This window comes from Microcebus murinus, chromosome 16, assembly GCF_040939455.1.
Source record: "Microcebus murinus isolate Inina chromosome 16, M.murinus_Inina_mat1.0, whole genome shotgun sequence".
Classification (NCBI taxonomy): domain Eukaryota; kingdom Metazoa; phylum Chordata; class Mammalia; order Primates; family Cheirogaleidae; genus Microcebus; species Microcebus murinus.
The window spans coordinates 27752324-27895530 of NC_134119.1; the positions used below are offsets into that span (position 1 = coordinate 27752324).

The window sequence follows — 143207 nt, forward strand, 5'->3', positions numbered from 1 at the left end:
GTGGAAAATGGGACATTTGAAAACACAGCTGCCTCTCCCCGCCTTTGCAGACTGGCTGTGTGTTGGTCCAGCCCTTCACCAAGGTGACAGCTTAGGGTCATCTCAGGTCCTCTCGGAGCAGGGATCTTGTCTGAGTGGGCACATGGCTTTCTCAAGTCCCCCATGCACACAGCTGCTTTTGAATGTCTTCATTTCCCAGAGAGGCTCACCCCAGCACCCAGCTTCTCCTCAGGGCCATCGGCGGTCTGCTCTATGTGTCCACCCATAATCTGTGAGTCTATAGTGTTCTCGCAGCTTCCACCAACAATGCCCACAGCCTCTGCTGCCTGAGCGTCAAGTTAGGCAAAACAGAGTGTCCTCCAGGCAGCCCTCCTGGTGAGAATGCTACAGGCAAGGTCGGCCTGCTCCCTCTGGTTCCAGGGAGGGGACTGGGGACTGTGGACCGGGCTGCCACCTCCTCCAGACCAAGGCGGCTGTGCTGCCAGAAAGGGGACTGGGCAAAGGGAGGGGATACAAACGCCACGAAACTTTTTCCACTGTTCAAGGGTGGCTTTTTCCTTGATTAGGCGATCACTTGGTTGCTATCAACCTTTGACTATTTTCTAGAGCCCTTGTATTAGTTCAGCCAGTTTCCGTATTTTTTTTTTCTTGATGCTTCCGGGAGGGGAAGGAGAACTTGGAGCTTCCTAGTCCATAATTTTGCTGCTGTCACTGCTCCCATGGACAGCACATTAGAGACACTCGGGTATCCAACTGCACGCTACAGGAGAATGAACGGCACCGCTGGGGCCCATGTGCACAGGGAGGAAGGTACTGCGGATAACTGGGGTCAGAAACAGCCTTGGAAAAGGTCTGATTTTGTTACCTGAAGAACAGGAAATGAATTGAGGAAAGGGCAGGAGCAAAGGCCCTGAGGTAGAGAAGAGCCTGGTTTGTTCTGGGCCTGTTTGGAAGGATGATGTAGCTGGAGCCGGGGGAGGCCTGGGGTCAGAGCACACAGGGCCTGGGGCCCAGGATGAGCAACTTGACCTTTATTTGAACTGTGATGGGAGCCCATGGAGGGTTCTAAAAACTAAAGAGACCTTATGATTTTTATTTAAAATGACAAGGTTGCTGGGTAGATGAGGCCTAAAGTAGAAGCAGGGAGACCAGTGAGGAGGCTGATACAGACAGCCTGGGAGAAAAGAAGCCACAGTGTGGGAGTTAGAGCCGGCCCACAACAGGGTCAGAAGGAGGCAGAGCCTAGTGGGAACAGCCTGGCAGCATCCCCAAGGGCTCTAAGAGGTGGACCAGGGCAGCCTCAGCCAAGGCAAGCCAAGTCTAGGGCCGAGGCACCAGGAGGGAAGCACACTTTTGCCCCTGTGGCTTCTTTTGAAGTTCTGAGCTCTGCCTCTCCCAGATGGGCCTTTCTCCAGGGAAAGGAAGACAGACCGCACGGCTGGGCTTCGCAGAACTACATCTGAAAGGGCTACGTTCTGTAAACAGGAAGTGGACCATCGAGAAGATGGGGAAGCTGGGGCCCAAGGGAGGGCTGTGGCATGGCCCCGCAGCATGATGTCCCCCTTTGGTGGAGATGAGGCAGTAACCGCATCCCTCAGTTCCTGCTGATACTGCAGTGTCAACATTCTCTGCGTCTGAGGTTAAACACGTGGGTTCTGGGGTCAGCCTGGCCTGCCACAGCCTTCACCCCTCTGGTCCCAGTGTGATACCGGGCCTGCTGTTCCCCCTCTCTGAGACTCAGTTTACCACAGAGAGGATGATAGTCCCGCAACACTGATCGTTGTACATCATCTGCGAAGCACTTTGCACAGCGCCTGGCTCATAGTGAGTGCTCAGTAAGTAACCGACATGGCTCATTACTGTGATAACTATAATTATTATCGGGATGCTGCTCGCACCTTTAGGCACCCAGCAGAACCTTAGACTCTAGCTCCGTCTGGTTTGGGAGAATGCCAGAGCTTGGTCCTCTCTTCCTGTTCCCTGTCTTAGCCACGGAGCTCACCTGTTCTCAGGCCCTGCAGCCTGTCTAGTGTCCGGAGTGAAATGTCATGGGCCCAAGAGAAGGAAAGATAACCAGTGACAGGAAGGACCACAAGAGGTTATGTCCATGCCTTGTAGACAGGCGGCGTTGGAACTGGACCTCCAGGTTGGGCGGGGGTGACACATGCCAAGATGGCAGGATGGCATTCCAGGGGAAGGGAGGAGCCTCGGCCAGGGTTTGGAGGTGGAACAATGCCGCTATTCCTTTTGGGTAGGCAGAAAAGAGAGTGACTCATTTTGACCATAGTAAAACACTTGTGATGGGAGGGTAGGTCTGTGTTGTCTGGTTGTGGCTTGATCATGGACGCCAGGGCCCGGGAACTTGGCCTTCACCCTGGAGGTGACTGTTTCTGAGGACGGGAGGCCCTCATCAGAGCTGGGCTTCAGGAGGCTCACACCGTCGGCCTGATACAGGTGAGAGGCCCAGGGGCCCGCTGCTGTCATCGCAGTGCTCTGGGCGGGGCACGTGGCCGAGACCCAGGGCAGCAGGGGCACGGATGGGGGATTCCACAGGTGTGGAGGGGTGGGACTAACAAGGTGTGGCAACTGCCTAGGAGTGGCAGGAGTGTGGGAGGACCCACCCTGGCTCCCCGATGCCAGCTTGGGCAACCAGGTGGGTGCAGGGGGGTTGTGGAGAGGAGGACGGTCAGCAGCTCTGAATACACCTTGCTGAGGCACCTGTGGGCTCCACAGGGACAGTGGCTCTGTAGGTCCAGCCTCGCAGGGAGGCCTCAGGGTGGGGGACAGGTGTTTGGTGACAGTCACAGCCCCGAGTCTGGCTGGCTTGTCGAGGAGGCGGGTTGAGGAGGGGAGGGCAGGAGGAGGCGCTGGCTGCTGCTTGCCACTTGTCCCCGGCAGCCTTGTCCTCCTGCCCTGGCACCGTCCCCTCTTCTCATCTTACTTCCTCTGGGCCTTACTGCGTCATTTTAGGGAACTTGGAAACCAGGCCTCGTGTCTTTAACTTACAAAATTATACACTCCAATGAGCCGGAAAGGGGCTTTTGGAATAATTCTATTGAAAATATGTGGGTTTTCGCCTTGAAATGATCTTCCTGAAATTATCCCCTTTCTCTCTTTATAAATATTAAAAAGAAGGAATCTGAGCTTAGTGCTTTAAATCTCTATTCAGGGACTTTCTCTTCTACCTCCCAGGAAAGCAACCAGTCATTTCTGAGGAAGAAAGAGAGGAGGCTGGCTCAGTTTCCTTGAACATGACACCTACTCACCCCCCTTCCCAAATCCACCTTTCGGAATGCCCCTGGCCAACCCGCCTCGGCCCCCACAGCTAAGCCAGGGTCTGCTGGAATACGGTGTCCGTCGTGGGGGGGTGAGACAGGAGCAGGCTCTGGGAAGAGGGGCTGGAGGAAGGTGAGGAAGAAGGGGGAGATCAGGCAGAGAGAGATGGAGAGAGACAGAGAAAGCCAGAGACAGAGAAAGACAATGAAAGTGAGAGACAGAGACAAAGTGAGAGATAGAGAGACAGACAGAGATAGAGAAAATGAGAGAGAGACACAGAGAGTGACAGGCAGAGAGAGCTGGAGAGACAGAGAGAGACAGAGAGACAGGAACAGAGAAAGAGACAGAGAGAGACACAGAGGGTGAGAGATAAAGACAGAGCTGGAGAGAAAGACAGAGACAGAGATAGTGAGAGACAGAGACAGAAACAGTGAGAGAGAGCCAGAGCCAGAGAGACAGTGAGAGACATAGAGAAAGTAGGGAGGGATAAATGAGAGACGGGGAGAGTGGGAGGGAGAGATACGTTGGAGAGAAAGGGAGAGACAGGTGAAGACACACAGGAAGAGAGGGGCTGGGAGAGAGAGGTGGAGGCACAGCAATGCCGGGGGCCGAGGATTAAAGGCGAGAATATGGAGACAGAGAGAGAGAGGGAGACAGAGAGAGGGGGAGAGACAGAGCGCGCATGCGCGAGCACAGAGGAGCGAGAAAGTAGCACACAGATGCAGAGAGACAAAAAGGGAAAACATAGGAATAGCGGAACCGGGAGGGTAGGAGAAGAGACAGAGCTAGAGCAGAAGACGATAAAGAGAGAGAGGCCCGCAGACTGGAGATGACACAGATTGACAGATGGGGAGAAAACAGCCAGAGAAACCGTGGGAGATGGAGGCAGGGAGGAGACACAGGGGCACAGGGACACTGAGGGTGGCGAGGGGTCCCGGTGGGCCTGCGGACAGGCGTGTGGCTGGTGTGCACCCTGGGCTCCGGTGGAGGGAGCCCGTGTCCCCCTGGCCCCTCTGGCACTGCCTCAGTTAGGCGCCCACTGTGGCACCCAGGGGGGCAGAGCAGGCCCGAATTCAATGCCGGCCCTGTCAGTCCTGCTCTGTCACCTTGTGCACCTTATGCAGTCTGTGGGGGCCTTGGCTTTCTCATGTGAAAAATGGGGATAAGTGCCTGCCCCACAGGTCGCGGGGGCACCTACGTGAGGCGTCACCTGTAACGGGCTTGGCACGGCACCTGGGGATGGAAGACACTCTGCCCGCCATGCGGCAGCTGACGTTGTCCCAGCTGGAGTCTGAGGCTCGGCTACAGTCCTGTGCTCTCAGAATTGACCAGCGCCTACCCCAGAGACCTGGGCGTAGAAACTGTGCCCCGAAGGCACCTCCAACGGGGCATTCTGCAGGAGAAAGGGCGCAGGAAGTCATCGTGGCCTCGAGAGTTCCAGAAAGGCTTCTCTAGCAGTGTGTGCAACAAGTAAGGGGGCCTTGGTGCACTTTGCTGGCCTCCGCCCCCCTCAAAAGGGACCTGGGGAGGACGGAAGTGCGACCTCGAGCCCCTCCAGGGCTTCTGCCTGCCTGGCTGACCCAGAGGGTGTCGGGCTCCATGCTCCTCTGAGGCCTAACGGTCAGGGGTGCTCCAAGTCTATGACTTTGAGCGACCTGGCCTGGCGGGGCACGGGGAAGGGTGTCCCCTGCTCCCCCCGCCCCTCCCGCCAAGACTGCGGGCAGCGGGAACAGAGGCCGCCGCCTTCTGAAGGATCTGTCACAAAGCGCGGTGGTCGGTTACCGGTTACCACATAAGCCAAGCCCTTGATCTGCTGTGTCTGAGGAAACCCTTTGTTCCTTTCAAGTCTCTATTCTCTCTGCCAGGGCTGGTGCAGAGAACGAAGCAGTGAGTTTTCTCTTTTTCCCTTTTCTTTTTGGATTTTTAAAAATAACTGGCTTGTGCATGCAGGCAGTGTTTCAGAATTGGGTTCCCAGGCTGGGGGTTCAGGGCCAGGGACTCCAGCAGCTCCTTCACCCCGGGGAATGGCCGGGGGGGGGCACTGTGGGCTGGTGGGGAGGGAGGGCACACACAGGTGCCCGCAAGAGACTCGTGCTCAGGGCCCAGTGCCGAGGTGAGACTGAAGAGCTCAAACAGAACACCGGGGGTTCTGATCCAGGCTGCAGCGTCCCCAAGCAAGTCAACCTGGGACATCTCCTTCTGGACCTCGGTGTAAGATTAGAGGCCATGGCAGAGATGGCCACTCTCGCCATTGCTGGGTCCATGCCAGACGTTGTTCTTCAATCGCCCTTCCCCACGGAGCCTGGGAGAGCCTTGAGCATCTTCACCACGGTGCTCTGGTTAGCTCCTACCAATTGCGTTTGGCATGCAAAACGAGACCTCCCCCCCTCCCACCCTGAGACAAGATCATCTCCAAGGGACCAACATGAGTGGGTATGCAATAAATATTTGTTGGATGAATGGACACTTTTTTTCCCCTAGCCCTTACTACTTGCCAGGCATTGTTATGAGAACGCCTCTAAACAGTGAACAAAACAAAGTTCCTGACCTCAATCTAATGTGTGGGGAGACAGGCACTAAGCAAATAAGCAGAGAAATATATCAAATGTCAGGTGGTGATCAATGCTACAAAGAAAAATGAGCAGGAGTAAAACAATAGAGAGTGACAGGCTGCCAGAGGAGGCACACGTGGGCAAGGTGCTCGGGGGAGGTCTTCCGAGGAGGGGACGTGGAGCAGGGACCTCAGCAAAGCGAGGGTCTCCTAAGATCCTGTCGCTCGAAGACTTTAAATCGGCTTGACTCTAAGATTCTGATTTCCTTGAGTGAGATTCTAGGATCCCGTGAATCTAAGAACCTATAAGCAAAATTATAGATTTTCACTGCTCTCATCTTCCATGACAATGAGTCTAAAATCCTGTAAGTCTGAAATTCTAGCCTTCACGGAAGCATCTTTTTTGCTTGAATAGACCAGGATTCATTGCCTACCCTCTCCCCACTACCCCTAGGAAACCAAGCCGAAAATAGAAACAGTCAAAACAACAAGCCATTCCAGCTCTAAGTGCCATAGTAAACAAATGGTCCGACGTTGCCGTGATAGTTTAATTGCGGCAGTTCCAGACAAGCCCATTCATGAGGAATCTTCAGTTGATGGAGAGGAGGAGTGAGCACCAGAGGAGGGCCGGCCTGTCGCTGGTCCTGGGGGGAGGACTGCACGCTCTGGGTTTTGGCCGCCCAAGTGCTGGCCGGCTGCATCAGACCCCTCTGCCTTTGGGGAATCAAGATGGTGGATATTTTAACTAGGGGAGTAAAGAGAGATTTCTTTGAGGAAATGACATTAGAGCTAGACTGGAAGACCTGAGAGCATGCCAGGTTGACAGAGAGCCAGGGAAGTGGGTCCCAGACAGGGATCGGCAGAGTCAAAGGTCCTGAGGTGAGCAGAGCTAGGCAGCTTCCCCACGTCATTGGAGCGTAGGACAGCGAGGAGATGAGACCGGCGGGGCTGTGTCCCACAGGGGCTTGGAGGTCAGGGTGAGGAACGTGGAAGCTACTGGAAGGTTTTAAACATGACGTAATTCCATACTCAAAAGGTTCCTAAGTGCTCTGAATAGAAGGGACTATCGGGTGAAGAGTGAAGCTGAATGACCAGTAAGAGACCGTCGTGTTCGTTCCAGTGAGAAAGGATGGTAGTTGGATTTGGATGGTGGCAGTGGGTCCATCTGTTCATCCATCCCTCTTTTTCTTTAGTCTCTCCATCCCTCCCTCACTCCACCCATCCATCCATTTATTAACTGAACACTTATTAAGTGTCTGCAGGGAGTCAGGTACAATGCTGAGAGTACGAGGAGGAATTAAACATGGTCCCCAACCTAAGGAGCTTACAAAACAACAGGGGACACAAGGTTGCAATGCAATGGTATGAATGCTCCAGCCAAGGAAGGCATGAAGCACCGAGAGAGCTCGTGGGAGGTAATTCCCTGTGGCTGGCAGGTTGGGAAAGACCTCAGGGAAGAGAGATTGATGTTTGAGTTGGACCTTTTGAAGGACTCACAGGAGTCGGACAGGCAGGAGGAGGGTGTTCCTGGCCGGGGCACAGCTCGAGTAAAGGTAAGGAGGTGGCACGTGTAAGCACAGCCTGTTCTGGAAATGTGGACCTGCCGCGGTTGGCTGCATCAGCAGGTGTGAGGAAGGACACCGCCGGAGTGGAGTTTGGGTGAACTTGGGAAGAAGTGGAGCACACGCCCGTGCCTGGGCCTGCCCCTTCCCGCTTGGCTCCTCCTGTCCCTGCCAGAGCTGAGTAATTGAATTAAGTACCAGCTCTTAAACGAGATGCAGCTGTTTAGCAGATGTTGCCTTCCACCCCAGATGGAGGTGCATCTTGGCGCCCGGCACAGCATTTCCAGGGCGTCTAATTTGTGAGGCTGCAGAGAGGGAAGAAATTCAAGATGTTGCCATTATTATTTAATAACCATCATTAATTACGTACCCCTTCCCTCCAGGATCGCTACCACATGTCACGCCTTCCCCCCGGATTCAGACTGGGGGCGCACAGGAGGGCTGGCAGGTGGGCTGAGAAGTTGGACTTGCTGGTTTTCACTCAGGAAAACAATAGAAAAGGGAACGAAGAAGTTGCCAATCCGCAAAGCCTGCGAGAACTTTTGTGATAATGAAAAATGACTTCTCTCCCATTTTTCCTGAAACCAGCACAAATAATAACTGCTATTATTTGAGCACCTACTCAGAGCCGGGCGCTGTGCTGGGTGCTTCTCATCCATTGCCTCGATTCCTTGATCCTCCCAACGGTCCCACCTCGGGGCCTTTGTCCTTGATGTCCCTTCCGGGAATGTTCTTCCTCCAAATAGCCCCATGGGTAACTTCATGTTCTTCAGGTCTCAGCTTAAATGCCAGCTCCTCAGAGAGCCTTTCCCCGAACACCCTCCATAAATAGTGCCCCTCCATCCTTCGGGACCTCCTTCCAATGCATTTTTTTCCATCACTCGATATGTGTATATGCGTATATTTGTTTAGTGTCTGTTTCTTTCTTCTAGATTTTTAAGCTCCCAAGGGCAAGGATTTTTGTCTGTTTCATTCACTGTGGCCCCCTGCCTCAGCACTCAAAACGATGCTTGACACAGGACAGAGTTCTGTAAATATTTGTCCAATGGGTGGATGGATGATCAATGGGTCTCACTGGACATAGGAGAAGAATGTCAGGGAGATAAATCACTTTCCCAGGAGTTACACAGCCAGGGAGGGGCGAGCTGGGATTCTAATTCAGGTCTGTCTGATTCTAAAGCTCTGCCCCTTTCATTAAGGGTTCTGCTTTTCGTCTCTGTGTCACTTATTACCACTTAAATATTATCTATCTGTTCATGTGTTTGGTGTCTGTCTCCTTACTCGAATGGCAGCTCCAGGGAGAGCAGAGTTCATCTGTTTTGTTCACAGCTGAATCCGCAGCCCCCAAGTAGTGCCTGGCACCCAGAAAGCGCTTCGTAAATATGTGTTGAATGAAGGAAAGAAAGTCTGGGAGATGGGAGGCGGGGGATGTTCACACCCTTGCCGAGCCTGCGATTGGGCGAGAGGGTGGGGAGCTCCAAGACGCTTTCTACTTTCCTAACCCCTCCACTTAATCTTGGAAGCAATGCTGCGAGGGAGGGATCATTCAAGTCATTTTACAGATGGGGAAATTGAGCCTCAATCAGAGAAATGATATGCCTTGCCCAAGGTCACCCAGCTACTGTCAGAGCTGGGGGTTAAACCTAGGCCTCCAGAGCTCATTTGTCATGCAAAAGAGCCCCTCCAATGCTTGCTGGCTGGTCCACCCAAAGTCAACAGCCACCTGGCCAAAAGGTCCACTGCCAACCTACCACAGCCTGTTTTCCCCTCAAGGTCGGCGGTGTTAGGGCCAATGTGAAACTCATGCTTAATTTGTAATTCCCCAGCTTTGTCCATTTGAGTGAAAACTTTCATGTTGTTTTAACCCAAATCCCCCATTGACTTCAATGGAAGCTTTGAATCCATGAGGAAGGTCAGAAAGCATTTTTAGAGGTAGCATAGGTGCCCAGTGGAAATCACATTAGCATATTCATTATCATCAGGGCCCTTTGAATGTGTTTTTGAGCTGTTCCCTTAAAGTGACAGGGGACAATGGCTCCTTTCTGTTCAGGAATTCCTGGGCCTGAAGTGGGCTGTGGCTGGCTCCTGTGTGCTTCTCTGCACTTTCCAAAGGGCGCCAGTGAACCCGAGTTGTGTAAGCAGTGGGGAGAATGTCACCCACCAGGAGTTCTGGTGGAGAATAAAGCTCATGCCTGAGTTTGGAAGAAATACTTCTTCGAGTCACTTAAGCAGTTGTCGGGGAACCCTAGGGATGGGCTTCCAAGGAGGCCGGACGTTGTTAACAGGAGGCCCCGGGGTGCAGCAGAGAAGTAGGTTTGGGTCTGGGTTGCCAAGTGCTAGGATCACCTAGAGAGCACTAACCAAAAATCAGTGTCCAGCACCCCTTTATCGGACCATTTGGACTCAGTCTTGCTGTGGGGGGAGGGGACATCTGGGCATCAGAGGTTCGTAAGTGGCTTCAGATGACTTCAGGGCGCAAACAGGCAGCTAGTGCTTAGGGAGGGACTGCTCTCTCCTCAAACCAGAGGGCTGGGGAAAAGAGAAGCTGTAGGTGGAGGACTGCGGGGAGAGAGCAACAGGAAGTCCTCTGGGCATGTGTGGGGGAGAAAGAACTTCAGGGAAAAACACTCCTTTCTTTATTTTTAAAGAAAATTTCCAAACTACAGAAAGTGGAGGGAATAGGACAGTGATCCCACGAGCCTGTTACCGGCCTCATCAGTCATCCACACTGGGTCCTTCCTGTTTGAGGGGTTTCCAGGTGTGCGCCTCCAGGAAGGCAGTGCGTCTCGCTGCCCCGAGAACCTTCTGTAAAACCCCAGAGATTCCGTGACAGCAGATCCTTGGCGGGAACGCAGAGCGCGAGCTCTCAGCATAGGACAGATTTGACAGGAGAGCCAACAGCTGGGACACAAGTATTTTTGTATTAAGGGGAAAGAAGAGTTCTGGTTAAAGAGAAATCTCCACCTATTTGGACTAATTCCTCCTTGCTTCTCATGTTTTGTGCCAGAGCCTTGGGTCTGCTTTCCCCTAATAGGACCAAAGAGGTGAGGGGATGAGCCTAGGGCACCCAGGGGGTGGCCAGGGGGGCTGCCGCCGGGAAGTCCTCTTATGTGTGCTTCTTTATTCATTTGGCAAGGTTTCCCTGAGCACCTGCTATGTGCCTTGTATTGTGTTCCAGGTGCCTCCCCACATGTGTGTAGCTTCCATTCTAGTATGGAAGATGACAATAGGCAGTAAGTAAAATCCATTGCACGTCAGACGGTGATAGGTGCCACAGAGAAAGCTGAAGCAGGGAAGGAGCCTGGGGAGGGAGTGCCGGGGTGGGTGGCCATCGTCAGCAAGGTGCCCAGGCAGGGCCTCTATGGAGCAGACACAAGCAGGTGAGGGAGGGAGGCAGGGAGGAGTAATCCAGGTGAAGGGACAGAAAGTGCAGAGGCTGGGGACGGGAGTTCTCCTTCTCGGGGCAGGGAGCACCGTAGAGTGGCTGGCGCAGAGGCACGGCTGGGACAGGCCTGGGAGGTGAGGTCAAGGAGGGGAGTCTGTAGGGAAAATTGGGGAAGCCACACTGTGTACGACCTTGAAGGCCTTTGTGAAGACTTTTGTTTTTCCTCTGAGTGAGAAGGGACACGATTGGTGGCTTTGGGGCACGAGGATTGCAAGGTCTGGCTTGAGTTTCGACAGGAGCTCTCTGGCTACTGAGTTCAGAGCAAGTTGTAGAAGGAAGGCCAGAAGCAGGAGGAGGCTGTTGTGTCATTCCAGGTGACAGATGATAGCAGCTCGAACCAGGGTGGCTGTGGCCGGCTTGGTCAGAAGTGGTCAGTTATGGTTACCTTCGGAAGGTAGAGCCAACGGAATTTGTGGCCTGAAGGAATGTTGGAGATGAGACTTGGAGAACAGGCAGGGACGACTACCAGGTAATCGATGGAAGCAACTAGAATCATGGAGTTGCCATTTCCTGAAATGGAAACTCTGCGAGAAGGGCGGGTGTTGGAGGCACACTCAGCTCTGTTTGGGGCAGGTAGATTTGACATGCCTGTGTAACACGAATGGAGCTCTCAAGTCTGCAGCGGGACAGGAGTCCACGGTGCAGGGGAGAGGCCGGGCCTGGAGTCCCTCCAGCTGGTGGGTGAGATCACTAAGGGCATGATCACAGGTATAAAGGAGAAGAGACCCAAGGACTGAGCCACGGTTCTGATGTAACAGGAGCCAGGCCAGGCCGTGTCTCCTGGGCCTCCTCGCCTGGGTTTGATGAAGGGACTCGTGGTGCTTCGTCCCTCTCCATTAGCCACTTCCAGTCCTTGGCATTGCCCTGAGTTAAGGTGAGGGTTGAGCGAGCCTCATGTCAGCTGAAAGAGGAGAACCTCTCTCAGGTTAACCTGAGCCACAAGGGTTGCGGTAGAGCTACATGCAGGGATAGGCAGGCAGGAGTTCTGACTGTGTGTCACAGAATGCAGCTTAGCCACTGGAAAGTCATTCGGGACCCAGTGCTCCAGGCACTGAGTTGGTCCCTGGCCCTCTAAGGAGCAGAGGTGTGTTGGTGTTCACTTCCTTCCCTCTGCTCCCCGTCTCTTTCCTGGAGTTTTATCTTACTCGTGCTGCGCCACCTTCACATTTTTTTAAAAAGCTGTCTGATCTTCTAGGGGCTTCAGCTTTTATACACCGTCCCAACTCCTTGTGCTCCAAATTCAAACTGGCAGCCCAATAGCTACTGGTCAGGTTAGTTGATTGGGCTCAGCCCTGCTGGGTGGAGCTTCTGCACCAGGCGATATCATTGGCTGCCGGCCAGCCTGTATTTCTGCAGTCTTTGGGTCAGGTGACTGCTTTTGCTCCAATCAGGTGTCTGACTCTTGCAGAGGTATTCTGGGCACAGAATCCAAGGTCAACAATAGCCCTGACAGTAGCAACAACAGCATGGCGTGCTGATTAAGGTGGCGTCCGGGTCAGACAGACTGGACCTGGTCCAAGCCCAGCCTCCACCACTGACCGTGTGACCTTGGGCAGCTCGTTCGAGCTAACCGTACCCCCATCGCTGCGTCTGTACGTGGGAAATGGTCAAGTTGCCTGCATCTCAGCGTCGTGGGGAGGAGGATGTAAGCTAATCAACGAAATGCTCATAGCACAGAATTTAATTAGGACTCAACAAATACCAGTCACGATTACTGTTACTACTGGTTGAACAGTTCATCTGTACTAAATTAGATGGTTTAAAGGCACATTCTCTTTTGATTCCTCCCCAAATCCCAATGAGATAGATTCTCTTTTTCCACCTTATTGATGTGAAAATGAAGGAACAGAGAAGTCATGACTCACCCAAAGGTCCCTCAGCTACTAGGGGAGGACGCTGGGACACTCAAACGCAGGTTTCTCTGGCTCCAGTGGTCTTACTGTGCCCCCCGACAGGGCGTTACCCTGGGCCACCTCCTCTGTGAGGCTGTGAGCAGGAGTCCCCCTGCCCCCAAAGGTGCAGCACTCTCCCTGAATTCCCCCACCCCACGCCCAGACCTCTCTGCCTTCCAAGGAGATAGCACCTAGTCCTTTAAATGCAACGCTGTGAAGTGGGGACTGCGCGCCTCACTGGCTCTGGCTTGCAAAGGCCATTCCCATCCCTTGTCCTATGTGGTCCTTGACACTTGGATTAATTAGCAGAGAAGAAATTATTTCTTCCCATTTGACCGATGCAGAAACCGAGACTCACCAAAAGCATGGAACCAGGATTTGAACCCAGATCTGTTTGTCCTTCTCCTCCACCCTCCTTGCAGGGGCATTTGCAGAAGGGCAAAACTGAACTTGAGGGGGACGGGACCACTGCGGGCCCTTGAATAGGGGTGAAGGAAAAGCAAGAACTGGGGTCAGAACACGGAACCTCAGAGCTGGATCCAGAAGGTGCCCCATTTAACTGGGCCTGTGCTTGCACGCTGCTTAGCAACGTAGCCAGTTCTGCAAGGTCTCCTGCTTGTGGCCTGGGGTGAATTCAGGGTGTAAAGGATATAGAATGACATGAATTCGAGATGCCAGTTTAATTTCATGAAATATGCCGGCCCACCCCTGGGGCTGGGTGCAGGCTCTCCTACTGCAGGACCACAGGGGTAAGAGGGTGTCTGCAGGCTCCTGGCTCACTTCTGTCACCTCTAACATTCACACGCCAAGCACAGGCCTTGCCGCTGGTCCAGGGTTGTCATCAGTAAACAGTGTGGGCTACACATGCGTGGGTGTCTCAGCACATCTCTGGGATCTAACAGACCAGGGTTTGAATCTCAGCCTTGCACCTTCTCACTGTGTGGCCTGGGGCAAGTCACTTAACCTCTCTGGGTTTCTGTTTCCTCATCTGGGATCCTCCCTAAATGCATTACCTCAAAGATCAAGTGAGATATTTCCATTTAGGGCTTGGCACAGTGCCCGGTGTGTGGCGAACGCTATTATTGTTGTTTCACACAACCCTGAAAGCTTTGGACACTTGCTGTTGGCACGGGAATGATGAAAAGATTTACCTTTAGGAACATAAAAAAAAAAAAAAAAACTAAAGGAGCGAGGTCACGTCATGAAGCTGCAGCTGCTGCCACTGCTTCTTCGAGGTCTAAGCACGAGGCAGCAGCCGTGTCCTACTGCTGGCCCGAAGAGAAAGATCAAGTCATATTGTGACCAAAGAAGACCAGGAAACTCTGAGCAATGCAGAGCTGGTGGCCAGCAACCCCGATGGTCCTTACAAGGAGGAGCACAGATTGCCAAATGGAGACGTTAAGGGGAACTGCCTGTGCCCTGGGCGATGGCCAGCGACCCCTATGGGGAGCAATTCACCTTGGCTTTTTCCTGCTTCCACTATAGCACGGAGGATGGCAGGGGTGAGACCCTGTAGGCCAGTTCCGGGCCATGCAGGGATGCACGCAGAAATACCCAGACCTCTATCCCCGGAGGATATGGAGGAAGAAGAGGAGCAGCAGCTGGCAGAATGTGTAGAAGAAACGGCTTTCACTGAAGCCATCGCAACCCCTGCAAAGAAGAGGAAGGGTCAAGTTCATGAATGCCACCAGGTGCTGGGCTCTGGTCCTTCCACTTCAGAGGGATGTGGACCTTTTGCAAAATGCCTTTCAGTCGCCTTCCAAGAAAGCGTCTTTCCCTCCGTTGTTCTGTGTGCTGTAATGTACAAAATAACTGATTTTGATGATCGGGTCTTGGCCTTGTGACATAAATACCCTGAAAAAAAATGAGGTTTGTGCATATGTGTATTCTACATAAACCTGTCAGTAAATGTAGCCGCCACTTTTGAATTCTCTTTTCTCAGAGTGCCCGGATTTTTGCCACTTTGAAATAATGTGCATAATAATCTCAGCAACCAAAAATCATCATCCAGTCCTGTTACTTTATGCTGATTCATTATATCCTGGGTAGTAGCTTTTATATCCCTTTGGGAAATGAAAGCGAAACAAAAACATCTTTTAAAAATGCTGGGTTTGGCCCATTCCTAATAGAAGAGGCCAGATGGTCAGGTACCTATTTCTCACAAACCATCTTGACCTTGAGTATATGCGGGGTACTATACTTCATTCCTGATAGATTTTGGTTTCCATTTCTGCATTGAGCTCCAGGTTTTCTACATTTGGAAGGTGCAGATTTGGACCCTCCCTTTCTAGCTGAAGAAAAAGGCTGGCTTTTGCTGTTTCCTGTTATTTTGAAAGCCCTGGTTTAAGGGCCATGTTCACACTCAGATGCAATGTTCTTTAGAGGTGAGGACCCAATTTTTACCAGAGTAGTAGCCAAGAGAGGAAACAGTGTGAATTACATACTCAATTAAAAAGGAAACATGATTTCTACCTGAAAAAAAATAATAATACAAAAGGAAAGATTATTTTAATGAGAGGGTCAAGGACATATTAGAAGAGACAAGACCAGTCATGAAACATCTCTATTAGGAATGTTTTTGGCTATTGGTAGCAAAAACCCCCAATGGTGGAAAAGATTTCTAGTTGGTTCTCAATATCCATACTTCCCTTCTTCCTTAGTCAACAGAATCCCTGGTTTTAAGCTGAGCACATGGCATCCTGGAATAAAGATTATAGTTTCCAGCTTGCCTTCCATGTCCTAAATATGGCCATGTGAGTTTTGGCCAATGGGAAATGTTGCATGTGACTTCTAGAAAATGTCTTAGAGCGTAAACACCTTCCTCCTCCCTTCTTCCTTGCTGGCTGGAATTTGAGATGTGATGACGACATCTCAAGTACCCATCTTGGACCATGTGGTGAATTAAAGATGGTTGTTGATTCTCTGATCCTTCTCTCTTTGAGGGGAGGAGACTGTTTCCCCTGTAGTTGAATCTGGGCTGGCCTGTGACTTTTTTGACAAGTAGAGTATGGTGGAAATGATGCTAAGCCAATTCTGGGCCTAGCCTTGAAAAGGACAAGCAGCTTCTGCCATGGCCTCTTGGAGCCATGAACTACCACAAAAAATTTTAAACTACCTTGCTGGAGGGACCACCTGCCGAGGCCCTGAGATTCCATGGAAGAGAGGGGGGCCCAGCTGAGCTCAGCATTCCAGCCGTCCCCACCAAAGCACCAGGCATCCAAGTGAAACCAACTTGATCCGCCTAATTAGACCGACCATCCGCTGAGTATCAGTGAGTGACTCCAGTCAATGTTCCATGCATCATTGAAGGATCACCCAGCTGAGCCCTGCCCAGATTTCTGACCCGCAAAACTGCAGAAAATAAAATGGCTGTTGTTTCGGGGCAGTTTGTTGGGCAGCAATAAATAACCATAACAGACCAAGAAGTAGGGTTGTTTGCTGAGGATGGTGTAATGATTGTACCAGCCCTGACCTGGCTGTCTCCAGATTTCTTGTTACACGAGAAAAATAAACCCTATCTCTTTAAGCCTTGGGCTATTGCTCAGGGCCTCAGTTTACCATTTGTCAAATGGAGCATTATCTCCTGTCATTACCTCCCAAAGGTGCCTGAGAAAGTGGAGTAAGAATGAAGAAGAGAAGGCATTTGTCATGTAATATGCACAGTGCTTATGTCTGGGAAGACCAATGAGGGACATGGTCAAACAGTCATACTATGCGTAATGTGATCACAATGGCTGTGAACTTGCCATGGATCAATGGCCATGGATTTTGGAATCAGACACGTCAGGGCTTGAGGCTCAGCTCTCCTACTTTTCCACTCGACAAATTGGGCCGGTCACTAAGTCTCTCCAAGCTTTAGTTGCTTCATCAATAAAACACTGACAATGTGATTTCCCTCCATTGAGTCTGTGTGAGGATTAAATTAAATGAGATTAATCCATGTATTTGATAAATATTGAATATATCCTAGGGGCTAGGCCAGACCCACCCCTGATATTGGTAGGGCCTGGTGTCCACTCATCCTTAAATGTAAATATTTAAAAGTTATGTATCAGGTGAATATCTTGTTTTTAAATGTTCTGTCCTTCTCCTTGAAAAGTATAACTTCAAAACAACCTTAAAGGCCAGGATCAATTTAGGAACCTCAGACTTCTCAGATAGCTGCACTGAAATGTGGTGGTGCTGGGGGACAGTGGCCCCTTCCCTTGGGCTCCTCTCCCAGCCGACAGCCTGCCCTTTTCCTCTCTCATCCCCATCCCCACCCCATACCGTGCACACCCACATGCCTGTGTGCAGCCCCCCAGGCTGCATGCCCAGGCTCCATTCACGCCCATGCTCCACGGTGTCCCTTGGCTACACCCTGGGCCTAGTGTTCTGCCTCCTAAACAAACCAGGAAGAGGCCTGGCAGCAGGCTTGGGACCTCTGGGCAGGGAACTCAGGGGTCTCGGGAACCTGGAGTATTCTAGAAAGGGGGCAAAGGCTTGCATGGGTATGTCCCCTTGGCACTGTGGACCCTCTGCCCTGTGGGGATATATGCAGCTGGAGGATGGCCAGGGCAAGGCCCACCTTGCCTGGGTCTAAGGGTGGGCTTGGTCAACGCTGTGCTGGGTGCAGAAGGCACATGAGTCAGTGAAGCAGGTCCCATGGCTGCCCACCCACCTGTCGAAGGTGGGGCTCATCCCTGCAGTCTGGGCCTCCGTCTCAGCCCCATCTGCAAGAGGAGGGTTTAGCTGATCTGACACCTCCAAGTCTGTGTGGGAGACCAGGCACTGGGGATTTCCTGAATGTCCACATGCATCTCCTGGAAGCCAGGAGGCAGACGGGACAGGGCAGGTTTAAGGTCTGAGTGATCAACTTCCTCCTCCAACCCAGGGCTAGCAGTGCAGGAAGGGCATCCACCACCTAGTCCAACTCGGTCACCTGCACAACACCTCTGGCCCTAACAACGCAACTCCCCTCACACCTGGAATGAAAGTCCAGCTCCTTGCCAAGACCCGCACAGCCTGCTCCCCCAGCTTCTGACCACCCCCAGTCTGCTTGTCACGAGCCTGCTGCGGCTGGCTCCGCTGCGGCTGCCTCGGCCGCGGCGCCCCGGCCACCCTTGCGCTCACGGAACGCATGTTCATGGCGTCCACCCTCCCGCCCCAAGGCCTTCGCCCTCGCCGGTCTCTCCGCCGCGGTGCCAGCTCTCGCATGGCTGGATACCCTCACCGTTCAGGCCTCCGCTTAGATGGCCCCACGCACAGAGACGTCACCGACACCCTTTGGGAGCAGCTCCTGGTCTAGCCCCCTCTCTCTTAGCATGTCACCATTTTACGTCCCTCCCATCACAGCTATAGTGCCGTGGGGCTGGCGGGGGCGCTTCTGCTGACTCTTGAGGACTGTTTACCGGAGGATCGAGAGACCAAGGCGCAGCGCCCGCTCCGGGGCGTCGCGGGGGGCCCCTGGCAGCTGGCCCCTGCGCGCCCAGGGGAGAGGGGCGGAAGGAGCCCAGGCGGCAGCGCCTCCAGCCCAGCCTCCTGCAGCTGCGGGCCTCCGGGCGCCCTGCGCCACTCTGAGCCTGTCCTCGCCTGCGCCACTGGGGTGCAAGAATGTCACAACCCACAGAGAAAAGCAGGCTTCCCACAGGGGTGCCCGGCCTGGCACGCAGAGGGGCTCCTGAATATCTGCTCGTTGCCCTTTCCCAAGCTTTTCCTCAGCCTCCTCTGCTTTGAAATCCTCCGCCCCCAGCAGCGTTGGAGTCAGGATCAGCTGAGCGGTAAGAGCTGGGCTGCAGGAACCAGGGAGCCCGGGAAGCAAATCCCGCCCGCCCCTTACCAGCCCTGTAACCGGGAGCGACTCGGCCTCTCGAGGCCTCAGTCTCCCCATCTGTAAAATGGAGCAAGACGCGATGTCTGAGTCGCTTGGTTCAGTCAACGTCACAAATCAAGGGCTTAATTAATTCTTAACATTCACCACTTCCAGCACAGATATGGGACAGGCTTGGGGGGAGGAAAGAACCTTCTCAAGGTCACGCCGGGGGTCGATGGGTCGAGACCCTCCGGGTCTCCGGATTATGAGACGTCTCAACCTGCTCACCGGCCCGAAGCGCAGGCCCCGCAGACGGCCTGTGAGCGGGCTGGAACGCAGGCCGAGGAGCAGCGGGCCCTCTCCGCTGGGAAGGGGCTCGGGCTCCCCGGGACGGCTGCTCCGCCCGGGACTGGGAGCTGACAGGTGGGCAGCCCGCCGCTGGGACCGGGGTTCTTGGGTGCACCCCCCCCCCCAAGTCCAGACTGTTCTGCAGCAGGGCCCGCCGCAGGAGCCCGCGCGCTGTCGGGGCGGCCGCGCGCCCGCGGGCGGAAGCCCGGCGCTGCCCCCCAGCGGCCGCGCGGGGCCGGCTCCCTCCGCGGCGGCTGCCCGGTGCATCCTGGGAACCTGGGAGACAGAATAATAGGCTCTCCGAATTTGAAAGGCACGGGAGTTTTTCACAGTCTGCTTTTATTTGTTTTTGAATAGATAACACATTTACACGATTCAAAAGATAAAAAAGAGGGTTGCGTGAAAGGGAAGTCTGCGTTCTGGCTTGTTCCCCAGCCCCCCAGTCTCCCCTCCTAGAGACAGGCATTGTTAGGCCTGTCTTGTGTGCCCTCCCAGACACGGGGAGGGCGTCTGTGCAAACACAAATATTTTACAGGATCGGTGGCTTTGTACGCTTTCCTGCCTCTTGCCGCTTCACTTAAAAATGTATCCTGGCGTTTGTTCCATGTTGATTCTCATAGAGTTGCCTCGTTCTTTTGAACAGCTGCATAATATTCCATGGTTTGGATCTCCTGTAGTTATTTGATCCGTCTGCCATCGATGAGCCTTGAGGTTTGCACCTGATCTTTTATAATGTTACAACAAATAACCTTGTTGAAAGCCCTGTTATGTCTAGGCAAGAGTGAAGCACGTAGCTATTGCTGTACAACAAACTGCTCCAAAACTCACTGTCTACAAACAAAAAGCTTTTGTTATTGCTCGTGTGGGGCAGCTGGGTAGCGCTGGCAAGCTGGGCCAAGCTGGGCTAATTTTGCCTTGTCTCCCTGTGTCTGGGATCAGAGGGTCGGCCTGCTGGGGGCTGGCCTGTCTAGGATGGTCCCAATCACATGTCTGGCAGTTGGCTAGCTATCTGCTGAGGTCAGAGGGGTGTCCAGGCCATGTGTCTGTCATCATTTAGCAACACGAGAGGCCTCTTGAGACTTCATGACCAATATGAATTTACTTCTGTTACATTCTATCAGCCCAAGCAAGTCACAAGGCCAGCTCAGTTTCAAGAAGTAGGGAAGTAGAAACCACTTCTCCCAGGGAGGAGCGGCAAAGTCACATTGCAAAGGGTATGATGCAGGGGACATGGACTATTGTGGTCCTGTAAGAATATACTTAGATAAATTTTTATTTTAGAATAATTTTAGATTTACAGAAAAGTTGCAAAGATAGTACAGAGAGTTTCTGTGTACCCCTCAGCCAGTTTCCCCTACTGTTAACATGTTTCTGTGATGCATTTATCACAACTAAAGAACCCAAATCACTAAAATATAAAGGCTCTTTGTAATATTAGCTAAAATCCACACTTTAATCAGATTCCACTAGTTTTTCCTTAATGTCTGTTTTCTTTCCAGGATCGCATCCAGGACATGACATTGCATTTACTTGTCATGTCTCCTTAGGCTCCACTTGGCTGTGACGGTTTCTTAGACTTTCCGTGTTTTTGATGACCTTAACAGTTTTGAGGAGTACTGGTCAGGCATTCTGTACAATGGCCTCCGATTTGGGGTTGTCAATTGTTTTTCTTATGGTTAAACTGGGGCTATGAGTTTTGGGGAGGAAGAGCACAGAGGTGAAGTGTCAGTCTCAACACATTATATCAAGAGAACATGCTATGTACATGTAAAAGGACGTCACTACGCCCAGCCTCCACTTAAGGGATGGAGAGTTATGATTCTCCTCCTTGAGGGAGGAGTAGCTACCAAAGTTATTTGGAATTCTTCTCTTATTTGTTTATTCAATTTTTTTTTTTTTTTTTTTTTTTTTGAGATAGAGTCTCAATCTGTTGCCTGAGCTGGAATGCCATGGCATCAGCCTAGCTCACAGCAACCTCAAACTCCTGGGCTCAAGCGATCCTCCTGCCTCAGCCTCCCCCGTAGCTGGGACTACAGGCATGTGCCATCATGCCCGGCTAATTTTTTCTATATATATTTTTAATTGTTCAGCTAATTTCTTTCTATTTTTTTTAGTAGAGATGAGGTCTCACTCTTGCTTAGGCTGGTCTCGAACTCCTGACCTCAAGCAATCCACCTGCCTTGGGCTCTCAGAGTGCTAGGATTACAGGTGTGAGCCACAATGGCCAGCCTCAATTATTTATTATATCAATGTGCACCCATGGATATTTATTGTATACTTTGCATTATAATGCAATACTATGTTATTTATTTTGTTGCTTAAATTGTTTCAGTTTTGGCCCTTGGGAGCTCTTTCTATTGGCTCCCATGTCCCTTTGTCATACCTTTCTTGTTTTGTTTTTGAGCTGCTCCTTACTTTCTGGCACTACAAGATGCTCCAGGCTCATCTTGCATATTTTCTGCCCACCTATAGAATCAGCCATTGCTCCAAGGAGCCTGGTTCCTTTTGTTGGAGAATGGTATTAGAAACCAAAATCTGGGTGCTGGGTGTGCTTGTTGCTACTGAGGACCTACTGTCAGTGGGCATAGCTAGGAAATACATATATGTATACTAGCCTGTGAATACACATGACTACAATTATTTCTGTATCTATCATTAGTATCTATATTTAGGTAATCACGAGCTCATGCTCATACTAATGTCTCTGACTCTAAGACATTCACATAGTTCATTCTGTCCTTCTCTTCTTGCTCATCTATAACCTCCTCCTTCAACAGTGACAAACCTAGCTCCTGCCATCTGCCATCCATTTACTTAATTGTTCAATTCTAGTACGCATGTACTTGGGTATCAGAATTGTCAACCCATACCCCAGGAGAAACAACTTTACCAACTAAAGTACAGTATGTCTGGACAGTTCTTTTGGTCTTTAGTCTTTTACTTTCTAGTTATTTCCAAAGTTATTTAGGTCGTAACCTCTAGTCCCCCTGTCCTTCAGTGAGATTATCTCATACATTTGTAATACAATTAGATCCTTTTATCATATTCTGCATTCCATCCCATGATCACCTACCCTCTTAGTGGAATTTTTTTTTTTTAATTAAAATACATCAAGGTTCACTTTTTGTGTTGTAAAGTTCTCTGGTTTTGCCTAATGCATAGTGACAAATGAACAGTATAGGATCTCTTTGTATATTCTGGGTATTAATCCCTTATCAGATCTATCAGTCACCACAGTACCATGCAGAACAGTTTCACGTCTCTAAAACGTCCACTGTGCCTCTAGCCAACTGTCTCCCTCTTCCAAATCCTCTGGCAGCCACTGATCTGTTTTCTGTCTCTATGATTTTCTTTTTTGTTTTTTAAATCATATAAATGAAATCATACAGTATGCAACATTTTGAAAATGACTTCTTTTATTTAGTAATATGAATTAAGATTCATCTATATTGTTGTGTGGATTAAGAGTTTGTTCCTTTTGATCGCTGAATAGTGTTCCATAGTGTGGATGTTTCACTGTGTGTCCGTTCACCTATTGAAGGACATCTCAGTGGCCTCCAGCTCTATTGCAGATAAAGCTGCTGTAAACATTTGTATGCAGATTTTTGTGTGGACATAAGATTTCTAGTTAGTTGGCTAAATAATGTAATTGTGAGGTTGTGAATGTAATTGTGAGGTTGTATGGTAAACCCATGTTTAATTTTATTAAGAAACTGCCAAACTGTACTTCCAAAGTACCATTTTCCATTCCCACTAGCAATGAGTGAGAGTGCTTGTTTTTCTGCATTTTGTTAGCACTTGGTATTGCCAGTATTTAGAATTTAGCAATTTTATTAATAATAGGTATGTACTAGTTATTTTGATTTGCATCTTATTTTAAATTGTATTACTATAATGCAAAATGATATTGAGAATTTTTCACATGCTTATTTACCATTTGTATATCTTCTTTGGTAAAATGTCTATTCTTTTTCTTTTTTTTTTTTTTTAGATGGAGTCTCACTTTGTTGCCCAGGCTAGAGTGAGTGCTGTGGCGTCAGCCTAGCTCACAGCAACCTCAAACTCCTGGGCTCAAGTGATCCTACTGCCTCAGCCTCCTGAGTAGCTGGGACTACAGGCATGTGCCTCCATGCTGGGCTAATTTTTTCTATATATTTTTAGTTGGTCAATGAATTTCTTTCTATTTTTAGTAGAGACAGGGTCTCGCTCTTGCTCAGGCCAGTTTCAAACTCCTGACCAGTTTCAAACTCCTGACCTGAGCGATCTGCCCGCCTCAGCCTCCCAGAGTGCTAGGATTACAGACGTGAGCCACCGTGCCCGGCCTAAGATGTCTATTCTTATGTTTTGTCCATTTTTAATTGTAATTTTTGTTTTCTTATTGTTGAGTTTTAGACATTGATTGCATATTCTGGATATGATCTTTGGGATGGTTAATTTTATTCGTCAACTTCATTGGGCTAAGGGATGCCCAGATAGCTGGTAAAACATTATCTGCATTTGAATCAGTAGACTGAGTAAAGAACATTGCCCTCACCAATACAGGTGGGCATGATCCAACCCACTGAGGATCTGAATAGATCAGAAAGGCAGAGAATGGGCAAATTCTCTCTTTTCTTGAGCTGGGCATTCATATTCTTCTGCTCTTTGACATCAGAGCTCCTGGTTCTTGGCTCTTTGAACTATGGATCTTACACCAGCTGTCACTCCGCGCCCCCAGTGTCTTTTATACAGCAAAAGTTTAATAAAGTCCAACTATCAATTTTTTCTTTCATGGATTGTGTTTTTGTATTGTATCTAAAAACTTGTCACCAAACTCAAAGTCAAATAGATTTTCTTCTATGTTTCTTCCAGGAGTTTTATTATTATTATTATTATTTTACATTAAGTCTATGAACTATTTTGAGTTCATTCTAGTTAATTTTCGTGTAAAGTATAAGGTCTATGCTGAGAATTTGTCTCTCTCTCTCTGCCTACATAAACATCTAATTGTTCCAACATCTTTGTAAAAAATCAGTTGAATATTTGTGTGGGTGTATTTCTGGACTCTCTGTTCTGTTCCATTGGTCTGTGTGTCTGTTTTTTTGATCACACTGTCTTGGATTACTGTAGCTTTGTAGTAAGACTTGAAATTGGACAGTGTGAGTTCTCTCCAACTTGGTTCTTTCAGAATTTTGTTGGCTATTCTAGTACCTTTGCCTTTCAATGTAAATTCTAGAATCAGTTTGTCAGTATCTACCCAAAAGCATGCTGAGATTTTGATTAATATTGCACTAAGTCTATAGATCAAATTAGGAAGAATTGATATCATAATGATATTGAGACTTTCAATCTGTGAACGCAAAATATCTCTCCATCATTTCGTTTTTGTTTTCCTTTTTTTCCTCCAGCTCCTTGTAACCATTATTTTACTCTCTGCTTCTATGAGTTCAAATCTTTTACATTCCACATGTAAATGAGATCATGTGGGATTTGTCTTTCTGTGCCCAGCTTATTTCACTCAACCTAATGACTTCTAGATTCATCCATATTGTCGCAAATGGTAATAATACTTCCTTCTTTGTTAAGGCTGAATAGTGTTCCATTGTGTATGTATTCCAGATTTTTCTTTATCTGTATTTTTCTTTATCTATATTGGTGGACACTTAGGTTGATTTTGTATCTTGGCCATTGTCAATAATGCTACGGTCAACATGGAATTATCTCTTTGACATACTGATTTTATTTCCTCTGGATGTATACCCAGTAGTGGGATTGCTGTCTTATATGGTAGTTGTATTTTTAATCATTTGAGGAAGCTTCATACTGTTTTCTAGGGTGGCCTATTACCGTAAGTTAAGTAACCTAAGTTCACACCAACAGTGGACAATTATTCCCTTTTCTCCATATCCTCTCCAGCACTTACCTTTTGCCTTTTGCTTTTTTGATAATAGCCATTCTAACAGGTGTGAGGTGTTATCTCCCAGTCATTTTAATTTGCATTTCCCTGATGATTAGTGATGTTGAATTCTTTTTATACTTTGGGCCACTCGTATGTCTATTTTAGAGAAATATCTATATAGGTCTTTTGCCCAGTTTTTAATTGGATTATTTGGTTTTTTGCTATTGAGTTGAGTTCCTTATATATTTTGGATCTTTAGCTTCTTTATTTTATTTTATTTTATTTTTTTTTTTTGAGGCAGAGTTTCGCTTTGTTGCCCAGGCTAGAGTGAGTGCCGTGGCGTCAGCCTAGCTCACAGCCACCTCAAACTCCTGGGCTCAAGCGATCCTCCTGCCTCAGCCTCCCGAGTAGCTGGGACTGCAAGCATGGGCCACCATGTCCAGCTATATATTTTAGATCTTAACCCCTTATCATACACGGGGTTTGTGAATATGGTATTTTCCTCATTTTATTGGTTGTCTCTTCACTCTCTCCATTATTTAGATCTTTGATTTCTTTTGTCAATGTTTTATAGCTCTCTACATATTTTGTTAGATTTATACCTTAGTATTTTGCCTGGGGGTATGCTCTTGTAAAAGCTATTGTAAAATGCTATTGTAACAGCATCCCCCAGGCAAAGTACTTAGGTATAAATCTTGTTTATTAATTTAAAAATTCTACTGGTTTATTGCTTGCATATAAGAAAGAAATTGACTTTTGTATATTGACCTGGTGTCCTATGTCCTTGCTGAGCGTGCTTATTAATTCCAAAAGTTGTTCATTTGTTTGCTTGGTAGGTTGTTTGGGATTTTCTGTGTAAATAATCATGTCATCCATGAATAAAAACAGTTTTGTTTCTTCCTTTCCAAACTGGATACTTTTTATTTCATTTCCTTGCACTAACTAGGACTTCCAATATGATGGTGAGTGGGAATGCTATGATAGGGCATTCTTGTCTTTTTCTCAATTTTATCAGGAAGACATTCACTCTATTACATTAAGTATGATGCTGCATACTGATTTTTTTTTAATATATTCTGTATTTGTTTAAGGAATTTTTCTTCTTTATTTTTTTATTTTTTTGAGACAAGGTCTTGGTCTGTTGCCCGGGTTAGAGTGCAGTGGCACGATCATAGCTCACCCCTGGGCTCAAGCAGTTCTCTTGCCTCAGCCTCCTGAGTAGCTGGGAAAACAGGCACATGCCACCACGCCCAACCAATTTTAATTTTTTGTGTGTGTGGATACAGGGTCTTGCAATGTTTCCCAGCCTCCCAAAGTGCTAGGATTACAGGCATGAGCCACTGCACCGGGCCAGGAATTTCCCTTCTATTTCATTTTTAGAGCTTTTATCTTGAATGGACATTGCACTTTGTCAAATGCTTTTTCTATGTCTATTGATACGTTTTTTCTTATTTAGTCTATTATATGCTGTTATTACATTGATTTATTTACAAATATTGATTCAACCTTCTCTTCCTGGAATGAACCCCATTTAATTGTGATATATTATCATCTTCTTTATATATTGCTAGATTAAATTTGCTAATATTTTATTAAGGATATTTGCAGTTACATTATGAAAGATATTTGTAGCGTTCTTTTCTTTAATTTATTTATCTGATTTGGGCATTAGAGTAATTCTGGCCTCATAATATGGGTTGGGAAGTGTTCCTTTCTCTTTTATTTTTCAGAATATGATATATAAAATTGGTATTATATCTTCCTTAAATGTCTGGCAGAATTCATCAGAGAAACCATCTGGTTCTGGTCTTTCCTTTTATGGAAGGCTTTAAACTACTGACTGAATTGGTTTAATAGATGTAGAGCAATTTAGGTTATCTGGCTTTCCTTAAGTGAGTTTTGGTAGTTTGTATCTTTCAAAGAATTGGTTCATTTTATCTAAATTACCAAATTTACATGAATAGAGTTGTCCATAGTACTCCCTTGTTATCCTTGTAGTTTCTATGGGATCAGTAATAATGACCCCTTTTGTTCTTGATGTTGGTAATTTATGTCTTCTTCCTTTTGTTCTTGGTTAGCCTGGTGAGGGACTTACACATTTTATTAATCCTTACAAAGAACCAGCTTTTGGGTTTCTTGATTTTTCTCTATTTTCCTGTTTTCAATTTCATTGATTTCTGCTCTAATTTTTTTATTATTTTCTTCCTCCTGTTGTCTTAAATTTAGTTTTTTGTTTCTTATCTAGTTTCCTAGGGTGGAAGTTTAGGCTATTGATTTTAGAACTTTATTGTTTTCTAACGTACAAATTTAATGCTATACATTTTCTTCTAAGCTCTGCATTGGCTAAATCCCACAAATTTCGATAACTTTCATTTTCATTTAGTTCAAGGTATTTTCTAATTTCTCTCATGACTTCTTTTTTGACCTTTAATTTATTTAGAAGTGTTTTCTTTAATTTCCAAATACAGTCAGCTATATTTCTGTTTTTGATTTCTAGTCTAATTTCTTTGTGGAATGAGAACATAATTTGTATGATTTTTGTTCTTTTACATTTTTGAAGGTGTATGTTATGATCTAGAATGTGGTCTATCTTGGTAAATGTTCCATGTGCCTTTGAGAAGAATGTGCATTCTGTTATTGGATGAAATGTTCTATAAATGTCAATTAGATTAGATTAATTGATAGTGTGATTCAGGTCATCTATATCCTTATTGGTTTTCTGCCTGTTTGATCTGTTAATTAACGAAAGAGGAGTATTGAAGTCTCCAACTGTAATAGTGGATTTGTCTATTTTTCTTTTCAATTCTGTCATTTTTTCTCATGAGTTTTGACACTTTGTTGTTAGGAGCTTAAGATCATTATGAGTTCTTGTAGAATTGACCCCTTATCATTATATAATGTCCCTCTTTATTCTTGACAACATTCCTTATTCTAAAGTCTGCTTTATCTAGAAAAAAATAGCTACCCCAGCATGTTTTGACTCATGTTAGCATAGTGTATCTTCCTCCATTCCTTTACTTAAAATGTTTGAGATATAATTCGCATACCATAAAATTCATGATGTTAAAGTATATAATTCTGTGCTTATTATTATACTATTATATTAATAGTATAATCACAAAGATATGCAATACTCACCACTAATTCCAGAAACTTATAATCACCCCAAGAAGAAACCCCATACCCATTAGCAATTATTTCTCATTCCTCCTCCCCCAGTCCCTGGCAACCACCAATCTGCTTTTTGTCTCTATGGATTTGCCTGTTCTGGCATTTCATATAAATGGTATCATACAATGTGATTCAATATTGTGTCTGGTTTCCATTGTGCCTTTCCATTTTGTTTATCTGTTTATCAGCTGATGGACATTTGGGTTGTTTTCATTTGTTGGCTCTGATGAATAGGCTGCTATGAACATTCGTGTATGAGTTTTTGTCTGGATATGTTTTCAGATCCCATAGTTATATACCTAAGAGTAGAATGGCTGAGTTATTTGGTAACTATATTTAACATTTTGAAGAATCACCAAATTTGTATGTAACAGATGCACCATTTGACATTGTATTAGCAATATAAGAAGGTTCCATCTTTTCAACATCCTTGCTAATACTTGTCATTGTACATAATTTTTTGGTATTATTAATAATATTTTGGTAAAGTAGATATAACATAATATTTGCTATTTTAGTAATTTTTAGGTATCCTATTTAGTGGCATTAATTACATTCACAAAGTTCTACAATTATCACCACTATCTATATCCAAAATATTTTTTATCACCCAAACCGAAATTCTGCAACCATTTAGCAACTCCCAATTCCCTCCTTCCCCCAGCCCCTGGTAACCTCTAATCTTCTCTCTGTCTTTATGAATTTGCCTATTCCAGACATTTCACATAAGTGGAATCATACAATTTCTGTCCTTTTGTGTTTGGCTTATTTGACTTAGCATAATGTTTTCAAGGTTTATACTTGTAGCATGTATCAACTTCATTCCTTTCTATGACTGAATAATGCTCCATAATATGTATATACCGCATTTTGTTTGGCCATTCATCTGTTGATGGATACTTGGCTTATTTCCACCTTTTGGCTATGGTGGATAAAGTGCTGCAATGAACACTGGCATATTGGCATGCCCGTCTTCAGTTCTTTGCAGCATAAAGCTAGGAGTGGAACTCCTGGAAGTTTAGCTTTTTAAAGAATTGGAAAGCTTTTCTATAGCAGCTGCCCCATTTTGCATCCTCACCAGCAATGTAGAAGTTTCCAATTTCTCCACGTCCTTGCTAACACTTGTACTTTTATTTTTCACTTATCTTTTTAAATAGTTATGCTGGTAGGTATGAAGTGGTATATCATTGTGGTTTTGATTTTGCATTTCTCTAATGACTAATGATGTTCGTCTATTTTTTAAATTGTGTTGTTTCACTTTTTATGTTGTTGAGTTGTAGGAACTCTTTATATATTCTGGATATTAAACCGTTATCAGATATATAATTTGCAAGTATGTTCTCCTGTTGCAGAGGTTATCTTTTTTTTTTTTTTTTTTTTTGAGACAGAGTCTCACTTTGTTGTCCAGGCTAGAGTGAGTGCCGTGGCGTCAGCCTAGCTCACAGCAACCTCAAACTCCTGGGCTCAAGCGATCCTCCTGCCTCAGCCTCCCGAGTAGCTGGGACTACAGGCATGCGCCACCATGCCCGGCTAATTTTTTATATATATATCAGTTGGCCAATTAATTTCTTTCTATTTATAGTAGAGACGGGGTCTCGCTCTTGCTCAGGCTGGTTTTGAACTCCTGACCTTGAGCAATCCGCCCGCCTCGGCCTCCCAAGAGCTAGGATTACAGGCGTGAGCCACAGCGCCCGGCCTCAGAGGTTATCTTTTGATAATGACATTTGCTGCACAGTTTTTCATTTTAATTAATTAATTTTTTTCTTTTATTACTCATGCTTTTGCAACCATTACCAAATCCAAGGTTATAAAGATTTACTCCTATGTTTCCTTCTAAGAATTTTATGATTTAGCTTTTATATTTAGCTTTTGATTTATTTTTAGCTCATTTTTGTATACAGTGTGAGGTAGGGACTCAACTTCATTCTTGTGCATGTGGAAATTCAGTTGTCCCAGCACAATGTATTGAAGAGACTATTCTTTCCCCATTGACTGGACTTATCACCCTGGCTAAAAATCAATTGGCCATGGATGTTCGGGTTTATTTCTGGACTTTGAATTCTATTCCATTGGTCTATATGTCTACCCTTATGCCAGTACCACACAGTTTTAATTATTATAGCTTTATAGCAAGTTTTGAAATCAAGAATGTGAATCCCTAAACACTGTTCTTCTTTTTACATGTCTCCTTATAAGAGGGAAGCAGAGGTACATTTGACCTACAGGCACTGATGAGGCACTGACATGAACACAGAGTGGTCTTGATTGGAGTGATTTGGCCACAGACCAAGGAATGACCGCAGCTACCAGAAGCTGGAAGAGGCAAGGAAGGGATTCTCCCCCTTTCAGCCATGCCAACACTTTGATTTCAGCCCAGTGATACTGATTTTCAATTCCTGGCCTCCAGAATAGTAAGAGAGTAAATTTCTATCGTTTTTGGTAATTTGTTATAGCAGCCCTGGGAAACCAATACAGGTTGAGTATCCCTTATCTGAAATGCTTGGAACCAGAAGTGTTTCAGATTTCAGATTTTTTTGGATTTGGGAATATATGCACATACATATTGAGATATCTTGGGGATGGGACCCAGGTCTAAACACAAAATTTATTTATGTTTCATGTACACCTTATACACATACCCTGAAGGTAATTTTATACAATATATATATTTTTAGAGATGAGGTCTCGCTATGTTGCCCAAGCTGACCTTAAACTGCTGGGCTCAAGCAATCCTCCTGCCTCAGCCTCCCAAGTAGCTGGGACAATAGATGTTCACCGCCACACCTGGCTACACAATACTTTTAATAATTTTGTGCATAAAACAAAGTTTTGACTACATTTTGACTGCAACCCACCACATGAGGTCAGCTGTGGAATTTTCCACCTGTGGTGTACTGTCGGTGCTCAAAAATTTCAGATTTTGGAACATTTCAGCTATCACATTTTCAGATTAGGGATGCTCACCCCATACAGCATGGCTTGTCACTTTTTTGTTGAAAGCTGAACATGTTGTATAGGATAATAAATATTGAGGTAAATACATCTTTAGTGTGAGGATTGATGTTAATCTGGCTAGGAGTCGGGCTCCCTTTGATGCTTGTTGTAGCCATGGGCACCAGGGACCTCAGGTTCCTTTAATGTCCTTGTTTTCTCCCCCCTTCTTGGCTCTGGAGTTTTCCTTTGTACTGTTCCTTAGAGAGAGCCTGTGTCTTGCAGCTGTAATTCACTGCGTTCTGCTGGAGGCTTATTGGTGTGACGGTAGAGTGTGGGGAAGGGAGGGCATTCCCTAACCCTGTAATTACGTCTCTGTCTTTTGGTGGCCTCTTGCTTCAGGAGAGTGGCCTTCGGAAGTGTTTCCCTTCCTCCTTCATGGGTAGAACTTCCCCCTCTCCCTGCTTCTTTTCCCCCTCAGGGCTGGAATGAAGCAGAGAATTGCCCTCTGGCAAAGTCCTTCCATCTGGGGAGTAGGGAAAGGGTCTGGGAGGGCTCGGTCATCACTGTTCTTTGCCCTGCCCTGCCAGGGCCACAGGGGGCTTTCTCAGATCCTTCCTTCTAGAACCCCATGAGCTTCTTGGAGGAAAAACCTGCAAAAGTGTGAGGCCTTCCCTCCCCTCCCCATGACTGTGGTCTCCAGTCGCTTCCCATGCTCCTGCCCGTCTGCACTTGGCCTTGGCAATCATCAGGATTACTAGCAAGGCCTTCCCACTGACTCGCGGCACTGCTCCAAGCAAGCAGATCTCGGGGGCCACATTGCTCTGCATGCACCTGGCTCCCTGGGCTTTCGGGCGGCCATTTGCCCTGCAACCCCAATTCTCTAACGGGCTTGAGGAAAATAATTGATTTTCAGCTTATCTAGCTTTTTCTTGTTGGAAGGTCAGGAGTAGCGACATCCAAGTTCTTTACGTGTCAGAGTTGAAACCGGAAGTCCCCACTGTGGCCATCTTTAAATCTCAATCTACTACAGCACGTAAGAAACATCAAGAGTCACAGAATCATAGAACTATAATCTCGGAATCATAAAGACTTTGGCACATAGAGTCATAGAGTTTTACAACTGGGGAATCATAAATTCTAAGAGTAAAAATTCCCCAGATTGAAAATCTCTGTGGGCCCCCCGCTGCTTATAGGATGACACGATGTAAAATGGTTTTTATGATCTGACCTGATCTTCCATCTCTCCATCCTCATTTCTCACCACTTATCTCACCTCCCACCCAAGCCCACCCTCCCTCCCACTCTCTGCCAGAAACAAATTCTGTCTTGCACCAGGGCTCCAACCACGTCCTAAAGTACTTGAGATTCTCTGATGCACCTTGAATATTTCCTGGAACATAACAAACCCTCAGCAATCATTTGTTAATATAATTAATGAATAAAATTATAAAACTCTCAGCACAGCGTGTAGTGCGTAGAAGGATTCATAGTGGCCGACCTCTATCATCCACTTGATTTTCACCTGATACGTCTCTAACCATGTCAACATGTACTGATTAATTTAATACAATTTCATGTAGTAGGTGCTACTAATATTCACACTTCAAAGATGAGGAAACTGAGGCACAAAGAGGCTAGCAACTTGCCCAGTGTTACCCAGTTGGTAAATGGCAGAACTGGGATTTGAACTCAGGGAACTGTCATAAAAGGGTTGTAATTAGCATGAAGCCTCCACTATTAATATTTGCCAGGCACTGTGCTAATGCTAGATGCACTACATGCATAATCTGTAATTTCACAATAACCTCCATTCAGCACATGAAGAAATGGAGGCTCAGAGAGGTTAGGTAACTTAGCCAGGGTCACACAGTTGGTAAACCTGGAACTAAAACGTTCAAACCAGGTTGGCCTGCTCTAATTCCCACATTCTCTCCTATTCTGGCATGGTTTCTGCTGGCTGTCTCTGGAGGAAGGGAGTGCCTTTGCCTGCGTGTCAAGCCTTCAAACTCCTCTTCCTCCAAGACAGATCTCAAGGATCCCTTTGCTATGAAGCCTTCCCTGACTTCGCCCCCACCTGTCCCCAGCTGCCAAAGTCACCCTGCCTCCCAGAGCCTCCGCAGCCCACTCCTGTGCCCTTCACACAGCAGTGCAGCCAGTGGTTAAAAACACAGGCTCTCCCGGTGGTCTTATATTGCCACTCACTGCAAACACACACACGTGCACACGTACACACACACACACACACACACACACACACACACAGCTTCAAGAAACAGTCCTTGGCCTTGCTATGTGGGATAAACTCAGACATTTCCTCCTCTTTTCTCTTCTCTCCCCATATCTCCTCTTCCATCCCTTTCTAACTCTTCTCTTCTCTTTCCTTCTTTTCTCTTCTCTCTTTTCCATCTTTTCCATTTTTAGAAACTGCTGGTTTAGGTCCACTAAATTGATTTCATGCCCCATGAAGGCAGTGTGACCTCTGGCTTGGAAATCACTTATCTGGCTTGAAAAGCACTTATCAACTGGAATCTTTCTGGCGTCCCGAGAGGAGTGCTGGGCTTGCACGCCCTGGCGCAGGGGCGTTCCAGCCCGGGAGGCGAGCGGTTTCGTTGCTGGACAGCACTCATTGTTAGAAAGTCCTTCCTCCTCTGAAGCTGAAGAGAGCCTCCTGCAACTTCCCCACGGGCTCCTGTCTGGCTCGCTGCTCTGCGGCTGCGTGTTATCAAGCAAGTCGCCTCATCTCGCTGGGCTTCCCTTTCTGCCCCTGTCCCCATACATGTGTCCCCACCCAGTGCTCAGCGCCTCAAAGTCCACAAAGCCTTGCTTCCGGTTGGGGCACTGACCTTCACCGTCATCCCCATAGCTGTGTTTGTTTGCTCCCATGGGGGCGGGAGTCACTGGGCCAGTCCAGCCGTAGTGGCTCAAGTCTTCAGCTCCTGCAGCAGAGAAGTTTGTGAAATATCAAAAGAGGGTTTCTTTTGCCCCCTTGAATCTCTTTGGCTTGTTTCCTTTCCTCAACTGCTTGAATCTTCCTAGCGAGATACCCAGTTGGGTTAACAGAGAGCATTTTGGAAATCAAAATTACTGTTGAAAGGTGAAAGAGTATGTTAGCCTTTAACATGTTAGTCTGAATTTTCCCCAGCCTGTCTTTTCCTCTATCACCCTCAAATCAGCCAGGGGATGGGAATCCTGATGGTGGCCCTCCATAGGGTCTCCTCAGGAGTGGGATGAGAGGCAGTAGCCAGCCCTCGCCCTGATATAAGTGCCAAATTCTTAGGACTAAATGATACCCTTGGCCCCAAAAGTCCAAACTCTCTCTCTCTTCATTCATTCACTGAACAAGTATTTGCTGAGCACCTTGTATGTGCCAAGCCTTGTGCTTGGTGTTGCAGGTACCATGGAGACCAAGACAGTCCCCATCCCTGGCCTCCCTGGCACATGCAGTCTGGCAGTAACAGGGACAACCAGCCAGTTATGAGGAGAGGCAGGTCCCCCACTAAGGCCAGGGGGTTGAGCAGGGTCGCCTCGGTTCACTGGGTGGTGGGATCAGGGAAGGCTTCCAGGCAGGGCATTCTAGCCGAGACCTGAAGGACCAGGAGCCTGTGGTCGAGTGGTCAGTCTCTCTCTCCCAGCCCCCACCCGGGCAGCGTCAATGTCCCTGTCATCTTCCCCAGCCCGATGGTTCACTAGTGTAAATCGGTACTTTCCAAGTTTTAGCTCATGAGAATGTTGTTTTGTTTTGTTTAACTGCAGATTCCAGGACCTCTATAGGAGTCTGCGTCTGGGCTGTGATTTGCATGTTAGTCCTGGCTCATATCTTCAGACACCCTGGTCTATGTCAGAATTCCACAATTTTGGCATCTACCCTTGACTATTTGTTCAGCTTCTGAAAGAGAGAAGAAAAGGAAGTTGAGGCAGGAATGCCAGGGCTGTCTTTCTGTGGTTGCAGAGTCTGGAGAGGCGGTTGGAGGGTGGTGCTGGCGACAGCAGGGACTGGGATGCCCCAGAGGGGTCCAGTGACCTGGTGTGGGGGGCTCCTACCACCCACAGCACGCCCACTCCCTCCCCTCGCAGTGGAAGGCCATGGGCATGTGGCAGCACCGGGCACATAATTAGCAGCGCCCTTGTTCCCAAACTGCTAAGCATTTCAAGACGTGACAGCAGAGCAGGAATTTAAGCGTGACTCCCTCTGCATGTGGGGCCCGTGCAACCCGGGGACTGCGCCCCTGGCAGGCTCTGTAGGCGTCGTGGTGAGTGGGCGGGGACCAAGCTGAAACCCTGAAATGAAACCAGGCGGGTGAGTACTCAAGGAAGAAGGGTCCTTATAGCGTGGCTCAGTCCCCTCCATGTTTGATTGTCCAATCGCCCTGCAAACTGGTGGCAGAGTGAGATCAGAACGCACCCGAGACCCTCCCTCTGTCCCTCTCCATGTCTGTGCTTTCCCTAAGTGGTCGCATCCCACGCAATGTCTTTCGAAACCGTGCACGTGCTTATCCTCAGCTCCCCCCCACCTTTGTCGCCCCAGCTCCAGCCTCCTGTGTCCAGCCGTCCCCAACGGCAGCGGCCTCTTGCTTCCTCTTCTCCCTACCCCCTCCCCTACCTTCCTCCAACCCCCCCCCCACACACACACACACACACAGCCACCAGAGTGTGTTTCCAATCTGTGCGCTGGATCCTGGCCCGCCCTGCTCCCGCCTCAGGCGCTGCACGCGGATCGCCTCCCAACCTCCTCTCGGTGGCCTGGAGCTCACCCCCGTGGCTTCTCCATGGCCGTCTGCCTTTCTCTCTGCTGCCATGGGGACGGGGGTCCCTGGCAGGGGACACCTCCCTTCTTGCTGTGGCTCACATGCACCCAGCTCAAGTCTGCCTTGCGTGCTGGGTCCCTCTCCCCGGGACAGTCTTCCCCTGTCCCCCCTCTGGCTCCCTGTCCCTTAGGTCGTGTCTCAGCTCACAGGCTCCTCCCCAGAGAGGGCCTCCGCGCAGGCTGTGCGCAATACACCCGCCACTCGCTAGCCGCTGCCTTCTTCATTTTCCTCCAAACCAGCGATCCGCATATTTGCTCCTTAGTTTCACCCTCTCTCGCCCTGCTCGCTGCTCCCTTGCTCAGGGCCTCGCATGGGGCCTGGCACGTAACTGGCGCTCTATAAAGAATTGTTGTAGGAATGAATAAATCAGTAATCAAACACATTCACTCAGCAAACACATGTTCAGAGGCTGTTCCGTGTCAGGGGCTGTGCCAGCACCGAGAACTTGGACGTGGAGCAAGTGGACGAGGAAGGGCCCCTGCCCGCAGGGAGTCAGATCACCACCTTGGGGACAGCCGATCTGTGTTTGCAGAGGCCTCAGAGTGACAGAGTGGCTGGTCTAGGCTGAGTCTGAGCCCGGCCAACAAGATGGGGTGAGGGTGGAAGATCCGTGGGTCTTTGCAGCAATTAGTTGAATTTTAGGGACCGTCAATGTCCTTTTTCTGAAGAGCTAGCAGCTCTCTGTCCCTCTGTGGTCCCAAACCCACTAGGCCAGCACGGGGGCCCATACTCACGAAGGGGGCTCTTGGGGTCCCAGCCCCCATAAGAGGTTGTGCTTAGGGGCTGGGTGTGATTCACTTCCCGCTGGTGCTAAAATCAGGAGGAAGGAGGTGCCCTCCGCGCAGAGGAAGCCGAGCCTTACCCACTGGGCATGTGGCCCAGCCTGGGCCGGCCCGGTGGGTTCCTTGGAATTCCTCAGGCCACGCCCCGGAAAACCCCAGCCTTCCCACTTCTCCTCCAGCCTTCCAGCCTCACAAGGCAGGTGGCCACAGCTTGCCACCCCCTGCAGCCCTGGCATTGTCCATTTCCTCCTTCTGGGCAGAGGGTGTGTTTGAAGCTGAAGGGCAGATGCAGGTGCCCCGGAAGCCCACCTCCTCCAGGAAGCTGTCTCTGCTTTCTCCCTGGGAGTGCCTCCTTCTTTCCCTTACCCCACAGCACATACCCTCCTCCTAGTTCATTTATCCATGGATCCATCCATCTGCCCATGGAGCCAGCCAGCCCCCCACCCAACAAATGCTCATCGAGCACCTGCTCAGCTCCCAGGACTTACTCACGTAGTGACCAAGGACGTGGTCCCGTCCTCCCGAGCTTATAGTCGGATAAGGGGAAGAGTCATTATGCAACTAACTGCAAATTAAAATTTTAACTACAGCTGTCATAAATGCTACACAAGAGAAGTACCTGAGCCCCCTTGGAGGCACTGGTGGCGGGAAGATTCCCTGAGGAAGAATGTTTCACCCAAGACCTCCCTGGCACTGTGGCAGCCAACAGCCACATTCAACTACTGAGCATCTGAAATGTGGCCAGTGCCACCGAGGCACTGATTTTTTTTTTATTTTACTTCATTGCAATTAGTTGAAGTTTAACTTTAAAAACTAAAGCAGCGTAAAATTTGATTTTGTTGTCTGTTAAACACGAGTTTATTGTTTTGGTAGGATTACAATTTTACTTTGTAGAAAATTCGAAGACTTAAAAAAAAAAAGAATGTCAAATATCACAATATGTTTACATTGTTTGCATGCTGAAATGCTAGGACTTTGGATATCAGATTAAATAAATATCAGTTAAAATGAATTTCATCTGTTCCTTTTAACTTTTTTAAAATGGGTAGGAGAAGATCTAAAACCCTGTGAGTGGCTCTGTTTCTATGAGCTGAGAGAAAAGGGCATGTAGGCGACAATCAGGTCCAGGATTTGTGAAGGGTTTGGGGAGGGTCACGGAAACTCACATTCATCAAGCTCCTATTCTATGCTTAAAACTCCAGGCTTTGTATGTATGAGACTCAGTCACCAGGCAGACACCACTTGCCTCTTGTTACAGATAAAGAAACAGGGGCTCAGAAAGTTCAAGAAACTTGAGCGTGGTGGGTGTGATGGTCGAAACTTTGAACTTTGCAGGAGTGCCTGCTTGAACTGGTTTGCTTTCTTTCTTTCTTTCTTTTTAAATTGAGACAGAGTCTCACTCTCTGTTGCCTGGGCTAGAGTGCTGTGGCATCAGCCTAGCTCACAGCAACCTCAAACTCCTGGGCTCAGGTGATCCTCCTGCCTCAGTCTCACAAGTAGCTGGGACTACAGGCATGTGCCACCATGCCTGGCTAATTTCTTTCTATTTTTAGTAGAGACAGGGTCTTGCCCTTGCCCAGGCTGGTCTCGAACTCCTGAGCTCAAGCAATCCTCTTGTCTTGGCCTCTCAGAGTGCTAGGATTACAGGCATGAGCCACTGCGCCCAGCCTGAACCAGTTTTATTTCTGAATGCTGCTTTCAACTCGGCTCTGTGAAATTTCTCCTTCCTGCCCCCTCTGTTCTCTTAAGCACAGCCCATCATTTCTGGATACCTTGCAGAAAGGTTCTGCTCTATAATTACTGAACAAATGGATGATGATGGATGAATAATTTCATCAAACTTTATGAAACAGCTATTCTGTGTCAGCCCCTGTTTAAGACTTAGCCCAAACCAGGCTGGTTGAAAATGCCAACATTATGTCTAGTGCAGCGCCCACTTCCTCCCCTTGCTCCAGCACTGCCGCCCAAGTCCCTGCCGAGGGATCTGGAGAGGGGGAGAGGCGAGGCGTTCTTTCGTTCCTCCTTCCTTCCCTGAATCGGGCCCCTTCTGTTCTCTTCTGTGTTGGGGTCTGGAAGGGGACCCAGCACCCAACAGTGCTGTTGACTAGGGCTGGAATCTGGAGGCCAGCTGCCTCCTGGGGCATAGGTGTGATCCCTAGGAGGGCCCTGCATGGATGCATGTGTGCATGTATGTGTGTGTGTGTGCATGCGTGTGCAGTGGGGGCGTCTCTCACGCACGATCTGACCCAGGCTCACAGCTCCCATGCTGCAGCCTCTTGCTGCTGGGCCCCCGGCCAGTGGCCAGCCCTCTTGAGTGGGCCACAGACAGGCGGCTCTAAGCTTGGCCACCCTCCTCAGTGGGGGCCCCTCTAATGACCTCACCCCCTTGCCACTCCACATGGAGGAAGCCCCGGCCGCTGTCCTGCCGCCCGCCTCTCTCCCCCCTGCTGGCTCTTCTCAGTTCCCCGCTCCCCTGCTCAGCGTGCATCGAGGTGGGTTGGGAGACACCCAGGACAAAGGGACCCAGCCTCCTCCTCCTGCAGGCACCCTGTCCTCTGGGAGGCACCTTCCGGGAGCACTTTGCCTGGCTGGGTGTTGGGGGTTTGTGAGGGAGGGAGGAGGTTCCCTAACAGTCTGCCCCAGGCTGACCACACCCCTCAGTTAGCCGAGTGTACAGGCCCCGGGGAGGCAGGGTGTCTGTACAGGCCCCGGGGAGGCAGGGTGTCTGGGGAGCTCGAAGCTCAAGGCGGGGCATCAGAGCCCGTCAGTGCCCAGCCAAAGGCGGCAGACGCCTCCCCGGCTGGAGGCCTCAGGCCTGGAGGTTTGGGGTTTGGGAGGAGGCCTTGGCCACAGTGGCCACTTCTCTCCCTGTGGCTCAAACCTCTGCTCCAGGCCTGGTGGGGGCGGGGCAGGGCTGGGCGGCTGGGAGTATAAGGACCGCTCCAGGCTGTTGGGAAACCAGGCAGTGGCCTCTGGGCTCATGCAGAGCCTCATCCAGGGGTTGTTGCCCAGCACGGACCAGGGACCCTGTGAGCCTGTCACCATGACTGCCACACCTGGGCAGGCCCTGGGCACCCTCCTGCCCACCCTTCTGCTGGGACTCACAGGTGAGTCCTGAGTCCTGACCACAGAGACTCTCGGAGCAGGCAGGGAGGCCCTCAGGGATTACTGAACCCAGCACCTGTGTTCCAGGTGGGAGACTGAGGCCTGGAGAACCTGGCCGGGCCATTCTCCTGCCTGCCAGGTGCTGTCGTGCATCTTGTCCTCAACACAGACTTCACGGGAAAAGGGAGCTTGGGGGTCAGAGGAGGGTGTGACACACGTGCGGGGCTGGGTGGGGGTCAGGGGCAGAGAGGAGCCCATCTCCTGCCCAGCTTCCCTGCTGCCAGCTCTGGTCTGGGTGGCCACAGGTCCTGCGTCAGGTGTGAGGGGTGGAAAGACAGAGAGAAAGACACCTGGGCGACAGGGCCTCTGTGCCACGCACGGGAAGAGCGCTCCGCTCGCTGACTCAGACAGACCACCCCCCGCCACCACTGACAGCCGCACAACCTCCAGCAAGTCCCTAAACCCCACCCAGTCTGTTTCCTCTTCTGGAAACTGGGGACAATAATGCTATTAATAGCATCCCACAGCTGGGATATGGATGAACATGAGCCCACACACCTGGGCATTTTCTAAAGCACAGGCTGCTGCATGCAGGCAGGGTGATGAGAACATAGCATGCAAAGGGACCAGAGCTGTGTGCTAAGAGGACAGGCTGCCCTCTGTCCCCTGGCACCTTGTGTTCTCCTTGCTGGTATATTTGTCTGCCCCTCCCCCAACACACAGATGCTCCTCGAGGGCAGGGTCCTGTCTGACTCATCTCTGTGACCCCAGCACTCAACTCACGACCTGGTGCAGAGCAGGGGCTCAGGGGATGCAGTGAGGACGTGGACAGGTCCCTGCTCTAGATCTCTGCAGGGCTGTCCTCGGGAGGAGGGACGAGTCTCATTCCATGGTTTTCTTGGGATAACTCTAGCAGGTAGGCCCCAGGTTAGAAGCAGGGAGTGTTTTGTCATAGTCTAAGCTACACAAGGGTGAATGAAGCTGCCTTGGGTGGCGAGAGCTCCCCGTCACTGGAGGTGAGCAAGCAGAGGATGCACACTCATGGAGGTGTTGAAGGGAGGAACCCAAGCAGGAGACCAGCCATCCCTGCTGCAGTGACCTTTGACTTCACACTCCAGTCATCGTAAACTTATGTCCAAATGGAAATCCTGAGTCTTCCCCATACCGTTCCTATCCCAGCTCAGTCCTTCCCCAGTTCTCCCCATCTCAAAAAGTAGGCCGCCCTCCTCCCCGCTGCTCTGGAGAAAACCTGGGACTCACGTATCCATCATTCTCTGTCCCTCATCCCTCAAGCCCATCCTGTCCATCACCACGTCCAGTGGGCCGTTTGTTCCACTTGCGTCCCAGCCCCTCCCCCTTCCTCACCACCCTGGTCCAGGCCACGGTCAGCTGGGCCTGGAGGCCAGCGCCAGCCTCCCGCTCCCGCTCCCAGGCCTGCCCCAGGTATCTTCTAGAACATGTACATCAGACCACCGCGCCCCTCTGTTTAAAGTCTCAGCACTGTCCCATCACACTCAGAATAGAATCAAGATCGTCACCATGTCCCACAACACTCTTCTCAACATAGACTTCTGTGTCATGACGTCGAAGTCCTACAGACCTCTCGGTTTCTCCTGCCCCAGGCTCTTCTCACCGGCTGTCCCTGCCATCTGGAATGTCCTTCCTCTGCCCCTTCCCATGGCCGGCTGCTATTCATTCCTTGGTTTCAGCTCAAAATGCCACCTCCTCAAGGAATCCTTCTCTGACCACCCTTCTAGAATAAGTTCTTCCTGTATTGTCTATCTCTGCACTCTTTGGCTTTCCTAGTGGGCACTGCACCCCGGTTATAATCACACTCATGTTCGTTTGCTTACTTGTTATTGTGTGTCCATATGTTCTCTGAGGTTGGAAGCAGACAGGGCACGCAGTAGGTCCGCAGGGCCTGCCAGATCCCTGGCGCCGCCCACAGACTGTTGCATGTTGGACGCGTTCCACTCGCCTTGTGCAGTCACAATCGCTCTCTATCCCAGCTGGGCAGCCCTTCATCTCTCTGACGGGCCCGTCTCAGAGGACAACCCCTGGAGATTCGGTGCTTTTCAACTGTACTGCCGGCCCCTTCGGCTCCCAGGACTTCAACGTCACCTGGTTGAAGGACAGCTATGAACTCCCAGCCTCAGCTCAGCACCCGGTGACTGATGAGCAAGGCAATTTCTCCATCACCAGCAAGGCATGGGTGACACTGGCCCAACAAGACGTCTCAGCCAAGGTCGCCTGCAACGTCACCCACAGGACCCTGAAGGATCCCCTACAAGCGACCATGAATCTCTCCCAAGTGCTCCGAGGTGAAAGGGCAGTGGCACGGGGTGGGGGCTGGCTCAGGCAGCATCAGCTTCCAGGCTTTTCGCCTAAAGCTCAACTTCACAAACAAGGACCCAGATTCCTCTTTGCCACCCTGATCACACATACAGTGATTGGAACGCAGGTTCCAGAAGCCCAGAGTTTGGGCTTCAATCCAGCACAAGTTGTGTGATCTTGCAAATTACTTGACTATTTGGTGCCTCAGTTTCCTTGTAAAATGGGAAGGAAATTAAGACCGACGGGCTTATGGGAAGGTGAAATGTATGGGCTTCCTGAGAAGATTAAATGAGTCATTCTTTATAAAGGATCTAGAACAGTGCCTGGCACGCAGTGAGTAACTTATGAATGTTTGGTCTTCTTGTTATGACCTGGCCCCAGTATCCCTTTCCAACAACTTGTTCTATTAATATCATTGTTATTGTTTTGGATTTTAAATGTTTATTATTCATTCAACAAATAAATGAATATCCATTGTTTGCCAGACACTGCTGTCCGTGCCAGGGATACAGCAACAAGCAAAATAAGGCTCCTGTCCTCATGGGCATTGCATTTTGATAGTTCTTAGGAAATATTTCAAACTACAGAGAATTATATATGGGACACCACACTGTGTACCCCTACCCATATTTAATGAATACTAACATTTAGGCGGATTTGCTTTACATTCAGCAAACAAGAAAAAAATATTTCTTTAAAAAGAGTGAGAGATCCTGAGTCTGGTCCCTGGGAGAGGGAGACACAGGCAGCCGCAGGCAGGGGCTGATTTCGCCAGCTCTTACCTTCTCTTCCTCTGTCTAGTGATCCCCACCGTGAGGATCACCACCCAGGCCTCTGGGACGCACGTCCGCGTGCAAGAGAGAGTGAACCTCACCTGCCACGCCAGCCACTTCTACCCCGCCTCCCACCTGCATCTCACCTGGATGGAGAACGGGCACACGATCCAGACCGTGAAATCCCCCCGGGTCACTGGAAACCCCGACGGGACGTACTCGCTGGAGCACACGCGGCAGGCGGAGGCCACGCTGGAGGGGAGCGAGTTTGCCTGCTGGATCGTCCAGGACGAGCAGCCCCCAGTCAAGGCCAACGTCACCCTGCGAGCTCAGACGCCCAGGCGCGTGCAAGGTGGGTGCAGCCTCTGGCCCAGCCCTCTGGGCAGCAGGGCCGGAGAGGGTGGAGACTCAGGTCAGCGCGGGATGCAGGATGCGGGTAAGGAAGGGAAGGGCCCTCGCTCCGTCCCCCACACCCTCCCCCAGAAGCAGCAGTGGGACTCCCCTTCCCCAGTTCCACGCGCTCTTCATGCTGGGAGTTCTCCACCTGACACTTGACTCCAAGGAATGGCAGAGATTAAGGGCTGCCCGGCACCAAAATCCCTTCTGGGGAGGCTATTAACCAAGACTGGTTCAGTTGGAAGTTTCTGGAAGTCAACTTTAAGGAGAGTCCAGAATCCTTGACTCAGCTGGGAAAGAGGGTTGATGCAGGTCCTCACTTAGGATGCGTGCAGCTCCTCCTCCTCCTCTTCCTTCCTTTTTCTCCTTCCCCTCCTCAGATAATTTTCTCCACAAGGGGGCGCTGCCCGCTGGCAGTTCAGGCCCCGAGGGTGGCACGCTGCTTTCCTTTGGTGCAGCTCGGACCAGTTTGGGGGGATGCATAGCTGGCACCGAGGGGGACAGGTGTGAGGTGGACCGTGGAGGGTGTATTATGATTGGCCAGGCCTGGGTGAGCCAGGGGAAAGCCAGGTATCCAGAGCCACATGGAGCGGGAAGGACAGCTCCCCTGGGAAGCGTGGCTGTGTGCACGTGTATTCCAGTTCTGGCCAGGCAAAACCCAGCCCAGCTTTGCGACAAGGCCCTCCACCCTGTCTCTATCTCTCCCCGACAGGACTGGCCTTTATTTGGCTGCTGTAAGACCCTCGGGGGAATGATCCCACTTGGCTTTACATTTCTCCATGCTCTTTTTTGTTGTCCAGCAGAAATGAGAAAGACGTTCACCCAGCAGGATACACGGGTGTGCGTGAAAAACCCCAAGCGGGCCCTTCTCATCAGAAGCGAGTGCAGTATTTCTTTATTGACTCATGCTGAGTTTTTCCCCTGTCTTATTTTTCTCCTGCATGCAGCACATACCTGGCCCACAGCTGCAAGATTAACCCCCTGGGAGCATCCCTTCCAGTCGCGGCTTCCCTGCAGCTCTGTGGTGCCCTGCGGTCTGCAGGAGGAAGGGCGGCCTCCTTGTCTGGCATTCAGGCCCCTTTCTATTGGGTGTTAACATACCCTTGGAGCTGTCCCTCCCCCACCTGGCCCATGACAGCCCCCATCAGCACCCCGCCCCCCTCGCCTCTGTTCCTGCTGGCTGGCACCCACAGAGCACCCACTGTGCACCCAGGTCATCTGATCCTATGGCAGAGCCCAGAGAGCTAGTGGGGGGATCACAGTCTCAGACGTGTCAAATAGCAGAGCTGGGACTAGAACCCAGGGCTACTTTGTTCACAAATTTAATGAGTTTGTCTATATTTTTCTCTCCTATCCTGCCTGAGAATACAGACCTTAGTGTTATCTCAAGTCTTTTCTCAAATATCCGTCTTAAACGTCCCATTTCTGATATATATTTCTTCCTGGACTGCGCGGACATATCTGTCTATACCATTCAGTTCTCACAATCGGCACTTCAACCTCGAGGCCTCCGGAAAGCCCAGGACCTGGGGTTTTATCCCACTGACACCTTCCTCCGTGATTAGACTCTCACATCCTTAAAGCAGGGACTGCCTCTTCTGTTTGGAGGTGGCCAAGCTTTGGCGTCAAACGGAACAAGATCCCGAGGCAGGGCTGTCACTGCCCAGCCACGTGACGTCAGGAAAAACAATTCCCTTTCTGGGTGTCCTCATCTGTGCCGTGACAATTGCTATAGCCACCTCGAGAGGCCCTGGTGAGGAGTCCCTTCCTTGACTGCTGCCTGGCGTCTGGACAGTGGGGCCACAGTGACTGCCTGCAGTGACTGCTCGCAGTCCCGTGGTGCCTGGCCCGGAGCTGGGCTGAGAGTGGGACAATATTCAAGACCACTGATCCGTGCAGAGCCCACTGTGCAGAAGTACAGGCGGGAGCTGTGATGTAACAAAAAGGCCCTTAATTTAGAGTCAGAACTCCTGGCTTGCAATGTCAGTTCTGTTCACTGTGTGGCCCTTGGGTGAGTCACTAGCCCTCTCTGAGCCTTTTCTTTCTCTGTTAACATTAAAAATATGATTAATAACAATCCCTCAGATGATCACTGTGAGTATACGATGCTGACAGTTCCCATTTCTAGAGTGCTTCCTACTCTACACTAGTTAGTTTACTTAATTTCTTAACTGAGAATGAAGAATCATCCTCATTACACAGATGAGGAAACCGAGGCTTAGAGAGGTGAGTTGCCCCGGCTCCAGGTGAGGAGCTGGGAATGCACACTTGGGTTGAGCAGGACTCCAAGGCTGGTGTGTGAACCTCTCTCCGAGACCTGGCCTCTGAGAAGTGAGGTGCTCTTCCTTCTTCAGGGCCTGAGGGCGGGGTTGAGGGGTGGTCAGGGGCACAGACCCTAGGGCCAGGCTGCCTGGCTAAGAAGCCCAGCTCTGCCACTGACCAGCTGTGGACTTTAGACAAGTTACCTAGCTGGTCTGAGCCTCAGTTTGCTTGTCTGTGAAATGGGGATAGCAACAGCTCCTAGAGGTACTGGAGAACTCAGTGAGTTAGGGAAGAGCCCAGCAATTGTGGTAAATGTGACATGGGTGTTTGATTTTTGCCATGTGGTGTCAGCAGGTGTCGGCCTCCTTACAAACTGCTGTGGTCCCAGTAGTTTCATTGTCAGGCCTCTGAAATCAGCTTCAGAAAGTAGCTTCTACCAGAAAGTAACCTTTAAACCGGGCGTCCTCAAACTACGGCCCGCGGGCCACATGCGGGTGTTTTTGCCCATTTGATTTTTACTTCAAAATAAGATATGTGCAATGTGCATAGGAATTTGTTCATAGTTTTTGTTAAACTATAGTCCTGCCCTCCAACGGTCTGAGGGACAGTGAACTGGCCCCCTGTTTAAACAGTTTGAGGACCCCTGCTTTAAGCCCTATGGAAAAGCAATGGGGTTCTTGCCGCAGACGCTGAGGGTTTGTTCACACTGGGATTCGGCCAGGCACGGCTGTGCCCTCTTATGGGAGGGTCTCTCCCTGCAGGCAGGCGCCCCCACCCTTACAGCTTGCAAGGCCCCCCACAGCGATCTGAGCCCGGCACCAGCATCCGACTGACCTACACAACGTCCGGGTTCTCCACACGTCACGTGACTGTGACCTGGCTTAAAAACAAGCACGAGCTCCCCAAGTCCCAGACCAGCGTCCGCCATAGTGGACACACCTACAATGTGACAAGTAGTGTGCTGGTCCCGCTGAAGAGTGAGGATGTGTCCTCCTACGTTGTGTGCCTCGTCGAGCACAATTCGACACTGTTTTTCCAGAAAACCATCAGCCTGGACCAGTACCTCCGTGGTAAGATCTTCCTCTTTGCTTGGCCAAGTTGGTACAGGGTTGGACTGTGGTCTTCTCAGAGCCTCAGTTTCCTCATTGAAAAGTGACACATCTCTCACTTGGCCGTGGCAAGGATTCAGTGAAATATTACCTGTAAACACAGGTGTTATTACCTTAACCCTTTGCACTCGCTTGCTTTTTTCTCATTATCCACACTCGACATCCGAGTGCAAAGGGTTTTAACACAGTGCTTTGCTCATACTGACCACTCAGAAGTGGCCATTGTTGCTGTTAATTATTGTTATTGTTATTATTCACATTGCCTCTCAGAACTCACTTCTCTTGTCTGGAGACAGAATATTTATCTTCTGGGAATTTAATTTCATTATTAGTATTTTATCTAAAGAAGATTTGTAGGGCTTTAAGAACTTCTAAATTTTAGGGACTGTGATGTCTTTAGATTATTACTTATACCTGGGTATGAGCCTAACTTTTCTATTGATTTTCCTCGATTGTGCACCAATGCTTGGCAGATCTCTGAATTCAGAGAGGTCACAAGGTATCATGCCCAGAAGGAATCTTAATAATCATCCCATTATAATAATGACTCCAAAGCCCAGAGAAGGCAAGGGAGTGGTCTAAGGCTGCATAGCAGTAAAATTAATTCCTTAAATGTGCATTTGACTTTCAAATCTACAAAATGTGTTTTATAAAATCTGTTTTTCTTAACTGAAAATAGGGGGATAAGTGTGTTATTATCATGGAAGTAAACACATCCTTTTATATTGATATTAATGTCTTGAATGAGCATGGCAGAAAGGTAGTAGAGCACATTTTTGTGGGTTGACTTATTTAACAACTTCCTCACTCTTACTTGACAACTTCCCTGTACTGTTCGTCCCATTCATGGCTTACAGAAGGAAACTGAGGTTCAAAGAAGTGAAGCGGCTTGGGTTGCAAAGCTGGCGAGTGAGAGACCCTGGCATGACCTCCAGCTTCCAACTCTGCTCTGTCTCCCAGCTGTGGGGCCTCTCGCAAGTTGCTTATGTTCTCTTGTCTTCAGTATATTTGGCTGTAAAATAGGAAAATGATAGGCCATGGGGTCTTCCTTATCTGAGGATGTATTATGTCATTCCCTGGCGCTAGGACAATTGTGTAGAGAAGCAAAAGTCATAGCAAATAGAAATACTCCCAAGTTAATTGGTTGCTTATAAAACTAGCTCCCACTGAAAACCCCTCCCTACTCAACACCTCATGTGTCTTGGATTGTGTCTCCTGTCATAGAAATGTCTTTGTGGGTGTCTTCATTTGGGTTTCCCTGAAAGCAGAGCCTGGAACCAGGGCATGTGGGCAGGCAGCTGGGAGGTGACACTGAGAGGTTGGGGTGGTGGAACAGAGAGAAAGAGACAGGGAAGGGGGACAACAAAGCCAGGGTGAGTTATTAAGCTGGGGGCCCTCTGAGTACTGTGTAGACTGTGTCTCAGGGTTGCCCCGTGACAGAGGGGAGGCTGGGATGTGCATGGACTGGGTGGCATTTCATGGCTCTAGCAAAATCCGAGGCAGAGAGGTGGGAAGGTGTTTGGGGAACTTGGGGTGGGACTTAGCGTGAGTGCAACTGTCCAGCACTTCCGCCCTGAGACCAGGTGGCGGAGGAGGTGGTGTGGAGCCCAGAAATCCTCTGCTGAAGGAGGTGGGTCTTGCCTTGATTGGAGTATGGCAAACATCAGACCGTACCCCGCAAACAGAATTCACATCCATTGCAAAGTGCAATTGGAGGCCTTGCAAAAGTTGTATTTCCAGAAGTTGATGCAAATGATATTGGGGAATTGCTGGGATCCCAGGCAAAGCCTTTGAACAGCCAACAACGGAAGAGAAGGAAAAATCTACGATGATGACAATGTACAGGGCACTTCAGAAGAGGACACTTTGATGAAAAGAGGCCCCTGTGAAAATTGCTAAAACACTCAAATAATTTCAAATACATTTTCAAAATTACCTTTAAATGATTGGGCTGGTAGTGTGAAATTTTAAATGAAAGATTTGTTGGTACTATAGTATTAGTTTTGGGGAAAAAAATTATGCCAGCTTCCTTCCACTCCCAATACTTGTTCCTTCTGAGAGTTGGTGCACAGTTGCAAGGATATTCTGTATTTACATAAAAATATAAATTAAATAAAATTACTCTTATAATTTAAATGGTTTTGAAGATGAGGTTTCATCCAATTGTTTTTTGAAAATTTCTATGAAATTGGGGCCTGATTTTGCATGGGTCCCTTCTAAGTGGTGCCCCCCCCCCATACCAAGTAGCTTTCAGTGTTTACCTTATTTGGTTTTGTGAGAACTAAATAAGAAAACACATGTGCACACATTGCCTCAAACACTGCCGTTCAGTGCACGGAAGCAGTTGTCACTAGCTGTGCCCACGCCCCGTCCTCCTGACACTGCCCCGGACACCATACAGCCAGGAGAGCTCCCTGGTGGCTGGAATGGGCCACTTGAGCCTGTCATCCTTTTTCAGGTCTTTGCGACTCTTTACAGCCCATGGCACTTGCTAGGTGGCATCTTGCCTAGCCTGTTCTCCACGGGCACCGCCCTAGTTGCCAGGCCTTCAGCATCCTGAAAGGGGTCCCCCTTTCTCAGGTCTTGCTCTTTGCTTGGTGAGACCCGTGTGCCGTGCCCGTGTGCAGAGAAGGAAAGACTGAGCACAGGAAAGGAGTTCCGGGGCGGTGCCGTGCCGTGGCTGTCCAACCCATCAGCGACAGCATTTATAGGATTTTACAAGTCTGGCTGGGTTGAGGATCAGAAAAGGATATTTTGGGATCAGACGCTCATAGCCCCTTCAAATTGCACTAAGTAAGGAGTTACTCTCTGTACCCTAGACCAAGAGCTGAAATCCGTCTTAATTAGACTTACAGAACTGATCTGACCCTAGAGGATTTCATAATTTCTGGAAACAGAGGGAAAGTGACTTGCACAAGTTCTTGCAGTTGGCTATGGTATCAGTGTAGGAACCAGAATCCAGATCCTCCAGCCCTTAGTTTAGTGTTAGAGCCGTACCACGTTGTGTGTTCATATGAAATCTACTGAAATATTTAATGTTTTATGAGATTGTAAATTTCTCCAATTTTCTCCATTGTGGGTGCATTTGACTGTATAGTTGAAAATCTGGTTGAAAAAAATTCTAGAAGTAGATCATAATTTCACAAGCCTAGAATCATAAATGCTTATAGCCTTATAGTCTGGGTGTCAGAATAGCAGAAAAGTAAAACATACTATTTCTGGTGTGATCCGAGCTTTGCCACTTGTGACCTTGGGCAATCTACTTAACCTCTCTAAACTGAAGTTCCTTCCTATGTAAAATCTTAGCATCATGGATGCTAAGACTTAGAGTCTATGAATCTTCAAACCTTAGAATTATCTAGTCATAGAGCGGGTCAAATGATTTGTAGCTTTTTCGATGGAATTCATACCTCATCTTTTTACCTTTAATGGCCAAAGTGAAAAAGAATAGGATGGCTTTCATCAATCCCTTTCATTTTTCCATCCATCCATCCATCCATCCATCCATCCATCCATCCATCCATCCATGCATGCATTTCATCCATTCACACTCTCATTCAATCATGTATTTCCCATGCATGCATCTGGTAACCAATACTTAAATCTTCCCCTGCGGCAGGCCCTGGGCTATACAGTGGGGAGATGAGCCCATCCTCAAGGAGCTCCCAGGATCCCACAGTAATTGTTTTCTCTGGGCTTTGCCAGTTCCCCCTGCAGTGACAGTGTCCCAGTCTTCCACCTCCTCCAGCTTGGTGCTGGCTACCTGCCACGTGCAGAGATTCTATCCACAGAGTGTGCAGCTCATCTGGCTGGAGGACTGCCATATGCTCAAAGGAACTGAGCAACCCACATCCAAGAAGAATGATGATGGTTCCTACACCCTGGAAGCCTTGCTGCTGGTGAACGCGTCGGTGCAGGGGGCCGAGCGGGTGCTCACCTGCGTGGTGCAGCAGGAGACGCAGCCTCCCATCCGGGCCAGCCTCATACTGTCCACGGCAGCCCACGCCACATATAAGTCCGTTGGGAGCCCAGGTACGTTCACCTCTTCTCCCGTGGCCACCTGGAGCCATCTGTATCCCGAGTGTGTTCCAGAAGGCACAGGGAGGAGAGGAAGCTTGATTATTATTGAGATCTTGTCCAAGCCTGTGATTCCTTAAATAGCCAGAATGGTCTCTGGCCAGCGGCTTCCTTTATATGTGGCCATCCTGAAAAGTTCTTTCATTTCTGGGGAAAGAATGTTCTCCTGGCTCTCAAACTCCCCAACTGAAAATTCCCAATTTGAAAATTCCCCAACGAGAGTTCAGCTTAGTGTGCTCACTTACTGGTGACTCGGTGGTGGCTGTCAGCAGGGCTTCCTTGTTGGAAGCCTTGTCTGTCTGAGTTGTATGGAAGCGAGTTTGCCTGTACATAAGGCTTGTTTGAACAGCCTTACCCTGGGGGCTGTGTGATGTGCCATGCAGTGATAGGACAGGCTCGTCCACTTAATTCTGTGACCTCTCTGTCACGTGACCCCTCTGTTTGCTCATCTGTAGGTAGGGTCTAATAAATGTTCCTAATGCATAGTCTTTGTGAGGATTAGATGAATTAACACATATAAACTCTACATATCATCTACATATATGTTTACAATAAATGTTAGCTACTGTTAACTATTATTTGAATTGAGGTAACATTTTAAAACATTTACTTTCCAGTAATTACCTAAGTTGTGTCAACTTAGGTAACTGAGTCGGTTATCGTCTCAGAGCCTTAGTTTACTCATCTATAAAATGGTGCTCAAGAAGCCAAACTGCTAAGATTGTAGCAAGGTTATGGCAAGTGGCCACAAGGCTTTGGGGGGACATGGAGCTGATGGTGTTCAGGTTTGTACCTCTAAAGCCTGGCACACTGGCTGGTGTATGTTAGGTATTCAAATCAGCGTTTGTTGAGCCAAATTCAAGGTGAGGCTCACAGGTCAAGGTAATCTCATCTCCAAGAGAGAGCTAAGTGTAGAGAAAAGACATAGGCTTGGAATCAGATAGAATTAGGTACAGCTTGCAGGCTCTAAACTTTCCCGGCTGCGTGACCTCAGAGAGGGCATTTAAACCCACAGGGCCCCATTTGATGGCTCCATCTACTCCTTGGCATTTAGGTCCAGAGATGCCTGCCCTTATCTTTGTGGCTTTCCTCCTGGGCCTCAAGGTGCTGCTAGTGTTAAGTACCACAGTGACCTACATCTACAGGAAGTAGAACCTGTTACAGGTGAGTTTGGGGTGGGCCTTAGGGAGGGAGGTCAGGGCCATGGTCATGGGCTGGAAAGAGGAGTCCAGGGTAAGCCCATTAAGTCACACGGTGCCCCCAAGGGTGATCCAGCCTCAGGAGAAGGTTGTGAACAGTCTTATTTCTTCCAAGTGACGGTTGGAATTCTCAGAGGCTTCTAACTCTATGTGTAGTGGCCTGGAGGTGGAAGGTTTTCAAGTTGCATTCCTTGGAGCCCTGAAGGTGGGGGTTCAAGGTGTGGGAGTGGGATGAATGTCAAGACCTGAGTTCCAGAGTCCCCCCTGGTAAGTATATTTCAGTTTTCATATGATATATACTTGGGATGAATAAGGAAGGTATTGCTAAAATCAACTAATAGAACCTATCCAGGGGAGTTGGAGGTTCTGACTAGTGGCAAAGATGAATGTGGGTAGGGGAGCAAGTTCAGAACCCAGAAAGCGGCATTGGGGTGAAGCACGTAGGGGCTTCATTTCTGATCTGTGCCATGAACCCAGGCCAAGCAGAGTCTGCCACATACTAGGTGCTCAATAAATATTTGTGGAATTAATACATGAGGGAACAAACAAATGCACGAACGATCTTCTCCCTGCAGCTCCTGCATGCTCTGTGACGTTGCCTCGGCCCTCTCCAGGGGGCTCCTCGCCAAAGGGCTCAAGTAGGGAGAAGAGGCTGCAAAGACCTGGAGGTCACTCAGGACCCCTGCCCTTCACTCTGTCACTGCCACCCCACGGCAGGCACAGCGTCCTCCGCACACCCCCCTCACGTCCCTTCCGTCGGAGCTTTGGAACTGAGTCAGGGATGGACTTTGGTTACGCAGGATGCAAGGATGTCTCGACCCTGATATACAGAGCTGCAAATCGGCCCTGCCTCCACCCAAGACAGAATCAAGCGGGTCAAAAAAGGAAGTTTCCATCCTGCTCTTGATCATTAATACTCCTTAATTTTCAGAGCAGTTTTTACCTTATTCAGGGCTTTTGCAAGCCTGATTTCATTTTAACACATACATTTTGAAATCGCCAGTAAGTTGAGTAAGCATTTTTTTTCTTCTGAAATGGATTCAAAAGAATATTAAAAAATCCATGGATCTACCCTCCTATCTTTGCAAAATGGTAACATTTTGCTATTATGTTCTTCAGGTCCTTTTAAAAAACACTGTCCTGGCCGGGCATGGTGGCTCACACCTGTAATCCTAGCAAGCTGGGAGGCTGAGGCTGGCAGATTGCTCGAGGTCAGGAGTTCGAAACCAGCCTGAGCGAGACCCCATCTCTACTAAAATTAGAAAGAAATTAATTGACCAACTAAAAAAATATATATACAAAACATTAGCTGGGCATGGTGGCACATGCCTATAGTCCCAGCTACTCGGGAAGCTGAGGCAGTAGGATCGCTTGAGCCCAGGAGATTGAGGTTGCTGTGAGCTAGGCTGATGCCACGGCACTCACTCTAGCCTGGGCAACAAAGTGAGACTCTGTCTCAAAAACAAAACAAAACAAAACAAAAAAACACTGTCCTGAATTTGGTGTTTATTGATCTCAAGCATGAATTTATCATTCTCAAGCATAATTTTATACTTTCACAATGTATGTATAAATCCTTAAGCAATGTCTAGTACGACTTTGCATGTTTGGAACTTTATATAAACGCTATGATACTGCGCAGAGCACTCTGCAACCTTATTTTGTATGCTTAGCACAGTCTGTGGGATTTATTCATGTTGATGTATGGAGCTTCATTTTATTAATTTTCCACAGCTCTGTGGTCTTCTCTTGTGAGAATACATCACAATTTGATGAGTGATATTGAAGCTTTTATTCAGTGGTTCAGTACAACTTTGCAACAAACATTCTTATATTCGTTTCCTTGGGCTCACACATGTGGGGGAGTCCCTCTTGCTACTGTGGTCCACAAATTTGCAGTGTTGGTGTCATTTCAGGGATTTTGTTATACAAAAAAATTTTTTTTTCAATTTTTGCTCAAGTTTTCACCTTTCCATTTATGTTTTTAATCTAGCTATACTCTTCTGGTGTGTGTGTGTGTATTATAGGTGGTAGGGATCTTATCTTTTTTCTACAAGGATAAATTATTCAGCACTCTCTGATAAGCAGTGCCACCTTTGCTGTATATCAAGTGTCTATAAATCTGTGGTTCTTTTGATGAGCTCTTTGTTGCATTGATCTACTTGTCTCTCTGTCAATACAGGCGTACTTCGTTTTATTGCACTTCACGATGTTGCACTCCACAAATGCTGCGATTTTTTTACAAATTGAAGGTTCGTGGCAACAAACAGCATCTGTTGGTGCCATTTTCCGACAGCAAGTGCTCATTCTGTGTCTCTGTACCACAAAATGTGGTGATTCCCACAGTATTGTAAACTTTTTCATGATTACTATCCCTGTTATGGTGATCAGTGATCTGTGGTGTTACTAGTGTAATTGTGTTGGGGCAGCACAGACTGTCCCCTATAAGATGGGTGCTTGGTAAATGGCCATTCCCCCACCTCTCTCCCTCTCCTCAGACATCCTTATTCCCTGAGACCAACCATATTAGAAATTAAGCCAATTAATAACCCTGCCATGGCCTCCAGGTGTTCAAGTGAAATGAAGAGTCACACGTCCCTCATTTTAAATCAAAATCTAGACGTGGTTAAGCTTTGTGAGGGAGGCATGTTGAAACCCAAGACAAGCCAAAAGCTGGGCCTCTGAGACCAAACAGCCAAGCTGGGAATGTAAAGGAAAAGTTCTTCAAGGAAATTGAAAGCACTGTTCCAATGAACACATGAATGATAAGCAAAATGGCCTTATTGTTGACGTGGAGAAAGTTTTAGTGGTCTGAACAGTAGATCAAACCAGCTACAACATTCCCCCACAATATCTCTGAGGTGTTCCTATACTGTACTTTTTAGTTAAAATAGCTTTACTATAAGTTTTGATACCTCTTTTGGGCCACTTATCACACCATTTCTTGTTCAAAATGGTCATGCCTATTCTTGGCCCAAATACATTTTAGAATCATTTTGTCACGTTTCATGAAAAGCCCTTTTAGAAGTTATTACTTGATTGCATTGAATTCATATGTTAATTTGGGCAAATTGACAACTTTCCAATACTGTCTTCCCATTCATGGGCATGGTATACCTCTAATTATTTAGATTTTCTTTTGTAACTTTCAATTTGCAATTTTATAGTTTTCCCCCCATAATGGTCTTATGCATCCTCAGGTATTATTAAAGGCATTATTAAAGGCATCCTGCCTTTAACATTTCCTAGTTTATGGAATCTTTAAAAATTAAAGCAGAGAGTGGAGGTCACAGAGCCAAAAGTTTTAAAAAATTCAACATTTTGTGTGGAGTCATAGTTAAAAAACAATGACATAATGTAACTTTTAATGAGTGTTTTCTTTTACTTTCAAAGTGTTTTGATTTGTACAATAAATTATATATGCTCACTCTTTATACTTAAAAACATTAAAGCAGAGAAAGCTCCAGGAGGACCTAGCAGCCAAGAGAGACCCGAAGAGCCCAAACACCAAGCCTTATCTAAAAACCAAGAATAACTGCTTGAAGCTACTACCTTCTAAATCTACCCAGAAAGAATGTTACCAACCATGCCATTTTGCCTGTCAAAGCTACCAGGCTGATCAACATTAAACTCCAGCCCAGACCAGCCAATATTACAGAATCCCAGAAGCCAAAGTTGGAGCCACAAAAGCTGAGCAAAAGGCTAATTTTAAGATGTGTTTCTTCTAACCCAAACTATAAGCCTCCCAGCAATCATCAGTAGCAGCATGAGCTGGATCATCCGCTAAACGAGAAGTGCCAACAAAACCCATGGGGTCACTCAATGTATAGGATTTGCAAACCATAAAACAGCAGGTAACAGATCAAGGACATTGCTCTGTGGGCAATACCCATGTTGAAAATGAATCTTTGGGTAGCTTTCGAAGAGAAAACAAAGAGGACTTGCCTCACACCTTATTGGACTCTAAGAGGAAGCTAGATTCTGGTACATACAAATGCCAAAGAATTATTTATAATTGAATCAAGAGCAGTTTGATTCCTAAGCAAGCCCTAGGCAAAAGTTCAGTGAATGGTGTTCTGAAACAGAGAGTTAATAGAATTTGTTGGAGAAACACGAGTCAGGCTTCTACCAGTAAAATCACAGGGACTCTCTAGAGCAGATCTTGCAAGACCAGGAGAAAAATTGCCAAGGACAGTTTCCTCTCACTTTGTTCAGACCCTTAGTAGGACTCAAGCATCAATCAATCAATAAAACAGAGGTCAAGATATAAAGGTTGCAGGGTTAAATATGAAAGAACACGTATAAGTTACAGTCACACCTTCCTACTGAACAGAAAGTAAAACATACCAAGGAAGGACACACCCAGATTTGCTTCAGGGAGGATGTAACAACAGACATATAAATATTAAGCCAGATCAGTGGTCCACTCAGCCTTGTTTTAGACCTTAATAATCATGTGTAGGCCGGGCGCGGTGGCTCACACCTGTAATCCTAGCACTCTGGGAGGCTGAGGCAGAAGGATCGATTGAGGTCAGGAGTTTGAGACCAGCCTGAGCAAGAGTGAGACCCCATCTCTACTAAAAATATAAAGAAATTAGCTGGACAACTAAAAATATATATATATAAAATTTAGCTGGGCTTGGTGGCACATGCCTGTAGTCCCAGCTACTTGGGAGGCTGAGGCAGGAGGATCGCTTAAGCCCAGAAGTTTGAGGTTGCTGTGAGCTAGGCTGATGCCACGGCACTCTAGCCGAGGCAAGAGAGCCAGACTCTGTCTCAAAAATAAATAAATAAATAGTCATGTGTATTGCAAAAATCAGAAGCCATAAGCTTTCTTGCCAAGCCTAGTTTGACAGTTGGCAGCTTTAATTCAGTCATTCCAAGCACCCCTAGCATAAGACCAAATGGAACCAATGGGGATAAATGCCACCATAGCCTTCCACAAAATCATGGATATTACAGTCCAAGTTGAAAAAGGCTCTTTCCCAGAACCATTTTCTGAACAAGACAGCTCCCAAAACTCAAACTGGTGACACAATCAAAAATGGAAAAGGAGTCCCTAAAGGGTCCCAAACTAACCCAAATATTAACAAGAAGACAACAGAGGATCAAAGGGAACAACTGGAAGAGCAGCAGGAGTCTAAGGGGAAAATCTATAAATGGCCTCCTATGAGACTTAAAACAACAATAAAAAAATAATAAAGGAAATGAATATTTCATTCTGGAAGGGCATTAAAGAAGAAGAGAAGAAAGCACAACTTGAACTGCCCGATAAGATTAACAACGCCCTGACGGAACGTCTGCAGATCGTTGAAAGGGGTGTACTTTCTAATGAAATATTTACCATATTTCCCATTATTTCTGAGGCTGAAAAATTTGCTAACTTCCAGATTTACAAAGCAAAGTTGTTAGCTAGTAAAGGCACCTATAATGTTATGGGGCTATATGAAAAGGCCATTGAAGAAGGTGCCACGGCAACCCGAGTGTCGCAGGAAGTTGTTCTTAATATTTTGCAAGACCCAACAGAACAATGGAAGGAGTTACTTTTGACTCTGTAGTTGCAGAAACTAATATAACATCAGCAGAAGAGCTGGCCAATAAGATGGAATCTGGGGAGTCTGTCTTTCTCCAAAAAGGAGGGAACAGTTTACAGCAACACCCCAAATAACGAAGGCAAAACAGGATAATCATCTTGACATCCAATTACAGACCGCCCCATCCCTAGAATAAATGGAAGACGTGAAGCTCATCACTCCTGTATGATGTGCAGTGGAAGTCGAGCGAGCAGTGTCCCGCTACCCAGAAATGCTGTGGGAATGTGATTTAATGGTGGCTCCTCCCAGTGAGCTATTAGGAGTGGAAGGAACAGAATATTTTATATTCCGTAAAAATGAGGCTTTGCCAATAACATTAGGGTTTCCAATCCTTGAATCATAATTTCTTGAAGATTTTTTTTTATATATAGAAGGTGTTTCAGACTCTTCATGAGACAAGAAATGCCCTTGTCCAGGTGACCTGGAAAAAAAATGGATAATGGAGAGCCATCATGGGTACAGATTATGGACTCTCAGGATTTAGGGAGTAATTCACAGGGCTTACTCTCAAATTTTATATACTCAGGGGGAAGTCTGTGGTTTATGTGTTTAAAACTGTAGTTCACCACAGTTTTACAGCATACATAAATTTCAAACTAATGAATATTAATTTACCCCACAATTATGGTGAAAATTTGTACTTTACTGATGTACTTTAATCCCAATGTAGTTATTCTTTATATCAGAGGGCTGATGTCTTTCTGCATCTGCCTCAGCAGAGAGGGCAAGTCCTTGCAGGGTGGAAGATCTGGGCTGTGACACGACCTTGCCAGCCCAGAGGGGACATCACAGGCCACCTGGTCAAATCCACCCATTTTACAGATGAGCTTTTCCTAGCTTTGCCTTGGCTCAGAGATTGCAAATGACGTTTCTGTGTGACCTTTGGCTTCTGTCGCCATATCCCTGTGGATGAAGGCTACTTCTTGTCCTTTTTGTGCCAGGTCTCTTCAAGTGAAACACAGCCCTGAATCGGGGTGGTCACGTAGCTCTTTTGGTTTATGTCCAAACTTTATTTTGTATTTGTTATTCGGAAATGCGTCAAGTAAAAACAAAAGGGGCAGGAGAGAGGGGTGGGGAGGGGACACTTGCTCCTTCCGTTCTTTGCTCTGTGAGGGGATAGCTGGCCTGAGAAGGCAGCGTAAGCCCGGGAGACTACTATGAGGTTGCTCTTCCTTTCTCCTGAGCAACTGCTCTTGGAAAGGTAAAATCAGAATCATTATGTAAATATAATGTATAGAAAAACCCAGGAGACATATTTTAAATTTCAGCTTTCTTACTATGTATTATCTTTTAAAAAACATTACATTTTTTTGTTCATTCCTGCTTTAAATAAAGAGTGGTGAGAGAAAACATTCTTTTTTTCCCTTTACAATTATTTTATTAAATCACAAATGTACACCAGCTTCTTAACTCTACACACGCACTCCAATTTTTTTTAAAGGAAAAACATTAAGTCTTATTACACCATGATCCTGGCTAACAGCTTTAAAATACTTTGAGGAAAAAAAAAATCTTTAAAAAAGTTTCACATGTCACTTGAAAACTTACAAATTTAACCTTACCAAAGAAGGACTGTTTCTATACTGTAACAAAGACCACTAGAAAATAATAACAATTAAAAAGCTAAGAATCTGTTTCGAAGGCATTTTTTCTTTATGATCTTTCCTCCAGAGTAGGGGAATGTTATGAAATACTCCAATCTAGTCACAAAGTGGCTCTGTGCGTCTGCTCTGGGGTCTTCTGCCATATTGCCGTGTATTTATGCGTGACTGAAATAAGAGTTTCCTTTCTAGTGTTATTCCGATAACCTGAAGCTGTTCTGTCACATCTGGGCTCTCACTCTTTCTTACATAGTGAAGCGCATGGCAGACAGGAAGAACCTCACATTGGCTCCTCCCACCGTAACGCTCACTTCCTCCATGGCCTCCTGGACCACATTCCCTCCACCATATGGTTCCTTCTACCCATGTTCCTTCTACCACCAAAGTTTCCACTCCTCCTTGCACCATAGTTAGAAGGTTGCTGGTTATCATTTCCCAAATCATTGTACTTTCCACTTTCATAATCTCCTCCTCCATAGTTGTCATAACCTCCTTGGTAGCCCCCACCCTGGCAGCCACATCCAAGTCCTTCACCACCGTACCCTCCTCTTCCTCCTCCATACTCAGGGCTGCCTCCAAAATTGCCAGCTCCAAGTCTCCCCCCATACCCATGACAGCCATCCCTAAATCCACACCCAATTCCACATCCATCAGATGCTCCTCTGAAGTTACTTCCTGGTCTGGTCCCAAATGTCCACCACCACCACCACCATGTGAATCCCCAAAACAACCTCTCCCACTCCTAGAACGTTGAACCTCCTGCATTTCTTGTCTAGACAAAGCCTTTCTTCCTTCTGCATAAGGACCATTGATGGTGCAGTATTTCTGCAATATCTTTCTAGCCACAGGGTCACCGGTCATCAAAAGTAGCAAAGCCATAGTTTCTTTTCTTGCCAGATCACCTATCAGTAATTATCTCAATGGTACCAATTGTTCCATATTCCTCAAAGTCATCTTTAAGGAGATGTTCCTCAGTATCTTCTTTAGCTCTATGAACAAATGGCTCTCTCACAGTTACAGGAGCCTTTCTAGCCACCATTTTGGTTCAACCAGTCCCCCACAATGGATCAACCAAATTAGGCCTTGCAGCCATGGCAACACCACCCTGAGCCAGGGAGGAGAACGGGACCAAACCAAGGCCCCTGGACCTTTTGCTAACAGGATCCCTCAAGACCACACAACATGTAAGTTTTCCCCATTGATCATAGTCGATGCTCAAACTTTCTTCGGTGATTTCAAAGCTTACTCCACCCATAAAGAGTTTGTGGAACTGTTCCCTTTCTCTCTCCTTTGTGGACTCAGTCACTTCAGCCCGATTTCCCACACCCCAGTGAGAGGAGAGAGATCTCCATGGATTAATACAACCGGCCTTGTCCGGGGGCTGTAGTGAGAACTGCGGCTGCCCAAGAAATACCACCAGTAGGAGCACCTCCACCAGGACGCGCTGCCGCTACTTGAGAAAACATTCTTGTCTTTCGTCCCCCTCTAGGGAGAAATCCTTCAGTCCTTCACTGTTCAGCACGTTAGCTGTAGGGTTTTGTTTTTGTTTTTGTTTTGTAGATGTTCTTTTTTTTCTTTTTAGTTGACACATAATAATTGTACATATTTGTGGGATACAGAGTGATATTTTGATACATGCACACAACGTGCAATGATTAAATCAGGGTAATTAGAATATTCAGCACATCAAACATTTATCATTGCTTTGTGTAGGGAACATTTAAAATCTGCTCTTCTAGCGTTTTAAAAATATACAACATAGTTAACCATTTCCACCCTCCAGTGCTACAGAACACCAGAAGTCACTCTTGTTCTGACCCAGTATTTCCAAGCATTCAGTAAGGTCTGTAGAGAAGAGCCTGAAAGTGTACGTGAATTTTTCTTTTGTCTGTGGCTCTTAGGGGTTCTATATTCTCATGTTAGCCCACACTTACACTTTAGCAATTTGGTAAAAAATATGTGAATTTTCCTTAACAGTTTATATGGTATCTAACATCTGCCCCAGGGAGGCAGGTGCTCATAACCCATCTCTTCTTGAAGGCACCTGTTTTTCCTTAGATTCCAGGTTAGTGGTTGCCCTGCAACTTCAGCTGTCTGGTGGGTTGAAGAAAAGGTTTCATTTTGTAGATTATACAACTTTTTATTTTTGTTGTAAGGGTGAAGATTACTATTTCTGGATTTCTCCATCCTAAGCAGAAGCTAAATTTACCTGGATATATTTTGATTATAGAGCCCATAGGATGTTAATGTGTAGAGTAACAGAGAGAAGTCATGAATGTCCCCATGATTGGGGGCCTGAATGACTGGAATAATAAATAGCCATCAGATGTGTTAGGAAAAGCAGTACATGTAGCCTTTTTGAGTGACGAGATCAAAAGTTTATTTTTGAACATGCATGTTGAGTTTTGGATGACCTTTCAATATCTAGGTGGAGATATTGAACGGGAAGTTAGATACAAATCTGAAGTTTGGGGAAAAGGCTTGGGCTTGAGACATAAATTTGGGAGGCATTGGCATACAGGGTGATTACTAATGAAGAGAGTGAAGACAGATGGCAGAAGACAAAGTCCGAGTCCAACATTCTCAAACATTAATAGGTCAGTATATTAGTTAGCTATTGCTTTGTAACAGATGACCACAACATCTCTGGCATGCAACCATAAAGATTTATTACTCAGTCATCTATCTGCAGGTTGGCTGGAATTCAGCTGATCTGAGCTGGGATTGGTCTGGCTTATCTAAGCTTCTGATGGGTTCAGGCTTATTTCATGAGGCTCTGATTTTCCTTGGACCGTGGGCTTGTGTCATATCCAGTAGCTTCTGTTTATGTCACATCCGTTAGCATTCCTTTGGCCAAAGCAGTCCTATGGCCAAGCCAAACACAAATGAGGCAGGGAAGAATATTTTTATATGGAATTGGTGGGAAGGAGCTGATGTTTGCTAAAATAAAAAAAAGGATGTAATTTACTACAGTCTATCTGCTTATTCAGAATCAATCACATACCTACCACTCACATGGAAAGTTCACCAGGTACAGTTTCTGCTTTTCAGATTATCACAGGGGACAGTTTTACCAAATGCCTTGCTACTACATTCACATAATACTGATTTTCCAGCTTCCTATAACAGTTTATGTGCTGCCTATAACTTGGTCCCAAAGCCACTGCCATATATTTTAGATTTTTGTTTTGACCATAGCCCAAATCTAGGTACCAGTTATGTACTAGTAAGCTATTCCTATATAACAAATAATGGCAAATATTTCAATGTTACACAATAATATATTTATTTCTTGCTTAAACATGTATGTTGGCTAGGGTCAGAGGTCAGCTGGCTGTGATTTTTAGCTGGGACCAGTTCTGCTCCACATGTTCCTCCGTGTGGCCAGCATATTCTTCTCATGGTGAAAGGCAGGAGCATGGAGGGCCAAGCTCCACTGTGCAAGCACACTGCAAATCTCTCATCGTGTCGTGTCTGTTAACATTGCATTGGTCAACGACAGACTCATGGTCAAGGCCAAATGTGTCTCAGGGACTGCTTTCAAAGTTCAGGCAGTTTGCCAGTAGGCCTTGGCTTTCACTTTCTCCTTGCACAGGACCTCAGGCTTATCTAGGGATGAATAGCTCACTAGAGCCACTGCAGCCTTTCCTGAGCACTCGTGCAGCCTTCTCCATGCGCACAGCCTCCCAGACCCAGCAAAAGGTGAGGGCTTATCAAGTCTCACACTGGCTGCCATGCCTTACGTCCCTGATCTCTCTGTTAAATTTCTGGCCAGTCCACTGTTTTTTTTCTTTTTCTTTTCTTTTTCTTTTCTTTTTTTTTTTTTTTTTTTGCTTGTCCCAACTAGTGACCTTACCAGAGAAAGAGAGAGAAGGGCTGTAGAAGAGAGCAGGCTGTAAGTGGAAATCCAGTTGTCTCTCATAACTCACTTCCGTTTCTGAGTGTGTTGCTTAAAAACCTTCCCTGCTCCTCAAACTTCCACCTTTAGATAAAGAGCATCTTTTCTAAAGGAAAGGCCCCCTTCTCTTCCCACAGGCTTGAATACTGAGTCTCCCCTGTTGCAAAAAGGATGAATAGTGAGGACCTTCAGACACATACGCACAAAGGTGGGGCTTATTTCTAAGAACCTGAGTCTGGTTTCTTGGATATTTCTTCAAGAAAATGAGTTAATATGTGAACAATGACATTTTGTTAGAAGCAAATATTCCCATTGTCTTCACAAGTCCAGAAGGTCAAGGACAGCAGAGCCCATGTCAAATACGCCCAGGAACCCAGACCACCTCAGCAGAGCGTGGGAAGAGACTGCAAAAACATGTCATGCCTGCATCGGTGAGCACCCAGCTCCATCCTACATAGGAAGTTGAAAGTGTGGGCAGGCAGGGAAAGGAAAGATCTGTGGAAGGGGCTGTTAAGGGCGGTAGCAATTCCCCTCCCATCTTCCGGGTCAAGGGTGAGAGGGAAGCACCTGAGACCAGGCAAGAGAATTTTTGCATAACACTTCAGGGATCTTGACACTTATCTCAAGGGTTTGGAGAGAAGACAGTCTTGTACTGTAGCTGCAGTGGCCTCAGGCAGCAGAGCAAAGAAAGAACCAGGGCTGCACTGAGGACAGCTGCAGGGCCACCAGTGGTGGGACAACTTGTGTATAGAAGTTCCACCTCATCATGCACGACCTTGCTATAAACACTGACAGCTCCATTGGCCAACACAACTGTCTATGAAGACTGGCCATGTCCCAACCACCTCAAGCAATCTCATGAATATCCCAGTGGAGGGGGAAATAAAACTTCATTCATGCTCTCTTAGTGAGTGAGAATGTGATTAGAATCAAGGTGTTTATCATTTGAACTTGACAATATGTTCTTGACAACCAATAAAAGAAAAAGTTTCAGACATGCATCCAACCCAAGCAAAACTAATGCAGAGGGCTTTCAGTGAAAGGCTACTTAGAAGTGAAGGAACTTAGAAAATTTCAACCCAAAATATGACTCCTTGGTATAAAGAGTATTTTGAATTAAAGGCCCTTGGAAGGAGCTTTCCTTCTATTTGCATAAACCAGAAGTCCTCATCAAAAAGAATAATTGATTTCCCTTCCCCTCCCTGTTATTTCAATATATTGGAGGAATGAAGCTCAAGAATGTCACCAGACCTGGCCCAAATCATTTTAAATATGATATCTGTCCCTCCGGTCAATTTACAAGTCAATCTGTTTCCCCCCCATCCATTTATTCTCCCAATTATCTATCCTTCCTCCCCAGCAAGCATTTATTGCCCCTGAACAGAATTACCTATGGTCCTCATCCCCCTCCCCTCTAAAAGGAGGATACATAAATTTCTGGGCCCCACTGGGACATTGGGTGATCCTTCTGTGATTCTCCCCGTGCACATGGTAAACAAACCTCTTTCTATCTTATTAATCCATTTTATTGTGAGTTGATCTTTCAGTGAACTTTTGGGGGAAAGGGAAAGTTTCCTCTCACCCCACAGAAGCAGGAAACCAGCAGGGGGAGCAGTCTGTGTGTACATTTCCACTTGTTCTAATTTTTTTCGTTTCCCCCTTTGACATCTTTTGTCAAAATAACTGTTTCTCTTCATTATCTTTAGGCATAGACTCCGAGATTAGGCATTTCCTTAGACCTAAACCTTCTTTTTCAAAAAAGTACGTTTATAGGTTACTGTCAAACATTTTTCAGTGGCCTTTCTGAGGATAACCACCATTTTGAAGTAAAATAATGTCATCATCGGTATTTTATGTGCCCACTTTATCTTTTATGGGATTGATGAGGCCAATCAGCCCCTGCTCACTCTTGTTTTTCTCCTTAAGCAGACAGGAAAGCTGCCCTCACTTTTCTAGAAATGTATCTTCCTCTGACATGTTGGAGAGCATATGTATTGGGGGGTTTTAAATTTTTGTTGTTTTTAATTATTATGGGTACATAATCGTATATCTTTATAGGGGACATGTGATGTTTTGGTACAGGCATACAATGTGTACAAATCAAATCAGAGTAATTGGGGTGTCCATCTCCTCAGGCATTTGTCATTTCATTATGTTAGGAACACTCCAATTCCACTCTTTTAGTTATTTTAAAGTATATCCTAACTTATTGTTGATTATAGTCACTTTGTTGTACCATCCAATAGTGTTCATTCTATCTAACTAACTATATTTTTGCACCCATTAACCATCCTCACTTTATCCCTCCTCCCCACTACCCTTCCCAGCCTCTGGTAACCATCATTCTACTGTCTGTCTCCATGAGAGCAATTGTTCTTAATATTTAGCTCCCACATATGAGTGAGAACACGTGAGATCTGTCTTTCAGTGCTTGGCTTATTTCACTTAACATAAGGTTCTCCAGTTCTACCCATGTTGTTTCAAATGACAGGATTTTATTCTTTTTGTGGCTATATAATATCCCACTGCGTCTATGCACCACAATTTCTTTATCCATTCATCCTTTAATAGACACTAAGGTTAATTACAAATACTGTGAATAGTGTTGCAGTAAACGTGAGAGTGCACATTATGTATTTTGTTGCATTCTTGTTCGAAGCCTTTGGCTTAAACTATGTGAAGACCAGCTCTCCCAGCTGACTTCTGCTTTCTGCTGGGTCTTCAGTTTCTGCTCTTCTGACCACCAAGGAGCGGTTGCTGATGCTAATGCATAAAGTGAAGTTGCTCTCACTTTCGCATACAATGAAGAATGCCCTGAGGAGGCCCCAGAATCTTTTCACAGGGTCATTGCCATGAAAAGAAAAAGAAGGAAGGAAGAAGGGAGGGAAGGGGTGGGGAAGGAAGGAAAGGAGGAAAGAAGGGAGGGAGGGAGGACATTTTGTCTTATATAACTGGACACCATTCATGGGTTCATGGAGGGCTGGGTTGGCTGTGGAATAGGCTCTGGAACCACAGGACATACCAATCAACTTACCCTTCTTGCCAGGTGGGGCCCATAAGACAGATTTTGAAATGCATGTGAGCCGGACTAGAACTATGCCTTCAAAAAAGTGGCATTTCTAACTTTAGGTTATAGGTTAAGTGTGCTACTAAAAATAAGTGCATTCTCCTTCAAAAAAACTGATTCTTATATATAGCAATTTATAAATTCATAGCAGTGAGGTTGCTTCTTAGGCATCTTGTTTTGCATTCTGTAGGCAAAGAGAGCTGAATTTAACACTGGAGGCAAGAAAAATATGCACAAGTGCCTTTTAATTTCTCTTCCTCAAACTTATTTTCATGGACATGTAATTTCAAGTGTATACTACACCAGTTTAATAAAAAATCTTATACGTTGCCTGTATGTAAGACCTCTTCTGAGGAATTTTGAAAGTTATCAGTGTTGTTAAGCAGTGTCAGCTCCCGTGAATGAAATATCTTGTGTACAGGTTGATGAGTCATTCATTCAAAGTGCAGAGGGGTAGCAGGGATGGCCTTTTAGTTAGTGTGCATCAGAGTGCCCATGTTCAGGTGCAGTATTTTCAACTCAAGAAATAGTTGTATTTTGTAATACAAAATGTGAAGTTGTTTGCAATTGGACAAGGGGGCTGAGAACATCTCCTGCCATTCAGAAGTATCCTTTTGTGTTCAGCTTGGTCATAAAAATTTTATAGTTCAGTTACTCTTACCATGTATATATAAAATCTTTGTAAATGTTGACAACTGTTCCTTCTATTTCAAATGGTGGAATAGTGAAGTTTATCTGGATCCAGTTATAAATTACACACACACAATTACCAGGTCCAGGTGCACTGGTAGTCACGTATTTATTAATTTAGTAAAAACCAATATATTTTTACCAATATAAATAATTTTACCTTCAGCGTTGAAGTTGTAAACTGAATTCAGTGTTAATCGCAATAATGTCGAATGCGTCACCTACAGCAGAGTAAATTTCCAAAAGCCTTTTTTAGATTTTGTGAACTAAATGAAAAAAAAAAAAAAATCAAATCATGGTTTTCAACTGGAATCATCTGATGGTATTATTTAACTGTTTACTTCTTTTAATGAAGTCAACACATTAACGACCATTACCTCGCTCTTCCTGTGTGCATTAAGAGACGTGGAGTAAAGAAACAAGTATAATTAACTTAGAAGAGCAGTCTTTTGGTCTAAATGAAGTCATGCTTCATAAAGTGATATGTGAGCTCACCTTTCGTAGCCTGCATTTGAATCATTATCTTTCAGCAGCATCTTCTTAATGTAGCTATTAGCTTTCAAAGTAGATGCTGATGCTTCTTGTGATTGGCAATCTGTGTCTTCTGCCTGCCGTGTAATCAAGCTTGCTCCAAGCTGCTGGCGCAGGAGTGCACTTTGCGTTATCACTGAGCACCCCTCGTGCTGTTCTCCAAAAGGAGGGGTTAGTGACGCTGCGACCCAACGTTAAATCAGAGCTTTGGGCATGCATCTCCCAACCTGCAAGATGAGAAGATGGCAGAAGGGCCAAGTGCAAAGTGGAGGCTTACCGCACCCACCTCAGCTTATTTTAATGCAACTCTTAATGACGATGCATTGTTAAAACAATGACAAGAAAAAGGACAAATGCTAAAACGGTCAAAACACAAGGAATACCCATAGACTGAGACTGTCCCAGGGAGGATTGCTTGAGCTCAGGAGTTTGAGACCAGCCTGAGCAAGAGCAAGACCCCATCTCTGCCAATAGAAAATATTAAAAATATTAGAAAATAGAAAAATTAGCCGGGTGTCATGGTGCACACCAGTAGTCCCAGCTACTCGGGAGGCTGAGGCAAGAGGATTGTTGAGGTTGCAGTGAGCTATGATGATGCCACTGCATTCTATCCAGGGTGACAGAGCATGACTCTGTCTCAAAAAAAAAAATGTGTGGTAGAATTCACTGGTGAACCCCTGTGGGCCTGGTGTTTTCTGTTTGGGGCGTGGCTTAATTATTGATTCAATTTCTTTGATAGATATAGCCTATTCAGATTGTCTATTTCTTTTCATATGAGTTTTGGTAGATGGTGTCTTTTTAAAAATTGGTCCATTTCATCTAGGTTATCAAATTTGTGGGCATAGAGTTGTTCATAAAATTCCTTTTTTATGCTTTTATCGTCCATAGGTTCTGTAGTGATGTTTGTCTTTCATTTCTTTTTTTTTTTTATTTTAGTGTATTATGGGGGTACAAGTGTTAGGTTAAGCTTACATATATTGCTCATGCCCCCCGCTCCCCTCGAGTAAGAGCTTCAAGCGATAGTATTAATTCATGTCTTCTTCTTGTCTTAGTCCAGCTAGAGGCTTATTGATTTTATTGATCTTTTCAAAGAATCAACTTTTGATTTTGCTGATATTTGCTGTTGATTTATTTCTGATTTAAAAGATTTCTGCTGTAATTTATATTTCTTTTCTTCTGCTTACTTTGGATTTAATTTTCTTTGTTTTTTGTAGTTTCCTAAGGTGGAAGCTTAGATTATTGATTTTATATCTTACTTCTTTTCTAATATATACATTAAATGCTATAAATTTCCCTGTAAGCACTGCTTTTGCATCCCACAAATTTTTATAGGTTGTGTTTTCATTTTTATTTTGTTCAAAAAAAACTTTTTTTGAGACAGAGTCTCACTCTGTTACTTAGGCTAGAGTACCGTAGCATCAGCCTAGCTCACAGCAACCTCAGACTGCTGGGTTCAAGCGATCCTCCTGCCTCAGCCTCCCAAGTAGCTGGGACTACAGGTGCACACCACCACACCCGGCTAATTTTTCTATTTCTAGTAGAGACAGGGTCTCACTCTTGCTTAGGCTGCTCTCAAACTCCCAACCTCAAGCAGTCCTCCCACCTTGGCCTCCCAGAGTGCTAGGATTATAGGTGTGAGCCACAGCGCCCAGCCTCATTAAAAACATTTTTAAATTTCTCTTGAGATGCCTTCTTTGACCCGTGTATTATTTAGAAGTGTGTTGTTTAATCTCTAAGTATTTGGATATTTTCCTGGTATCTTTCTGCTATTTATTCCTAGTTTAATTCCATTGTGGTCTGAGAGCTGACATTGTATTATTTCTACATTTTTAATATTTGTTAATATTAAAAACATGTAAGGGAGTAGGGAGGAGGAAATGGGTATATTCATGCACCATCTGGGGGATGGACACTCTTGAGGCTCTGACTTGGTGGGGCAAAGACAATATATGTAACCTAAACATTTGTACCCTGTAGTATGCTGAAATGAAAAGCTTTAAAGCAAAATAAATTTTAAAAATGTGTGTTTTATGGCCCAGAATATGTTCTATCTTGGTGAAGGTTTCATGTAAGCTTGAGAAGAATGTGTATTCTGCTGTTGTCAGATAAAGTAGTCCATATATGTCAGTTACATCCCGTTGATTGATGGTGCTGTTGAGTTCAAGTATGTTCTTACAGATTTTCTGCTTGTCAAATCTATCCATTTTTGATAGAGGAGTGTTAAAGTTTCCAGTTATAACAGTAGTTTAATCTATTTCTCCTTGCAGTTCTGTAAGTTTTTACCTCGTGTGTTTTGATGCTCTGTTGTTAGATGCATATACATTTCTATTTTTTGTTATGTCTTCTTGAAGTATTGGCTCCTTTATCATTGTGTAATGTCCCTCTCTTTTTGCCCTAACGTCTGTTCTGTCTGAAATTAATATAGTTACACTTGCTTTCTTTTGATTAGTGTTACCCTGGTATATTTTACTCCATCCTTTTTCTTTTAGTCTTTATGGGTCTCTTTATTTAAGGTGAGTTTCTTGTAGACAACATATAATTAGGTCTTGGTTTTGGTCCGCTATGACAATCTATGTCCATTAAGTGGACTATTTAGGCCATTGAGGTTTCAAGGTAATTGTTGATATTGTTGGATTAATGTTTACCACATATGTTACTGTTTTCTAATTTTTTCCCTTGTTATTTATTCCTACCTTTGTTTTCTACCCTATTTCTGTCTTTTGTGTTTTAACTCAGCATTGCATATGATTCCATTTTCTCTCTTTTCTTAGCTTATCAATTATACTTTTAAAAAAACTTTTTTGTTGTTGCCCTACAGTTTGCAATATTCATTTATAACTAATCCAAATCCACTTTCAAACAACACTATAGTATTTCATGGGTAGTACAAGCACCTTATAACAAAATATTCCTAATTCTTCTCTCTCGTCTTTAGTATTCTTGCTTTCATTAATTTCAGTTATGCATAAAAATAGGTATATACACATACGTGTGTGTGTGTGTATATATATACATATATATATACACACATATAATGGAACATATTTTTGCTATTATTATTTTGGACAAACCGTCATTTGTCAGATCAATTAAAAATAAGAAAAATAAAAGTTTTTATTTTATCTTCACTTATTCTTTGATGCTCTTTCATTCTTCATAGAAATTTGAGGTTCTGATCTATATCATTTTTATTGTTTCTGAAGAACTTTTAACATTTCTTGCAAAGCAGGTTTACTAGCAACCACATTTCCTCAATTTTCTGAGAATGTCTTTATTTCTTCTTTACTTTTAAAGGATCACTTCTCAGGATACGGAACTCTAAGCTGGTGGCTTTTCTCTCCCCCACTTTAAACATTTCACATCATCATCTTCTTGTTTGCATGGTTTCCGAGGGGAAGTCATGTAATTCTTGTGTTTACTCCACTGTAGGTAAGTTACTCCCCCTCCCTACCCCCCCCACCACCGCTGGCTTCTTTCAAGATTGTTTCTTTAGCTTTAGTTTTCTGAAGTTCAAATGTGATGTGTTATGTGTCTTTTTTAGGTATTTATCCTATTTGGTATTCTCTGAGCTTCCTGGATCTATGGTTTGGTGTCTGATATTAATTTGGGGAAAATTCTTATTATTATTTTGAATATTTTTTTCTGTTCTTTTTCTTCTCCTTTGGCATTCCCATTATGTGTATGTTACAACTTTTATAGTTGTTCAACAGTTCTTGGATAGTCTATTCTGTCTTTTTTCAGTCTTTTTTGTCTTTGCTTTTCAGTTTTAAGGTTTCCATTTTCATATCCTCAAGCTCAGAGATTCTTTCCTCAGCCATGTTCAGTCTACTGATGAGCTCATCAAAGCATCCTTCATTTTTGTTGCAGCATTTTTGGATTGCTAGCATTTCTTTTTTATTCTTAGAATCTCCATCTTTCTGGTTACATTATTCATCTCTTCTTGAGAGCTGTCTACTTTTTTTTATTAAAGCTCTTCGCATGTTAATCATGGTTTTAAAAAATTCCTGGTCTGATAATTCTACCATTCCTGCCGTATCTGACTTTGGTTCCCATGCTTGTTTTGTCTCTTCAAACTGTGTTTTCTGCCTTTTAGTATGGCCTGTAATTTTTAGTTGGGCATAATATACTGTGTGGAAGGAACTGCTGTAAATAGTACTTTAGTGATATTGTGGTGAGGTGTGGAGGAAGGGGAAGTATTCTATTGTCTCATGATTAGGTTTTAGTTTTTGGGGAAGCCTGTGAACTTCACCAGTGCTTCTCAGGTTTTCCCCCCTTAGGTAGGGCAGGATGGCTGGAGAGAGCTGGAGTTGTGTATTTTTCTTCCTCCATGTGGAAAACTAAAGGGAGCTACAGTTGGGTATTTCCCTTCCCCCAAGCATATTAGGCTCTCATAAGCCAACACAGGTTAGGCTCTGGAAAAAGTTTCTTCTGAGGGCAGGCCTTGTTAAGAAGAAAAGAATGAGGAACTTCCAAATCATTTTCCATAATGGCTGTACTAATTTACATTCTCACCTGCAATGTATAAGAGTTCCCTTTTCTCAGCATCCTCTCCAAACACTTATGGGTCCCTCGTCTTTTTAGTAAAACCATTCTAACAGGTATGAGGTGATATCTCATTGAGGTTTTAATTTATATTTCCCTAATGATTAGGGATTCTGAGTATTTTTTTCATGTACCTATTGCCCAAGTATGTATCTTCTTTTAAAAATGTCTGTTGAAGTCCTTTGCCCATTTTTTAATTGAGTTATTTGTTTTCATGTTATTAAGTTGTTTGGGTTCCTTATATATTTGGGATATTATTCCTTTATCAGATGTATGCCTTGCAAATATTTTCTGAATTGTCTGGTATATTTCAAAATGGCTCCTTTTCTTCTCCCCCTGCTGGATGCATGAAAGTATTTCTCTCCAATACTGTGAGGACTTAGTTGAGCTCCTGGAGGTAAAACTCACAAAATTATGACAGCCTTCCTGTGATTGGGTCTTACTGGAGTTTTAACTCTCAGATATATCCTCACTGAGTCTCTGGCAACTTATCGATTATAGTTCAGGCTTTCCTACCACTGCACCAGTTCCCAAAAGAGGTTTCTGCTCATGTGTTTCTCCTTCAGTAAGTTGTGATTCTCTATATCTCCTATATATCTCTCCAAATTTTTAGTTCACCCTGTGACCTCATTTCTCTGACAGATCTAAAAAGAGTTCTTCTTTTTTGGTGGTGCACTTTTTACTTGTTGTTAGCTAGGGGAACTTTTTGCCTGGGTCATCCAGGGAACTGAATTGGTTCCATCCACAAAGGGCTTCTATAGCCACAGGCCCCAAACTTGAGGCACCCCAGAATTCTGGTCTCTGAAGCTCCAAACTCAGTCTGCAGCCATAGACACCTCTGGATCTGGGGCTCTCAAATAAAGAAGGGCCATGGGACCCCTAGCATGGGATGAATGGCCCTGGTACACAGAGAACTGGCTCTGGGTCAATCAACCTCTTTCTAACACTGACACAAGTTTCCCCAGGCCTGGGAACCCTAGGTCTTGTGGTGTCTCCTTACCTTCTCAGCCAATCTCATCTGTTTCTATATATTTCCATTTGGAAGCATTTTCTTTTCTCCTACCCCAGCATGAGAAAAGATCTGAAGTACCTTTTCTGAGAGCTTCTCCCTAGACTCTTATTAGGCTGCACTGTTCCCAGTTAATGATTGCCCCAGTGGTCATATTTGTATTATGACCCTTGTTCTGGTAATGACCCATGATTACAGGGCTGTGCACATGACCCAGGCTCATCATCATGGTACCCTCACCTCCCCCAGCCATTGGCTGATGTTGTCACACTGCATTTAGGGCAGAGGATCTGTTTGTTTGTTTTTTTAATTATTGCTATTACCAAAACACTATATGATAATAATAATATCTAACTTTTGGATCATAGTCAGCTATTATTAAAAATTTTCATATATTAATCAATTTTATACTCATAATAAACCTATGAAGTTGATATGATTATCTCCATTTTACAGTTGAGGGAACTCAGGAATGAGATAAGATTTAATGAAGTGACTGATATACAATGCTTGATGCAGTATTGGAAGCATAGTATATCTTTAGTAAATGATAGCTGCTACTATTCCTTCATGTCACATAGAGACTCAGTTCTTGGTTTTGAGTATAATTGGACATTTATTAATACAATTTTATCATTTTTTATTTTCATTTCTGTGGATGTGGAGAAGGGGGGATGATTTCATGATGTACCCATCTGCCACACTGAAACAGAAATTTGTATGTAAATATGATAACTTTTACAATGTCATTTGACAGTTACTCATGACAGATGAAGGACCTAAAACCCAGCGTGTGACAGAGAGATTTCCAGACAGTCCTGTGGTAGTCATAGATGCTGGAGGAGAAACCATTTCTCCTAAAAAGGTTTTATTTCTAAAGCATAACTTTGGAAGAAATATAGCAAGACTCTTCCTGTATACAAATAATAATAACCACAATTTTTTGGTTATAAGTAAGTATGAGTCAAGCATTTTGCATGGTTTATTTTATATTACTCCTAGTACATCTCTACAAGGTTCATGTTATAACCTCCATTTACACATAATCAAATAAAGTTTCAGAGAAGCCAAAAGTCTTATGATAGACATACAGTTGGAAATTGTAAGAGAAGGAAGTAATCTATGGATTAACAAGGAGCACAATGCAGAGAATCCCAGAGAGAGCATTTGGTCTCGTAGTGGCAGGGGTAGTCCAAGTATACTGTATAAGCTGCATCTCAGGAGGTCCAGGGAGCTGGGACAAAGCCACTGGTGAGCAACTAGCACCATGCATCCATTCAAAAACAATATTTGAATTCCATCTCTTTACCTTTCACCAGGAAGATTAATAATCCTACTGGGTTTCAGGCACGTTACATTCTCCTTTAATCTCCACTAAACCACTGCAGAGAAGGACTTGTCATTCAGACAGTTTGGAGAAAAAAAACTGAGCTAGGAGTGTCCAGTGCCTTGTCCAGGTCCTTAGCATGCCCTTTTGGTTGGGGCATCTATTTTTCCTCTGCCCCGGTTCCCATCTGCACCCAGTGGTGAGGGGTCTAGGTACTCTGCATGCAGAACAGACAGTATTAAAATGGATGTGACCTCCTGTTCCCTTCCAGAACCCATAATTCTCACCTCACCCACAAAGCAGATCCTTATTAACCTAAACCTCTTGGAGGAAGCCAGGAAATGATTCCCTTTGCTGGGTGCAGGCACATAAAAGTGGTAAGGTCCACATTCGACTGAATTTGGGCTAAGTTTTGCCAGTTATATCAATAGGAGGTTGGAATAAGGAATCATTTAAAGAGCAGACCTGCTTCTCCTCCAATGTTTAGAAGGTCCTGTGAACTCTCCCATCTCCAGCTGAGTAGCTCTTGGTTGAGGCTGGTGTGAAACGAGGCCACAAGCCTGACATCCCAGGGTTTTGAGATCAGGAATTGAGGACACAGCTCACAATCGCAGATCCTTCTTGGCCTAAGACTCCCATATGGAAAATCACCAAGTAGACTTGAAGATGGAGTGAGGGGCCACGTGGAGACAGCACAGACCCCCAGCGGGGAGGAAACATTATTTCTGCTAAGCCTCCTGTCTGAGTCTCTCTGAAAATGTAACATGAGTAACTCCTGTCCTTGTAGCTGCCCGCTGTGCCTGATTCTATTTCACAATCTAGAAGCCAGTTACCGTCACTCGCCAACACGGCCACTTCCTCTTGTGTAAAGGCAAGCAGGGCGTCTCTGCTGCACACAGTGGAGAGTGAGAGCTCCCAGCACAGACCTTCCGGCAGCCGGTTCCCTAGGCCTCCGGGATGCTGCCCCCTGCCTCCAGGCCCCACCCTCCTCACCCTTTCCTGCTGCTGCTGCTGCTGCTACTAGGACTCCCAGGTGAGTGCTGCCTTGGGCTAGAATCCCCACTCTCCCCGCCTCCGGCATCCCCCGACCTGGAGACTTCCAGAAGCCCTGGGTAAACACAGGAGTACCACCAGGTCTGCCAAAGAAAGCCAAGGGCCGAGTGTCATCTGAGTGATAAAAGTTGGTCACCAGAGGCGTCAAACCAGAGGATGCTTCAGACCACCCCTCCCCAGTACTTACCTCTTTATAATATTTCAATTGACAAAACACTCACAGAAGAACTGCTATTGAAATCCAGCACCCCTTGAGGCCCCAGAGTCCAGGCAGTATACCCAAGGCCACAGAGCGAGCTGAGAGACAGCCCCGTGGGGTTGCCTCCAAGCCCAGCGCTCTGTTCCCCTGAGGAGGCGAAGTCTGAAATGGTGCACGCTTGAGGTGGGCAGGGCGCATGTTTCCCTGGGGATGTTCCAGCACCTTCCTCCCGCAGGGCAGCTCCTCACAGTGCCCTCTGCTTCCCCCGCCTCCCCTGCATAGTTATTGCATCCCTCCACGGCTCTTCCTTCTTGAGAAGCTCTGCACTTTGTTCGTTTGCTGGGGCTGCCGTAATATAGCACCACAGTCTGCGCGGCTGGAACAACAGACGTTTATTTCCTCCCAGTTGTGGAGGCCGGAAGTCCAAGATGAAGGTGTCGGCAGGGTTAGTTTCTACTGAGGTCTCGCTCCTTGGCTTGCTGACGGCCGTCTTCTCCTTGCGTCTTAACACACGGTCTTCCGTCTGCGTGTCTCTGTGTCCTAATCTCCTCTTCTTGTAAGGACACCAGTCGTGTTGGATTAAGGCCCGCTCCAATGAGCTCATTTAATTTAATTACCTCTTTAAAGACCCTGCCTTCCAATACAGTCACCAAGGGTTAGGGCTTCAACATATGCATTGGCAGCAGGGGGCACAATTCAGCCCATAACAGGTCCCCACAACCTCCTGCTTTTCCGTGTGAATTTTATGTTTCCTCTTTCCCAGAACAGGCAGGATGAGAGGGCCTTTCCTGGTTTGTCCTAGGACAGCCTCTGCTCACAGCTCCTAGAGAGGCCTGTCCTCAACCCCTTCTCTGGCCACGCACCTGACCCCACGTTACCAGGCTGGGCACAGTAGCCCTCGGGCTCCCCACTTGGTCCTGCTGTGACGCCACCTCCTAGGTCCTAGAGGGCAGAGCAGGTTTCACTTTTTAAATTATTCCTCTTATGCATATACTGTATCCAAATGACAGCAGGAATAGTTCAGCAATTCAGCTCTTGTGACAAGGCAGGCGAAGTTCTTAGCACTTTGTGCATATTAATTCGTCTAATCCTCACAACATCCCTGTGTGCCAGCCACAGCTATTCTTCTTCATTTACATTTGGGGAAACTGAGGCAGAGAAAGGAATTTCTCCGTTGTCACCTACCTCAGTCAGGGGAGCAACTGGGATTCAAGTCCAAGCTGATCAACTCAAAGTTTATTTTTTTAATCATGTTACATTACTCAGCTTCTCAATGGAGGCTAATTTCAGAATAATTACAAAATGCAGAGATGCAAACAGAAGCATGATCATCTCCCATTACTCGGGATAACCGAAATTGAAACTCAGGTGTGTGTGCTTGCAACCTTTTGTTAATGATGTGTGAATTTTGTTTACGTACCAGATTTTTTTCCTAAGCTTTTAACATGTATTACAGTTTTATTTAATTCTGAGAATAATCTTGTATGCTAGCAGGCTAAGTCAACTTTTATATATATTTGTGATTGTGTGTTTATATATGTGTATGAGTGACTGTTAGTGTACACACACAGAATTTTTTAAATTAATTTTTTTACTATTTAATTTTTTATTTTAAATGGATTTTTAACAGAAAAAATTCATTTTTAATGAATTTCATTTTTTTAATTGTCAAAAATGCATATATTTAGTTATTGTAGCTTTGTAGTATATTCTGAACTCAGATAGTGGGATGCAATCAACTTTATTCTTTTTGCTCCAAATTTCTTTGGCTTTTTGAGGTCTTTAGTGGTTCCATATGCATTTTAGGATTTTTTTTTCTACTTCTGTGAAAATGTCCTTGATATTCTACTAGGAATTGCATTGGATCTGTAAATTGCTTTGGGTAGTTTGGACATTTTGACAATGCTAACTATTCCAATCTATAAACACAAGATTTCTTACCATTGATTTGTGTCCTTTTCACTTTCTTTCATTAATGTTTTATAGTTTTCAGTGTAGAGTTTTTTTTATCTCCTTAGCTAAATTTATTTCTAGAACTATAGTGTAGATGTTTGTCCTATCTAAATCTCATGTTGAAACTTGATCCCCAACGTTGCAGGTGGGGCCTAATGGGAGGTGTCTGGGTCATGGGGGTGGATCCCTCACGAAGAGATTAATGCCCTTCCCAAGGGGTGAGTGAATTCTCACTCTACTAGTTCCTGCAAGAAATGGTTGTTAAAAAGAGCCCAGCACCGCCTGCTTCTTTTCCTGCCATGGGATCTCTGCACTCACCAGCTCCCCTGCACCTTCCACCATGAGTGAAAGCAGCCTGAGGCTCTCACCAGATATGCAATCTAGAACATTCCAGCCAGCAGAACCGCATGCTAGATTAACCTTTTTTAAAATAAAATATCCAGCTTCAGGTATTCCTTTTATAGCAACAAAAGATGGACTAAGACAATTAGATATCTTATGTTTGTTGTAGTTCTCGTTAATGGGATTGCTTTCCTGATATCTTTTTCAAATAGTTTGCTACTGGTGCATAGAAATGCTACTGACTTTGTATGCTGGTTTTGTATGCTGTGCTTTTACTGATTTAACTTATTTGTTCTAACAGGTTTTGGGTAGGGTCTTTAGAGTTTTCTATGTATAAGATCATGTCATCTGCAAACCGGGATAGTTTGGCTTCATTCTTTCCAATTTGGATGGCTTTTATTTCTTTCTCTTGCCTAATTGCTCTGGCTAGAACTTTTAGTACTATGTTAAATAAAATTAGTGAGAGTGAGCATCCTTGTCTTGTTCCTGGTCTTAGATGAAAAGCTTTCAACATTTCCCCACATGGCACTGACATAAAAATAGATACGCGCAGACCAATGAGACAGAATAGAGAACACAGAAATAAATTCATGCACTCACAGCCAACTGATTTTCAACACAGGTGCCAGGAATGCACATGTGGGAAAGGACAGTGTCTTTAATAAATGGCCCCAGGAAAACTAGATACCACATGCAGAAGGATGAAGTTAGACCCTGGTCTATCATCACATGCAAAAATCAACTCCAAATGGATTAAAGGCTTAAATATAAGGCCCGACTGATAAAATGACTAGAAGAAACATAGGAAAAATGCTTCATGACATTGGTCTGGGCAAGGATTTTTTGTTGTTAAACCTCAAAAACGCAGACAACAAAAACAAAAATAGACAAATGGGATTACACCACACTAAAAAGCTTCTGCACAGCAAAGGAAACAATCAACAGAGTGAAGGGACGACCTACAGAATGTCTTTGATGTTAGGCAGTTTGATTATAACGTGCTGTGGAGAAGACCTTTTTGCATTATATCTCTTTGGGGATCTTTGGGCCTTCTGTACCTGGATGTCTAGATCTCTTGTTAGACTTGGGAAATTTTCATCTAGCACTTTGTTATAATAAAAAGGTTTTCTAACCCTTTCATTCTCTCTTCGCCCTTGGAAACACCAATAATCCAAATATCAGTCGCTTTATGTCGTCCCAAATGTCAAGAAGGCTTTGCTCATTCTTTTTTATATTTTTTCTTTGTTTTTATCCAATTAGATTATTTCAAAAGACTTGTCTTCATGTTCTGAGATTCTTTTTCCTGTTTGATCTAGTCTATAGTTGAAGCTTTATAATGTTTTCGTATTTCACTCAATAAATTCTTCAGTTCCAAAATTTCTCTTTGGTTCTCTTTTATAATATCTATCTCTTTGGTAAATTTCTCATTCATATCCTGACTTGTTTTTCCAATACCTCTGTATTGTTTTTCAGAATTCTCTTGTGTCTTACTGAGCTTCTTTAAAATAAGTATTTTGAATTTTCTTAAGTCCAGAGTTTGTAAATTTCATTTTTATTGGAATCTGTTGCTGAGAATTATTGTGTTTCTTTGGTGGTGTCATATTTCCTTGCTTTTTCATGTTTCCTGTGTCCTTACATTGATATCTGCACATCTAGTGTAACAGTAGCTTCTTCCAATTATTTGAAATTGCTTTCCTAGGGGAGGACTTTTTCCTGAAGACATATATATTATTGGTGGGTAGGGTGCTTTGATTTTGGGTGCAAGAAGTAGTGTGATCTCTGTATGGTTGGTTTGGCTATAAACAGTATCAGTGGTATCTGTGATTTTCTCAGTGACTTATGGTGTGATTATTAGTGTAGACTGTGGTAAAGTTTTTTTGGGAACTAGGTTGCCAGATGGGCCCGTCCTTGGGTCCCAGTGGTGGTGGTGGTGGATTAAGCATGCCTGTCCCTGGGCTCCCAGGTGGCTTACGCTGGCACTGGAGTGGCCAGTCTAGGCAGGTCCATTCTTGGGCTTCCAGGTGGCTTGCTCAGATGCTGGGAGTAGCAGCAGTAGGCCAGGCATGCAGGTGGGCCCTTGTGCCCCTGAGCAGCTGGGGTGATGTGGGTGATGGCAGTAGCACTGGGGGAGCAACCCACTAGAACCCAAGTGGTCAGTCCTGGTGTTGGTTATGAATGAAATGGGTTGGGAGCCCAGTCACCTGGCCTACTATTAGCATGTGCAGATGGGTCCCAGGTGTGTTAGTATGAAACCACAGTAAGAGTGTTCAAGTGGCAAGAGTAGTGGACTGAGTTACATGATTTTCCAGGCCCCTGGACAGCGTACTCTCTTGGTAACCCACAGCAGTGGTGCTGGGGTTTGTCCTCAGGGTACACGGGAGAGCTCGCCTCACCTTTCCCTCTTCAGGAAGCAGCAGCAAGGTCGTCCCCAGGGCAGGACACTGTCCTTCGGGGGCTTGCCTCTCAGAATGGTGCCAGCCTGCAGCTGCTCAGGGCTTGGATGCCCGTGGGACTCTGTGCGAGTTCCTTCTCTGGAGCGAAGCCTCTGCGTGTCTCTAGGCAGCTCTCCATGTTAAGCTCGAGGATTGTGTGGATCAAGGGGTTCTCCCACAGCTGGGAGTACAAAAGACCTCAGCAGGAGTGTGGAGCCTTGGGCGTGTCTTTCTCACCCTTTCCCCCTTCCAGCCAGTCCTGGCGGGGCAGGCTGCCTGTCTTCCCTTTCCTTACTTGCTTTTAGTGCTTCTTGTCACTTCTCTCTTGACTCTGAGTATTCCCTCTTAGAGGATTGATTGCAAGAGTGAATATCTACTTGCTATTTTGGCTCCTGTCCATGGAGGAGGCAGGTACTGGCTGCATCTAGACAGCCACGGTGAACCCTTCTTGCCCTCCCCCAAAGTCTAAGGTAAGCAAACTTCTCTCTTAATGAGATGAATTTTCTCCCAAAACAGAACTTGTATGCATCACAATCTTGGACAGTCCCTCTTCTGTGAAAGGTGAGGGTGAGGAGAAAAGAAGGAAATAAAAGACACAGAGATTCCTGCCTATATTATTTATATCTATAATTATATCCATATTCCTATCTATAGCCATATGATCTAATATCTGTTGACGCCTCCATGCCTCAGGAAGTCTACTGCATAATAACTTTTCACTTTTTGAACACCCACCACGTGCCAGACACTGTTGGCAATGCCTTGCGGCTCTTACCTCGTGCAATCCTCATGTCCAAAGTGGATATTCTTGCCACCTCCACCTTACAGATAAGGAAAGAGAGGACAGAGAGCCCTAAGGTGTCTCACTGGTGACTGGCAGAGCTATGACTTGAACTCAGGCAGTCTGGCTCTAGAGATCATAGGTCCAAGTACTACTTTGCTCAAATACTCGTGAGCCCAAATCTACCCATGAGATTTCTGCAGTTGCTGCCGCTGGGAGTGGGGGAGGGTGGGATAAGGGGAAGAGTGTGGTTTTGTGCTTCTGGGCTCTCCCACTTCCTGCGTATATGTAAATCATGTTTGTTTCTCGCCAAGTCATCTATGGGGAAACTCAGTTTCTGACCATTTCTGCAGGAACTATCCACTTAAAATAAACTTCAGTGTCCCAGGGAACTGTCACACTGAGCAGTTCACACATTATATACATACTTATTGGGTACATACTGTGTGCCAGGACCTGACATGGAGCTTGGGGTGCATTGGTGAATAACAGAGACAATGTAGTTGACCTTTGGTGCTATGTCCTACTGGGGGAAATGACAGTTATCAACACACATGATAAACACATAAATAAAATACTATGTTAGAAAGTGTTAGGTGCTAAGAAAAAAAAGTATAGCGAGATAAGGGAGTGGGGAGAATCTGTAAGGTGAGATGTATTGAAAACAGGTGGTCTGAGTGGGAATCACTGAGAATGGGAAATTTGAACAAGGATTAAAAGAAGGTGCCGGCATGAGCCATGAGCTTATCTAGGGGACAAACCTTCCTGGCAGGGGAACAGCACGTGCAAAGGCTCTGAGAGTCCATCTTCCTGCTGTGTTCAAGGATTTTGACTTTCACTCCGAATGAAATGGGAGTCATTGCAAGGCTTGAACAGAAATGTGCCAAGATCCGACAGGAGTTTTAAGGGGGCTATTCTAGCATTCGGATGACAATAGACTATAGCCAGACACAGTTAGAAGAAACTAGCACATGTGAGAGGTCATAGGATGTGTCCAAACAAGGCAAGGTGGCTTGCATCAGGGCCTTAGCAAGGCGACATAGGGGAAAGAGGTCAGATTTTAGACACACGTTGAAGTGGAGCCAACTGGATTGTCTGAAGAGTGGCATGTGGAGTGGAAGAGCCTGAACATCTGGAATAATAAAAATGCCTTAGCTGACACCGTGGGAGAAAGTCAAGAGTTGGTTTTGGACGTGTTCAGTCTGAGATGCTCATTTTCAGCCAAGGAACGTGTCACGTGGGCAGTCAGGCCTACGCATTCGGCAAAGGGACTGGGCCAGAGGTGTAAACGCGGCGACGGTAGCTGCACAGGTGGCTCCCTACCACCAACACCACACCTGTCTTTTAGGGTACTTTATAGAAGAAGGGACGTTCTTGTATTTCTCTAGGTCTCCAGAAACTCAATACAAATGGAGGCAGTGAAATCAAACTATTATATTATAGCAAGTTTTGCATGTGTAGTTAAATGGTGACACAAGGGTGACTCATGTCACTTAAACTAACTCATTGTCCCAGTGCAGTCACAGGGCCCTAACCCACCACCCACAAGTTTGAAGTCTGCAATTTCCTTATTTGCCTGCCCTGACCTTTCCATCTCCCAGTTCAACCTGAGATTTCTCAAGTCTGCCGTGCTTAGGAACCATACATTGTATCCTTTTTCCTTGAGCGATTTGGTCTAATTCAAAGGTATGCATGGGGCTACCATTTTTTTAATACATTTTTATTATGATAAAATACACATAAACTTATTTTTGAGAATACAATTCGGTGGCACTGACTACATTCACAGTGTTGCGAAATCATCACCACTCTTCATTTCCAGAACTTTTTCAACATCCCGATGAGAAACTATTGCCCATCTCAATAACAGAGAGGGGGACTCTCTAGAAGAAAATGATACTGGTTCTGGATTTAGCGTTGCAACGGGAATACGTGTGCCATAGCAAAGTACGTGCATATTCAAGGAGGTAAAGGAAGACAAAAACTTTTAAAGGAAAAATGAGGAGGGTCACATAATTGTTTTCAGATAAATGATCCTTGGCTACAAGGATCACTAACAAAGGCGACACCAGTTTGAGGTTGGACAGGGAGTTGCTGAGCAGATATATTCACAAAAGTATTTTTTGTGTAAGGTTGAGATGGTAACTATGCCCGTTGTGGTTTTTGCAGTCTTTTGTGATCATTCTTTTTATCAGGAGTTTGTGTGTGAGAACCCTCCCCTCGTGGCCTTTCCTGGCTCGATTTGTCTTGGTGTGTAACACAAGTTTGTAACTGTTTTCATCCTGACAGTTTTCACGCTATGTACCCATTAAACAATAATTGCCCACTCCTTCCCCCTCCAAACCCCAGGTAATCTCTATTCTTCATTATCTCTACATAGTTGACCTATTCTAAGTACTCCTTCAGGTAAGAGGAATCATTTTCTCTCTTTTTGCATCTGGCGTATTTCACTCAGCATATTTTGAAGGTTCAGCCAAGTTGCAGGATGTACCAGAATTTCATTGCCTTTTTAGAACTGAAAAATTTATTGTATCTATATACCACGTTTTGTCTATCCATTCATCTGTGGATGGACATTTGCATTGTTTATACTCCCCATTAACTAAAAATTTCACAAGGTTTCTACTTTGGAAAAATGAAAGCTTTATTTCATAAAGGGTAGCAGCCTGTTGAGTGGCCAGTCCCACAGGTTGAGAAGCAGAGCCCGGCCAAAAGACCGGTACACATGCTTCAAAGAAGAGACAAAAGGAAACAGGCTTTTACACTGAGTGGGGTAGTCAAATATACATATTCAACAGGCTATAGGAGGAGTCATGAATATTTATGAGGGACCCATGTAATTGTGCTTTCTCTCTCCCATCTCATCATGACTGGAAACTCATTTTTCAGGTGTTCCTGGGGTCCCCTTAGCCGAGAGGGGTCCATTCAGTTAGCAGAGGGCTTAGAATTTTATTTTTAGTTCGCAGTCCACCCTTTTGACCAGGATATGACTGAGGCAGTGGCTATGGCCAAACTTTATTTTGTTCTGTCATTGACAGGGTGAAGTGGCCATTTGTCCCAGGTCCATCTAGGCCCTCAGGGGACCCCTCTGGGCAAGGAGAGGCTTAGAGCCATAAAAGCTTACGGCCAATTAAACGTTTGGGGCCAACCAGAAATGGGGGTGGACAGGCACTCATCAATCCCTTAAAACCTTTTAAGCAATATAGTTGAAAACCAAAAGCCAAAAACAGGTTATGAAATTAACTTGTTTGTAAGTACTGAGCTACTGTAGCCTTAGTTTTAGATACAGACTTGTAGCAATTAGTTATATAAACATTAGCATTTTGCTAAGACCATTCTATCCCTTCAACTTGCCTTTACCATCTCACCCGCCTCCCTCTTCCGCCTAGAGAGAGGAGGGTCCACGTGAACAGTAACAGGGCACCGGCAATGGAAGCAGACCAGGCCCAGTGGGATTTCAGATGAAGATCTGTAGTCTTCACTGAGTCATCTCTAGTCTTCAGGATATTATGACTCTGGCTTTTTCAAAAGTAAAATGAGAGATAAACAACATTAATAATTTAACAAAGAAGAATTTGGGTATCAGAATGGAAAAAGGAAACTATTCTATTAGGGAGTCAAATAAAAATGTCATGAAGAAAATTATAGCCTGGTTTTTTGTAGTCGAGAAATAACCAGGATTTAGTCCAAACTTTGGATAAATAATTTAAAAACTTAAAAGCAAAAGGACAGGCTAGAATTTAACAATGGGCCTTTTTCTATTTTGAGACATAATTTTCTCTCTAGTTTCTCATTTTTATTAAAGATAAATCATGGTAGGACCAACTTATTGGTGAAATAAATTTGAGTCTTATTATACTCGGTTTGATTTTTTACATAAGTACAGTAAAAAGTCATTGGCCATAGGCTTTCTTTTTTTTGAATTGACTTTGCTGGATCCCTCCTTTTTTAAAGGAATTTCAGGTTACTTAACAGTCTCTTTAGCCAAACCTATAGATACCTATATGAATTGGGAAATTCCTCCTTTTCAAGGTCTCAAAGTAAGTTGAGATTTCTGAACCTGGGCCTCATGCTGCTTGGCTCTAAATCTGGATTCCCATGACCTCCTGTCCTCACGTTTGCAAAAGCAGCTCACAGAACTCAAGGAAACACTGTAGTTATGTTTACTCATTTATTATAAAGGATATTACAAAGGATACAGAGGAAGAGGTGTATACAGAGAGGTTACGTGGGAAGGAGCATGGAGCTTCCATTGTGAACCTCCAGGCCTTTCCACGGGTTTGACAATCTATCATTGCCTAGGCATGATCGATTACATCACTGGCCATTCGTGAGCAACTTAACCATTAGCACCTCTCCCCTTCCCGGAGCTTGGGGATAGTTAGGGCTGAAAGTTCCAACCCTCTAATCCTGTCCTGGCCATTCCTATGACAACCCCATCCTGAAGCTACCTAGGGCTCTGCCAGCCACCAGTGAACTCATTAGCATATGAAAGACACTCTTACCACTCCAGAAATTCCAGAGGTTTTAGAAGCTATATGTCGGGAAACCAGGAAAAAGACTACATATATATTTCACAATATCACAGTTACCATCTCAAGGTAACAGGAGACATAGCGTTTAAATTTACTGGGATTCAAAAGTATAATTATAATTTGAGCCCCAGTATTGATTAATTTCACGAAGTTTTGTCAATTGGTTCATCTTAGCTGTGACCTGAGAGACTAAAATATACACCCCCTTTGTCCCTTTATCCAGCTAAGATGGACCCTAAGGTTAAGGAAACAAAACTTACCCACTGGCCAAGGATTTAAGGCTCAGCTGGCATGGCAACTCCCTAAATTCCTACAAGAAATACCACACCTTTGCTAAACTCCCAAACTATAGGAGCTATTGGGGAAATTGACAGGCCCTTCCTGACTCTGATTTACAACCCAGACCACTACAACTCTGGTTGGACAGAGGAAGGGCCTTACAAACGCTCCTTCTTGATAAGCAGCTGTAGACCTCAAGCCAGTTTCAGCTAGCTAGCAGAAACTGTACACACACTGTCTTTGTGTCCTATAGTTCACCTTTGACATAAAGAGCCAAATTCTACTTCATTTTAATCCTAAAGCCCCACCCCCAAAGTGAACATGGGATGTATGTTACATGTATGTTTACCCGTTGTGCATACACTTGACTCCCCTCATAAATATACATAGCTTTTCTCCCAAAGCTGCTGACTATATATGACTCCATTGTGTAGCATAAAATCCAACTTGCTCTTGTCCTCTTAGAAGAGAGAGCACCATGGGTCCACACAGAAGACTACCTCTTTCCAGTTTGCAAAATGATATTGCCAATAAAGCTCTCCTATTATTATCCATTCTGGTGAGCTTTTAGATGACATAGCAAATGTTAAATATGGAGGCATGAAAGCCAATCAGTACCCATCTAATCAGCCCCTCCAAGTGGTGGATCCCAATCAGGAGAGAAAATTAGTAAGCCATGAGCTATCAAAGGGCATCACCTAGGAACTTTCCATCTCATTTTAAACAATTGCATCCTCGTTGCTAGTTGTAAACGGTGGAGTGAGTCCCACGAATGGGGTCTTTAAGGATCATTCTAACGTGGCTGAAGAAATCACGTTTGTAGAGTCATATAAAATTAAAGGAGTTATTTCAACTCACAGGTCCTATGGGGGAGGCATGACATGCCACACAGGGAGCCATGTAGGAGGAGCCCCCAGAGAACAGGCTCAGCTCGGCAGGTGGAGAATGAGAGAGAGTGGAGCCCTGGGCAAGTGCAGTACTGGGAGTCAAGGAGAAGGACACAAGGAAAAGACCAGAGGGGATCTCACTGGTGTGTTTGAACATCACTAGGTCACAGGGCAGGGCAAGAAGGGGAACCTATGGCAAGGACCAGTCTTTTTTTTTTTTTTTTTTTTTTTTTTTGAGACAGAGTCTCGCTTTGTTGCCCAGGCTAGAGTGAGTGCCATGGCGTCAGCCTAGCTCACAGCAACCTCAAACTCCTGGGCTCAAGCAATCCTTCTGCCTCAGCCTACCGAGTAGCTGGGACTACAGGCATGTGCCACCATGCCCAGCTAATTTTTATATATATATATTAGTTGGCCAATTAATTTCTTTCTATTTTTTATAGTAGAGACGGGGTCTCACTCAGGCTGGTTTTGAACTCCTGACCTTGAGCAATCCGCCCGCCTCGGCCTCCCAGAGTGCTAGGATTACAAGCGTGAGCCACCGCGCCCGGCCAAGGACCAGTCTTAACACACTGGTGCACCTGGTCACCTGGGCAGTGTGCTCACAACCCGTTTGTGGGATGTTGATGCATCAGGAAAACATGAAGTTTAAAATTTTTACATTATAACCAAAGATCTTTATGTCTTCTTACAACCTTGAGTTACTACGTACCATTCTTTCCTTTCAACCTAAAGGATTCCCTTTAGTGTTTCTTGTAGGTCAGGTTTAGTGGGAATGAACTCTCTCAGCTTTTGTTTATCAGAGAATATCTTAACTTATCACACAAGTTTGAGGGACAGTTTTGCCAGGTATAGAATTCTTAGTTCACAGTTTCATTTTCTTTCAGCACTTTAAATATAGCACCCCACTGCCTTCTGGTCTCCAGCACTTCTGAGAAAAACTTGGCTGATAATCTTGCTAAGGAACTCTCGTAGGTGAGGACCCACTTCTCTCTGGCTGCTTTGAGGACTTTCTTTTTCACTTTAGTTTCAATAGTTGGACGATAATGTGTGGGTTTCTTTGAGTTAATCCTACTTGGGGTTTGTTTCATCGTCTTGAATTTGTAGATTCATGTACTTTATCAAGTTTGGGAAGATTCAGGATATTACTTCTTCAAATAATCTTCTGCTCCTTTCTCTCTGCCTTTCTTGTTCTGGTGTTATTCTCATAACATGTATGTCCACCCACTTTCCGATGTCCCATGAGTCCCTCAGATTCTCTTCTCTTTTCTTTATTCTTTTTTCTCTTTCTACACTGCGGACTCAATCATTTTAATTGTTCCATCTTCCAGTTTACTGATTCTTTCTTCTCCTCACTCAAATCTGTTATGGAACTCCTCTAGTGAAGTTTTCATTATTCTGCTTTTCAGCTCCTAAACTGGCCGATTCTTTTGTATAATTTTTATGTCTTCGCTCATGTTCTCATTTTGATATTACCTCTTTTTCCTGATTTCCTTTAGTTCTCTGTTCTTGTTTTCCTTTAGCTCTTTGAGAGAACTTAAACATTGAGCATGTTTAGGACATTTGTTTGAAAGTTTTGGTCTAGTATCAGAGTAGGAAGAATATATCACAAGGACCATTACAAATAAGAGTAAGAGTTAGAGAAGGACTTGTGATGATCGAAGCAACGGTTGGAGTGATGGGAAGATGTAACTGTGGGAAAAGGAATGTGGGAAGCCTTTAGAATACAGAAAGGCAAGGAACAGAGCCTCCAGAAGTCATGTAGTTTTGCTGGTATCTTTTTTTATCGTATCTCACATAGTTACCCTTTTCTGTGTGCATGTCAAGAGGACGTAAAATCGAATCTTTTAGCAAAAATAGTGAGCACAATTCCATACTATTAACTAGAATCTTCATGTTGTACATGAGAACTCTAGACTTCTTCATCCTACCTATATGCAACTTTGTGTCTTTTGACCTACCTGTCCCTATCTTCTTCCCCAACCCTACTACTCCAGGTAACCAGTTTTTTCTCTATTTCTGTGTATTTGATGTTTTCTTTTATTTTTTCTCGATTATAGCATAATAAGTCAGGCCTATTTTGAACCTTTGACCTTCAGAAGTATAAAATGATAAATGTCTCTGGTTGTAAGTCATTAGGTTGGTTACAATTTGTCACAGCAGCATTACAACCTCTAATATAACATGACTCTTCTATGGAGATAAAATTCCAGGGGCTGAAAACAGTGTCATATTCCTTGTGTAAGCTCCATGGTCATGATGCCATGGGAGTTGTGTGTGTCACTCTCTCTCAGGAATCCAAGCTTATGGAATAAACCAGATCGAGACCTTGTGGGTGTCCATGAAAGGGAGAAGTTAGTCCACGGAGGCTCATGCAGTTTCATGCATAGCCCACGAACTAAACCCATCTCTTCCGCTCACTTGCCCAGTGGTCTACAGGAATCTCCTGGCTACACCCAATGCAATGGTTCAGAAAGTGCAACATTCCATGTGGCCAGAAAGTAGAGAGGCACAAATACTGGGTGAAGCATGACAATTCCATAGAAGGCTCAGGAGGTCCGCTCAGGTGCTCAAAGCCACGCTCTACTATGAAACTTAACCCCTTATTACAAATAAGGACACCGTAATACTCGCTCGTGTTACAGGATTTTCGTGAGTGTTAAATGAGATGACACACGCAATGTGCTGAGCTCAAAGCCTGCTCAGGGCACGCACATGATCAATGAAAATCATTGACAAACACTTGAGAAACGCACAGGATCACACGAGGAGGAATAAACGGCTGCTCTGTGTGTCCCTGCAGGGGTGGCAGGAGAGGAGGAGCTGCAGGTGCTCCAGCCTGACAAGTCCGTGTCGGTCGCGGCCGGGGAGTCGGCCACTCTGCGCTGTACCGTGACCAGCCTGGTCCCCGTGGGGCCCATCGAGTGGTTCAGGGGGACTGGGCCAGGCCGAGAATTAGTCTACAGACAAAAAGACCCCCCATCCTCCCGGGTAACGCCTCTTGGAGACAGGACGAAGAGGAACAACACGGACTTCTCCATCCGCATCAGCAACATCACCCCAGCGGACGCCGGCACCTACTACTGCGTGAAGTTCCAGACAGGAACTGAGAACAAGGAGCTGAAGTCTGGCCCAGGCACCGAGCTGTCTGTGAGTGGTGAGTGCAGCGCGGCCCCTTCGTCCTGCGGGCTGGGCAGTGAGTCAACACTAACGCCCCCAGTCTGCCAGCCGACTCAGGTGTGCTGGTGCGTCCTCATGCTCGTGGTCTGATGTCACCCTCTGCTACACAGCAGGGACGCTGAGGCCTGGGGACGTCATGTTACTTGCTCCAGGCTCGAGGCTGGGGATGGCAGAAAGGGCTGCAGGGCTCTGCCTGGCCCCGCCGCCCCCGCCCTCCCTTCCCAGTCTGGCCCAGCCCTGCAGTTCCCCGGAGGAGGGAACTGACACAGTGAGTGACTTGCCAGTCCCAGGCCACACCTCGCCTGCTGCCTCCAGACAGCGCTGTCCTGCTCAGGGTGGCCGAGTCTCCTCTTCGTGCAGCAGACACTGGCCGAGCACCTACTGTGCGCCGGCTGCGCCCGGCTGCGTGGAAACAGCAGTGAGCCCGCGCCAGCGCTCCTCCCCGGGAAGCGCAATCCCTCCCTTCCCATGAGGAGAAACCGTCCGGGGCAGGGCGGGGGAGGGTCTGGTTTCCGTTATTTGGTCCTCAGAAACATGTCACTGGGAAGGCCCCTCAGAGACGCAGGCCCACTGTGGACCTGGTGCCCTGTGGGAGGAGGTGCGGGCGGCGGGCGTTCGCTGTGGGTCTGCGCAGAGAACTCTCGGGTGACTCAGGGGCTGGCTGACACGTCACGGAAGGCTCCAGTCGGGACTGGATCGTCTCAGAATGTCCCTCACCCCAGGGAAGAGGTCCCACATGTGACTTAGGGATTCCCCTGTCGAAGCAACAAAGATGCTCATTCTGGGTTTCCTGCCAGAGGCCTGGGAATCTCGTCTGTCTCCTGCGTCCTGGAATGTCAGCACAGGCCGACCTTCAGGCCACCCAGCCCAACCCCCTCTGCAGAAGGGGAGCCTGAGGCCACAAGATGACACAGGACTTGCCTAGCAACACAGGGGCCGTTAGTGACGGGACGGGGACCACAGCCCAGATCTGACTCCAGGCAGCCTCCCTCCTGGCCTGGTGTCAGACCCTCTCCGTGGAGGAGTCTGTGCATCCTGGGTGCTGAATAAAAGCTCCTTGAACAGAACCGCCGAGCACGGTGCCGCCCTTCTCCTCTGCTTCAGTTTCCCAAAGGTTCAGAATACACCCCCCATCAGACCCTGAGTCCTGTTGGTGGTGGGAAAACCTCTCCAACCCTAAGCCTTCTCCTTCCATACAGAGATTCCATCTTAGGGCCTGGGGAGCGGCTCCGCTGTGTGACAGTTGCAGATACTCCATCGTATGGAAATGTCAGAATGTACTTTACACTCTTCTATGGGTGGATTTTTTTTTTTTTTTTGAGACACAGTCTCACTCTGTTGCCCAGGCTAGAGTGCATTGGCATCAGCCTAGCTCACAGAAATCTCAAACTCCTGACCTTGAGCTATCCTCCCGCCTCGGCCTCCCAGAGTGCTAGGATTACAGGCCTGAGCCACTGCGCCTGGCCATGGTTGGATGTTTAAGTTGTTCCCAACCTTGGGCTATGGAAACCATGCTTCAGTGGATGGTCCTGTGCACCCATTGTCCTGCTCATGTGCATGATGCCCACTGGAAGTGGCATTGCTAGGTCAGAGCGCATGTGTGTTTTCACTTATGTGGCTATTATAATATTTTCTGCTAGATGTCGTAGCATTCAAGTTTCCCTAGAACCCCTGGACGTAGGCAGGGAAGGCGGCTTTATGCTGACTTTGCAGATATTGCAATGAGAGATACTGAAGTTCCCAGATGGTGTGTCCGGCCTAGGCCATCCCTGCCAGGAAGTGGCTCAGGCGTGACTCAGAACTGCCAACTCTTGCTAGGGGCTCAGCGCATTGGCCCTGCCATCAGCCTAACCGATGCCCTGAGTGAGACGGGGGAGGCAGCAGGGGCCAGGGAGCAGCAGCAGTGCCAGGTGCTGTCTCCTCACCTGCCATTTTCTTCTGAACCCAGTGCTGTGTGGGAGGGGCCATCACTGCCCGTTTTACAGATGAAGACACTGAGGCTCAGAGAGGAACCTGATGTGAGGGTGGGGGGATCCAAGGTTTCAACCTCACCAGCCTGACCCACAGCCCGTCTGCAACTCCCAGCCATGCTGGTCAGAGTGTGGGCAGAAGCTCCAGCTATTTTCTTCCAAACCCCTGAATCATTCAGTTCTGCAGCAATGAGCATGAGAAACAGAGAAGATCCTGTGATGGTGGGAGGAGGCTTTAAAAGCCCATCAGGAAGGTCCTGCAGATGCCACGTGATACACGGAATCTGCTCTTGCGGGACCTGGCTCAGCACAGGTGGAGCCCTCTGGTCCCGTTGCCTGAGTAGCACTGAGGAGCTGGGTCGCTCTGCAGCCTGCAGCCCCGGCCGCCCACTTGTGGCACTGACACTAAGGACGAGGAGATAAGGCCTGTTGTAAATGGGCCTGTGTGAGTAAGAGTTTACATTCTCAGTGGATATATTTACGGTGTAACATTGTGCTTTGATATACATACTCATAGCGAAATGGTTTCTGCGGACAAGAAATGAACATATCCATCATCTCATGTAATTACCCTTTTGTGTGTGTATGTCAAGAGCACCTAAAATCTAATCTATTAGCAAAAACAATGAGCACAATTCCGTATTATAACATGAGAAGACTAGACTACCTCATTCTACCTATCTGCAACTTTGTCTTTTGACCTACCTGTCCCTATCTTCTTCCCCAACCCTACTCCAGATAACCATTTTTTCTCTATTTCTGTGTATTTGATGTTTTCTTTTCTTTTCTTTTTTCTTGATTATAGCATAATACATCAGACCTATCTTGAACTTTTGACCCTCAGAACTATCAAATAATAAATGTCGCTTGTTGTAAGCCATTAAGTTTGTTATAATTTGTCACAGCAGCATTACAACCGCTAATACAGCATGACTCTTCTATCGAGATAAAATTCCAGGGGTCTTAAAACAGTGTCATATTCCTTATGTAAGCTACACGGTCACAGTGCCGTGAGAGTTGTGTGTGTGTCTCTCTCTCAGGAATCCAAGCTTATGGAGCAAACCAGATCGAGACCTTGTGGGTGTCCGTGAAAGGGAGAAGTTAGTCCACGGAGGCTCTTGCAGTTTCACGCATAGCTCACAAACTAAACCCATCACTTCAGCTCACCGCTCAATGGTATATAGGAATCTCCTGGCCACACCCAATGCAATGGTCCAGAAAGTGCAACATTCCATGTGGCCAGAAAGTAGAGAGGCACAAACACTGGGTGAAGCATGACACTTCCATAGAGGGCTCAGGAGGTCTGCTCAGGTGCTCAAAGCCACGCTCTACTGTGAAACTTAACCCCTTATTACAAATAAGGACACCGTAGTACTCGCTCGTGTTACAGGATTTTCGTGAGTGTTAAATGAGATGACACATGCAATGTGCTGAGCTCAAAGCCTGCTCAGGGCACGCACACGGTCAATGAAAATCATTGACAAACACTTGAGAAACGCACAGGATCACACAAGGAGGAATAAACGGCTGCTCTGTGTGTCCCTGCAGGGGCGGCAGGAGAGGAGGAGCTGCAGGTGCTCCAACCTGACAAGTCGGTGTCGGTCGCAGCCGGGGAGTCGGCCACTCTGCGCTGTACTGTGACCAGCCTGGTCCCTGTGGGGCCCATCGAGTGGTTCAGGGGGACTGGGCCAGGCCGAGAATTAGTCTTCAGACAAAAAGACCCCCACCCCTCCCGGGTAACGCCTCTTGGAGACAGCACAAAGAGGAACAACACGGACTTCTCCATCCGCATCAGTAACCTCACCCCAGCAGACGCCGGCACCTACTACTGCGTGAAGTTCCAGAAAGGATCTCCTCACTACAAGGAGCTGAAGTCTGGCCCAGGCACCGAGCTGTCTGTGAGTGGTGAGTGCAGCGCGGCCCCTTTGTCCTGCGGGCTGGGCCAGTGAGGCAACACTAACGCCCCCAGTCTGTGAGCCGCACTCAGGTGTGCTGGTGCGTCCTCATGCTCCTGGTCTGATGTCACCCTCTGCTACGCAGCAGGGACGTTGAGGCCTGGGGACGTCATGCTACTTGCTCCAGGCTCTCGGCTGGGGACGGGCAGGAAGGGCTGCAGGGCTCTGCCTGGCCCCGCCGCCCCCGCCCTCCCTTCCCAGTCTGGCCCAGCCCTGTGGTTCCCCGGAGGAGGGAACTGACGCAGTGAGTGACTTGCCAGTCCCAGGCCACACCTCGCCTGCTGCCTCCAGACAGCGCTGTCCCGCTGAGAGTGGCCGAGTCTCCTCTTCGTGCAGCAGACACTCGCCGAGCACCTACTGTGCGCCGGCTGCGCCCGGCTGCGTGGAAACAGCAGTGAGCCCGCGCCAGCGCTCCTCCCCGGGAAGCGCAATCCCTCCCTTCCCATGAGGAGAAACCGTCCGGGGCAGGGCGGGTGAGGGTCTGGTTTCCGTTATTTGGTCGTCAGAAACATGTCACTGGGAAGGCCCCTCAGAGGCGCAGGCCCACGGTGGACCTGGCGCCCTGTGGGAGGAGGTGCGGGGGGCGGGCGTTCGCTGTGGGTCTGCGCAGAGAACTCTCGGGTGACTCAGGGGCTGACTCACACGTCACGGAAGGCTTCGAGTAGAGCTGGGTCGTCTCAGAATGTCCCTCACCCCAGGGAAGAGGTCCCACATGTGGTGACTTAGGGGTTCCCCTGTCGAAGCAGCAAAGATGCTCACTCTGGGTTTCCTGCCAGAGGCCTGGGATCCTTGTCTGTCTCCTGCGTCCTGGAATGTCAGCACAGGCCAGACCTTCAGGCCACCCAGCCCAGCCCTTCTGCAGAAGGGGAACCTGAGGCCACAAGATGACACGGGCCTTGCCTAGCGTCACAGGGGCCGTTATGACGGGATGGGGACCACAGCCCAGATCTGACTCCAGGCAGCCTCCCTCCTGGCCTGGCGTCAGACCCTCTCCGTGGAGGAGTCTGTGCATCCTGGGTGCTGAATAAAAGCTCCTGGGACAGAACCGCCGAGCAGGGTGCCGCCCTTCTCCTCTGCTTCAGTTTCCCGAAGGTTCAGAATACACCCCCCATCAGACCCTGAGTCCTGTTGGTGGTGGGAAAACCTCTCCAACCCTAAGCCTTCTCCTTCCATACAGAGATTCCATCTCAGGGCCTGGGGAGCGGCTCCGCTGTGTGACAGTTGCAGATACTCCATCGTATGGAAATATAGGAATGTACTTTACACTCTTCTATGGGTGGATTTTTTTTTTTTTTTTTTTGAGACACAGTCTCACTCTGTTGCCCAGGCTAGAGTGCATTGGCATCAGCCTAGCTCACAGAAATCTCAAACTCCTGACCTTGAGCTATCCTCCCGCCTCGGCCTCCCAGAGTGCTAGGATTACAGGCCTGAGCCACTGCGCCTGGCCATGGTTGGATGTTTAAGTTGTTCCCAACCTTGGGCTATGGAAACCATGCTTCAGTGGATGGTCCCATGCACCCATTGTCCTGCTCATGTGCATGATGCCCACTGGAAGTGGCATTGCTAGGTCAGAGCGCATGTGTGTTTTCACTTATGTGGCTATTATAATATTTTCTGCTAGATGTCGTAGCATTCAAGTTTCCCTAGAACCCCTGGACGTAGGCAGGGAAGGCGGCTTTATGCTGAGTTTGCAGATATTACAATCAGAGATACTGAAGTTCCCAGATAGTGTGTCCAGCCCAGGCCATCCCTGCCAGGAAGTGGCTCAGGTGTGACTCAGAACTGCCAACTCTTGCTAGGGGCTCAGCCCATTGGCCCTGCCATCAGCCTAACCGATGACCTGAGTGAGACGGGGGAGGCAGCAGGGGCCAGGGAGCAGCAGCTGTGCCAGGTGCTGTCTCCTCACCTGCCATTTTCTTCTGAACCCAGTGCTGCGTGGGAGAGGCCATCGCTGCCCGTTTTACAGATGAAGACACTGAGGCTCAGAGAGGAACCTGATGTGAGGGTAGGGGGAGCCAAGGTTTCAACCTCACCAGCCTGACCCACACCCCATCTGCAACTCCCAGCCATGCCGGTCAGAGTGTGGGCAGAGGCTCCAGCTATCTTCTTCCAAACCCCTGAGTCATTCAGTTCTGCAGCAATGAGCATGAGAAACAGAGAAGATCCTGTGATGGTGGGAGGAGGCTTTAAAAGCCCATCAGGAAGGTCCTGCAGATGCCACGAGATACACGGAATCTGTTCTTGCGGGACCTGGCTCAGCACAGGTGGAGCCCTCTGGTCCCGTTGCCTGAGCAGCACTGAGGAGCTGGGTCCCTCTGCAGCCCGCAGCCCCAGCCACCCACTTGTGGCACTGACACTAAGGACGAGGAGATAAGGCCTGTTGTAAATGGGCCTGTGTGAGTAAGAGTTTACATTCTCAGTGGATATATTTACGGTGTAACATGGTGCTTTGATATACATACTCATAGCGAAATGGTTTCTGCGGACAAGAAATGAACATATCCATCATCTCATGTAATTACCCTTTTGTGTGTGTATATCAAGAGCGCCTAAAATCTAATCTATTAGCAAAAACAATGAGCACAATTCCGTATTATAACACGAGAACTCTAGACTTCTTCATCCTACCTATCTGCAACTTTGTGTCTTTTGACCTACCTGTCTGTATCTTCTTCCCCAACCCTACTCCAGATAACCATTTTTTCTCTATTTCTGTGTATTTGATGTTTTCTTTTCTTTTCTTTTTTCTTGATTATAGCATAATACATCAGACCTATTTTGAACTTTTGACCCTCAGAACTATCAAATAATAAATGTCACTTGCTGTAAGCCATTAAGTTTATTATAATTTGTCACAGCAGCATTACAACCGCTAATACAGCATGACTCTTCTATGGAGATAAAATTCCAGGGGTCTTAAAACAGTGTCATATTCCTTGTGTAAGGTATACGGTCACAGTGCCGTGGGAGTTCTGTGTGTCACTCTCTCTCAGGAATCCAAGCTTATGGAATAAACCAGATCGAGACCTTGTGGGTGTCCGTGAAAGGGAGAAGTTAGTCCATGGGGGCTGGTGCAGTTTCACGCATAGCTCACAAACTAAACCCATCACTTCGGCTCACCGCTCAATGGTCTACAGGAATCTCCTGGCCACACCCAATGCAATGGTCCAGAAAGTGCAACATTCCATGTGGCCAGAAAGTAGAGAGGCACAAATACTGGCTGAAGCATGACACTTCCACAGAGGGCTCAGGAGGTCCGCTCAGGTGCTCAAAGCCACGCTCTACTATGAAACTTAACCCCTTATTACAAATAAGGACACCTCGCTCGTGTTACAGGATTTTCGTGAGGGTTAAATGAGATGACACACGCAATGTGCTGAGCTCAAAGCCTGCTCAGGGCGTGCACACGATCAATGAAAATCATTGACAAACACTTGAGAAACGCACAGGATCACACGAGGAGGAATAAACGGCTGCTCTGTGTGTCCCCGCAGGGGCGGCAGGAGAGGAGGAGCTGCAGGTGCTCCAGCCGGACATGGCGGTGTCGGTCACGGCCGGGGAGTCGGCCACTCTGCGCTGCACCATGACCAGCCTGGTCCCCATCGGGCCCATCGAGTGGTTCAGGGGGACTGGGCCAGGCCGAGAATTAGTCTACAGACAAAAAGACCCGCCCTCCTCCCGGGTAACGCCTCTTGGAGACGGCAGGAAGAGGAACAACACGGATTTCCACATCAGCATCAGCAACATCACCCCAGCGGACGCCGGCACCTACTACTGCGCGAAGTTCCAGAGATCATCTCCTCACAACAAGGAGTTTAAGTCTGGCCCAGGCACCGAGCTGTCTGTGAGTGGTGAGTGCAGCGCGGCCCCTTTGTCCTGCGGGCTGGGCCAGTGAGTCAACACTAACGCCCCCACTCTGCCAGCCGCACTCAGGCGTGCTGGTGCGTCCTCATGCTCGTGGTCTGATGTCACCCTCTGCTACGCAGCAGGGACGCTGAGGCCTGGGGACGTCGTGCTCCTTGCTCCAGGCTCGCAGCTGGGGACGGCAGGAAGGGCTGCAGGGCTCTGCCTGGCCCCACCGCCCCCGCCCTCCCTTCCCAGTCTGGCCCAGCCCTGTGGTTCCCCGGAGGAGGGAACTGACACAGTGAGTGACTTGCCAGTCCCAGGCCACACCTCGCCTGCTAGCTACAGACAGCGCTGTCCTGCTCAGGGTGGCCGAGTCTCCTCTTCGTGCAGCAGACACTCGCCGAGCACCTACTGTGCGCCGGCTGCGCCCGGCTGCGTGGGAACAGCAGTGAGCCCGCGCCAGCGCTCCTCCCCGGGAAGCGCAATCCCTCCCTTCCCATGAGGAGAAACCGTCCGGGGCAGGGCGGGGGAGGGTCTGGTTTCCGTTATTTGATCGTCAGAAACATGTCACTGGGAAGGCTCCTCAGAGACGCAGGCCCACTGTGGACCCGGTGCCCTGTGGGAGGAGGTGCGGGGGGCGGGCGTTCGCTGTGGGTCTGCGCAGAGAACTCTTGGGTGACTCAAGGGCTGGCTCACACGTCACGGAAGACTCCAGTCCAGACTGGATCGTCTCAGAATGTCCCTCACCCCAGGGAAGACGTCCCACATGTGGTGACTTAGGGGTTCCCCTGTGGAAGCAGCAAAGATGCTCACTCTGGGTTTCCTGCCAGAGGCCTGGGAATCTCGTCTGTCTCCTGCGTCCTGGAATGTCAGCACAGGCCGACCTTCAGGCCACCCAGCCCAGCTCCCTCTGCAGAAGGGGAGCCTGAGGCCACAAGATGACACGGGCCTTGCCTAGCGTCACAGGGGCCGTTAGTGACGGGACGGGGACCACAGCCCAGATCTGACTCCAGGCAGCCTCCCTCCTGGCCTGGCGTCAGACCCTCTCCGTGGAGGAGTCTGAGCATCCTGGGTGCTGAATAAAAGCTCCTGGGACAGAACCGCCGAGCAGGGTGCCGCCCTTCTCCTCTACTTCTGTTTCCCGAAGGTTCAGAATACACCCCCCATCAGACCCTGAGTCCTGTTGGTGGTGGGAAAACCTCTCCAACCCTAAGCCTTCTCCTTCCATACAGAGATTCCATCTCAGGGCCTGGGGAGCGGCTCCATTGTGTGACAGTTGCAGATACTCCATCGTAGGGAAATGTCAGAATGTACTTTACACTCCTCTATGGGTGGATTTTTTTTTTTTTTTTTTGAGACATGGTCTCACTCTGTTGCCCAGGCTAGAGTGCATTGGCATCAGCCTAGCTCACAGAAATCTCAAACTCCTGACCTTGAGCTATCCTCCCGCCTCGGCCTCCCAGAGTGCTAGGATTACAGGCCTGAGCCACTGCGCCTGGCCATGGTTGGATGTTTAAGTTGTTCCCAACCTTGGGCTATGGAAACCATGCTTCAGTGGATGGTCCCGTGCACCCATTGTCCTGCTCATGTGCATGATGCCCACTGGAAGTGGCATTGCTAGGTCAGAGCGCATGTGTGTTTTCACTTATGTGGCTATTATAATATTTTCTGCTAGATGTCGTAGCATTCAAGTTTCCCTAGAACCCCTGGACGTAGGCAGGGAAGGCGGCTTTATGCTGAGTTTGCAGATATTGCAATCAGAGACACTGAAGTTCCCAGATGGTGTGTCTGGCCCAGGCCATCCCTGCCAGGAAGTGGCTCAGGCATGACTCAGAACTGCCAACTCTTGCTAGGGGCTCAGTGCATTGGCCCTGCCATCAGCCTAACCGATGACCTGAGTGAGACGGGGGAGGCAGCAGGGGCCAGGGAGCAGATGAAGACACTGAGGCTCAGAGAGGAACCTGATTGAGGGTGGGGGGAGACAAGGTTTCAACCTCACCAGCCTGACCCACAGCCCGTCTGCAACTCCCAGCCATGCTGGTCAGAGTGTGGGCAGAAGCTCCAGGTATCTTCTTCCAAACCCCTGAGTCATTCAGTTCTGCAGCAATGAGCATGAGAAACAGAGCAGATTCTGTGATGGTGGGAGGAGGCTTTAAAAGCCCATCAGGAAGGTCCTACAGATGCCACGTGATACATGGAATCTGCCCTTGCGGGACCTGGCTCAGCACAGGTGGAGCCCTCTGGTCCCGTTGCCTGAGCAGCACTGAGGAGCAGGGTCGCTCTGCAGCCCACAGCCCCGGCCGCCCACTTGTGGCGCTGACACTAAGGATGAGGAGATAAGGCCTGCCGTAAATAGGCTTGTGTGAGTAAGAGTTTACATTCTCAGTGGATATATTTATGGTGTAACATGGTGCTTTGATATACATACTCATAGCGAAATGGTTTCTGCGGACAAGAAATGAACATATCCATCATCTCATGTAATTACCCTTTTGTGTGTGTACGTCAAGAGCACCTAAAATCTAATCTATTAGCAAAAATAATGAGCACAATTCCGTATTATAACATGAGAAGTCTAGACTACCTCATTCTACCTATCTGCAACTTTGTCTTTTGACCTACCTGTCCCTATCTTCTTCCCCAACCCTACTCCAGATAACCAGTTTTTTCTCTATTTCTGTGTGTTTGATGTTTTCTTTTCTTTTCTTTTTTCTTGATTATAGCATAATACATCAGACCTATTTTGAACTTTTGACCCTCAGAACTATCAAATAATAAATGTCACTTGTTGTAAGCCATTAAGTTTGTTATAATTTGTCACAGCAGCATTACAACCCCTAATACAGCATGACTCTTCTATGGAGGTAAAATTCCAGGGGTCTTAAAACAGTGTCATATTCCTTATGTAAGCTACACGGTCACAGTGCCGTGAGAGTTGTGTGTGTGTCTCTCTCTCAGGAATCCAAGCTTATGGAGCAAACCAGATCGAGACCTTGTGGGTGTCCGTGAAAGGGAGAAGTTAGTCCATGGGTGCTGGTGCAGTTTCACGCATAGCCCACAAACTAAACCCATCACTTCGGCTCACCGCTCAATGGTATATAGGAATCTCCTGGCCACACCCAATGCAATGGTCCAGAAAGTCCAACATTCCATGTGGCCAGAAAGTAGAGAGGCACAAACACTGGGTGAAGTATGACACTTCCACAAGGGCTCAAGAGGTCCGGTCAGGTGCTCAAAGCCACGCTCTACTATGAAACTTAACCCCTTATTACAAATAAGGACACCTCGCTCGTGTTACAGGACTTTTATGAGTGTTAAATGAGATGACACACGCAATGTGCTGAGCTCAAAGCCGGCTCAGGGCATGAACACGGTCAATGAAAATCATTGACAAACACTTGAGCAACGGACAGGATGACACGAGGAGGAATAAACGGCTGCTCTGTGTGTCCCTGCAGGGGCAGCAGGAGAGGAGGAGCTGCAGGTGCTCCAGCCTGACAAGTCGGTGTTGGTCGCAGCTGGAGAGTCGGCCACTCTGCGCTGCACCATGACCAGCCTGGTCCCCGTGGGGCCCATCGAGTGGTTCAAGGGGACTGGGCCAGGCCGAGAATTAGTCTACAGACAAAAAGACCCCCCGTCCTCCCGGGTAACGCCTCTTGTAGACTGGACGAAGAGGAACAACACGGACTTCTCCATCCGCATCAGCAACATCACCCCAGCGGACGCCGGCACCTACTACTGCGTGAAGTTCCAGAGAGCATCTCCTCACAACAGGGAGCTGAAGTCTGGCCCAGGCACCGAGCTGTCTGTGAGTGGTGAGTGCAGCGCGGCCCCTTTGTCCTGCGTCTGGGCCAGTGAGGCAACACTAACGCCCCCAGTCTGCGAGCCGCACTCAGGTGTGCTGGTGCGTCCTCATGCTCCTGGTCTGATGTCACCCTCTGCTACGCAGCAGGGACGCTGAGGCTGGGGACGTCATGCTCCTTGCTCCAGGCTGGCGGCTGGGGATGGGCTGGAAGGGCTGAAGGGCTCTGCCTGGCCCCGCGGCCCCCGCCCTCCCTTCCCAGTCTGGCCCAGCCCTGTGGTTCCCCGGAGGAGGGAACTGACACAGTGAGTGACTTGCCAGTCCCAGGCCACACCTCGCCTGCTGCCTCCAGACAGCGCTGTCCCGCTCAGGGTGGCCGAGTCTCCTCTTCATGCAGGAGACACTCGCTGAGTATCTACTGTGCGCCGGCTGCGCCCGGCTGCGTGGAAACAGCAGTGAGCCCGCGCCAGCGCTCCTCCCCGGGAAGCGCAATCCCTCCCTTCCCATGAGGAGAAACCGTCCGGGGCAGGGCGGGGGAGGGTCTGGTTTCCGTTATTTGGTCGTCAGAAACATGTCACTGGGAAGGCCCCTCAGAGGCGTAGGCCCACTGTGGACCCGGTGCCCTGTGGGAGGAGGTGCGGGGGGCGGGCGTTCGCTGTGGGTCTGCGCAGAGAACCTATGTGACTCAGGGGCTGACTCACACGTCACGGAAGGCTCAGAATATCCCTCACCCCAGGGAAGACGTCCCACATGTGGTGACTTAGGGGTTCCTCTGTGGAAGCAGCAAAGATGCTCCTTTTGGGTTTCCTGCCAGAGGCCTGGGATCCTCGTCTGTCTCCTGCGTCCTGGAATGTCAGCACAGGCCGACCTTCAGGCCACCCAGCCCAGCCCCTCTGCAGAAGGGGAGCCTGAGGCCACAAGATGACACGGGCCTTGCCCAGGCTCACAGGGGCCGTTAGTGACGGGATGGGGACCACAGCCCAGATCTGACTCCAGGCAGCCTCCCTCCTGGCCTGGCATCAGACCCTCTCCGTGGAGGAGTCTGAGCATCCTGGGTGCTGAATAAAAGCTCCTGGGACAGAACCGCCGAGCAGGGTGCCGCCCTTCTCCTTTGCTTCAGTTTCCCGAAGGTTCAGAATACACCCCCATGAGACCCTGAGTCCTGTTGGTGATGGGAAAACCTCTCCAACCGTGGAGGAAGCCTTCTCCTTCCATACAGAGATTCCATCTCAGGGCCTGGGAGCGGCTCCGCTGTGTGGCGTTGCAGACACTCCATGGTAGCGACATGTCAGAATGTACTTTATACTCTTCTACGATGGAGGTTACGTTGTCCCCGTCCTCGGGCTGGGTGGATGGCCCTGCGCACCCGCTGTCCTGCTCAGGCGCACCGTGCCCACCGGCAGTGGCCTTGCTAGGCAGAGGCCGTGTGTGCGTTCACTCACGTAGCTATTACAGTGTTTCCTCCTGGATGTCGTGGCATTCAGGTTTCCCCAGAACCCCGGACGCAGGCAGGAAGGCGGCTCTACCCTGAGTTGGCAGGTGCTGCCGTAGGAGACACAAGTTCCCGATGGCGCCCTGCCGGGCCATCCCGGCCAGGAGGTGCTCAGCATGGCTCAGAGCTGCGCCGCCCTAGGGGCTCAGCGCCTCGGCCCTGCCGGCGGCCCCACGGGTGCCCTGGTGAGGCGGGGGGGGGGGGGGGGGGGGGGGCGGCGGGGCCAGGGAGCGGCAGCTGTGCCAGGTGCTGTCTCCTCACCTGCCATTTTCTCCTGGACCCAGTGCTGTGGGGGAGGGGCCAGCGCTGCCCCTTTTACAGATGAGGACACTGAGGCTCAGACAGGGACCTGACCCGAGAGCAGAGACAAGAGCCAAGCTTTCAACCCCGCCAGCCTGAGCCGCAGCCCGGACTCTGCAGCTGGCAGCCGTGCCGGCCAGGGCGTGGGCAGAGGCTGCAGCCTTCTCCGCCTGAGCCCTGCGTCTGCGGCTCTGCAGCAATGAGCGCGGGAAACAGCGCAGGTCCTGCCAGGGCGGGCGGGGCTGCGAGCCCCTCGGGAAGGTCCTGCAGCCGCCACGTGATACACGGGAGCTGCTCCCACGGGACCCGGCTCGGCAGGTGGAGCCCTCGGGGCCCTTCCCTGCAGCACCGGGCAGCGGGTCCCTCTGCAGCCGCAGCCCCGGCCGCCCGCTGCTGGCGCTGGCACTAAGGACGAGGAGGTGAGGCCTGTCCTAGAGGGGCCCGTGGGGGCGAGAGTTTACATCCTCCCCTGGGCTGCTAGGAGCCACCGTCCCCCGTTTCTGGCCACAGGGCACCCAGGCCTGGCCCCCAGGTGGGGGCTTCTCCCCAGCGGTGTGTAAGTCCGGATGTCAGAGGGAGAAGGCGGGGGTCGTGTCAGGGCACTTGCTCTGCTGACTGATGTGAAGGCTTGGGAGGTCAGGACATGCCCACTGGGACACATGGGGACAAGGACACAGTGCTGTCATTTCAGCCTCGGTTTTCTCATCTGTAAAACGGTGATGATCATGGACTCCTGTAGGAGAGTGGAAAGGGTGTGAGGTCCTCTCTGTAGATCTCCGGGCACATCATAGGCACCCCCAAATCTAGGGGTCCTTTCAAGGTTGTGTGACCTTGGTGACCCGGTTCCCTTTGCTGAGCCTCAGTTTCCCCACATGTAGAATGTGGACGATTGTCCCAAACCTTCCGGATGTCACGGGGGTACAGTGAGCCGGGGAGAGAAGAGACCTCAGTGAGCGGTGGGGGCATCTTCCCGAGGTTGTGTGGTCTTGGGCAGGTCTTGGCTTCCCTCGAGTCCTCAGTTTCCCCATCTGTGACATGGTGACGGTCACCCTTGGGGGTTCTGTGGGGACTGGAGGGGATGTGCGCAGAGCCCCAGGTCGTGACGTTGGGGTCATTATGAGCATCCATGGCGCCATGGCTAGGAGAACGGGCTGGAGCCCAAAGCCTGGGCCACGCCCCAGCTCTGCCCCCGCCCAGCCTGTGACCTCAGAGGAGGCCCTGCACCACAGTGGGCCTCGTGTCCTCACCTGTGGGTGACAACAGCGACCCCACAGAGCAGGGCAGGGCCCGAACGAGTCAAATCCATCAAGTGCTCAGGGCAGCGCCCGGCAAGCAGTAAACGTTCACTGACCGTGCGCCGCGTTACGCCGGAGCCCTGAGACTGGGACGGGTCCCCTTCCTCTCCAGGCCTCGAGGATAACGGGACGGGCCGTGGTCGGGTGGCTGTCACCCTGGGCTGCTCTTTAGAATCACCTGGGAAACTGAACGAAAACAATCCCCGGACTCAGGCTCTACCCTAGAAACGCCAACGTAGTTGGTGTGGCAGGGCCCGGGCATCTGGCGTTTTAGTGACTCCAAAGACTGACACGCAGCCAGGGCTGAGGACCCCTGAGAGAGGCCCTGAGGTCACAGAGGACAAGCCGGGTCCCCTTCCCAGAACACATGTCCTCCATGGTGCCAGGTGGGAGAACAGCTGTTCCAGGTGTGGGGCTGCAGAACAGCACGTGCTGGGACAGCTCTTTGGAGGCCACGGCGGCCTGGCCAGGACCCCCGAGGAGCAGGCTGGGGGCCCGGCGAGGGAGCCCGGACGAAAGTCCTGCTCGGACCCAGCCTCGGTGGGGGGAACCTGCCCGCCTTGGAAATGCCCGAGTCCACACCGGCGCTGGAATCCCGGCACGTGCTCCCGGTTCAGCCCCGGAGCCTCCCTGCCACGACACGGAAGGGTGTCCCTGAGGACTCTGTTCCCTCCTCCCTCCAAAATGCGTCCAGCTCGTGTCAATGGGATCTTGTCCGTGTTTTGACAGCCAATTGGCCAACCTCGTTTCCCAAGGGGATTGTTCAGGAAAGGGGGAGACTCTCACGCGCTGGTTTCTGTCCGGCCACCGTTTGGGTTTCGTGGCAGCTGCGGGGAGCAGGACTTGGGAATTTTCTTGGTGTTTCCGCTCTGCTTTCTTTGATGCCTAAAGAATAAAGGTGTAGTTTCAGAGCCAGTGGGGACCAGGTTTCATGATGACAGTCATAGGAGTTCTTTATTAAGCACCTACAGTATGCCAGGCTCTGTGTTTGCATTTGTCCTCACTCATCTTGCCAGGGTGGGGTTTTTATCCACTTTGGGCCCTTGGCCAGCCGGGCCCCTCTCTGAGTGTCATCCTAAAGGGGCTCAGACGAGGACCCCTCTCAGGCATGGGGGAGGATCACAGAGCTGGGGGCGCAGAAGGGGCAGCTGGTGTCAGGCTCCCAAGGAGAACTGATGACACCCTCCCATCCATTTAGGGACGTCCAGGCTGCTGTGTCTTTATGATGTGACTTCCTCAAGTGACAGCCTCCTTACTGTGCCCTCAAAACGTTTGATGGGTGTTGGGGAGCAAGTGAATGTTTACAAATGCAAATATGTGTAATGTGCACTTCCTGGAGACTTGGAGACTGCTGTAGAAGGTGCAGGGTGACAATTAGCAATTTGGAGACACTCTTAGGACCCATGGGGGGGGAGAAACTGCCCTTGTTGTTCTGAGTCACCCATCTGTGTGCTTTCAGGACAGGAAGTGCTTTTGCCTGCTTAGGTTTCTTGATTCTCTGTCTCTTATAATTAGTTAACAATTAAGAAATTAAACACCTTCAACTTTCTCAGCACTCCATGATCTTTGTTTTCCATCTAAATCTGACCCAAAAGAAGACCACAGGGTTAGAAAAGCATCCCTTTGCTCTCTCCCTTTCAAATTCAGGGCATGGCACAAATAGACCCTTCTGGAATATTTGTGGAAAGAATGAAAAATATAGACTAAATTCATAAATACCTTAAGGGAGAACTCTGCATATAAGTGGAGTCCGGGTTAAAGATAGGCTTGTGGTTACTTTTGTGAAGCATCTTCTGTGATTTATCCAGAGCAAAACTGCCTCCATTGCCTCAGTTAGTCCTCCCTGCACCCGGAGAAGGAGAAATGCTGCAGGCCCATTTCACAGGCCACCCCTCTCATGGGCTGGCCAGCTGGTGCCAGCTCTCACGGCAGTGCCACTTTGCCACTTGTTCCTGGCGCTGACTTCTGTGATCACCCTCTCTGGGGTTGGGAGGCGTCCGGGGAGGCTGGCTAGGAACAGTTAATACCAAGGGTGAGACCAATCAGTAACCTTGTTCCCGTGCCGAGAGGGGTGGAAATCACCCTGTGCAGAGAGAGGGCTTTGAACTCAGGCCTGGAACTCCCTCTGGGCCCTGCCCCTCCTCCCTGTGTGTCCTCGCTGGTCTCTCCCCTCTGGGAGCCTTTGCCCCCTGCTGTGTAGAGTGAGGACAAGGACACCCCCCACCAGCGTGATCAGAAGCACTAAGAAATACCGTCCCTGAAGGTCCCTGACGGCGTCCCGCACTTACCGTTCGTGATGGTCATTGCAATCATGTTTCCTGTTTGTAAATGCTCCTTTTTAGCCAAACCCTCCGTCCCTGTGGTCACGGGCCCTGCGGCAAGGGTCACAGCTGACCAGACGGTGAACTTCACCTGCGAGTCCCACGGCTTCTCCCCACGAGACGTCACCCTGAGGTGGTTCAAAAACGGCAATGAGCTCCCAGACGCCCAGACCGACGTGGACCCTGAAGGGAAGCGCGTCTCCTACCGCGTGCGCAGCACGGCCAGGGTGGCGCTGAGCACCAGAGACGTCCACTCGCAGGTCATCTGCGAGGTGGCCCACAGCACCTTGCGGGGGGCCCCTCTCCGCGGGACTGCCAACTTGTCTGAGACCATCCGAGGTAGAGCCCCGCCCAGCCCCCGCCCTCACCTGCCCGCCAGGCCTGCTCCCCGCCCAGCTCTTGCTCGGGGCTGAAACTGCCTGGACCCTAATTCCCGCCTTCCTGCCCACCCACCACGTGCCTGGGTGTGCCGCTCTCTTACTCTCGCTCTGACGGCGCCTGCAGGTGAACGCCCACCACGTGCCGAGCACCCGCCTGGCAGGTGCGTTTGTCTCACCAATAGCAGCTGCAGTTACCGAGCGCCGGCTGTGAGCCAGGCCCCGTGCGTTTGGCAATTTCATCTATTTTGCCACAGTTGCGACATTCTGACTGCGTGCTGGGTTGTGCTTGTTGATTTCACTCATTATCGCCCTAATGGTGCTACCAGTCCTTGACCACCTACTGTGTGCCCAGCATTGAACTTAATACTTTCACTCATATGCAGAGAGTACCTTCCATGTTTGAGCACCTACTGCATGCCGGCCACTGTCCCGGGGGATTCCTGGGCCCTGGTGGTGGGAGCTGGGTCACCCAGCCCGTCCCCTGTGGTCTGCTTGTGCCGTGAGGTCAGCGCTTCTGCCCTGTGCTGTTTCAGTTCCGCCCACCTTGGAGGTCACCCAACAGCCCACGATGGCAGGGAGCCCGGTGAACATCACCTGCCGGGTGACAAGGTTCTACCCCCGGAGCCTACAGCTGACCTGGTTGGAGAACGGAAACGTGTCTCGAACAGAAACGGCCTCGACCCCCATAGAGAACAAGGACGGGACCTACAGCTGGACCAGCTGGCTCGTGTTGAACTCGTCCGCCCACAGGGAGGACGTGAAGCTCACCTGCCAGGTGGAGCATGACGGGCAGCCGCCGGTCAGCAGAAGCCACATCCTGGTGGTCTCCACCCACCAGAAGGAGCAGGGCGCAGGTACCACCCCCGATGAGGTTACAAATTTCTAAATATTATCTTTTTTTAATGTAAAAAGTAGTATTTATGCTTGTTATAAAATAATCTGGAAGTCTATAAATATAAATTTATATTTATATAAATATAGCAGAATTTTAAAGTTATCTCATCTCTACAAATCCCACATTCCAAGAGTCACCACTGCTAAGAGTCTGGTGCACACTTTGGTAGATCTTTTGACTTAAATATATATTACAAGAGGAAAGAAGGGAGGGAGGGAGATTACCCTTTCATGGCGTCCTGATTCTTGCCTTCTTCACCTGAGAGTTTTAGGAGTTTAAGACAGTTCAGTTAAAATGATTAAGACCTGTCACGGCACGGGCCTCCTCTGTGTCCTCACCTGTGATAATGGACTAGCAGTGGTCACAACTGCTCCCTGCACATTTACTGCATGCAAATAAATGTCTGTTCATCTATGACCTTTCCTGCTCCAGCCACTTAATGAGTTTGGAGTTTTGCAGGAAAAACCAGGACTTGGGGAGCAATGGGGGGTGTTGTTGAAGGCCTGCCATTAGACCAGGTGATTGGTCTAAACTAGGGTCCTTAGAAGCCAAAGAGGGGCCAAGCAGGGCTGCACTTCTCCTGAAGCATTTAGGGGGCAATCCGCATCCTTGCCTTTTCGAGCTTCCAGAGGCTTCTGGCATTCCTTGGTGAATACCCCCGCATCACACCGACCTCTGCTCTATCCTCCCATCTCCTTATTTGCCTAACTCTCCTATCTCCCTCCTTGGCTTCTAAGGACCCTTGTGGTTACATCGGACACACTCGGATAATCCAGCATAAGTTCCCATCACACCTTCACTGTCCCATTTGCCATGTAAGGTAACACAGTCACGGGTTTCAGGGCTTTTGTGCCAACCCTTTTAAGTCAGGTGCACTGCAAAATCCCTTGCTAGCATCTGTGCTTCGATCTGCAGGACATTTTCCCAGTATTCTCAGCTTTAGGGTGGATTTGATATTGCTGGTGGTGTTTCTAAATACCCCCCAGTTAGGACCCTGGCTAGCTGCCCTCTGTGTTCCCTGCACTGTTTCTTGTGGCTGGGCGATGACAGGATGGTGGCCTCATGAGAGAGCGTGCACCAGGCTTTGCAGATCGTTCCCTTTTGACTCACAGTTATTTTGCTGTCTGGCATTCTCTCCGCAAGTAATGCCAAATACCTGCTTTTTATAGACTTTTCCTCTTTTCCCTTCTTGTTTGGGGAGGACACTTTTAGAGATAAGGAGCTCTGCTACTGCCATTGCCCTCAGCAACCCAGAAGTTGACTGAGGATCTTTGAGTGCTTTAACCCAAATACCTCCTCCCGCATCTCAGGGTCCTACAGCTTCCCCATCAGGGCCCCACTCTGGCGTGGCGGCCCACAAGTTCAGAAACCAACGTGCTTTGCAGCACTGCTCCCCTTATAATGATGTGCAATGCAGGACCCAATTCTCTATTCTTTCTGCCCTCTGGCCCCAGGAGATAAGACTTTACAGTGCCACCAGGAAGTCCTCTGGCTTTCACGCTGAACCTGAACTCCACATCAGTCACTCCACGCCTCGTTGTCTCTCTCCAAAGTATTGGTGCCCAATGACAGCCATCCAATTCCATAGTTCTTATGACTACCATGTTATAAAATGAGCAACCATTCGTTTTCCAGTGCCTGATGCCAAGGGATTCCTTTCCTGTGGTTACATCCTCCCGGTTCTCTGCCAGTAAGAGTTCTATCACCTGCACCACCAGCCACCACAGGCCAGGCCTGCCTGGGCTCCACGCCCCAGCAGCCCTGGGGCCTCACTGCCAGCCATCAGATGAGGGAGCAGGTTGCAAACTTGCATTTTAGAGTCTGCTCCCCAGACTGCTCCCCGAGATCCATTTCCCTGGGAGGCGGACCCTGAGATGGACACAGGAAACCAGAAGCATCTTAGAGTGCCGTCGGGGTCAGCGTGTCTGAGGGTGTCATGAGACAGGACCGAGGAGGAAGATGCTGGGCCACCCAGGCATTACAAGAACTCAGCTGCTTCCTTTAGAGTTGTTTTAAATTGAGAGGAGGGGCTGGGCCTTCTACTTCCAATTCGGCCAGTCTTTGATGGGTTCGCCCCCTAACAGGAAAGCACTTGGGTAGAGCAGTCCTCATCAAGGAGGAGAAAGTCTCAGAAAACCCCTCAGCTGAGAACTGCCAGTGTCATCCCTGCAGCAGCCACAGGTGCTCAGGTCTCCACTCCTCCCTTAAGGACCCACCACAGCTATTTTATTTATAAAAAACATATTTTAATATCTTTGTTTAATTGCAACAACAAAATCTGCTCATTGTGAAAATGCAAAGAATCCAAACATGTGTTTCCCCAGAGCTGTGTGCAACAGGACGACTGCAGAGACACGTGCAGTGGGTGAGGTGGACCAGATGGTGCCGGGGGCCCTCCTGACTCTGAGACCCACTCCCTGGACTCACTGGGGTGTTTTCCAGCCAGCAGGATTCACTGGGTCCCGCCCCTGAGGGATCCCCCAGCTCCTGAGAACATGAGGCCATCCCCTGACCCCTGGGGCTAAGCAGGATATCTGTGAAGCCCTCCCCTCCCCTGTGACACTGTCCCCACTCACCTGCATGCCCTTCATCATCATTCCTATGACCCTAGGAGGTTGCACTTGTCTTGTGCCAAATGACCTCGTCTTAGGGATCATCCTAAGGCACACCAGTGATGGGCTTCCCTAGGTTTGGAGCCCACTAATCTTGTGACTCTCCCTGCCCTCTCTGGGCCTCAGTTTCCCACCAGGAGGAGGTAATCATCCCTGTCCCCAACGTCGTGAGGTCCACGCTTGTGCATCCCTGAGTACACATCCTCCCCAGCCCCTCCCTCCAGGGGGACGACCTGGCAGGCTGGGACAGGCTGAGCGAGAATGTGGAGCCTCTCCACCCTGGCTTCTTCCTCGGGCTGCAGTAGGGCAGGATGCAGGTTCAAAAGTTCAGAGAACAGATGGGCCAGGTGGCCTCAGATGGGGTAAGTGGAGGCCCCTGGGATCGACTCCTGGGAAGCCCCTCTCATGGCTCCTCCTGTGCCCTGATTTCCAGGCTCAGCAACATCTCCTGCAACCCTCCTCATAGCTTTCCTCCTGGGCCCCAAGGTGCTGCTGGTGGTTGGTGTCACTGCCGTCTATGTCCACAGGAAGCAGAGGGCCTGACCGTAAGTGTGCGTGGGCGGGGAGGGGAGGGCAAGCCAGGGCTGCCCCGGTGGGCAAGGCCAGCAGGGCCAGGCCACATGCCATGCAGCAGCAGGTCAGTGGACTTCAGAGAAGATGACACACTCCCTCAGTGCCTGCAGGAGTCTCATGGAACTCTGTAAGAGGCTTCCAACTGCCAGGAAGTACGTGGGTGCTGCAGGGGACATGCTACATCTAGGGTGCTCAGGGGGCATCCCCAGCGCCCTAGGGTCCCACGGAGGACGTGGGCAGAGGGGGCTGGATGAGGGCAGCTGAGTGGCTGCCTCCCCTGCGGGCCATCTCTAGGTTACTGGAACGTCGGGATCTGTGGGGCCAAAGGTGTCCCCATTGCAGAGTAATGTTGAGAAGCCCTAGGCGGGCAGCTCAGAGGGCTGTTCCTGCTCTCACCCTCCATGTGCCTGAGCGGAAGGGGCTCAGGAAGGGGACTCGGGACTCGAGGACCAGGGCTGAACTGGCAGAGCCCCATCTCAGGGCCTCACATCCACCTGTGACAGGCATCCCAGGAGGGGGCCAGCACCAGGGACATAACAGGCTCTCAGGAATGACGAGCAGACGATTAAATGTGGACGTTTCCCTCAGCACCTTCCTTCCTCCCCTGCCACGTGGGACCCTCCGTCTCTGCTGTCTCCTTCCTTCTTTGCAGGGCTCAGCCAGAGAGAAGGAGCCAGAGAGAACCTGCCTCCAACTTGGCTCCAAATGCCTCCCCTCCCAGGACCTCCACCTGCCCTCAGCCTCCTGTATCGGCATTGTCAGTCCCTGATGCCTCCAGGGCCAGGTCTTCTTTCGTGGTCCTGAACAGGGGCCGTGAGATCAGGCAGAGGGGCTGACTCTAGAATGGGAGAAACAAGGCAAAGCTAAGCGCCTTGAGACCTCTCTCAGCTACTGCCTCAGGACTGGCCATGAACTGCAGACTCCCTTCCAGGCTGTCTGGATCCCAGCCTGCCCCAGCTCCCCAGCCATGCTGAACTTCTCCAGTGTCTCCTGAATACAAATGAGCCCCCATCCCGGTTCAAGAAGAAAAAATTATTCTCCTTCCTCTTTGTCTAAATGTCCTACTCCTCAAACCGAGAAAGAAGTTTTCCCTCCTCTCTCTGTGATGGGAGCAGGAGGAGCCATGAGAGGGGCTACCCAGGAGTCGGTCCCAGCTCATCCATCTCCCTGCGTCCTTCCAGCCCTGTCACTCATGGCGGAAATGCTGTGACAGTCTGAAAAACCTTGGAATCCCTTTTGATTTCTCTGTTCTTAACACCCCGTATTCAATTCTGCCTTCAAAATGCATATGTCCCCTGGTGAAATGGTAAATGTTTAACAATTGACTTTGAAAGCGGAGGAAAACAGCCTGATTTGTGGTGCTTCTCAATTTCTGCAGTGTAAATACTCCCAATGTGGTCAATTTCAAGTTACCAACAGTTTAACAACCAGACTGCAAAACTGACATTTTACAACAGCCCAAGTCTGCTCCAGCACACCTCTGTTACATCCATAACCTGCACACTTCTTATCCCAGGCCCCTTCCTGTCCCAGCCAACATCACCTCTTCCTGAACCATTGCTGTAGCCTCTAACCGGCCTCCCTGTTTCAACCACAGCAATTCTTTGAAAAAGTAAGTCAAATTATCACTCCTCTGCTACTCCCCAACATAGCTGCATGGCTCCCTCCCTCCCTTCTTTCAAGTCTCTGCTCAATGTCACTTTATTAAAGGCTTTTTTCGCACACCACCTTATATGAAATATTAATTCCCTTCTTTCTCCCTGACATACCAATTCCTCTTAACCTGATTTTTTTCTTAGCATTTATTGCCATTTGTACTATACTGAACACAAGCTGTCCTTGCTTTGCATGGCAGGGCAGGATTGTAAAAAGGACCGCAGAGCTGGGCACAGTGGCTCACGCCCATAGTCCCAGCTACTCAGGAGGCTGAGGCCGGAGGATCGCTTGAGCCCAGCAGTTAGTTCAAGCCCAGCCTGGGCATCATGGTGACACCCCATCTCTAAAAAAACAAAAAAGACTGTGCAAACTGAAACCCTTGAAAGCAATCTCCATGTCAATGAGAAAAATAATGATTGTTCTGGTGACCTTTATAATGTTTTATCATTAGAGACTCTCATACTGTCAGTTACAAATGTATAGGGCAATGAAAAATAAAATAAAATGAATATTTAGTACACCGTAATTTGAAACACTGAAAACATTGACAGATAAAGTGTTTTATTTCTTTATAAAACCTATCAAGAGTAGTTAGAACAGTGTTTGGCTTCTTGACGACAGAAAAAAAAAAAAACAAATTCTGCCAAAATATTTAAAGAGATTTATCCTGAGCCATTATGAATGACTGCAACGTGGGGATACACAAACCTAAGAAGCCCGGAGTAAGTGGTCCCGAGGCAGTCAGATTACAGTTTGATTTCATACATTCCAGGCAGACAGGAGTTATAGGCAAAGACATAAATCAATACATGCAAGGCATGTATTGATTTGGCCTGAAAAGGCAGGATATCTTGAAGTGGGGGGCTTACAAGTCACAGGTGGATTTAGAGGTTCTTTAATTGGCAATTGGTTGAGAGAGGAAAGCTTTGTCTAAAAATCAGGAATCAGTAGGAAGGAATGCCCAAGTTAAGGTAAGGGGGTCTGCTGTCTGTCCTGCAATGCCATACCCGAGCCAGGTTGGAAATAAGCCACATGGTACTCAATCAAAAAGGCCAATTTTAAAAAGATTTTATGGTTTGTCAAGCGTGATTCCCCAGGTCCCTTAGAAAGGAATTTGAGCAAGATCAGAAAAGGTCAGAGTTCGGTCCTCATTCTTATGTAATTTATAATATGGAGCAAGCATCTTTCTACCTTGGCGAATTCCCACCCTTTCTGTTACGGTTATCTTTCAGCACCTCATCCTTTGCACTTGCAAGGTTGTGAAATCTCTCCAAACATTCCTTTCATGTGAAAATTTTTGCTGGTGTCACTTCCTCTGGGACATCTCCACCCTTCCTGTCACCACTGCTTTCCCATTTATGGTAAGTTGGCCTCACGAAGTCCCTCTGGCTGACTATCTAAAGTCCCTTGAACAGTATCAGGGTCCCTTGCCAATACTTCTATAGCTTGCATTCAATTTCAACTTCACTTCCAGCATTACCACTTCCCATTTCTTCCCTGCACTTTCATCTTGTCTGCCAAATCCCTGTTGCAGTTATTCATTTCCGTAAAATGTCAGTGGGCTGCCCGCTGGGAGACACAGAGGCAATGTGACTTCTGGTTTTGCTGTGTCAGTAAGAGATTCACAGGGTCCAACACCAACAGACTTTGGAAGAAGTGACACATGATTGGTCAGTGATGGTGATGAGCTTTTGTTATTCACATAGTGATTTGTGGACGGAGGAGCCAGCACTGAAGCTTGTACTTTATGCAAATTACTCACAGGAAATTCACCTGGGTAACTAAAATTTGGACCTTGTGTTGGGGGACTTGTGTTATTTACCTGAAGTGTGTTAACTGAAATTCATGCACATCAGCACCAAGGTGAGAACTGCCTGCATTTGTCTGTCTGTCTTCCTCAAATAGAATGCCAATTCTAACAGGGAAGGGACTATATGTATCCTCAGTTTTCAAACTAGTGGTTGCCATATAATAGGCCATCAAATGTTTTAATAAACGAATGAATACATCATTGAGGCCATTGGTTTCTACTAGATGTGAATTTCAAAATAAAACTTTTTTCATTCAATCACCTGACTTGTGTGTTATATTCCCCAGATCTTTCTTTAAAGATTACTCTCTCTTCTTTCTGTTTAAAAGATCTCATCAAAAATTCAACATCCTCCAGAAAATAAAAAAGTGCTAAAAAAAATCCTCCCAAATCCCCAAACCAAAACCCACATTGATTGGAGTTTGTCAAAGGGGCACAGGAACCAAGTGAAAGAACTCCCAGTGGCCAAAGCTGGAACAATTTCAGCAACAAAATAAATAAAATAGTATTGGGTTATAGCCCAAAATATAAAATAAATATCTGTGAATCCACAATGACATAAATAAATGATTGAATAAGTTAATAAATGGTGGAGAAGAGAAAAATCTCCTGTGTGTAGAGTCCAGATAATCCATGTATATACTCCACCCTAAAGGAGGTGGAACATACCTCTCCTTCCTCAAATGTGGACTGTGCATAGTGATTTCTTCCAAAGAGTGCAGCATGGAAAGAAAAGGAAAAAATAACTTTGTAGTGGAAATATCTGACAAATGCTACATCCGCCCAGAGATCAAGTATTCATCAACAGTCATAAATTGACATCAATAACCATAAACCATGTCAATAGCATGTATCCTTGATAGGATGTGATAAAAACGACACTCATCCTGTTACCTTAACCTCCCAAAACTCAGCCCCCCCCATCTAATCATGAGAAAAATATCAAACAAATTCCAATAGAGAGGCAATATCCTGCCCTGTGCTCCTCAAACCCCTCAAGGTCACCAAAATCAAGGAAAAGCTAAGAAACTGTCACAGCAAGAACAGCCTAAGGATACATGACAAGTAAATGTCACATGGTATCCTGGGTGGGATCCAGGAACAGAAAAAAGACATTAGGTAAAAACAAAAGAAATCTTAAAAACCTATGAACTTTGAGTAATCGTGATGTATCAATACTGGTTCACTAATTGTGACAAATGTCTCATAGTGTTGTTAAAATGTTAATACCAGGGATATATGGGAACTCTGTATTATCTTTTCAATTCTTCTATAAATCTAAAACTGTCCTAAAACATTAAGTCTATTAAAATAATTTCACCATCTTGTGCCCGGCTAGTTTTCTTTGACTCTTGTACATCTTGGGGGACAATTCAAGGAAATGTGTGGTGAGGAGACTTTGTTAATATTCCCGAGTTTGATCTCACTTCACAAGCCAGAGGTGTCCTTTCCTCTGTCCCCGACCAGAACTCACACCAGACCCAGGCACTCAGAGATCCCTGAGGAAGCTGCTTTTCAGTCCTGCATGACACTCGCCCTAAACTTTTCCAGTTGGTGAAGCCCAGATGAGACCAAGTAGGGTCAGAGAACTGTGGGTTACGCAGATGAGGAGGGCTTGTGTGGAGGACCTGACTAGGGGCGAGTGAATATGTGTACTGAGCCCAGCATTTCACAGGAAGAAGACGTCCCTAAGGGAAGTGGGGTGAATGAGATGATGCAGAAGATGGTCCTCAACTCTCAACCTTCTCAGCTGAAGCGATTGCCTCAGCTGAAGAGAGCCGTCTTGCTTGGGTCATGCCTGGCAACAGGCCACATCCAACAACTCACCAACCTGGTGGTATGAAAGCCCAGCTCTCCCATCCTAGCTCAGAACAGCTCTGAAGGCACATCTTAGTCCCAGAGCTCCCTGTGAAGTCAGCTGAGATCTTCTCTGGGACTTCCCTGCAGCTCAACTTCTCCTTCTACCCAACCTGGAACAAAGAGGCTATGCTAGGTGTCAGAAACATGGGAAACTCTTTACCTCTAAGGGAGCAAGTCAGTCTTGGAAGGATGGATTGCTTATATTAATATTGCCTCAAGAGCAAAGAGAATCCACAAAAGCATTTATGTAAGAGAGGGGGGTAATCAGATCAGTGTTATAGAAAGACCATTCTGGCTGAAGTAGGCAAAAGAGATGGGGAACAAATGAAGATAGGATCGCCTAGTTAGCAGTCAGGCAAGGGGAGATGATGGAGATGGAGAAAGAGACTGATTCAAAAGGGATTTAGGAGGTAAGTTGGATAAGGTCTGGTAGGGGAGCGATAGGAACGGATGAGTGAGAGTGTAGGAAGTGGACCCCTTCCTGGTTTGACTAACTGGGTGGGTGATGGTGCCAAATACCAAACAGGCATGGGGTGGGTGAAGACAAGGTCTATGAGTACAGACCTTGAGCTCAGATTTGAATATTTAAGGTATGCAAATGAAGATGTCAAAAAGGGTGCAGGATATATGGTTCTGCATCATGGGCTCCAGATTATTCAGCTACTACGAGGCAGATTCAGGATTTGAACGTCAATTACATCTGGTTCCAAAGCTGGTGCTCTTGGAACTCATTAGTATTCACCCTTAGCTTAGAGTCTAATGGAAGGCGAGAAGGTTCCTAGAGGTAGGGGGAAGGGTGGGATGATGGAGGCTGGGGGAATGTTCCTGTCTGCTTCTCAGCAAGGCCATGGGTAGGCGTCCCTGCGGGGGATCCATCATTCCAGAACAGAAGGATAGGATGGTGACATCACAAAGGAAAGGGCATCTTGTCATCTCACAAAGGATGTTCAGGATTTTCTCTGTGTTCTCCTGTTCTAACATCTCTCCTGGCCCAGATGCCTAGTCAGACCCTGAGGAAGAGGCAGGGGTCATAAGAAGGCAACGGGGAAACAGCCCTAGAGGCCGGTTCCTGGCTTTGGATGCTCTGACATTAAATATTCACCAACCGAGTGTGGGCTGAGAGTCCCTGGACACAACCTTTGTGCCTGGGGAGAGGACAGCCCACTCCAGAGCTGAGAGAGAAGGAGGCAAACCTGCTTGTTCTCCCTCTTTCTGGGAGCATTTCCTCTGTCCCTCCACTCCCTCCAGAGCTGGCCCCAGACCCAGCCCGGACAGGAGAAGCCGCCCTCTCCATCCCAGGTGTTTCTAGGCGTGTCGCTGTCTCTCCTGGAGAGAGTTCTCCATGGCTCCACCTCCCCTGAAGAGCCCTCCATCCTCTAAAGCCAGATCATCACCACCTCCAAAACTCTAATATCTTTCTTAGCCACGCTTGATTCTTCTCCAGGAAGGAGAAAAGAAGCGTCTCCTAGTATGGCATGGAGGGACCCACAGAAAAGCCAGGAGCCCACAGCAGACATTGCACCAGGGCTCATTGTTCACCTCTGGCACCTCTGGAGTGCAGGGAAGGGGCCCTTGTAAAGTCCAACTCTATGGCCAAGAAAGCAAGGCTTTAGAGATCTCTTCTCCCCCTGCAGCTGTGCAGTTCAGTGAGGCCCGAATGTTGAACATACGCAGGGGCTGGACCCATGCCTGCCCATCACAAGGTTCCAGAAGCTTCTGGCTCAGCCTGTGTCTCTGAGGCTCCTGGACAGACAAGGGCTGCAAGGTCAGAGAGAACTTCTGAGATGGGCTGAGGCTCAGGGAGGAACACAAGCCTGCGGGTGTCAAGCCCCAGCCCCATCCCCATTCCCAGCCCCAGCCCCAGCCCCAGCCCCAGCCCCAGCCCCAGCCTCATCCCCATCCCCATCCCCAGCCCCATCCCCATCCCCAGCCCCAGCCCCAGCCCCAGCCATACGGGGTATTTCCAGCAGCATCTTCTCAGCTAGCAGCAGCCATTTCTATCCAATTTTATAATCACAAAGGTAAAATAGTCCCAGTCCCCTGGCCTTTCCTCTCATCGCAATCTCTTTCCTCTGACATCATGGAAACAGGAGCTACCCTCTCTCTTCAGAGTGGAGTCCAGTGCCTGTCCAGGACAGGCTTCCAGACAGAGGAGGCTCAAGGGCCCCCTGTGATGCCCGTCCCTGCCTCTCCACCCTGCCTGCCTCTGCCTTCCCTACTGCTGCCCCTGCTGCTGGGCTTACAGGTGAGTGAGGCCTCAGGTGTTCGTGTAGTGGGGACTCCCCTCCGCCTGTTTAGTGTTCCCTCACCACCTGTTCCCATAGAATTTCTTCTGGGAGGGTTTTCTCTGTCCCACCCCAGAACAGGCAGAATTTAGAAGACTAGACTGGGATAGCCACTCATTGACAAAATCTCCCAGTGGCCGTGTCTGTTCCACAGCCCTTTGTTCAGGTCAAGGAGTCACACCCATGTCCACAGGGCTGGGTGCAGCACCCATCACAGCCCCCAGCCTCTGGAAATAGAGGATCTGTCTTCTAAATTTATTCCCACTCCCAAAATGGTACCTGCTCAATGGAGAGAAAAAAGTGTTGGAAAACGTGAAATTATAATGCAAGAACATACAGTGCTGCCACCCAGAAATAACCATTGCTAAAATTTTGCAGACGTTTGAGTGCTCATGGAACGTTGGCCAGAAGTGGCCACTGGAAGTCTCTCCAGGTCAGTGAGGAAGCTGAGCCCTGCCCAGTTCTGCCTTTTCCCCCCAAAGCCAAGCAGGCATGTGCAGTCTCTTCCTCAAGCCCAGCAGTCCACGCTGGTAGAGGCTTCGAGTCCCAATTGCACAGCAGGCAGCTTGAGGGGTTCAGACCAGACAGAAGAGGAAGCAAGACCCTCATCTGAGTATGAGGAAGGAGGGAGGAAGGCTCAGATGTTTGAGACACCCAGGCTCACTGGAGAATTTTAGCAAACATCAATTTTATACAATCTCTTTAAAAAATAATTAACACCAATTTTATATAATCTTTTCAGGAAAATAGAAGAGGAGGAAACACTTCCCAACTCATTTTATGAGGCCATTACCTTGATAGCAAAACCAGATAAAGACTATATAAAAAATAAATAAAAGTACACACCAATGTCTTCCATGAACTTAGATGCAAACATCCTTAACAAAATATTAGCAAATAGAATCTAACAATGTGTAAAGTTACACACTATGACTAAGCCAGAATTATTCCAGGCACACAAGACTGTTTCAACTTCTGAAAATCAATTATTATAATCCATCACATCAACAGGTTAAAGGAGAAAAATTGCATGATCATATCAATTGATGCAGAAAAAGGATTTCACAAAATCCAACATTTATTCATTATGAAAACATTCAGCAAACTAGAAATAGAGGGGGAATTTCCTATACTTGATACAGAGCATCTCAAAAAACCTACAGCTAACGTTATACTTACTGATAAAAGATTAAATACTTTCCCTACAAAATCGGGAACAAGGCAAGGATGTCCATTCTCCCCACTTTTATTCAACATAGTACTGGAAGTTGTACACATTGCGATGAGAAAAGAGAAAGAGAGAGAGAAGGAAAGAAGGAAGGAAGGAAGGAAGGAAGGAAGGAAGGAAGGAAGGAAGGAAGGAAGGAAGGGAGGGAGGGAGGGAGGGAGGGAGGGAGGGAGGGAGGGAGGGAGGGAGGGAGAGAAAGAAAAGGCATACAGATTGCAAAGGTAGATATTTGTAAATGACATGTTTGCCTTATGTAGAAAGTGCCAAAGAATCTGCTAAAAGAAAAAAACTCCTAGAGCTAATGATTGAGTTCAGCAAGGTAGAAGGATACAAGGTCAACATACAAAACTAAGTTGTATTTGTATATATTAAAAACAACATAACCATTTATATTAGCACCAAAGAAAATGAAATAGGTATAAACCTAACAGAAACATGTACAAGACCTATATGACAAAAATTACAAAATACTGATAAAAAAGGTCAAAGAAGAAATAAATAAACCTTCATGGATAGAAAGACTCAATATTGTCAAGATGTTGGTTCTTCCTAACTTGACCTATTTACTCAATGCTTTCCTAATCAAAGTTCAAGCAAGTTATTTTTGTAGATATTGACAAACTGAGTTTATGTGGAGAGGCAAAAAACTCAGAATAGCCGATATAATATTGAAGGAGAAGAAAGAGGTCAGAGAACTGACACTGTCTAACTTCAGCACTTACTATAAAGCTACAGCAGTCAAGACAGTGTGGTATTAGTGAAGGATTGACAAATCAATGAAATAGAATAGAGAGTCCAGAAATGGAGCCACATAAAAATAGTCAACTGATCTTTGACAAAGGAGCAAAGGTAATATAATAGAGAAAATATAGTCTTTTCAACAAACAGTGCTGAAAAAACTGGACATCCAGATGCAAAAAAAGAATCTAGACACAGACCTAACAACTCTCACAAAAATTAATTCAAAATGGTTCCTAAATCTAAATGTAAAACACACAACTGTAAAACTCCTAGGAGAGAAAATAGAAGAAAACCCAAATGACCTTGGGTATGGCCATGATTTTTTTTAAAAATTAGTAGACTTTATTTTTCTTTTAAACACTTTATTTTTTTAGAGCAGTTTTAGGTTTACAGCAAAATTGAGTGACAGGTACAGATGTTTCTCACATACCCTCTGTCTGTGGCTTGTGTTTTTATTCTCTTGACAGTATCTTTCACAGAGCAGAAAATTTTAATTTTAATGAAGTCTACCTTATCAATTCTTTCTTTCATGAATTATGCCTTTGGTGTTGAATCTAAATAGTCAAATCTCCCACATGCTGGGAGAAAATATTTGCAAAAGACATATTTGATAAAAGATTCTTACCCAAAATATACAAAGAACCCTTAAAACTCAACACTAAGAAAATGAGCATGCTGATTTTAAAATGAGCAAAAGACCTGGACACGACACCAACAAGATATACAGATGGAAAATAAGAATATGAAAAGAGGCTCTCACCGAGTGAGTAAGGGTACTGAGGTAGGGTGGGTTTTTTTAAAAATCCAGGAATTTAATAGAGTCACGAGACATTGACTAGGATCCACAATAGTTATGGCCATGCAGGAAGAAAACAGACAAATTAGAGATTTGTAATAAGACAGTAGAAAATTATGTACCCACCTGGAAAAACCACTCTTCTTTTTTTTTTCTCAATGAACAAATACTTAAAATAAGTGTTTGGGTTACTAATGGCTACCAAAAATGATTCGGGCATAATAATGAGGTGAAGAGAGCAGCATTCCAAGGTTGTTCATTACATTGTCAACACCTCCAAGGGATTCTTCCACGATGTATCTCAAAGCACCCCTGAAGAACCTCACCATGGACAGGAGAGGAAGCAAAAGGAATTATAAGCATATATTGACCAGATAACTGAAATGGGGAAATCCATTGAAATTTTCAACATATATTAATATTAGTGACTAATAGTGTGATCTGAGCTTGAGAAAGAACTAAGAGTTTCTGGGCCTATGAGTTTCTTTTACACAGCCCCTAAAAGTCACTAGGGCTGGCCTACTAAATCAATAGAGGAACAAAACATCACAACCTTGATGACCCTTTATTTCATTTTTTATACTCTGTATAGTATAATTAATTTTTTATGATAGGGTAACAATTTTTATGATAGGGTAACAATTAATTTTTTATGATAGGGTAACAAAAATACACAGTTAACGGTCATAAATTTTATTTCTATTAAAACACAATTAAAAGGAGGAAACTTAAGCCATTGATAACAGGTGAGCAGATGGGAACATCTCACAGGTAAGATTGAGTATACCTAGCCACGCTGGCGGCTTTCGGGGTGATACTTGGATAAACTTGCATACGCCCAATAAGTGTTTACAAAGAATTTATAGAAGTTTCCCATTTTAAAGATAAAAATTTTATCTTGGTTTTATGAATCAAAATCCCCATTCTAAATGTTACCCTTCCTGTTTGCTACCAAGCTTAACAAAGGCTTTAGTGACTGCCTAGTCTATTTTCTCATCGATTTAAATTAGATCAAAGAAAAGTCAGCTTAAAAGGACAGATTCATGTTTTATATGCATCATAATTAAAAGTGGTGATTTAATATAACTGATGTATTGAAATTGATGCATCGGCTTGCAATTGTCCATAACTTGCTTAAAGTGAAGAAGTGTATAGAACATCATTTTGGGAATTCTCAGTTTACTTTGAAATCACTATACCTAAGCTACATGGTACCTTTAAAGATCAACCAGAGAGGGGGAAAGCCCTATTTATAGCTGACTCAAAGCCAGAATTCCTGTGCCTACCTTGCTACATCAAATTTTACAACCTTGGTCATAGCATTGCTTTCTCTTCCTGCAGCTCCTAGAAGCTTTTATTCTTTAAGTTATTCTTAGGACAAACCAATAGTAACAAGTAAATTATAATTTAAAAATTTTTTTCTGGATCTTGGGCTCCCTCAGGTCCTCATAACCTGTCCAGCTTTTTTCAGCCTTTCAGAAGAAAGGGGAGGGAGGGAGGGAATCAGTGGATTTAGTATTCATTTTTTCCTTTTCCTTTCCAGAAAATATCAAATGTCTGTGATGTAAATTTTTTTAAAAGTTGCCAAACTAAGCAAAGTCCTTTAACATAAATTAAAACCTAAAGTTTTCTGATTTTGTGCTAATTATAGAAAAATGGTAAACTTGAAGAAAGAGTGTAAATAAAGCTAAATATTAGATACCAATATGCATATATGTGTGTATAAAAGGGAGACAGTATCTTTAAAATTCTACAAACGGAAAATTCTCCTTTGAGTATGCCATTTGTTGGAGAAATATTGAAAATATTGAAAATAAACATGAAAATATATTTTTATGTATAATTTCTTGTATTGCTAAATTCCAAAACCTACTTTTCGCTTTAGAAACTTCCTATCTTCGGTGTCTGGACGGGGAAGGAAAGTGGCTGCTTGGAAAGGCCGATGGTCCAAACAGTGGATATTGTCTCATTACAGGGCTTAACTGGTATTTTATAAATAAATGACAAAAGTTCTATTATTATTTACCACTTTTCTGTTGATTTGGAGAACGTATCTCTTAATTTAGGGCACGCTCATTTCAATAGTTTTTATCCTAAGCAACAAGGAAAGAAGGAAATGAACTTCACGGCTGAGATTTGCTTGGCGGCCTCTCTTCCCTCTCACGCTCCATGCCCGGCCACGCCCGATGACCAGCGCGTCGCTCTAAGGGTCCCTCCCCAGTCGCCCCTCATGCAGGTGCTCTGCCTCCAGGAATGACAAGGGTAAGCGTGTCTATAGTGTCTACCATCAACGCAATTTCCATTTGCTGATTCCTGCAGCTTCTGCCCAAACAGGAATTGAGTCTCGGAGTGGGTAAGGTTAGTCCCCAGATGCCACTCATCTGCACAACAAAGGGCAGGTGTTTCTGCCTCCCGAGCCTCTCCAGGCCTGCACAGTCTCTAACCTCCCACTGTGGGCTGGAGGGTGATCGGTCCTGCAAGCAGGGACCTGAGTAGGTGCACAATCTACTCCTGGACCACAGTCGAAGTCAATGAGTGGGCGTGGTCTCCGACCATGGCCTTCAGCTGCTTTGGGGGCATTTCAGACCAAAAATCAGCCCCCGCTATGGCCTTGCTTGTTAGAATCCACCCAAAGAGAGCTGAGCGACTCCACATTGCCAGGCTGAGCTCAGATCTCCAAGCCTAAGTAGTCTGCTCACGCTTGGTCTCTGAGCCAAACCTCTCTCTTCAACCTCCTGCCGACTTAACTTCAGAAAATACAGTGAGGATTGGGAGATCCCCCAGGACAGCGGGGCTTCCCCAGGAACGGGCCAAACCCAGCCACCTTCCCTGCTGTCCACCCCACAGATCACTCGTGAGGCCTGGTGGAGCCAAACAGGCGAGCGGGCTCCACACCCGCTCTCGGCTCGGTCAGCTCTCTGCTGCCCCTTCCTCAGGTCCTCAGGGAGAATACCAACCTCACTGAGAACGCGTGCCTCAACGTTTATTTGGGGAGAGGTGGATGAGCGGGCTTTTACACGACAGAAGGTCTCTTATGAGAGGGCGCAGTGGCTTGCAGGTCACTCTGAGCTAGTACGCTGGTTATCAACACGTTGTCCCTAACTTGGGGCTGTATCCCTAATTCTGAGACAATTGGAAAAATCCAACTCAAATTCTATTTTGCATTTTTCACTTTGAAAAAAAGTATTCATCCAGTCATTTAAAATGCATTTATTTGGTGCCTAATATATTCCAGGCCCTCATATCCTGATGCAGAGGGAGGTGCCACTGAGCTCTCTGTGCACTGGTCCCTTCCCTTCATCTGGAATGGCACCCAAAATGGACATTTGTGTATGATTGGTGCCGTTATGTGATGCTGAAATAAAGTTAGCATTAATATACTGAGACCCCACCTTGACCTACAACCAGACCCTCAGACCAATTTGAGCCAAGACAGGAAACATGAGGGATGATTCCAAGTTTCTTTCCAGGAACTTCAAATGAAGAGTTCCAGGTTAAACCAGCCTGAGAGTTTAGGGTCAGTCAGTGCTGGGGATCTCCTCACCCCACCCTGGCCTGCAACACGTCTGCTCTGTCCCCAGAAGGACCTGCCTTATGGTTCAAGGACACTGGGCTAGAACAACAATTAACCTACATACAGTTTCAATGGAAGCCACTTCCCCCGAGTAACCCAAGTGGAAAACACAACGGCCAATCAAGCAGACTATGCCATTCGTGTCAGTGACATCTTCATGGAGGATGCTGGCATCTACTCCTGTGTGAGGTGAAGGGTAGGACTTCCTGACATGGAGTTCACGTCTAGTCCAGGCACCTGGGTGTATGCGAATGGTGATCACGGCCCGATGCACTCTATCCCCTGGGCTTGTGAAGATGAATCTTTAAAAACCTTCACCACGCACCAGAGCATTACCACATACTGGATACTGTGCCCTTTACCCATCAACAACCCTGTAGACTAGGTTTCTACAGATGGCCCTTCTGATACGCCATTCTGGACTGCTGTGACAAACATTGAATCCAGCCATGTTGACGGGCCATGCTCTTCTCTGATGGCCAGCTCCACCAGAACCCAATAACACAGAGGACACTCCCAAATAAAAAGACACTGGATATACAAAACGAAACTACATGTGTGCACTGCATGGTCCAACTGGTGAGACAACTGAGACATAGAAGGCTGACTGATGTTTCTAAGGTTTCAGGAACAAACCTGGGCCCAGGTATATGCATTGTGTATATGACAACTTCTTCCCTGACCCTGAACTTCAGCCCCATCTTAGCTTCTGGCTTCAAGATGGAATCTCCACATAGGTGAAGTTTGCACCCAAATACCCAATATCTCCTGAGCCAAAACAAAGGGCTCCTCGGCAGGCAGAATTTCTATATGCCTTCATGATTCCCCTCACCTCCCATTGCCAACTGGAATGTGACTGGGGCCTGAGAGCAAGTACCCGAGTGGTCACCACAGTCCAGCCTGAAATGAGTCAACGAGTGGAGGAGGTGGGTTCCTCCCATATCTGGCTCTGCTTCTGGGGAACGGTGAGCCCAGAGGAAGAGCTGTCATGTGTCACCCTTTCCAAGGTCTTGTTTGCAGAAAGCCCTCCCAGATGGGTTGAGTCACGCTCCTGACACTCGAGCCTTCCACATCTGCCCTGAGACTCCTACTCCAGCCCCACTGCTCTTGTATTCCCCGAGGATAACCAGCGTTTCCTTCTCCTCACCACTCTTGGAATTGAGTTCATGAAACACAGTGATATTAGGTGTCCCTCTATTCTGCCAGGAGAACTGACCTGCCCAATAATGTTTCCCTGGAGTCCAGACACAGTCCACAGCATCCAAATGGCCATGGAAAACCCACAGATTTCCCCCAAGGTAAATAATGTCAACACAGGCTGTTTTCCTGCCGCCACTCCTGGCTCACCAGCCAAGAGTTCCCTTTCTCCCTAACCCACTCCTTAGAGGGTCTGTGGTTTTGATGGCTTGCCACACTGAGGAGAGATTATTGCCAGCACCATACATGGTAGGGCAGTGGTGGTGGTTGTGGTGGGAGGAGAGGGGGTGGCCAGTGAGGAGGGCCAGTGTTGTTGAGGGCCCTTGAGGCTCTACTATCTTTTTGTTGAAGAAACTGCCCCGTCTTCCCTCTCTTCTCTTGAATAGATAAGCAGTAGAACCATACACCATGACCACCTTCTTCGTTAATTGTGTTATCTCTTGACTTCCCCTTCTCCACACCTCTCAGCACTAATCTCTCCACAAATTCAGTGTCTCATCGCCCTTGAGAGGAGACAGGAAGGCCAACCCCAGCTCAGTGGAGGTGTGGGGTGGGGGTGGGGGCTGGACTAGGACCCAGCTCCAAGCGTATGCGTGATTCTAGGCATTTAGGTGAGAAGAGGGGCTAGTCTCTCTCTGCAAACGTTACTCACTGATATTCCCCAACTTCTCCCTCCCTGGCCCCCTCTCACCTTGGTTAGGGATGAGACATGGAACTGAAAATGTAAAGCATCTGTTCCTCGGGACCGACTCCTCTCTCGAGGCACTGTGGGGTGACACTGCCTCCACGTGCAAAGGCCTCCCTGTGTTCAGTGTGGGGACACTTACACATGTCATCAAGACGATTAAAGAATGGAGGCCAGCCGTGACCTGCGTCCATACTTCTCAGTCCTGCCTGCGCCGGAGCAGGGGAAATGAGAATTGATTTCCAGTGTCTTTCCAGGAGCCACAGATGAGGCGCTCCAGGTGCAACAAGCTGGCATGCCATAGACGGTATCCACTGGGGAGACGGTCACCCTGAGTTGCAGTGTACCAGAGACCTTCCCGAAAGGACCTGTCTTGTGGTTCAAGGGAATTGGGCCAAACCGAGAATTAATCTACAGTTTCAAACAAGATCACTTTCCCAGAGTAAAAGCAATTGGAGACAACACCAAACCTGGCAACACGGACTTTTCTATCTGCATCAGCGATGATTCTCTTGCAGATGCTGGCACCTATTATTGCGTGAAGCTCATAAAAGGGAAACATAAGGAATACCAGTCAGGTCCGGGCACTGAGGTGTCTGTTATTGCTGAGTATCTCTTACACCCCCTGGTGCATGATATCATCTCAGTAATCATGTCTTCTACTCATTGAATAACTGCTATGTGCCAAATATTATTGAAGGTACAATATACATCTGATCTTTTTAATGCTCTCAGCAAGCTGAGTAAGGTATTTTATAGGAGAGAAAACACACTCAAAAAGGTTGAGTGATGGGCGATATTTTGGTTGACTTCCTGATATTTAAATAACCCCCAGTGACTAGCCTAAACCGATTAAAATAATTCCATGTCCTCTACCAGTGATTGACTCAAATATGGGACCTCCTTAGCCATTTTGTGTCTGTAAGAGAAAAAGACAGGCTTGCAGAGAAATCTGGGAAAGGGACGCTCCTTTTGGCCAGGAACAAGCAATCATGTTGCCCCAGGTACTTTAGACAGACAGCTTATGATCAAGAGGGGACCAAGTTGAGAAAAAATCTACTCTAGATGAGTGCAAAGATGTGAAGAGTATGGGTTGACAGCATTGCAAAGCCCTACTAATCTCGCCTCTGGATTCCCAATAATGGGAGAGAAGAAAACTCCTTGCTAAGCCAGTTTGCTTAAAGGCAACAGTTGTCCTAAGGAATTCCAGATAATAAAGGCCACACACCTAAAGAGTGTTGCATTACAACTACAAATCGATTTTTATGCTCCAAAATCCATACTTTTTCTTATGATGCCCTATGAACTCTGAGTGATAACCAGCCTGAGAAATTATTAAATTGGTGATATAATAATGCTACCATTTATTGGGCATCTACTATATTCTATGTGCTTTATCTATATTACCTGCACAGCAACTCTTGAGTATAAGGATGCTTGTCCTCATTGTACAGATGAAGAAACTGAGACTGAAGGAGATTCAGAGGTGTAGATAGCAGAAAATAGAGGTGAGGTTGGTCTGGACCTGGTGCAATATGCTCTATATTAGTGAAGGACATTTTCTTACAAGTGATAAGACCCAATATATTAGGGTTTTTTTGTTTGTTTGTCTGTTTGTTTGTTTGAGACAGAGTTTTGCTTTGTTGCCCAGGCTAGAGTGAGTGCCGTGGTGACAGCCTAACTCACAGCAACCTCAAACTCCTGGGCTCAAGCAATCCCCCTACCTCAGCCTCCCCAGTAGCTGGGACTAGAGGGATGTGCCACCATGCCTGGCTAATTTTTTCTATATATGTTAGTTGGCCAATTAATTTCTTTTTATTTATAGTAGAGACAGGGTCTCGCTCTTGCTCAGGCTGGTTTCAAACTCCTGACCTTGAGCAATCCGCCCACCTAGGCCTCCTAGAGTGCTAAGATTACAGGCATGAGCCACTGCGCCCAGCCCCAATGTATTTGTTTAAACCAAAACTATGAAATAATGATCCTATAGCTACAGAGGATTCTGAGTTCTTCACAGTATTGAAGGCAGAGCTTTAGGAACCAGGGTCTAAAGGGCTGGATTTAGGGCTTAGTGCTACCAAGACTCTCACTCTCTGAAATTCTCTCTTCTGTTCCTGGCCTTCCTCCTTTCCTTTCTGCTGCACATATTATAGAAGATGATAGAGAAAATAAATGCAGAAAATATATTCATTCCCCCATCTTTTTTTTTTTTTTTTTTTTTTTTTTTTTGAGGCAGAGTCTCACTTTGTTACCCAGGCTAGAATGAGTGCCATGGCGTCAGCCTAGCTCACAGCAACTTCAAACTCCTGGGCTCGAGCAATCCTGCTGCCTCAGCCTCCCGAGTAGCTGGGACTACAGGCATGTGCCACCATGCCCGGCTAATTTTTTCTAGATATATTAGTTGGCCAATTAATTTCTTTCTGTTTATAGTAGAGACGAGGTCTCGCTCTTGCTCAGGCTGGTTTCGAACTCCTGACCTTGAGCAATCCACCCGCCTCGGCCTCCCAGAGTGCTAGGATTACAGGCGTGAGCCACTGCGCCCGGCCCATTCCCCCATCTTAACAATCAAGATGGAAAGAGACCTTCTTCCTCTCAGCCTCCACAAATGAGTCCAAGGGAACTATCCTAATTAGCCTTTTCTATGCCATATTCTCAATATTTCATTTACTCATTGTTGCTAAAGAGAGGAGGTGCTATGAGAGATAACCAATCAACCCAATGAAACAAATGCTAAGCAGACTAAAAACAAAATATGTCCATCCACCACATGGTCCAGAGCTTTCTCCTATCAGACGAGGATGTTGAACCTCAGAGAGGTTGATTGGCTTGCCTAAAGATTATGCAATCTGAAGAACAGAGGAAAATGAAGGAATAAACAATGAAGAGACCATCAGAGAAATGTAGGCAATCCTCAAGATGGCAAATATGTGTAAATAGGTATAGCAGGAGGAGAGGAGAAATAGAAAGTAGCAGAAAAATATTCAAAGAAAATATGAATGAAAACTTCCCAGATTTATTAAAAAACAATCTACACATCTAGGAAGCTCAGGGAAATCCAAGTAAGATAAACTCACAAGATCCACAGACACATCATAGTAAAGATGTTGACAAAGATAAGGAGAAAATCTTGAAAAGCGGTGAAAGGGAGCCCCAATAAGATTAACAGCTGACTTCACAACAGAAACCATAGAGGGCAGAAGGCAGTGGGATAAAAGTGCCCAAAGGAAAAAAGAAAAACAGTCAACCAAAAAATTCTATACCTACCTTTCAAAAATGAAGGAAAAAAAAAAAGATGCTGAGCATCTTTTGATGTGCTTATTGGCCATTTGTATAACTCCTTTGGAGAAATGTCTATTCACATCTTTGGCTATTTAATGGGTTATTTGTCTTTTTACTATTGAGTTGTATGAATTCTTCATATATTCTAGATTTAAGACCCTTATCAAGTATGTAATTTGCAAATATCTTCCCCATTTTGTGGGCTATGTTTTCATTTTCTTGATAGTGTCCTTTGAGGCAAGGTTTTAATTTTGATAAAGTCTAATTTATTTATTTTTGTTGTTGTTGTTTCTTGCACTTTTGGTGTTTTAGCTAAGAATCCATTGCCAAATCCAAGTTCATTAAGATTTACCCATATCGTCTATGTCTCCTCCACAGAGGGGAACCAAAATAGTAAGCAGATTCTCACATTTTGAACAGATCATCTAAGAGAGACTACAAGGATTCAACACCGAAGCTATAGGAAGGACCAAAAGTGGTTAAGGAGAGGTTTGAGGGCAACTTGCTCATTCAGGAGCTGGCTAACATCTGGGAGAAGCTCCTGGACTTTGTGAAACAGTAAGAGAAAAATCCCTAGGGCCCCATTCTCTGAGATGAGCTTTTATGATCTTGGCTACAAGAGAATGCCCCAGACCACACAGGTCTTGGCCCTAACATAGGGAGCTGCTTGGAGATGGTTCAGAGACATTGTTCCAGAAAGGAAGCACATGTGGAATCTCACAGGCATCCAAGCCTAGGGCAGTTTGAGGTGGGTGCTATTCTGAGAACCTGGGTACTGGGGAACCATGGGTATACCTGCAGCCGCTGCACAGCTCCAAGGAGAGATAGGGGAGCCCAGGCACTCGCATGCACCCCTGGGAAGGTCCCTGCTGCCCTACTATAGGCTGCTGTTGAGACTGAGATGTGAGTGGATAGCATTTTCCAGTTTCTCATCCATGCTTATTGCCTGGGTGGGGCCCCAGCCTTTCAAGTCACAGGTCCAAGGCATTATTTTGAGAACTCAACACTGGGTTGTGCCCTGCCCTCATGCTGGGCTTGGGCTTAACAAGGCTGTAGCCCCCACCTGGCTCGGGAGGGACAGGGGAAGCCAGGCTTCCCAGCACATACCTGGGACAGTGCCCATCAACCTGAATCCAGCTGCTGTTGAGACTGAGCCTTGACAAACTGCACTGCCCACAGTTTACTGCGAGTGCACCCTGCCCTCAGGCTGAAATTGGGCTTTTTCTTGTCTCATTGCATTGGCCAGGATCTCTAGTACATTGTTGAATAGATACAATGAGAGTAGGTATCCTGTTGTTGCTGATTCCAAAGGACATTCTTATAAAGTTACACATTAAAGATGATTTTGTTATTTTAGGCTTTTGGTAGATATCAGGCTAAGAAAATTGCCTTCTATTCCTCATTGTCTAAACCTTATTAAATGAGTAATAAGGTTTAGAGTAGTAGTAGGAAGAGGAGGAGGAGTAATTAATACCAAGAGGAAGAAAGATATAGGGATATGGCTCTTGAGCAGACAGAGAAACAAAGTCACCTGAGGAAAGATCACAGGCTGTGTGGTCAGAGAAGCCTGTGTTCCAGCCCTGGCTCTGGACTATCTCTATCTCTAGTTGCTAATATGATGTGGGTGTTTTTAGCCTCTGCTAGCCTCAATTTCCTTATCTATAAAATGGACATTATCATGTCTAATCATAGAGTTGTCAGAATTAACATATAGAGTACATATAATATTGTTTGGTCACCATTGCTAATTATTTATTAATCTTATTAATTATTAATTATTAATCAATTATTAATCTTCTTATTAATTATTAATCTTCCTTCTTATAGCTCCACCCTCCCTGCCTGTGGTAATAGGCCCCTTGGAGACAGCCCTACTTGAGCAGACTGTAAATTTTAGCTGCATGTCATATGGCTTCTATCCCCAAAACATCACCCTGAAGTGGTTCAAAAATGGAAAGGAACTCTCATCCCTATAGACCCGGGTGGTTCACTTGAAGGACAGGACTGCCTGCGAAATCTTCAGTACTGCTGAGGTGGTCCTGGCTGGAAATGACTTCAACTCTCACATCACCTGCGATGTAAACCACGGAAGCTTACATTACCCTCTGCCTGGGAAGGCTGATTTGCTGGAGATCATGAGAGGTAGGTGACACCATATGTGGCCAGTCTTTCATTTGGCTTTGAAGCACAGTTCTCCCCAGATTTACTTAAGGGAATAAGCATAAATAATAACAAGACCTTTCAGCTATTGAGCACCTACTAAGTGCTAAGGACTGCCACATGCTAGGCAGGTACTAAGTAAATAGCCACCAAATAATGAGCAAGATGGATCTGATTATTTCATGAAGCCTGATAGTTTGTCCTATGCTATTTCAGTTCCACCCAAGATGTCTATTTTTCAACACTCTGTCTCAAATTACAAAATGAATGTCACCTGAAAGGCGAAGAAGTTCTACCCCCAGAACATGAAGCTGACCTGGCCGAAGAATGGAAACATATCCAAGGTAAATGAGACCCTGACCCCCACCAAGGACAGAGATGGACTGTTGAGTGTGCAGAGCTCCATCGTGGTGAAGACAACTGGCCACAATGAGGACATTTTGCTCACCTGCCAGCTGGAACAACACGAGCAGCAGAAGTTCACTACAACAATGACATTTAGTGTCTCTGCTCATCTCGACAAGTCTAAGACATAGCCAATGGCAAGGCCTCCATGGGACTTATTTAAGGAGGCTCCATCATCTTTCCTTAAAACTTTATTTTCAAACTTATGAAATTTTAAATTATGAAAGCAAAGCTCTCTATCTTGTTCACTCACCCCTTCTCTCTCATACGCACAAATGCACGCATGTTCATACACATACACACACAATCCAAAATTGTATAAATATCTATTAGAAATTAAGTACAGCCAATCCAACTCCACATACATCTCCTGTTTAGGATTTCCTGCATATCTTTTAAGGTCTCATCTATCCACAAAATAGATTTCAGGTGCTGAGTGGTAGGAAGACAAGATAAAGTTTGAGATTTCTGCCAAGCCAAGGAGTCTTTGTTTTCTTGAATGACCTTAATGGCTTCTTGCCAGGAGTAGTTGTTTTGTTTTGTTTTGTTTTGTTTCCTTTACTGTTTTCCTCATTTCCTGATTAAGCCCCCAGGTCCTGGTGCTGAACAGGGCAGTCTTGAAATTCTCCCAACAGGAGCACATCTATATTCCACTTACTGCCAGTGCAGACAAATCCTTCTGTGCCATGATGTGGTGGTGTCCTCCTAATCCAGGCACCGGGTGTTCTGGATGTCTGGATGTCCTGTTCTTTCTTGATATAGAGGAGCAAGAAGAATGAACGTAATATTTGACAAATGTGAGTTTGACTCTCACAACCCTGTGACCCTAGAAATCCTGGAGCCTCAATTTTCTCACCAACATGAAGACAATAATACCTCATGGGACTATGCTGAGAGCAAACAAGCTAGTATAAGGTAATCAAGTGGTTGAAGCTGCCTTCTTTCTTCTAGATAAGGCCCAGCCCCGCAGTGTGAGATGCACTCGTATTTATCTGGGTATCTGTGCTGGCAGGGCACAGTGCCTTGGGAACAGTGGTCAGAGACGGGCCCTGCTGGCCTCAGACGGGAAAGTGAAGGCCCTGAAGGATGGACTTCCATGTGCCCTCTGCTGATGCTTGTCACCCACCCTTCCTTCTGTGGCTCCCCTCCTAGGCCACCAGATATTGCTGGTGATGGAGTCTGGACCCTCCATTCTGAAGGAAGTAGAGGGCCTGACTGTAAGTTGAGGGGAGGCTCAGGGAGGCGGGACAAGGTGGTGGGCAGAGCCTGGTATGGGAGCAGGCTAAGATTAGAAGAAGTCAGCCCAGTCAGCCCAAGAAGGGCACACAAGGACACATGGTACTCACGTTCATCTGGAGGCAAGAGAGGGACACACCACTCTTACTTCCCCAGGAATCTCCCGGGATTCACTAAGAAGCTCCACCTTGGGTGTGGTAATGGGGGAGGTGGGGTTTGATCAAGGCTTTGCAAAAGATGTCCTTGGGACCCAGGGAGGGGGCAGTGTCTGATCTCATGGAGCTGGATATCGACTCTTTGTCCCCCCGGGCAACATTCACCCAGGGGAGCACCCAATACTAAGAGTAGAGCCCAGCCCTGTGAGGTAGCTGCGAGGCCGCTGTTGTGGTTTAGTTAATGAGTGTCAGGCTCCCAGGGCTTCCAGGCATGGGGAGCTTCAAGAAGAGGGAGAAGTGGAAGACAGGGCACCTGTGGGATGCCAGAAAAGGTAGGGATCCCATGGCACTAATGTTCTGGGAGAGCCCAACCAGAGGCCGACACCCAGGGTCATTGCACAAACACTTACAGTGAACCCACTGGCCATTCTCTCCTGGGTTCAGAAACCCCAGCTGAACACTCTTATGGGAAGTGGAGCAGACCCAGCCCTGTTCTCATGGAGGTGTACGCTCTGGCAGGCAAGGCAAACATCAGACACAAATACGTGATTATGAATTTGGACAAGGTACTACAGGTGCTCTCGGTTTATCTACAACAACAAGGAGAAGGGAGTGGACATCCGCAGTACAGGGAAGAAAGAGAGGCATCTGGGGAGCTGGAGCCACTGCGGAAAGGCCAGTGTAGCCGAGACCACACAGGAGTGAAAGGGCTGGCAGTCGAGGCTGGCAAAGCATCTGGGGCCAGATCAATTGAGGACAAGAGAAGAATCTTTTATTTTCCCTTATGAGCAGTGGGAAGCCACTAAAAGAGAGTGGCAGGAATAGATTCCTCTTCTAAAGGCTCCACCCTGGCCACAGTGTGAGGAAGACACTGAAACAGGGTAAGAGTGAGTGCGGCACACCGACAGGCTGTCCAAGCCAGAGATGGTAGCGGGGAGAGAGAGATGCGGGAGGATTTAAGATCACTATGGACTGAATGCTTGTGTCTCCCCAAATTCATATGTTAAATCCTAACGCCCAGTGTGATGGTGTTAGGAAGTGGGGCCTTTGGGAGGCGTTAGGTCTTGAGGGCTCTGCCTTCATGAGTGGGATTAGTGCCCTTATAAAAGAGGGCCCGGAGAGCTGCCTCACCCCTTCCACCATGTTTGGACACAGCTAGAAGCCATCTGTGACCCAGGAAGCAGGCCTTCGCCAGACACCAAATCTGCTGCTTCCTGGATCTTGAACTTCCCAGCCTCCAGATCTGTCAGAAATAAATTTCGGCTGTTTATGAGCCACCCAGTCTATGTATTCTGTTATAACCTCCCAAACTGACTAAGAGATGTTTAGATGAAAGGATATGGGGTAATGAGAGGAGTTATCAAAATGACACAAAGGTTTTCTGACTTAACTAACTGGGCGGTTGGGGGTGTCATACGCTGAGGTGAGGACACAGGAAGAAGAGCGGATGGGGGGTGACTGATGAGTATGCTCTGCGGGTGCTGAGAAGACAGTAGGATATAGGCATGTGGAAGACTTGCCTGCCACCATGCAGAGACCACCTGGGCGCAGGATTCTGACCTGGGTCCTTCTGGTCCCAAGGCCTGTCTCTTAATCTCCATGTTCAGTGGTCCCTGCCAGCAAGGAACAGCAAGTCCAGTGAAGGAGGTAGAATCTAATGAGTAGGGGTGGGAACAAGGTTGTCAAGGGTGTTGTCTAGTTACTATGGCCACATAGCAAAACACCCCAAAACTTATGGATGAAAGAAAAACAACCATTTTATTATGATCACTGATACTGTGGGACAGGAGTGCAGACAGGGCACAAGAACGGCTTGTCTCTGCCATGAGTCATCTGGGGCCTCGGTTGGAAAATTCAGCTGGGGATGATTCAACTGCTGAGGACTGGGATCATCTGGAAGTTTCTTCTTTTATATGTCTGATGATTGATGCTGGAGATCAGCTGGCATCTTAGCTGGAACTCTTACATGTGTCCTTGCCATGTGATCTCTCTGTGCGTGCTAGTTGGGCTTCCTCAGGGCATGGCTGCCAGATTCTAAAAATGAGCATCCCTAAAGAGCAAGGTAGAAGAAATGCAGAGATGTGTTATGGTCTGTCCTCAGAAGTCACAACATGTCACTTCTGCTGTAGTCACAAGCCCGCCCAGATTCAGAGGGATGGAACGCATACCCACTCTCCATGGGAGGAGTGTCAAAGGGCACAAGGGAAGAGGGGTCTTGTTGCAGTCAGCTCTGGAAAATCCAATCTTTCACCATTGAAAAGAGCAATTAGAGGCCGGGCACGGTGGCTCACGCCTGTAATCCTAGCACTCTGCGAGGCCGAGGCGGGCGGATTGCTCGAGGTTGGGAGTTTGAAACCATCCTGAGCGAGACCCCGTCTCTACTAAAAATAGAAAGAAATTAATTGACCAACTAAAAATATATATACAAAAAATTAGCCGGGCATGGTGGTGCATGCCTGTAGTCCCAGCTACTCAGGAGGCTGAGGCAGGAGGATCGCTTGAGCCCAGGAGTTTGAGGTTGCTGTGAGCTAGGCTGACGCCATGGCACTCACTCTAGCCAGGGCAACAAAAGTGAGACTCTGTCTCAAAAAAAGAAAAAAAAGAAAAGAGCAATTAGGGTTAGAACAATGAATGCTAAAGGGAACACTCTGGCCAGTTCCTTGGCAAGAAATCTCTCCCAGAAAAAATTCTTAACAAGCTAGAATAAGGTATCAAGGGAAGAGGAATACTTGCCATGCCACAGAGCAATCAAATCTTGTCTCTGACTGCCTCTCTTTTCTGCCCCTTCTTAACATACATACAGTCAAACACTGGGAAGGAGGCAGGGGTTGGGATCTATGGGGAAACTGAGTCACAGAAGATAGTGCCTGGCACTGGGTCCATAGAAGTAAAGAGCACATGGCTGAGAGGCTCTGGATCTGATCTTATGTGTGAGTGGTCGCTGCTCAGAAGGGAAACAGGAGGCACGTTCCTGGTGTGGACATTTCTTCAGCCTCTCAACTGCCTTCTCCCCAGAGATGGCCCCAGACTAGGGACAGAAGAGGCACCCCTCCTTCTCCCAGCTGTTTCTGCAGGTGTCACTCACCCGAAGGCCTCAGCCCCCATAGACCTCTTCCTTCCTCTAAAACAGAAACAACCCTCCTCTGCCTCCCAAGATCTTGCTCCTTGCTCACCCAAAGCCACTTGCCCTGCAAGCACACTGGGCACAGCCAGGGGCCCATCAGACATGGCTTCAGGCTCATTTTTACCACTGACACCTCTGGAGTAGCTAGAACAAGGCCCTACCCTGGTGAGGCCCCGGGCCCAGGCGCCCTCATCCTGACTCCAGCTGCAGGCTGATCTGAGCCCAGGTTTTGGACAATCACAGAAGGCTGAATACACCTTCCTCAATGGCATACCATGTCCCCAGGTTCCCGGATGGGGCCACCAGCACCCTGACGTGGGGTGAGGGGCCCGGAGGGTAGAGCCTGGGCACTAAGGGAGCCTGCCGGGGCCTCTTCAAGCATCTCGGGACCTTTATATCAGTAACTTCTTAGCCCATGTCTGGTTCCTATTTCACAATTTAGAAACAGGAACTGCCATAATCCCACCACCCTCTCCTCCAATCATGCTCACTTCCTCTTATATTAAATATTGTGGGACCCAACACTCAACAGAGCAGAGTCTGGGGCCTCCCTAGGACAGACATCTGGAGAGAGCGGGCTCCAGGGCCCAGCACGATGCCCACCCCTGCCTCTCAGCCCCGCCTGCCTCCGCCGTCCCTGCTGCTGCCCCTGCTGCTGGGACTCACAGGTGAGCACCTCCGCCCTGGGTACCACAGTGCAGGGATGCTCTCCGAGTTTGGCAGCGGTACCATTGCCCCATTGCCAGTGGGACAGTTGGATCTCTCTGCCAGGGCCTCTTTGTTTTTTTTTTTTTTTTTTTTTGGCTTCCTCTTCCTCTTTAAGACATTTCCCTAATTATTTTTTTTATAACAAGAATCTCATAAATAAATCCCCCCAGAATTCTTATCCCGGGGAGGGATCCTTTCCTATCCCACCCAGGCGTTTCTCCGAGACAGGGGTTCCCATTTCTCTACTCTGCCCACACCCCTGACATCCTGTGGAGGCTCCTCGACCCCCTCAGGCTTGGCCTGCAGGACCTGGTGCCTCCCTGAGGGAAGGAGTGGACAGGAGGTGCAGCGTCTGACTCTTCAGTCCTGCTTAGGTCACAGCACCCAGCAGGGAGTCAGGGCTGTCTTCATTACGATGGAGATAGAGAGATGCAGAGATGGATGGATAGGCAGGCAGATAGATAGATAGATGATAGATAACATTACACACAATGTAGAACCAGTAGGGAAAAATAATTGGTAAACAGTGCTTTTTAGATTAAGTCTCCCAGAATCCTAGCATCCTAGGATTACGTTGTTGATGTGGATGCTTCTCCTGCCTGTCCACTCCATTCTCTCCAAAGATGACCTGGGCAGTCGGGAGAGGCACCCCTCCTCCTCCTAATGGTAGTAACATCTCAATTGAGAGGCTGCTTGGTAAATTGGCTACAAAGCACAAGTATTTTTTAAAACCAACCTGCCAAGCTTCAAATCCAAATCTCATCATTTGTAGACTGACAAATCACTACACTTCTCTGTTTTCCAATTCTCTTATCTGTGAAATGGAGATAATAGGACCTTTCTAATAAGGTTGTGGTGAAAATCAAGCAAGTATGTTAACATGGTTAAGTGTTTAGCATCATGTGTGGCACACGGAAGCATCTATGTCAGCTCTGGCTATTACATCCTTTTAGGGTTTAGTATGTGTAAATATGAGCACATAAAAATGGTCCTGCTGAATCGACCATTACGGCACCCACTGTGTGTCCTTGGAAGTCTGGGTCTTCATTAAAGCTCGTAGCAGTCATAGGAAACAGGAATGATCTATCACGCTTGGCAGAAGTGGAAACCGAAAGCACAGGCAGGGAGTGGTCCTCCCTGAAGCCCCAGGCCTGTCAGGGCTGGAGCTCAGCCTACTGGACTCCAGGTCAACAGGGGAAAGCTCATTGTGCAGAAGTCCTTCTCTGCACCAGGCACGGTTCTGAATGTTTCTCAAAGATTCTAAGGTTTTTGTCTCACAGCAAAACTGCAAGAGAACTCTTACTTTCCTTACCATATATACTGTGTAGATAAGGAAACAGAGGTTCAGAGATGTTAAGTAATAACTATCAGTGTCTTAGCCCATTTTCTGATGCTTATAACAGAATACCTGAAACTGGGTAACCTACAAAGAAAAGGAATTTATTTCTTCCAGTTATGAGGACTAAGATGTCCAAGGCTGAGGGACTGCATCTGCTGAGAGCCTTGTTGCTGGTGGGGACTCTTTGCAGAGTGTCGAGATAGCACACGGCATCATCCTGGGGCCAGGGGTGGAGCATGCTCACGTGCTAGCTCAGGTCTCTCTTCCTCTTCTTATAAACCCACCAAGTTCTTCTCCTGTGACAACCCATAAATCTTTTAATCTTGCAGTCCCCAACCCCCAAGCCGTGGACTGGTACTGGTCCATGGCCTGTTAGGAAGTTGGCCACACAGCAAGAGTTGAGCTGCAGTGAGTGAGCAAGTGAGGCTTCATCTGCATTTATAGCAGCTCCCCAACACGCCCATGGCTGCCTGAGCTCTGCCTCCTGTCAGATCTTGCCCTAACCCCAGCCCACTCCCCCCATCCTCCACCCCAGGAAAATTGTCTTCCAGGAAACTGGTCCCTGGTGCCAAAAAGGTTGGGAGCCTCTGCTTTAGTCCATTAATTCATGGATGGATTAATCCATTTATGACAGCAGAGCCTTCATAACTCAATCATCTCGTAAAGACCCTAACTCTCAATACTGCCACATTGGGGATTCAATTTTAACATGCATTTTGGAGGGGACAAATATTCAAACCATGGCAATCAAGTAAGCAATCAAGGAGGCAGTGCAACCCAAGTCAAAGGAATTCCACTCACCCCTGCTTTGATCACCACGATGCTTCCATATATATAGAAATTTTAATAAAAATAGAATTAAACTAAATATGGAGATTTATTTAGTCTTAATTGGGGGCCTTCTTCCACGTAGCTACATATGTGCCTACGTCATCATCACCACGTCCCCAATATATACTCCTACATTATCATTTTAATAGCTACATAGCTTATTTTGTGGTTATACCATCATTTATCTAACTAACTCCCTGTTCTTGGATGTGGGTCTCACATCAACCGTTTCCATAGTGTGAATACCATGATTACCATTCCTTTACCAAATGTGTTCATCCTTGTCTGATCATTTCTTTTGAATAAGTCCCTAGAAGAGGATTACTGAGTTAAAGGGTGTGAGTGCATTTCAAACACTTTTGAAATGCACTGTTCTAATAAAATAGGAGTGTCTCAATGTTAGTAATACATTACCCTAACACATACAACATAGGAATAGCAGCAATGGACAAGGAGATTTGGGACATTGGTGACCAAAACATATTTGGTTAAAGACTTTCCCTTCCACCTGCTAAAAACGTGGGCTTATGGATTGTACACATAGGGTCATCACTATAGTGCCATATTGCCATCTAGCAAGGTTGTGTCAATTTATACTCCCATCAGCAGTATGTGGGTGCCTGCTTTGCCACACCCTTGGCAACACTGAAAATTGATAAGCTTTTTCCTTTTTGCAGAGCTAATTTTCTAGAAATTGTCTACTCTTAGATTACAGAAGAAAAAGTGTTTTATTTCATTTTATTTTTATTATATTACAGACTTCTTGTCAAAATAATCCAAACAGGGAAGAAATGTGCAAGTAAACAACAAAAGTCCCCATACCTTTGGCTCCCTGGAAACAGCCACTTTTTAAGAGTTTTATTTGCTTTCTTCCAGATAGCTGGCTGCCCCAGACATAAAATGCCACCTTGATGATATAGGGAATGTGCATATTTTCTTGGGTCCAATTCTAGGCTCCCTCTTCTGTCTCATTGACTTCCCTGCCTGCCTCGGGGCCAACCTACCTCTATTACTACACCCTAAAAATGTGCCCTCACATTGCATGTGCTGAAACCTGAGTACATTTTGTTTTAACTTTTCCAGCTACTCTGTCACAGACTTTAGCATTTTCCTTCTGGTTTAAATATGCATTTCACTGATTTACTGGGGGTTTTGAACATCTCTTCTAGATGTGTTTCTTCTCTCATGACTTCCCTATGTGAGGCCTTTGCAAGGGGCACCTGTCTTATATCTATGTCCCTATTGGCACCCAGTCCAGCAATTTGCCCATCCTAGGGGCTAATACATGACATGGAAAGAAAGAATTAATGGGACTTCAGCTGCAATCTGGCCCAGGCAACTGGATGCCAACCTCAGCCCCAGCTGGGCCAGGGCAGGACTTGGGGCTGACTTGTGTGTCCCTGCAGGGGCGGCAGGAGAGGAGGAGCTGCAGGTGCTCCAACCTGACAAGTCGGTGTCGGTCGCGGCCGGGGAGTCGGCCACTCTGCGCTGCACCGTGACCAGCCTGGTCCCCGTGGGGCCCACCGAGTGGTTCAGGGGGACTGGGCCAGGCCGAGAATTAGTCTACAGACAAAAAGACCCCCTGTCCTCCCGGGTAACACCTCTTGGAGACGGCACGAAGAGGAACAACACGGACTTCTCCATCCGCATCAGCAACATCACCCCAGCGGATGTCGGCACCTACTACTGCGTGAAGTTCCAGAGAGCATCTCCTCACAACAGGGAGCTGAAGTCTGGCCCAGGCACCCAGTTATTTGTGTATGGTAAGTCTAGGTCCCTAAAAATCCAGCCCATTGTTCTAAGACAAATTATAGCCCCCGGGAACTCAGTCCAAGGGTCTCCCTTTGTTAGCTGTTGTGCCAAGATTGAAGAGAGTAGATGCCGATATGAAAGGTCACAGTGAAGGAACAGAGTGACATATAACCCCAGGGCCGTCTGTCGGCAGACCCGGAACCCTTTGGAATCTCACAGCTTCCAAAGGCCCAACAAAGTACAGCGGGTACAGGTAGACTCCAGGGCCAGATGGGTCAACTTTGAGCTCTGCCTTTTGCATGCTGTGTGACTTCACAAGTATCTTAAATTCTCTGTGCCTCGACTTCCTCATGTGTTAGGGAAGATAGGGATACGAATAGTATCCACCTCATAGATTTGTTGTGAGGATTATAAATGTGAATGAATTTATCAACATAAAACACTTGGAAGAGTATCTGCTACAGGATGATTATTATATTACTATGCATCATCAGTATTTAGGATCGTACAACGAATTAAACTTAAAAACACAACCTTAGAATCATGAACCCATAGATTTTCATATGATATGAATGATAGATTTATTGAGGCAGAAAATTTTAGGGATCACATTTTTTTATGTAGAATACGTAATCCCTATATTTCTTAAATTTTATCCTTCATTTCTATAAGTCCTGTATTTTTCTTGAGTTTGGTCCTGGTTGATACAATCATGGCTGAAGACAAAGCCTACAAGACTCTAAACATCATCCATTAAAGGAAAACCTGGGAAGCAGAGAAGTTAGTTCAGGCCTATTTGTATTGATGAATTAATGATTATGATTTTTCTTTTGTAAAAAATGAATAGGATAGCAGAACCACAGAACCATAGAAATATATATCAACAGAGTTTGGGGGACTTTAAAATTTTAGCACCTTTGAGCCCTGGAAAGACAAAGAAGATGATAGTCTTTGGGGACAAACAGAATGTTGTATAGTTTTCAAGAATTAAAAATAAAAAACAAGTTGTACAGGAAACATTGTGAATGAGATCAGCGTGAGATGTCTAAGAGCAACATTGGGCCCTAGAAGACAAGGAATAGTGGTTTCAAAATTCTTTGGGAAAATTATTTTCAACCTAAAATTTTATACCCAGCTAATCTATAGAGTTTGCAAGATCACCAAAAACGGCCTTTCACATCTCTTTATGTTTTACCAAAATAGGGGTTGAACAAAGAAAAAGTAAGAATGAGAGTTTGATGACACACTCTTCTGGGGACGACAGGTACATCATATTTTACTGGTAGAAATGCAAAATTATGTAACTCATAAGGAGATGAATTTGGCAATATCTAGCAAAATTATTTGTATGTATTACATAA

At 47.2% G+C, this 143207-nt stretch overlaps 2 protein-coding genes, 3 long non-coding RNA genes and 1 pseudogene across 9 annotated transcripts in view; all 6 read left to right on the plus strand.

Moving 5' to 3' along the window:
* Positions 1 to 716: 716 nt before the first annotated feature.
* On the plus strand, positions 717 to 37447 carry LOC142861153 (uncharacterized). Its single transcript, XR_012912534.1, has 2 exons — positions 717 to 810; positions 37026 to 37447. It is a non-coding gene; the product is annotated as an uncharacterized LOC142861153 (long non-coding RNA).
* LOC142861152 (uncharacterized) lies at positions 1677 to 7872 on the plus strand. Its single transcript, XR_012912533.1, has 3 exons — positions 1677 to 1835; positions 1990 to 2146; positions 7773 to 7872. It is a non-coding gene; the product is annotated as an uncharacterized LOC142861152 (long non-coding RNA).
* Positions 37448 to 39478: 2031 nt separating the features above from the next.
* Positions 39479 to 50255, plus strand: LOC105865787 (tyrosine-protein phosphatase non-receptor type substrate 1-like; annotated as a pseudogene).
* A 24522-nt stretch (positions 50256 to 74777) lies between these two features.
* LOC105866053 (signal-regulatory protein beta-1-like) lies at positions 74778 to 114755 on the plus strand. Of its 5 annotated transcripts, none has more exons than XM_076010993.1 (8): positions 74778 to 74982; positions 89211 to 89564; positions 93106 to 93462; positions 100817 to 101173; positions 106590 to 106907; positions 107482 to 107802; positions 110168 to 110208; positions 110889 to 110999. In XM_076010993.1, exons 1-8 carry the CDS (start codon positions 74907 to 74909, stop codon positions 110919 to 110921), a joined length of 1857 nt encoding a protein of 618 aa, XP_075867108.1. In that variant the 5' UTR covers positions 74778 to 74906; the 3' UTR covers positions 110922 to 110999. The 5 variants fall into 5 exon arrangements, 4 of the variants coding, with proteins under 4 accessions (XP_075867108.1, XP_075867107.1, XP_075867109.1 ...); XR_012923722.1 differs by lacking the exons at positions 110168 to 110208; positions 110889 to 110999 and adding exons at positions 113917 to 114045; positions 114391 to 114755 and having other exon boundaries at positions 74779 to 74982; XM_076010992.1 differs by lacking the exon at positions 110168 to 110208 and adding an exon at positions 111681 to 114755 and having other exon boundaries at positions 74779 to 74982; positions 110889 to 111000.
* Positions 114756 to 117335: 2580 nt separating this feature from the next.
* On the plus strand, positions 117336 to 118532 carry LOC105866055 (uncharacterized). The gene is made up of 3 exons (XR_002221840.2): positions 117336 to 117653; positions 117989 to 118119; positions 118445 to 118532. It is a non-coding gene; the product is annotated as an uncharacterized LOC105866055 (long non-coding RNA).
* A 19213-nt stretch (positions 118533 to 137745) lies between these two features.
* The window catches only part of LOC105865785 (signal-regulatory protein beta-1-like), a 13887-nt gene continuing 8425 nt past the window's right edge, over positions 137746 to 143207 (plus strand). Inside the window, exons 1-2 of the mRNA XM_012754630.3 lie at positions 137746 to 137884; positions 141501 to 141857. Coding sequence (XP_012610084.2) covers positions 137812 to 137884; positions 141501 to 141857 — 430 coding nt within the window. The 5' untranslated portion in view covers positions 137746 to 137811. The remainder of the gene's footprint in view (positions 137885 to 141500; positions 141858 to 143207) is intronic.

Bases quoted from the DNA above. Each gene is read 5' to 3' on its own strand.
- LOC105866053 (XM_076010992.1), top strand. From the start codon at position 74,907: ATGCTGCCCCCTGCCTCCAGGCCCCACCCTCCTCACCCTTTCCTGCTG. The intron at 89,565-93,105 runs GTGAGTGCAGCG...GTGTCCCTGCAG, and splicing joins CACCGAGCTGTCTGTGAGTG to GGGCGGCAGGAGAGGAGGAG. The intron at 107,803-110,888 runs GTACCACCCCCG...CCTGATTTCCAG, and splicing joins CCAGAAGGAGCAGGGCGCAG to GCTCAGCAACATCTCCTGCA.